The following is a 144,179-nucleotide window of genomic DNA, read 5'->3' on the forward strand; positions in this document are numbered from 1 at the left end:
AAACTAGAATTTCGTTTAACTCTTTAGTAATATCTAGAGTTTTCACATCCATAAATCTGTCAAATTTCAAACAGCCAATCATCCTTCGACTACTGTTGTTGTAGGTGACTTGCACACATTATAACAGAGCCACCAGTCATTTCGATACTCATTCCTTGCCATTGTGCTCTTTCCAGGTCATGTTACTGGTTTAAAATACAATGGGAAGAAAAGGAGAGTAACTTGAGTAGACTTGGTAGATTACAAAGGACCACAGAAAGTAGGTCCTTGATATTCTCTTTACCCTTTCCCCAGAATATACTGTTCTAGCCTCTGATAAAGTCTTCTATCTCAAAGAAAGAAGAAAGAAGTGTCCTTAGGTTAGACAAACCCTAAATCTATAACTCAAGTCTGGATTTTGAATTTCTTTCACTTTTTTTTTTTTTTTTTTTTTTTTTTAGTACTGGGGATTGAACTCAGGGGCACTCTAGCACTGAGCTACACCGTAGCCCTTTTTTATTTTGAGGCAGGTTTTCACTAAGTTGCCAAGGCTGGCCTTGAACTTGAGATCCTCCTGTCTCAGCTTCCCAAGTCATTGGAATTACAGGTGTGTGCCACTGTGCCTGGCTCAAAGTTCCTTTACTGAACTATGGTTTAAACACTGGAACAATTCCCTTGGATTGTGTTAAGCAAATCTTTTACCTTTTCTTACTACATAATAATAACAACAAAATCTCATTTATTAATAGCCTATTGAGTATCATTTTATTTAATCTAGATAAAATTTAATAATAAGCTCTCAAACATATGTGAGTCCTTATTAGGACAAGGCATTATTTTAATTATTTAACAATCATGTATGTTTGTGCATGTGTGTGTGCTTGTGTGCATACTAGGGATCAAACTCAGGTCCTTGCACATATTCTACTCTAAACTGTACTCCTGGCCTTCATCTCTGTATTTAAATTGTCTCTGCAATTCTATTATTATCACCATTTTGCAAATGGAAAAACTGAGATTAAAAGAGATTAAAATATTCAAATTCTATAGCAGGACTAATTACAAAGCTCAAATTCTTTTAATCTCCTTCATTAATTTGATAGTCTTAAAGAATAAGAAACCAACCTTGTATCCTTTTGAGCAAGGCCAAGTAGAATCTGAAACTAGAGAAAATGGCCCTTTCTTGTGTGCTTTGCAGATACTATAGACACAAATAGTAGGCATTAGTTTTTTGTGTGTGCACACACAATTTCTCTGATATACACTTCACATTTCTTTTACAGTTAATTATAATGTTTTGTATTACTTAGATTTTTCTACCAAAATATATTTTTCTACCAAAATATATTTTCTTCAAAATATCAAAATATTGTTTCAAATACTTGTTACAAAGGATCAAATAGGCACAAACTAGAGAGATTAAAAATTTAATCTAAACTGGGTGTGCAGCCTATGCCTGTAATCCCAGCAATTTGGGAAGCTGAAGCAGGAGGATTGCAAGTTCCACCCAACCTCAGGAAGTAAAGTTCTCAGCAACTAGTGAGACCCTATCTTAAAACAGAAAATAAAAATGGCTGGGAATGCAGCTGAGTGGCTGAGTGCCCCTGGCTTCAAATTCCAATACTCTCCCCCCACCCCCAAATTACCTTTATGAACCAGGTACACTGGCATACACCTGTAGTCCCAGCAAAGTGAGGCAGGAGGATCACTTGAGCCCCGGAGTTCATCCAGCCTGAGCAACATAGGCAAACTCTGTTACCTTATTACATATTAAGTAATAAAAATTATTCTTTTTATTGGATCTTTCTTATGTATTGATCTATTTCTTTTGCTGCCAACCCCACAATTTATGGCTTTAAAATGTGATCTGACTTTTGGTAAGGTACATCCACTTTCATTATCCACTCAATGATCTTTTAAAAAAATTTGTTCTCCATGTATATTTTAGATGATGAAAATTAGGAACTGCTTATGTTTTTTGTTAATTAAGCCCCAAATTGTGATTTATAATCACAAGAACACTGACTTAAGATCATAGAGAATATAGACAAGAAAATGACAAAATTCCTGCTCTCAGATGGTGATCAAATGTATGGAATAGATTTATAATCTAATTCTCAGAACAGGAAAAGGAGGCAAGATAGAACATATACTGATCACCTTATTATACAGTTAAATATTTATTAGGTCTTAAAACTGAGCACACATACAAGAAGTAGCATGGCCTCTCTTAGGTGTTTAATGAGGTTGTTGCAGTAGTTTTACAGACAACCAGTTCCCTTAGGCTATCTTAAAGTTGTAAAGAATAGAACAGGTGCAGCCTCATTTTGATATAGTGTCTCTGAAAACTAAACACTTAGGAATTCTTCCTTTTTCTTTCTTTTTTTTTGGGGGGGGTGGTGGTGGGCAGAACCTTCTTGTTCTTGGATGTCTGCAATTACTGATGTTATGAATTCTTAAATTTCAGTTTATTATACTATGACACTAACTAATTTTCTGTTAGATATACAGGATTGATTTTATTTTAAACATTTTTTCAATTGGGTAATTGTTGAGAGCCACAGCCAAAGGGGCCCCAGCAAACTTCCAGCTGCTGGCTGATAATTGGTTCACAGCGGCCCCAGCAACATCTAGCTGATTGGCTCCTCTGCGGTGATGTTTATTGGGCTGTTTCCCTGCCCTTCAGACTGCCAGCTGATGATTGGCTCACAGCGGCCCCAGCAACATCTAGCTGATTGGCTCCTCTGCAGTGATGTTCATTGGGCTGTTTTCCTGCCCTTTCAGACCACGGAGCTGCTCATTGGGGGACTTCTTTGGCTCCGCCCACGCGACCCAGCCAATCGGCCTCAAGAGCAGGAGGATTGTGGGAGGTGGTGAGGCGTGTGTGGGTGAGAGGCTTGTGGGAAGCCCAGTGGTGGCAGTTGGGCTCTGAGGGTTTTTTCCTGAGGAGCTGTTTTGTTTGGTGTTTGTAGTTCTAAAAATAAAGTTAGTTTCTTTTGACAAGTGGCTCCTGACTTGTGCCCAGACAGACTGCGGCAGGTAATGATCTAGCTATCAGATATCCCTAAGTAATTTTATTTCATAGACTATTTTTTTAAAAAATATTTATTTATTTATTAGTTATTGGCAGACACAACATCTTTGTTTGTATGTGGTGCTGGAGGATCGAACCCGGGCCGCACGCATTCCAGGCGGGTGCGCTACCACTTGAGCCACATCCCCAGCCCCTCATAGACTATTTTCTTCTGCAAATTCTTTATATGGTTACTCTGGAAACTAAATCTAACACAGTTATAATTAAAACCTTTATGACCAGAGCCCCCAGATTTATATTCAGGGATCTTTTCATTCCTTCATATAAAATGTTTATTATGTAACAAGTTATAAAATATTTTTCTGGTTCCTTCTATGTGGTATAATTATTATGACTTAAATGCACAATCTAGGTGTCATAAGGCAGCCGTTTTTAGGCATTTTAACAGACGTATTAAAGGGAGAAGTAGAGTTGGGAATGTGGGTCAGTGGTAGAGCCTTGGCCTAGCATGGGCAGAGCACTGGGGTTCAATCCCCAGCACCATAAAAAGAAAAACAATAAATAACTAAAAGGGAGAAATAAGTTTGCACTAGGAAAATCCATATTAGCTCTATGAAGAAGACTGCTGTGGGTTTAAGTGAAGAGGAATGTGTAGGACTTCAAGAAGCACATAAGAGGCAAGCCATTCTAGATAACGGAGGATCCCAATATCATGCTAAATGCAGGAAAGACACAAAAATGTATTGGATACTTCATTATAACGTTATATTTTTATAATCATCTTCTAGATAAGTGTTGCAAGCTACTAAATAATTTTATTGACATCCTGAAGCTAAGATTTGTTCTAAACCCAAATATAACTAACGGGCTGGCCAGTGGCAGCCTGTTAGACTAACATGCTGGTCAAAGAAGATTTCACTATAGAATACTCTATGGTGATCAGCTAATACAACCTCTGGCTGAGGGATATTCTTCTGGGAGACTGGCAGAGTTTCAACAACTAATTAGGTTAGCTTATGCATTTATTTATTGGGTATCTTTTATATCCTAGGCACTATTCTAAGCAGTGGAAATGTGACAATAGATAAGATAAGCTGTAACTCTGCTCTCTTGGGGCCACCATTCTAGTATAAAAGCTGGACACTAAAAAAGGTGAACACATTGATTTCAAGACAACTTGTATTGTGATAAGTGATACGTAAAATATAAAACAGGTTGTTTTGATAAGGGAAGCAATGGGAGGGGCCAGTAGGGATGACTTTTGGTTTAGATTTCAGTGAAAAGACACATGGAGAGAAACCAGTAGGTAGAAATCATGAAGGAAAAAACCTCAGAAGCAGAGTAGAAATAAAAACAGAGACGTGAACACTTTGCCAACTAACAAGAAGTACTTGTGAGTCCCCAATACTACTTCTTGAGTCTGATTTGTATCATCCCTGTTATCTCCTGAATATATGCATAAGCAGACATATATGTTCTAGCTGCCATCTTTATTTTGCTGTAGGATCTATCTATGGACTTACCCATCATCCAGTCATTTCTATACGGAGGGACAGATTGTTGTTGCCAATTCTTAAACTCCTTAATATTGCCGTGAACATTCTTGTACACACTTTTTCAGGTATTTGTGTGGGATTTTAGTATTTACCTGGAATTGAAATTGTTAGGTAGAAAAAGATGCTTATCATCATTGGTATTAAATATTGCTAAATTATTTTTCAAAGTTTGTTTATTTTTCTGATACCAGGGACTGAAACCATGAGCACTTTATCACAGAGCTACAACCCCAGTCCTTTCTATTTTTTATTTTGAGGCAGGGTCTCACTAAGTTGCCCGGGTAGGCCTCAAATTGGTGATCCTCCTCCCTCAATTTCCTATAGCTGATGATATAGATATTTGCCACAATGCCTAATTTCATTGCTTTTTAAAATAATAATTTAAAAAAGTCCACTTGGCATTGTCAGACTTCAAAATTTTTTTCCAATCCAATGGGTACAAAATGGTATCTCACTGCTCTTTTAGGCAAGTGCTCTATCAAGCTATACTTCCAGCCCCCCATTGTTTTGATTTATATTGCCTTGGTTATTAGGGAGATACATCTTCATAAGCTTATTGGATATTTGGGTTCCTCTTCTGAGTACTGATATTCTTTGCCTGTTTTTTTTTTTTTTTAAAGAGAGAGTGAGAGAGGGGAGAGAGAGAGAGAGAGAGAGAGAGAGAGAGAGAGAGAGAGAGAGAGAGAGAGAATTTTTTTTTTAATATTTATTTTTTTTAGTTCTCGGCGGACACAACATCTTTGTTGGTATGTGGTGCTGAGGATCGAACCCGGGCCGCACGCATCCCAGGCGAGCGCGCTACCGCTTGAGCCACATCCCCAGCCCCTTTGCCTGTTTTTTTTTAACGGTGGTTTGACTTTCTTATTTTCGAGTAGTATTTTGAATATAAATACATCTTTGATCATAAACATTGAAATTATCTTCTCTTTTTATAACTTGTTATTTAATTTTGTGGTTTCTTTGGTTCTAAATAAGTTATCCAGGTTGACCTGGAACCTGTGATCTTCCTGCCTCAGCCTCACAAGTTGCTGCAATTTTGTGGTGCTAGAGATTGAACCCAGGGCCTTATGCATGCAAGGCAAGCACTCTACCAAGTAAGCTATATCCCCAGTCCCCATCTTTTTAATTTTTAACATTATGTTCTTCATATAAAAAAATTCTTATAGGTATGTGGATTTTTTTCCCCTGGGATCTTTGTCCATACTAGTGTATTTATCCATTCCTAAACAAATTATATAATAAGTCCTGGTAAGACAGGTCTTTCCAACTTCATCTCCAACATTATGTGCATTCTGCAAAAAACTGTGGAAGCATTTCTTTGACCTTAAGTTTTGGTATGAATTTCAATGTCATCTTAACAAGTTCTGTGAAAAATCTTGTTGAGATTTTAACTGCCATTGCATTGTATGTATTTATTAGTTCAGGGAGAATTGAGATCTTTGTAATAATTATTTTATTTATGAATATGGTTCATTTTTCCATTAATATAATTAAATGTCTTATACCTTGTTAGTTTTATTCATAGACACCTAATAGTTCAAATTTTGGAAGTATTAGATGTTCCCTAATTGGAAGGAATGCATAATCTAGTGTTCCCTGGAGTACATAATTTTGTTTTTTTTGTGTGTGTGTGTGTTGGGGATTCATCCCAAGGCCATCCACACATAGCATGTGATTAAAAAAAATGCCTAAGTAGGGAAAACATTGAACCAACTTCCCTACCATTATTGTACAACTCCATATCTCCTCTTTTTTTAGTTTAGGAAGTTTAATGTTATCCTTGAAGTATTTGTTTTGTGAATTACGAAGGTTAAGTAGGTTCTTTTTTTGACAATCAGAATATAAATTTTTGCCAATGAGATAAACATTTTGAATGGTAATTGAGTCCAGTTAGGGGTTTAATTTACTACTAACAAATGTATTCACTGTGAACTAAGGTCAAAGTCTGAAATCAAATCCTAGTCTACTTTATTCCATCATAAAATAAAACTAGTAAGTCCTTTCACATTACTTGTAGATTATCCAGTTTCCAGCGTTCCTTTACCAGGAGATATAGCTGTTGAATGATACTAACACTAAAGGTTTCATGGTAGCATTCTGTGAGCTTTCAGGACCCACTCAGGGATGCCACGACAGTCTTAAGAGTTGCTGAATCTCAAAACTAATTTTCCTTCCATCCCAGACAATAACCTGTTCTTCCAGACTTTGAATAACTCTCAGTAGGGTCAAACATCTGACACTATATATAACACTTTAAATGTTGTAGTTGTTTTACCCAAATATCTTAACTAAATCTGTCCCTAATATTATGATCTCCATACACTGCCAATGGGAAATCAGCTGCTAACGCAAACTATGTGATCCCAAGTACACAGCAGCTCCAGGATCAAAACGACCAAATTAATCCAGTCTGCCTAGACTCAGGCCAAGTTCACAGCCTTATCCTGGGGTTATTTCAGGACGTGTCCCTTGCTCCCCCCGCCCCCACCCCTCAAACCCTCAGCCCTACCACCCCTCAAACCCTCATGACCCTCCTGATCTGGGGAACCAAAGCTTTAAAGCCTTGCAGGGTTTGGCAGGGCTCCGACTCCAGCCGGGGGGGGCTGGGGGGGGGGGAAGAAGCCCGGTGTATTCCAGACTAACAGCGCTCTGGGGGCCTCGTGCCATCTCCGCAGCTTGAGACCCTGGGGCGGAGCAGCCACCCCATTGTGCCGGAGGTTAGAAACCCAGCTGGCTCCTGACGCAGCGGAGGCTCCGCCCCGGGCGTGACGCCAGCGTCAGGCCAGTCCCGGCAGCCTCCGCGGTCGACCGCGGTGGATCGCAGAGGAATTTTACCCGTGAGCGGCCCGGGCGCAGTTCAGCAGCTGTCCAGACCCCGGTGGACGATAGTGTCGCCTCCAGCCTTTCTCCTACCGCCCTCCTGTCCGTTCGAGCGCCCCCAGCCCTCCCACGAGGGCGCCCCGGGACGGAAGGAACCACCAGCCTGTCGGCGTCCGCCGTTCTCGTGGTCGCCGTCGCCGTCGTCGTTGTGGTAGTCTCCGCCGTCGCCTGGGCCATGGCCAATTACATCCACGTCCCACCCGGCTCTCCGGAGGTGCCCAAGCTGAACGTCACGGTTCAAGATCAGGAAGAACAGCGCTGCCGGGAAGGGGCCCTGAGCCTCCTGCAACACCTGCGGCCGCACTGGGACCCTCAGGAGGTGACCCTGCAGGTAACGCCCACACCGCAGCCCTGATTTCTCACATCCCGGATGCGGCCCTGGAGGTTTTGCACATCCCTAGGACCCTCGGAACATCTCTTTCCCAGGCTTTTGGGAGGTGACCGTGTATTTCTTCCATCACACCTAGGAAGGTCACTCCCCTTTTCTTCATCTTTGCTTATTAAGATTGCCCTGAGAGCAATTTTTCTTTTTCTCGAAGCCGCTACGTAAGTGACGCACCCTTTCCACACCGGGAAGATTCCTGTTCATAGTTTGCCCCTCCTCCCACTCCCCGACCATTCTCTCTGCAAAATGAACCTTTTTCACTCCTCTTGCTTCGGGTCCTCGTCTGTCGTTTCAAGCAACCTCCTCCCATAAATAATGCAGTAATTAATCCTCTCTGATCTTTTCCTCCCTTCCCCCGCGATTTACTCCCTTTGATGCTTTATCCTGCATTTATCTTCCCCAGTCTTCAGATTGGCGAGAATTCTCAATTCCAGAGTAATAACCATGGTCATGCATTCTAGATCTGTTTTTTAGTGGCGCTGTGTACATTATTTTGTTTGAATTTATATTTCTAAATTTATATTTTTAATGTTGCCTAATATTTGATGTTAGAATGAGTAGTGGTTTGGGAATATTTCCCTTTCTTGAACCACTGTGTTCATAGACAAAAAAACCGAAAGAATTCCCTAAGAATCTAGGAGTTTTCTAATAACGTGGGAGTTACGATTTCCTACATGTAACATTTATTTTCAATGATTTGTTTTTAGTATTTACAGTTTGAGTTTTAGGATATTTTACCTGAAAATGAAGCTCCTTTTGTCCTTTTTCCTTGCAAATTAAAATTAATCAATAACTTAAAAGCTGTGATATTTGGGGTTTTTAGATCTGAGCAATAATGTAAGAACATTTATTTGAATTAGCCAAATCATCTGCTTCATTTTGATAACTGCATGCAATAAATTGTTGAATTTGAATATTCAGAGATGTTTATTGATATAATTCTTCGCTAAAGGAGCTAGCTACCTATACAAAGATAAATAAAAATATGATCAGTGACTAGTTCCAAGAATGGTTCCTAACGCTTGGGCTTTCATAAGTTTTAGTTTCAGTTCTTATTGCCTAGGAGAGTTTTTGAGCAGATTAAAAGGAACCATATGTTTCAGAAGAAAAGTTAGACAAAGAATTGCGAAATTTTTAAGGGAGTATTTTTTGTCCAAGTATAAATGAATAGTGAATCCAAAATGATTTTTGTATATAAGTAAAAAAACTCACATATTTCCTTTAAGGAAATGTCTTCCATATTAAAACAACTTCTTTTTTTTTTTTTCTTAAATCTTTTGTGGTGCTGGTGATTGAACCTAGGGCCTTATGAATGCTATGCAGAGAGCGTTTTAGGCAAGTGCTCTACCACATAGCTCTCATATATGCTTGTTATATATTAACTTCTTTTTAGTTTATTTTAGAAGTTTTTAAAATTTATTAAAATGATATATTTTATGGCAATTGTAAATTAAATATCTTTTATTAAAGGTAGTGCTATTTCTTATAAACTCTAGTACTGGCAAATCATGTTACTTTTTAAATAGTGACTTTAAAATTGAAAGTTTTGTAGGTTGAAATTTCCTTTGGTGTATTTGTCTATAGAATAATAATAGCTATGGTGAAGTGCTCTGTGCCAGACTGATATATTTAAAAAAAAATTGCCCAAACCAAAACGATATTAGATAGATACAATTTCTTTTTTTAGGTGAAACTTGGTGAAATAAAGCTAAGGTATAGGTAAACAAAAAAGAGGAAAGGTGATAGTAACATGAAACTGATTTTGATTGTTGGAAAGTAACTAATTACAATTGAATCTTGTTTTTGCTGTGGCAACTTTTAGCTTAGATCTTTGTATTCATAATTTGATCTTCTAATATAATTATTTATAAGTGATGGTAAACACTATGGCTTGTTTTGTTCTAAGGATGATTATTAAAAATACATTCCTTCCACATGCAAGTAAAGCATTTGGTTAAGAAGCTGGGACGTCCATAAGATGAATTGATCACTGTTCATCTGTTAACTCAGTAGATCTGCTTTCTCACATTGTAGGTCATTGCAACTCCTACTTTAATGATGCTTCAGGATTTCTTTAGTCAATCTCATTGGGAATATTTTCTTTTGAGATTTTATTTTCCTTGAAGTATAAGGTCAAAAATCAGACCTCATATTTCAGAAGAGGAAGCATGTATCACATAAGCAACTGATTATAATGTAATTTTAGGACATTTGGGTATCAGTAATATAGCCTGTGGTTTTTCTGTTTTCTTTTTTCTTCCTGTGTTGAAGATCAAATCCAGGACCTTGTGCATGCTAAACAAGTGCTTACTACTGAGCTGTACTTCCAGCTCTAGCCCATTTTTTTCCAAAATAATTAAAAAATATATATACATTTTTTTTGTGTGGTGTGCATTTAAAATGTTTTAAACTACTTTAGAAACTTTCTGTAGAAAGTAATACTTAGTTTGTAAACTAGTTCTGCAGACTGGACTATCCAGAACAATCCTAATAACTAAACCATCAGAAAATCCAGAAAGAAGCCAAAAAAAAAAGATTTGAATGCAGTCAAAATGATACAGGGCCTAATCTTTGCTCAAACTATGGGTACATGGAATAATAAATCTCATTTTTGGATAGAATTTCTGTCTTTACAAGAGTAAAGTATAAAAGGTGGATTTTGACTTTTGGATTATAGTATCTGGAATAAGGATCTAAGACAATAATATCAGCCATCATGGTTTGTATTTAATAATACTTTATTGTTTATAGAACACTTTAACATGCTCTTTCTCAACTGCCCTCTGAGGTGGATGTATACAAATATTGTTAATGTGTATTTTAGATAATGAAACTGAACTTGTGGTTTGTAAATGGCAAATCTGGAATAAGAACCCATTTTATGAATTACTGCTCTTTGACCAAGAAAAGTTGATGTTGATATATTATGATTAAGGCAGGGAAGCCAGGTCTGTATAAAATTAATTTCTTAAGGGAAAAAAGCGGCTTTTTTTTTTTAAGTTCCCTTGAGCGTAAATTTGCATTCCTCTTCCCATATGTGTCACTATTTTAGAAGAGGGATTATTTCAACTTTCCTTTAAGATAGTGATTCCTTTTCTTATGTAAAAACTCTTTCCTTTACTTACTTGAATTTGGATTTTTGACTTTTCTGCATTTCTTTCTTTGGGTAGCCACTGTATAAAGGAAAAAAGAATCAAGACTCTTAGGTCCAACAAAATAATTCTTTTTTTTGGGTACTGGAAATCGAACCCAGGGATGTTCTACTACTGAGCTACGTCCCTAATCCTTTTTATAATTTTTTAAAAAAAATTTTGAGACAAAGTCTTGCTAAGTTGCCCAAGCTGGTCTTCAATTTAAAATTGTCCTGCCTTAGCTTCTAGATTCCTTGGGACTATAGGAGTGTATCACTACACTCGACAGTAACAGAATAATTCTTATGAGACTCTTAAAATTATTTTTCCTTGTAAAAATGTTGATAAATTCTTACTGTATGTTGTTTTAGGATCTTTCTGTTTGCCATATTGACCAATGTTATTTTTCTCATTGACTCATCTCTGTAAATTTTTTCATGATCTTGGTACCTATAGGACAAAATGGCAAAGGTTTGCTAGATTAGTAAAACCAGTATTATGTAACATTGTAAAACTAATGTTTATTTCTGCTTAGGATCCCAGTGAGATTGCTTACTATTAAGGTACATTTTATCCATTTAATTTTTTTTAAATATTTTATTTATTTTTTTAGTTTTCGGCGGACACAACATCTTTGTTTGTATGTGGTGCTGAGGATCGAACCCGGGCCGCACGCATGCCAGGCGAGTTCGCTACCGCTTGAGCCACATGCCCAGCCCCTCCATTTAATTTTTCAATAGCAAAATTTTAATAGTGGTAAAGAGAATGGAGTTTGAATGTAATGCTAATTTTGAGTCTGGACTCAGTACTTGATTTAACTTTCCTAAGCTTCAGTATCTTTGACTGTAAAATGGACTCAATAACATCCTCTACCTCTGCAGGTGGTTGTGAGGGGACAATAAATACTCTCAAGAAAATTATTTTTATTGAGTACCTACTATATATTAGATGCTTAAATTAAAAATATCTGTTCTTTGAAATTCCCAGTTTGATGGGGAAGGGGAAGACAAATAAGAAAATACAATAAAAGTCCTTTTTACATGAATATTCAAATGTTTTCATATGCAAAGATTACATAAGAACATTTTTTTAAGTATTTTTTTTAGTTGTAGTTGGACACAATATCTTTGTTTTATTTATTTATTTTTATGTGTTGCTGAGGATCGAACCTAGCGCCTTGCATGTGCTAAGCGAGCGCTCTACCATTGAGCCACAACCCCATCCCATAAGAACATTTTTATAAAGTGTACTGTTCTTTTGGCCATACTTGAGTTTTTGTTTCTGTCCCCCCACTCCTTCAGTGTTGGGGATCAAACCCAGGATCTTGCAGCATTTTGGGCTAGTGCTTTCCCACTGAACTATGCATGTTTTCTAAATCTCCTAATTTTTTAATATAATTAGATTGAAAACTAATCTTTAGAGTGCATTTATCCTTCCCTTTTTTTTAAAAAAATCATTCTTGAGGTAGCTACTTAAATATTCTATTAAAAATCCACAACCCATCTTATTTTTTATTTTTTGTGGTACTGGGGATTAAACCTAGGGCCTTGCATATACCAAGGAAACACTCTACCTCTAAGCTACATCTCCAGTCAATCACTTTTATTTTATTTTAATATTGATATTTAATATTACATAGTTCCTTAAGTGAAGAATAAATGACTAGACCTGTAAAGTTGTGTCTCCTTTAGTAGTTCTAATTTATTCATTCATTTATTTATTTTTTTAAAGTAATTGGTCACAATATTTTTATTTTATTTACTTTTATGTGGTGCTGAGGATCGAACCCAAGGCCTCGGCAAGTGCTCTCCTGCTACTGTTCTGTTACTAATACAGGGCTTCAGACATGCTTGTCAAGGTTCTACATTGAGCTATACTCCTAGCCTAGCATTCTAATTTAATAATTTATTTTCTTTTCTGTTTCCAAAAAGATGAGTTTGTTCCTTACTTTGAGCAGTAGAAGTTTCTGTAAAGTCTTAAGTAAATTAAACTAGTATATTAAATGTGCAAGGAGAGGATATAATATTTTAGGAATCTTTAGTTATATATTTAAGAGGTCATATTTTCTTTTTTTATGGGTACATTATAATGGTACATAATGGTGGGATTTGTTGTTACATATTCATACATGCACACTATATAACAATATAATTTGGCCAGTATCATTCACCATTATTTCCCCTTCCCCCACTGGTCCCTTTCCACTAGTGATCTCCCTTCGTTTTTCAAGATCCCCCTTCTTTTCCTTTTTTGTAGTTTATTTTCAATGTAACTTAATATCAGTGGTTAAATCCAGTTTTTCTATTCCCTATTCCCTGGTTTTGGTGTCTTAGGATAATAAAATATTAGGGTAGATGGTAACAAATACTATATTTATATAGCTAAGAGAGCTTGTATTTTCTTTCTTGACACTAGTTTAAAAAAAAAAAAAAACAGCTTCAGTGCTATTTCTGAAGGCACAGATACTATACTTCCCAAAATCTTCATCTGTAGCTTGTTTTGCCAGTCTTTGACATTATTGGCTTCCTCTTGTCACCTATAATCTGAATGGGCTAGATCCCCACTCCCCAGTAAAGCCAAAACCTTCTCAGCTGGGAGGATAAATTTCATCAGGGAATCTGGAAGTATAATTCTTGGAATTGGGGAATAAGTGGTTAATTAGTGGTTAATTAATTAGGCATGGTGGCCCATACCTGTAATCCCAAGTGATCGGAAGGCTGAGGTAGGAGGATCACAAGTTCAAAGTCAGCCTCAGCAATTTAGCAAGGCTCAACTTAATGAGACCCTGTCTCAAAATAAAAAAGGCTGGGGTTGTCACTCAGTGGTTAAACACCCTGGGTTTAATCCCCAGTAGCACCCCCCCCAAACTCCCCCACAAAAATTGAACATAAGAACATGGATTTTAAAATGATGATTACCATCGGATGCCATATTAATATAGTAGATTGAGACCACTACAGTTTAAAAAGATGATTTAGAATAAGAATAGGATACATCAGAAAGCCTTGCAGATATTAAAGTAAGTATTGTTTGGTTTAACTTGTTTCAGTTTTATATAGAATTATCTTTGTATTACATCAGTTGTTAAATGTATTTCTTCCTGTTGTATTGCTTTAAAAAAAGTTTAGCTGGGGTGTGGTGTTGAGTGCCCATAGCTCCAGCTACTTTGGAGTCTGAGAGGCAGGCAGGAGAATCCCTTGAGTCCAGGAGTAGAAGACTAACCCAAGTATCTGGGCTATTTAGTTGTGGATGGACACAATAATATTTCAGGGAGAAAAACCTGAGAGGCTATTGTGTTATTGTGTCAGTCCAGACAAGCTGTATTAGGATAGTAGCCTTAGATGGAAATGAAAGACTAGATCTGACATTTTAGAAAATAAATGTGGGACTTCTTGCAGGTGAGGAAAGAGGGAAGATTTAAGGAATGGGTTTCTGTGTGTGTTTTGTGAGTAGCAAAGATAGGGAAGTAATAGAAAACTTGACAAGAAAAATATAATCTATTATAATGATTTGTTAAGTCTTATATTAGTATTGGGGATTGAAACCAGGGCCTTTCACATAATAGGCAAACTACTACTGAGCTACAACCCCAGGCTGGTTGTTTTTCTTGATTTTGCTTTGTAGGGTATTACTTTGATGTACCAGATTGACTATAAATGAAAATTTAATATCACTTTTAAAATTGTGAGGTAAACAAACATTGAGAAATATTCATGAAACATAAGTTGTACCTATGTTACCTCAACCCTGGGAAAGAAAATGTTTCTAGTATTCTCAGAGTATCTCCCTCCTTGGTTTCTCTCCAAGGTTTCCCTCCTTGGTCTTAATCTCTTCCTCCCTCTAGTGGTAACCACAAAATTGGTTTTCTTTCTTTAAACAAGATAGAACGTTTTGTAGTAGTAATTTTTCACAAATAAATTCTCTGAGAAAATAATATGCCAAAATGTGTTAAGGTCCTTTTATAAGAGACTATGCAAAAACAAAATCATTTTGTCTTAATGAAAAGATATATTGCAGGGCCTGGGGTTGTGGCTCAGTGGTTGAGTTGCTTGCCCACCATGTGTGAGGCATGGAGTTTGATCCTCAGCACCACATAAAAATAAAATTAAGTTATTGTGTCCATCCACAACTAAAAAATATTTAAAATATATATATATAACAGGATTAAAACTTTGAATAGAAGGAAAAAAATGCTTCCTATTGTCTATTCTCTATTCTGTTCTCAAATGTTGTTATGTTCTGTTCTTTTCTGAAACATTTTGCATATTTGTAATTATATGTACAATTTTGTATTCATTTTTTTCACTGGCCTTTCATAAACATTTTCCCATGTTTGTATGGTGTTGACTCTAATTTTTGGTAGCTGCAGATGTATTCAGTCATGTTAAACATCACATGACTTAGTTCTTAAAATGACATTTCAGTCTGGGGATGTAATTCAGTGGTAGAATACTTGTCTAACATGCCTAAATCCTTGTGTTCATTCCCCAGCACCACTAGGGAAAACAATAACACTGGGTTTTTAACTTCTAGCCTGTAAAGAAGTAGAAATACATGTATTTTATCTAAGCATATTAATTTTTGTTAAAAAGACAAACACGTGCCCTTAATAATTCAAAGCTATAAAATAAAAAGTAAAAATTCCAAATCCTTCTGCTGATCCATAATGGGGGGAGGCATGGAAAAATGGAGGAATTTTGACTGGGCAAAGGGGAGGCGGGGAAGGGGACATGGGGCAGGAAAGATGCTGGAATGAGATGGACATCATTACCCTAGGTACACGTGTGACTGCACATATGATGCGACGCTACATCGTGCATAAACAGAATTGAAAAGTTGTGCTGCAGTTGTGTACAATGACTCAAAATGCATTCTGCTGTCATATATACCTAATTAGAAGAAATAAATTAATTTAAAAATTCTAAATCCTTCAACTTTAAATCATATACCTCAAAGGTATTTTGTAAACAATTTCTTTTGTCTTTCTAAAAAGCTTAGTAAATTACAGATTTAGTTGGGTACCTATCTGTTCATAAATATCAATAAATATAACAACATTTCTTTTGTATATATAATAAATTATCCTAAATCTTTTTTTTTTTTTTTTTAAATAAAACATTTTTGGGCTGAAGATATGTAGGTTAGTAGTTGAGTTTTTGCCTAGTATTTTCAAAACCCTGCAAAATAAAAACATCTTAGATACTTTCTTGGGTCATTATAGATACTAATCAACCCCATTTTTTTAAAACATCATTGAAGCCATTTTTATTTTTTTTGGGGGGGTTATTAAAACAGTATTCTATCAAACCACTGTGATAGGTAAAATATGGATAAATATTCTAAGTGTATCCATAGTATAAATTTTCAGTGGAATTTAAAGATTATAAATTGTATCCATAAGGGTTCTCCAGAGATTCAGAATCAAATAAATAAATAAATAAAATTGGCTTGTACAGTTTTGTCAGTTGGCAAGTCTGATATTATTAGGGCAGGCCAGCAGAGTGGAAATCCTCAGATAGGAGTCTTTAAACAGAATTTCTTCAGGAAAACCTATTTTGCTTCTGTGGCCCTTCAACTGATTGGATGAGGCCCATCTGTGTTACTGAGCATAGTCTCCTACATCTTATGTCACCTAATTATAGTTATTAATTACTCTACAAAATATCTTCACAGTAGCTCCTAGATTAAATATAGAGTATCCAATTTTCTCTTATTGAAGTAAGTTGCATTGATTTAAAAATTTGAACGTTAATAACCTTTGCATTCCTTCGGTAAACCCCATTTGTTGTGAAGTAGTTTTTTGATATATCACAATATCAATTGTTAGTATTTTAGCAGTTTTACAACTGTATATATGAACTGGATTAATCTATAATTTTTCCCTTATTATAATGTCCTTGACCAAGTTTTGGTATCAAGTTGGAAGGTGTTTCTTTTCCTGTTTTTTGGAAGAGTTGTTTTTAATAATATATGTTTAGGATCTGTAATGAAGTCTACTTCTTTATTGTTAACTTTTTTTTTGTTTTGATAAATTTCGCTAAGAAGTTTTTAACTTTATTGATCTGTTTTTGCAATTTATTGATCTTTTCAATCAATAGTTTTTAACTTCAGTTTTCCTATTTGATAATTTTGCTCTCTATTATTTCCTTTCTAACCTTATTAATTAATTAATTAATGGGAATGGGAATTGAACCCAGGGGTGCTCTGCCACTGAGCTACATCCCAATCCTAAAGTTTCTAGTTTTTTGAGACAGGGTTTTGCTAAATTTTATCCTTCAACTTTCTGTCCTCCTGCCTCAGCCTCAAGTGGCTGGGATTATAGGTAGAAGCTACCATGCCTAGCCCTAATCTTTGAATGTTAGTGACCTTTTATTTTTCTAGGTTTCTTTTTAGCTGGAAGCCTAGATTACTAATTTTTTGCCTTTGTGTGTATGTTGCAGGGTAAGTACTAGAGACTGAATCCAAGGCCATACTCATACTAGGCATGTACCATACTACTGAGCTGCCCTCCCAGCATCTGATAATTTTATCTTTTAAATTTCTGATATATTATTTATAAGTACTCACAAGTTTTGATATGTGTTGAGAAAGGCTAAAGTCTCTTGTGCAGGCTTTATAGTCTCTTAAAACATAAGAATGGAACATGATGGTTGTAGCTTAGTGGTAGAGTGCTTGCCTTGCATACGTGAGGCCCTGGGTTCGATCCCTAGTACCACATAAAAATAAAAATATTGTGTCCATCTATAACTAAAAAAAAAAAAAAAAAAGAAAAGAAAGAAAAAGAATGAATGAGATGGTACACTTATAATCCCAGTGATTTGGAGGTTTAGGCAGGAGGATCACAAGGTCAAGTCCAACTTCCACAACTTAACAAGACCCTGTCTCAAAAGTGAAAAATAAAAGGATTGAGAATATAGATCAGTGGTAGAGTGCTGCTGGGTTCAGTCCTTAGTTACCCCCCTCCCCAATATAAAAGAATGTACCATCATCCTGAAACACTTCCTTACCAAGAGAGAGTGTCCTCACAGCTTGTTCTGAACTTGTCACATTATGTGGCAATATCTTTCCCTGCTTCAGACTCAGTGTGTACTCCTTTGTTCTGCTTAAGATGTATGTCACATGTCACCTGGCCAACTTCACTACTGTGTCTGACCTCTGCGGGAGATGATGAGGTCCTTTTGCTCAAGCATAAGAGGAGGGTGTACAGATCAGATGTCTGCATATGGTTCTGTGAGGAATCTGTTAGCTATGGGGGACTGATAGCCTCTACTGAAGCTGGTCTTGCTCTATCTCTTCTTTTTGTGAGTAAAGCAGTGCTTTACTGCTCATTGTTTTTTTTCCTTGGTGACTCAGATACCAAGATATAGTGGACTGACATACTTATTCTGCTCCTGACTGATAATGGACAACAGATGCCACTTGCTTGATAATGTGTTCATTATCATTCAATTAAAAATGTTTTCTAATTCCCATTGTGAATTTTGTTGTATCACAGTTTACTTAGAGGTGCATTCAAATCATTTCCAATGAATTTGTGATTTTTAAAAGTTTAAAAAAATTTTTAAAAAGTTATAAAACCAAAATTTATCATCTTCACCTTTTTTATTTTGTGTGTTGTTGCTGTCTAGCCACATCCACTGTTGTTGTCTAGCTCATACCTACTATTTATGAAAATACCAATTTTTTAATTGAGACTTATTCAGTATTCAAGCCTGTAGTTCATTTTAGTAACATTTTATGCAGCCTTCAAAAGAATGTATATTCTGTTGTTGGATATGGCTGTTTTTTTTTTTTTTTGAAAATCAGGTCTTAAGCAGTATGCTCAAGTTTCCAGCAATTATTGGGGGTTTGTTTAGTTCTATCAGTTTTTGCTAGATCTATTTTGAAGCTGTATTGATATGTCCCTTTTTATGTCATTTTGTTAAGATCTGTTCTGTATGATGTGGGATAGCTGTATCAGTTTTCATTTCGCATGTCTTGTAAAGCATCATTTACTAGTATTTTAATTGAGTTATTGAGTTCTGCATTTAATTACTTACATAATTTTTTTTCTTTTTACTGTTTTTTTTTCCTATTTATCCCATCTGTTTTATGTTTCTATTTGTGTCCTTCCTTTTTCCTTCTTTTGATGTTTTCCAAATCTTGGAGGAATTCACATTGTAATATGATATGGTAAATATAGTTAAGCAATTATAGTACAATTTAGGAAATGCAATGGGTCGGGTACTAGCAAGCACTGAGAATTATTTATGCCTTATACAAACTTAGGGCCTGCCTCCTAGAAGAGGTAAGTACTGTGTTAAAATTTTCAAGGAAGTTAATAATGAGTTAATCAGGTCAAGCAAAGGAAGGAAAAGTTTGTCAGATTGCTAGATAGGGTGAGAGATAGCAAGGAACTTGCTACCCTGAGGAGTTTGGAATTTATCTCTTAAGCAGTGTGGAGCCACTTCAAGGTTTCCAACAATTATGTTCCTAATTGTACTTTAGATATATTGTGGTGGCAGTGTAGAGAATGAATTTTGTTTCCCTCCTTGGGGAGAGATGGGTAAACTGGAAATGAGACTTATATAGTACTATAAATAGGATATTTACAAGATCCTAATTAGGGTGGGAGTGGGGGTAGAAAAAGAGAAGAGGGGGGCTGGGATTTTGGCTCAGCGGTAGAGCACTCGCCTAGCACGGGCAGGACCCTGGTTGGATCCTCAGCACCACATAAAATTAAAGTCATTATGTTGTGTCCATCTACACCTAATAAATAAATAAACATATATTAAAAAAAAAAAGAAAAAGAGAAGAGGATTCAAGAAGTACATAGGGAGGAAACTTTTTAGGTATGTGGATGAAGAGAGAAGATTGAAGGAAGATTGCCTGATTTTTGTCTCTGTGGATGAAGAAATGAATTGACTGGTGCAGTGGCATTTGTTTGTAATCCCAGGAGGAAGGAGGAGCACAAGTTCAAGGCTAGCCGTAGCAATTTAAGGAGACCTTGTTTCAAAATGAAAAATAAAAAGACCTGGGAATGTAATTCAGTGGGCTACTCCTGATCCCAGTACCAGGAAAAAAAAAAAAAAGGGATTGGTATCTGATATTTAGAAATTTTATTATGGCGTGCTTATGTAGTTTTCTTTATGTTTTTTGGGCTACAGTCTTGTCAAGCTTCTTTCTTAGATCTTTGAGATTCGAATTTTTCATCAAATTTTTGGGAAAAATTTTGACCCTCATATTCTTTTTTTTTTGTTTTTTTCCTTTGCAGATTATCTATCTTGGAAGTTTTCTGTCAGCTGAAGCTTTATCCCCCACCCTGACCCCAACATAGGGCTTTGTACATATGGCCTTGTGTATGGTAGGCAGGCTCTCTACCACTGGACTAAATCCCCAATCCTCAACTTTTTTAGGCTCTTCTTTGAATAAAATCACATGTCAAAGTCCAATAAGTAAAATAGATGAGAACAGATGTGGTGATAGTGTAGTGCACGTCTACATGCCTTTGTGTATGCTGGGGAGATATCAAAGCTTTGCCCATTTGTATTCCTATTCCATTCATTCAGGGTTTTACATCCCAGCTAAAAAAACACTACTAAAGGGAGTACAAAATAGGATATGTAAAAGAAAGCAAATAAGAAAACAAGGCAATTATTAAAGAGGAAATAAACCATCCAGGAAATGAAATATATAGTACACTTCATGTTGGGGTTTTTGGATGGTTGTATATGTAGTAGTGTTATTAAAGATGGATAAAGCAAAAAGTGAAATATACTTATTCCTCTTATACCTGTGGGTAAATGAGGATAGGGATGTGTGTGTGTGTGTGAGTGTGTATGTGTAGTTGGTACAAGAAAGATGTCTTATAAGAATCCCTTAGATAATGTATAGACTTTGATATAAAAAAGCAATTTAAGAACGATATCTTAAAATAGGAGTTAAATACTATGGGAGTTGAAAATAGTTTGAATTAGTTCCACTGTTGATTACTATCAAACTTTCAGTGCTAGTTAACTTTTTTAAACCATGTGCCACATACCAAAACAAAAAAGCAGATGGTAGCTTTGAAAGCAGAAGCATTGAATATAAAATCTCTTTCAAGAAACTTGGCTGGGAAGGGAAGGAGAAAGAAATTAGTGTCTAAAAGTAAGTGGGATGTATCGCCAAATCTTTTTCAGTTTCTTACCACTTGGATCTTTTAACTTTTTTTCTCTTGCTTTTTTAATCTATCTTCATGTTTTATTTATTTGTTTAGGAATATATACTTATGCTTATGAACTTATTGCTATATTACGTAATTCTCCAATGTAAATTTTAAGGAATTTCTCACTGCTTTGATTAGTTATATCATAAAAGTTAAAAATATAATTTCCTAATATGCTCAGAGAGAATGAATTGAATATTCATATACTCATTATCCAAAATCCACATTTGATTCATTTGTTTTTTTAACCCATTTGAAGTATTTTATTTTTATTTTTATTTTGGTACCAAGGATTGAACTCAGGGACACTGAGCCATATCCACAGCCCTATTTTGTATTTTTATTTATTTATTTATTTATTATTTATTTATTTTTTATTGGTTGTTCAAAACATTACATAGTTCTTGATATATCATATTTCACACTTTGATTCAAGTGGGTTATGAACTCCCATTTTTACCCCGTATACAGATTGCAGAGTCACATCAGTTACACTTCCACTGATTTACATATTGACATACTCATGTCTGTTGTATTCTGCTGCCTTTCCTATCCTCTACTATCCCCCCTCCCCTCCCCTCCCCTCTTCTCTCTCTACCCCCTCTACTGTAATTCATTTCTCCCCCTTGTATTTTATTTATAGACAGGGTCTCACTGAGTTGTTTAGCACCTCACTGTTGCTGAGGCTGGCTTTGAACTCCCCATCCTCCTGTCTCAGCCTCCTGAGCCGCTGGAATTCAGGTGTGCACCACCTCACCTGCCCATTTGAAGTATTTTAAAGCAAAGCTCAGATCCCAAGTAACTGCCTTCCTGTATTCTAATATTCATTTGTAAAAAATAAAAACAAAGGGCTGGGGATGTACCATAGTAGTAGGGTGCCTGTGTAGCATGTGGGGGGCCCAGAGTTCCATCTCTAGTACCACCAAAAACAAACAAAACAAACAAAAAACTCAGATTTAATTTTCATTTTTTAGATTTTTAAATTTTAATTTGTTATATATGTATGACAGCAGAATGCATTGCAATTCATATTACACATATAGAGCATAATTTTCATATCTCTGGTTGTATACAAAGTAGAATCACACCATTTGTGTCTTCATACATGTACTGAGGGTAATGATGTCCATCTCATTCCACTGTCTTACCTACCCCCTTGCCTCCTCCATTCTCCTCTCCCCCCATTTCCCCTTTGCCCTATCTAGAATTCAACTAATTTCTCCCCCTCCACCCCCATTGTGAATCAGCATACTTAAATCAGAGAAAACATTTGGCATTTGGTTTTTTGGGATTGGCTAAATTGACTTAGCATTATATAATCCATTCATTTACTTGCAAATGCCATGATTTTATTTTCTTTTAATGCTGAATAATATTCCATTCTGTATGTATACCACATTTTCTTTATCCATTCCTTCTTCTGAAGGGCGTCTAGGTTGGTTTCACAGTTTAGCTATTGTAAATTTTATTGCTATAAACATTGATGTATAAATTGAATTGTATTGCTATAAACATTGATGTTGTTGCATCACTGTAAGTCTTAGTTCAATTTCTTTCTTTTGTGTTCTGTAGTTTTCCTTGTAGAGGTCTTTCACCTCTTTTGTTAAATTGATTCCCAAGTGTTTTATTTTATTTTATTTTTTTGAGGCTGTTGTGAATTCGGTGGTTTTCCTAATTTCTCTTTGAGAGGATTCATCAATGATGTATAAAAATGTGTTTGATTTATGGATATTGATTTTACATCCTGCTACTTTGCTGAATTCATTTATTAAATCGAAGTTTTCTGGTGGAAGTTTTTTGGATCCTGTAAGTATAGAATCATGTCCTGGGCAAATAATGATAGTTTGAGTTTTTGTTTTTCTGTTCATATTCATATCCCTTTAATTTCTTTTGTCTAATTGCTCTGGCCAGAGTTTCAAGAATCATATTAAATAGAATTGGTGAAAGAGGACATCCCTGTCTTGTTCCAGTTTTTAGAGGGAATGCTTCCAATTTTTTTTTTCCCATTTATAATGATACTGGCTTTGGGTTTAATATATAGCTTTTACAGTGTTGAGGTATGTTGCTACTATCCCTAGTTTTTCTAGTGTTTTGAACATGAAAGGGTGCTTATTTTGTCAAATCTTTTTTCTGCATCTGTTGAAATAAGAGTAAAAACAGATGGCTTGGGATGTAGCTCAGTAGTAGGGTACCTGCCTAGCATGTGGGAGTTTAAAAAAAAAAAAAAAGAAACAAACAACAACAACAAAACTTAGGTGTTTTCTTACAAAATCACAGTGCTATTGTGTCACACTGAATAAAATTAGCAATAATTTCTAGGCATCCTTTAGTAGGCAGTCCATAATCAAATCTCCCCAGTTACCTCAAAAATATTTTGACACTTACTTGTTTGAATCAGAAAACGAACTAAATATTTGCATTTCTTTGGTTGTTAATGTTTCTTAAGCTTCTTTAAAGTCATATTCTAGCTTATGCCTTTAACTATTGGTGATTCATTTGCATAGCCAGATCTACATTCTGGATTTGTATGTTTTTTGTTGTGATTCTTTGTGGTGTTTCCTTAATCTGTATATTTGCCCCAAATCCCCAAAGATCTAGAAGCTTGATTCAATTCCAGGTCATGGATGTACAGTGTATTTCATATTTGTATCATGTGAAGCAGTGTGACATGTTTGTTTAGTGAGTTCAGGAGGTGACATTTCCTATCATAAAGTTCCCTATCAGTTTTTTGCCTAAAGACAATTAAAGATTAAAGATTGTTGCCTGAACAGTTGTTTCATTGGAAACAAAATGTTTTCATTGTAAAATATTGATTTTTCTGCTTCTGTTATTTCTTCCACATTTGTCGGTTGGTATTCTTTGTTAAAGAACTCTTCTTATAAATTAGGGCTACATGGATATTATGAAGTATAGTTCATAGAAAATGCAGGATACTTTTTTATTTTAAAAAAGTTAGAGGAGTACTGGAGATTGAACCCAGGACCTCGCATATGCTAGGGCAAGCACTCTTCTACTGAGCTACATCCTAGCCCATTTCAACATTTAAAAAAAAATTTTTAAGACAGGGTCTCACTAAGTTGTTGAGGCTGGCCTCGGATTTGGGATCCTCCTGCAACAGCAGGCTGAGTAGGCTGGGTTAAAGGTATGCCATCAGGCCTGGTGAGGATAAATTCTTAATTGATTTTAATTGCCAGTTTTCATAGTAAGTGATACCTGTATTAATATTAAGCAAAAAAAAAAATAATAACAAATTTAAAGGTACTCTCGTTTTTGGAGTCTGTAAAAAGTTAAGTTTAAATTCTGTTTTTAACAAATATACATGTTATTTAAAAAAAAATATGTGATAAGATAAAACAGAGAACAAATTTAGAATACATTATTTACCTGGTATTTAAATGTTGTTAATATTTAAGCTAAGGCTAGGCATAGTGGGTGTACCTGTAGTTCCCACCTACTCAGAGGCTGAGGAGGGAGGATTATTTGAGCCCTGTAGTTTCAGACCCATCTGGGCAACATAGTGAGACCCCATCTTAAAAATTTTTTAAACTAAGGATTAGAGGTGATTAGGAGCAAAATTCACTGACTAGTAATATGAATTTTAGGGATTAAAGTTTAAAAATATAACTAGCCTTACAAGACCAAATATATATAGGATAGCACTAATTTGAGAGGACAATGTTGAATGGCATTTTGAGAATAAAGGCTTTTTACTTCTTTAGGTATGAAAAGAATTTTCTCAGAAGCAATAATAATTAATATTTATTGACTATTTTGATATAAGCTTTTTTTTCCTCCCCCCCCCCTTTTTTTTTGTGGTGCTAGGGATTAAACCCAGGGCCTGGTGCATGGATTTAAACTTTCTTTAGAGAAATATTTTGGAAATAATTGTTTTCAAATATTGTTGTAATATTGAGTTTGTCTTAATATTATCACTGCTTTATGATTTCATCATGAATTTCTTTACAATCGTGTTAAAAATCTTAGTATATAGTTAGCTATGTTTAAGAGCTTTCTTTGTGTGGAGCACTGTTCTAAGTGCTTTCATGTATATTAACTCATTAATCTTTGAATCAGTGCTACAAAGTAGAGTCTAATATACAGATTTTACATATGAGGAGATGGCATACATAGAGGTCAAGTGGCTTGTCTGAGGTTACTCAGTTTGTAGGTAGCAGAGCTGGCATTCAGTCTCAAATGGTCTGGATCTGCAACTCATCCTCTGAACTATTACTGCCTGAAACATTTGATGAACATGTAATTTTTATAAGGTAGATGAAGACATTAATGTTGATAACTGTGGCTTCTAGTGTTTATTAAGGACCTACTATTTGCTGTGAAGATATAGAAAACATGGAAATTTCTTGTATTTGAGGAGCTAGACTGTCATTTATGATAAGCATTTCAAAATGTTAAATAGTTCTCAGTCTTTATAACAATAGTTAAAATATTTTTCTATATGATGCATGAAGAAGTTACAGAATAGCATGTGTGAATTGATATGGCATTGTAATAATAACAACATGCTTTTCAATAGAGTTTGGTTGATTGAAGTGGGGTCTTGCTATGTTGCCCAGGCTAGCTTTGAATCCTTGGGCTCAAGTGATCCTCCTGCTTGAGCCTCCTGAATAGCTGGGACTATAGGTGTGTACCATTGTACTCAATTTTTTTTTTTTTTTGAGTCAGGGTATCAAAAAATCTGCCTAATACATTGTCAGACCCAAGGTGTTTTTCTTTTTTCCTCCTGGTTGCTGGATATTGAACCCAGCATCTTACACTTGCAAAGTACCTGCTCTACCACTGAGCTATGCCTTCAACCCCTAGTGTTTTGTTTTTCTTTTTATTTACTCGTTATATTCAGGTTATCTTGCATTCCATTTTATAAAACATGTAATTGTTTTTCCCCCCCCATGTTTTTCTTTTTCTGACAGCTCTTCACAGATGGAATCACAAATAAACTTATTGGCTGTTACGTGGGTAATACCATGGAAGACGTAGTCCTGGTGAGAATTTATGGCAATAAAACTGAGTTGTTAGTAGATCGAGATGAAGAAGTGAAGAGTTTTCGAGTGTTGCAGGCTCATGGCTGTGCACCACAACTCTATTGTACCTTCAACAATGGACTATGCTATGAATTTATACAGGGAGAAGCATTGGATCCAAAGCATGTCTGCAATCCAGCCATTTTCAGGTACATATCTTTTTCTAAATTTTTCCTTTGAAAAGGAATGTTAAATACACTTAAGAAAATATTTTTTAAAATTACTTTTCTTTCTTTGAGCTATTATTTGGTTTACTTGGAAACTTTCTTTAGAGCTATTTTTGTTTGTTTCTTTTCTTAAGAATTCTCATTTTTGACTACACAAAAGGGCTACAAGAGATTTTTGATTAATTGATGTAGGGTCAGGGCTTTCCCTTATTTTTTAAAAGAAATGTTTGAAATTGAAGGGTTGCAAATTTCTTATTTTAAGCTACTTATTACTTAATTGCTCATGTTTTCATAGTTCTTAATAAATGTCTATTAATTGTTATCCCCTTTTTGCTATTAAGTTGTTCATTATTGAACTCAGTATCTTAGATTTGCTATAAAGAAAATGTATGTATTTGATATATATATATATGATGGTTTTTCTAATATATTTGATGATTTTTCTAAAATCATCTTTAAAAATTCACTTGATGTTCTTAAACTCTAGAAAATGGGTTTGATTTTAAAGTAGCAGGTTCATAGTTCTCATTTTTTTCTTAGCAATTTTTTATAACTCTGAAAAGTTACTGAGTAATACAACAGCTTTTATTTTAATGTTTTATTTATATTTATCAGTATTTACCATATTCAAACTTAAAATTTTTAGAACACAAGAATGTCTGGTGGACATCGTGTTAAACATCAGTATAATGACATTATCATATGTCAGGTAGCTTCCCAAACAATACTGTATACTTTGAAAGAATGAGAGTGAGGATGGTAAATGTCTTATGAAAGAAAGTTATTAACATCCTGAAAGATCTTGGGTATCAGGGGCATGCTTTAAGAAGTGCTGAATTAACACACTGATAAAAATTGAATGGATCAGTATCATTTGTTTATTGGGTAACCCTTATCAGCTAATAAAATAATTTGTCATAGAAAGTTATTCAAATCCTAGGTATTAGCCATCAGGTATATTCTCTTTTAGATGTGTTGAAGGATTCCAATTAATAAATTTGTGCTTGTTCTTATTTTCCTTTTATTTTGAGAATGGGGTCTCCCTAAGTTGCCCAGGTTGGCTTCATACTTGAGATTCTCCTCCCTTAGTCTCCTGGGTAGCTGGGATTACAGGTGTGTGCCATCACACCAGGCTGTGATTACTTGTTTTTTTTTTTTTTTTTTTTTTTGAGATGGGATCTAGCTATGTTGCATAGGCTTGTTTCAAATTCCTGCTTGAACTCAAGGGCTCCTCTTACTTCAGCCTCTGGAATGATAGGACTAGCAGATGCACATCCCCATGTCTGACTGACTTATCTTTTTGTGTCAAATTTTTTGGGTCTTGAGGCTTATATAAGTTTATTATTTATAAATCTTTAGTCTTGTTCACTATGGTTGAGAAATACCTGTATAACAGTGTTAAAAGTCTAAAGATATATTGGACCAACGAAAAGCTGGGATTAGATTCAGAAACAAAAATACTCATTGTGTAAGGTTGCTATATAAGAGCCACATGAGCTTCCTTTGCATTTAAGCAGAGACACAAATGTTTTCAGGGTCATTGTCCATACCCCTACTCCTTAATCCCATATTCACTGAAAAATAAGTCCCTGCTTGCCCACAGCCCAGAATCTGCATGCCCACAAGTTTCAGTTCCCATATGGATTTTTATCATGAGAGATGGCAGCAAAGGCATCAATAGCAAAAGGTTCTTGGTATTCTTGATAGTCTTGGCATTCTCTTTTGGTATATGCAAGATACTGACAACATTAATATCCAGCAGTGCCTTGGATATAAAGCCACCAGAACTACAGGAAGGCCATAGAATACTATTTCAGTTCCCCATGGTACTCCCTCCCTCCTTTGGTTCTTCCTCAGAGCTCTTATAAGGAAGGTATATAATAGTTCTTTGACTATTACATGGTCTCCCAGGACTCCTACAGAGGTTATTCACATTATAAAAGGTATGGGCAGCATCCACATGGCAATAGGAACTAGATATACACAAGAGAAGGCTCAGAGGAGGAGATGGAAACCAAGTCAAATGGAGAATAGTACTGAACTTGAGCAATATGGAACTTATCAAAAAGGTCTGCTACCTTGCAGAAAAGGAAGATGCATAGAGAAAAAGTGACCACTGCTAAACATGAGATGCCTGGACAACTACATGAACCTTGACCAATGCCTATATGACACCCATCAGTCAGTGGACACCTAGCAAGCGCTAGGCCAAGATGAAATAAATGGTTGTATAGGAACAGCATTGCTGAAACTCAGGCTGTGAAGACTGTGGTACACCTGCATTTGACACACACTGTGACAAAAAACACACCAATTAATGTCCAGTTGTTTCCCTGAAGTTTTGACCATGGCACTAGAATCTCTGAGAATACTATCTGAACAGGACTACTTTTTTTTTTTTTTTTTTAATGTTCTCCATTTCAGGGGCCTGTCAAGGGGTGGAGTGATATGTCAGCTGGAAGTTGGCAGACAACTGTTACCAATACTAGAAATTTTCTCTTTAACATAAAATTATAATTTTGTATGTATATTACTTTTTTTTTTTGTACCAGATATTGAACCAAGGGGTCCTTAACCACTGAACTACATCTCCAGCCCTTTTTATTTTGAGACAGGGTCTTGCTAAGTTACCTAGGGACTTGCTAAGTTGCTGAGGCTGGCTTTGAACTTATGATCCTCTTGCCTCACCCTTCTAAGCTGCTGGGATTACACACTATATTGATTTTTTTTTTTAAAGAGAGAGTTTATTTTTTAGTTTTCGGAGGACACAACATCTTTGTTTGTATGTGGTGCTGAGGATCAAACCTGGGCCACACGCATGCTAGGCGAGCGTGCTACCACTTGAGCCACATCCCCAGCCCCTATATTGATTTTTGATGTTGTCAATTTTCTTGCTTACAGACAGTGGGAAAAAAAAGTGTTCAAAAGATTAAAAAAAAAAAAGTTGCTTAAGTCCAATATCATTTTACTGGTAGTCTTAACTGCCTTTGTAAGCCTCACACTTTTTTTTTTTTTTTTTATACATTGGTACTCCTGAATTGTCTTTAATATATCAAATTTAAACTTTCAGTTTAAACTGGTGGATACCATCTGCCAGTGAGATCAGATTTAGAATTTTACTCCTTTTACTCCTCAGTCTCATGGTGGAAACTGGATATGTGGAACAGATTTTTTTCCTCTTTCATTGATGATAGTGGAAATTTGTGGAATGAGATAAAATGTTGAAATTCAACATTAGGTTGCTTACCTCTTTCATTAAGTGTACATTTTAGCCTGTGCAGTGGCGCATGCCTGTAATCCCAGCAGTTTGGGAGGCTGAGGCAGAAGGATTGCAAGTTCAAAGCTAATCTCAGCAACAGCGAGGTACTCAGCAACTCAGTGAGACCCTGTCTCTAAATAAAAAATACAAAATAGAGCTGGGGATTTGGTTCAGTGGTTGAGTGCCCCTGAGTTCAACCCCTGGTATGCCCCTCCACCAAAAAAAAAATACGTTATAGAGCCAGATTGCCTCAGTTTTATGAGCTGAATGAATTTGGGCACAGTATTAAGCTTTGTGTGCCTTAATTTCCTTATCTAAAAAACTGGAATAATAATGTTGTTGTAAGGATTGAATTTATTAGTACAGAAATGTAGGTTGGGTGTCCTTTATCCAGAATATCTGGGACCAGAAGTATTTCTCCAAATTTTGAAACATTTGCGTATATATGAAGAGACACCTTGGGGATGGAACTTAAATGAATTTTGTGTTATATCATATTTAGACTTATGTTTCATATACAGCTTATACATATACCCTGTAGGTAATTTTATACATTATTTTTAGAATGTCCTTGACTTGACAGACTGACCCCCATCATGTTAGATCATGGTAGAATTTAGAATTTTCTACTTGTGGCGTCATGTTGGTCTTCAGTGTCAAATTTGGAATGGTGTTTTGGATTTTGGAAATTCTGATGAGGAGTACTCCACTTGTCTGTTTAAAAAGTTTAAAATATCATTTAGTATATGTTAAGTACTAGGTGTTAACTTTTGTAATATTCCCCCATGTCTTCTCAAATTTTTCTAAACTTCTGCACATCTTCTAACAATTTAGATAGTAACTTAAAAATTATTAATATTACTTAGGCAAATTATCATGGCTAGGCCTTGTTCTTTTTGGCTTTATTATGCTTTTGGAAGCACTGTAGTTATTTATTTTTAGTACTGGGGATTTCACTCAGAGACATTTTACCTTTGAGCTACATCCCCAGCCCTTTCTACTTTTCATTTTGGAACCTGGTCTTGCTAAGTTTCCCAGACTGACCTTGGACTTTCAATTCTGCCTCAGCCTCCTGAGTAGCTGGGATTACAGATATGTGCCACCACACCAATTTCAATTTAAAGTTGAAATTTAGCCAGATGCAGTGGCATGCTCTGTAGTTCTAGCTACTCAGGAGACTGAGGCAGAAGGATTGCTTGAGTCTAGAAGTTTGAGGTCAGCCTGGACAACATTAGCAAGACTTGCTTTCTTTCTCAGTGCTGGGGATTGAATTCAGGGCCTCACACATGCCAGGCTAGTGCTCTGCCACTTAACCACATACCCTCTAGACCTTATTTCTGAAATAACTAACTAAATAATTCATTCATAGCCATTTTTTTCCTTTTTGGTATTATTTACTTTCACATATAAAGTTCTGAAGTGCTAAAAGCAGCATAACACATGTGGCAAAGCAAGTATTTATTGCTACTAACTCCCTCTCCCTTGTTTAAAATACTAACTAGTATTGGAACTGTTTCCTCTTTAGCCAGGATTAGACTTCAGAATCCTTCCCAACTGTGTTAGCCAGGTTTCCATTGCTGTGCCAAAATATCTGAAAAAAATCAAAAGTAGCAAAGATTTCTTGTGGCTTATAGTTTTGGAGGTTTCAGTATGTGGTCAATTGGCTTCTTGGTTTTTTTAGCCTGTGGGCAGAACGCCATGGCAAGGGAGCATGTGATGGAGCAAAGAGAAGCAAACTAAACATGTGTAGACTTTTATTTATTTTAATTTTTTTGTCATTTCCTGATGACTCAGAAGCAGAGAGAGAAAGGAAGGGAGCTAGGATCCCCAAAGTCCCCTTCAGGCATCTCCCCAATGACCCAACTTCCTTCTGTTAGGCCCCACCTCCTAAAGTTTCCACCACCTCCAACAGCTCCATCAGCTGGGGCCAAGCTTCAGCATGTGACTTTGTGGGGAACATCTAAACCATAACACAAACTAAGCAATTTTACTACTACTTGCTGTCCTTGAGAAATTTGTTTTGCCTTTTTAGTAGGAAAAAGACCACACAAAATTTACTATGTGCCTAAGTCATGGGAATATTAGAGTCCTATTTTGTCTATTCTTTTTTCTTTATTTTAACTTTAATTAAGAGATTGTTTGATATTAAAAATTTAAGATTTATTTTTTACTAATACTACATATGTTGATAATGACTATATTATTATTAGTCTGTTAATTGTTGTCAGAATTTATTTTGTAAAGATTGGAGAAATGGGGGACTGGGGATATAGCTCATTTGGTAGAGTGCTTGCTCAGCATGCACAAGGCCCTGGATTCAATCCCCAGCACCACCAAAAAGAAATATCAGAGAAATGACTTAAAATATGAAGATGAGTAATATTTCTGTAATATAACATGAGCTGTACATTGTTAATAATCACTTTACATATATTAATAAACAAAGCAAAACAACTCTAGGAGATAGGTAATATAATCACATTTAAGTAGATGAGAAAACTAAGCTGCAAAGATTTTAAGTAATTTGCCTATGATCATATGGGTAGTAAAAGTACATTCTTAAAGAAAAACCAATGAGTAATTGAAGCTTTAGTTACTGAGAAAAGTTACTGAGCAAATATAAAGAGAAATATTTGGGCTTCATATATATATATTTTTATTTTTTTAATAAGTGATATAATATAACATATTATATATAACATATCACTTATTAACATATTATATAACATATTATATCACTTATTAAAAATAAAAAAAATTTGCAGATTTAAAGTGAATAACCAAGAAGTAAATGCAGACTTTTCCATTGATTTCCTACCTTTTTGTATAATTAAGTAGTAATTATTAAGACTATTGTAGAGTTTTCTTTCTTAACCAGAAATCTTTTCATAATCTTTTTAACCTCAAGTAGAAAAAATAACTATATAGGTGTCTCTTTGTGTCCTTGGTTGACTAATTCCAGGACCCCCCCCCCCCCCAAATAACAAAATCTGAATGCTCAAGTAAGTCTTTTATATAAAATTATAATCTACACATATTTTCCCATATATTTCAAATATTCTCTAAATTACTTATAATATCTAATACAGTGTTAGTAATATTATATAGTAATATACTATTGCTATATAAATAGTTGTTATGATTTATTGACAAAATCATGGAATAATGATTTTAAAAAGTCTGCATGTTTAGAACAGGTGTAATCATCATAGGCCTTGCTATATAATATGTAAACAAGATACTAAGCAACTACTGCTCAGAGAACTGGAGAGAAAGTGAGGAAGATCATCTATGGAATTTTGGCTGTAATAGCAGGGTACTTCTACATATTTTATATGTGTGGAATTATAGTGCTTGGCACATAGTAAATTAGTTTTTGTTTTGGGAACTTTCTGGAATTATTTCTGAATATGTTTGATTTGTGATGGACTAAATCTGTGGATGCAGGCTTGTGAATACAGAGGGTTGACTGTAGTTTTTGTCAAGAACACTAAAGTTACCAGGTGTGTGGTATGCATCTGTAGTTCTAGATGCTTTGAGAGACCAAGGAAGAGGGAATTGCACATAGGAGGCCTTCCTGGGCAATGTAGTGAGACCCTATCTTAAATAAAACAAAAACAAGTCTGTATTATGATAAATTTTTTTTTTATTTTTTGTGTTGGGGATGGAAATAAGAGCCTTGTATATGCTAGGCATACGATGAACATTTTTAAAATATCAAATATATAAGTGAACAAACCATGGTTACAAGGCCCCAAAGAAAAGGTTAGAGATAGAGATGCACATTTGTTATGTGATTGTTTAGCTTTTTTTCCTTTAAAAAAATGAATTTTGTATATTTATGATAAAAGGAAACATGACTTATTAATAGGTTATTATCAATTTGGAGTTAGTTATGTCACATTTTGATCTCTTGTTATGAGCTTTAGGGCTTGAATATAGTCTTGGACTTTTAGGAAACTTGGTTGTTAGTCCAGTTTGTTGGCTGCATATTAGACTGATTGATTGAGCTTTGACTCAAAGTCCACAGTACTCTGTGGCTCATTAGAGCATAGTTATATACTTATGATTAAGATTGTCTGCTTGGATAATGTAAAAGGCATTGGAATATGTTTGACCTAGTCTGGGGCAGGAAAAAGAAATTACTCCCCACTGTCTTGAGTAATTTACCATCTGTGACAGACAGTAACCTCACAGGAACGAATAATCTATGTAGTATACAAAGAACAGCAGAAAAGAATTTAAAAAAAAGTACAAGTAATTTACTGTGTATATGTGGGAAATTAGGAAATGGTTTACTAAGGTCATTTGAACTGGATTTTAAAGAACAGGGGCAGAACATAGAGGAGGTGAGAGAATGTTATTAGTAAAGATAACTAGTTAGACCAAGTTAGCAATTGTACTAAGCTAGTGCTTAATTAGTAATTTCATTAATGGAAATTTATCATGATCTGTTTCGTTTGAAAGTTTCTGTAACAAGTATTGCTGAGATTTTCAGAAAATTTTTAAAATTAAAAAGCATTTAGGAATTTTCCCAAATTACTTTTCAGTTTTTCTCAAAAATTTGCCTGTTTTGGGGGAATCTTTACTGAAGTTTAATTAAAAGCACCCAGTGACAGATGTAAAGGAAGAAATGTAGTTTGAAATTAATTGTTGCAGATTTATTAGAAAGCATGCTAAAGGTACTGTCATGGAACTGTCACATTGTGGGTTGCATGTAAAATTGGCCATTATTCCCTAAACAAAAAGCATAACAACTGTTTATATGCTATTCACATTGTTTTTTTAGGTATTATAAGTAATCTAGAGAGAACTTAAAGTATAAGCTAGGATTGTATATGATGTTTGTGATTCTGTATGATTGTATGTACGAATAACTACATAATTTTCTATATGAGGGACTTAATTGAACATCCAGAAAAACTGAATTGAATAATCTGGAGGTTCAAGGGTTCCTGGAACCATTCCATCTAAGTATGTCAAAGGATAATCATATAAATTCTGTTCTTTTCTATTTGAGTTTGTTTAAAAAGATTATGAAAAGTTCTTTATTGCTGAGTTTTGAGTTATTTGTATATTTTTGATAATAATCCTTTATTGCATGTGTTTTACTAATATTTTCTCCTATGGCTGAATTTAGCTCAGTTGGAAGAGTGCTGTCTAGCATCGCAAGGCATGGGTTCCATCCCCAACACTGCAAAACAATGTGCCTACCCCTCCTCGAACAAAAAAGCCAAACAAATATTTTCTCTCTGTCTTTTTATTCTCTTGGCAGTATCTTTCACAAAACAAAGTTTTAATTTTACTGAGTCCAGTTTATCAATTCTTTTGTGGATTTTGTCTTTGATGTATCTAAAATGTCATCAATAAATCTGAAGTTCTGCTAATTTTCTTCTGTGTTTTTTACCCTAAGAGTTTTTTAGCTTTAAATTTTATATTTAGTTCCTTAAATCCTTTTTTGAGATAATTTTTATAGAGGGCATGAGGTGTATGTTGATTCATTTTCTGCTTCTGAATATCTAGTTGTTTAGCACTATTTGTTGAAAAAAACCATATTTTTTTCATTGCATCACTTTTGCTCCTTTGTCAAAGATCAGTTAATTTTATTTGTGTGGGTCTGTTTCTGAGCTGTTTTGTCCCTTATCTGCTTATCCTTTTGCAAAGTCCACAGTATCTTATCTTTAAAGTCAGGAAGTGTCATTTCTCCAACTTTGTTTTTTGTCCTTCAACATTGTGTTGCCTATTCTGGGTCTTTTGTCTCTCCGTATAAACTTTCAGAGTCGTTTGGTATGTACAAAATAACTTGCTGGGTTTTTTATTTGAGTTCGTTTGAATCTGTAGATCAAGTTGGCAGTATTGAGTCTTATCCATGCACATGGATTATCTCTCCATTTATTTAGCTATTTGATTTCTTTCATTATAGTTCATAGTATAAAAATCTTGCATTTTGTTTGATTTATATCCAAGTTTTTCATTTTTGGTGCAACTTGAAAAGATAATTCCGTTTTATTTTCATGTTCCACTTATTACTGGCATATAGAAAGTGATACTGGCATATAGAAAGTGACTTTTTTTCCTTTTGGGTAATCTGAATCAAACTCATGTCCCTGTGCTTGCTAGGCAAGCACTATACCACCGAGCCACATCCTTAATCTGGAAAGTGATTGACTTTTGTGTATGAACCTCTATCCTTGCTATAATTCCTTATTTTAGGAGTTTTTTTAATCAAAAAATTTCTTCATAATCATATTATTTGCAAAGTAAAACAGTTTTATTTCTTCACATTCAATATTATATGTATGCATTGTGTTTAATTACATTGGCTAGGACTTCTAGTACAGAGTTAAGGAGTGGTAAGAATGTGCTTGCATTATTCCTTACCTTAGTAGGAAAGTTTTGTTTCCTCATCATTAAGTAGTAGTGTGTAGATATTCTTTGTCATTCTACCATTAGGGTTTTTTTTTTTTTTTAATATGTATTCTTTATCAACTCGAGGAAGTTCTCCTTTCATATCTGTTTACTGAAGAATTTTTGATAAATAGATTTTGGATTTTTCGAAATATTTTTTTCCTGCATTTCTCAATAGGTGGTGTTCAAGTGATTTTTTTTTTCCTTTAGCCTGTTGATATGATGGATAATATAATTTGATTTCCACATGTTGAACCAGTCTTGCATATCTGGGATGTTCTACCTTGCATGATTTGTGATTCTTTTTATACTTTGTTGGATTTGGATTTTTCTAATATTTTGTATTTTATTATAAAAAGTAGGAAATAAGGGCTGGGGGTATAGCTCAGTACACAAGTGTTTGCCTATCATATGTGAAGCCCTGCATTAAATCCCTGGTAATGGGGGTGAGGGGAGGAACATTAAAGAAAACATCTTAATTAAGACATAAAAGTATTTTTTTTCTTTTTCATAAAAGTACTTTTCAGTTCTTCTTTTTTAGAAAATTTTACCTCTCCAGTTCTTTTTATCATATCAGTTCTTTTTCTGTTAATATTTTTTTAGTTGTAGATGGACACAATACTTTTATTTTATTTATTTTTAATATGGTGCTGAGAATTGAACTCAGGGCCTCACATGTGCTAGGCAAGTGCTCTAACTACTGAGCAACAACTCCAGCCCCATATTTTTCTTTCTTATTGTCTATACCTTTATTTTCCCAGTATTGGAGATTGAACCCAGAATTCCTCTACCACTGAGATGGCCTTTTTTTTTTTTTTTTTGAAACATGTCTTGCTAAGTTGCCCAGCCTGCCCTCGAACTTGGGATTCTTCTGCCTTAGCTTCTAAAATAGATGGGATTACAGGTGTGTGCCTCTGCACCCAGCTGTTTATAAAATTTGCTAATAGAAAATAAAGTGCCTTAGTCAGATTTTTTAAAGAGCTATATCTTTTTAAAAAATTTTTTTTAGTTGTAGATGGACACAATACCTTTATTTTATTTATTTATTTTTACATGATGCTGAGGATCGAACCCAGTGCCTCACGTTTGTCAGGCAAGTGCTCTACCACTGAGCTATAACCCCAGCCCAAGAGCTGTTTCTTTTTTATAAGCATTTTATTTTATTCAAAAAATATAAATTGTGGTAAATACACATAACATAATTTATCATCTTAACCGTTTTTGAAGTATACAACTCAGTTGTATTACATTCACATTATTGTGCAGCTAATTTCCAGGAATCTTTTCATTCTGCAAATCTGAATTTCTATATCCATTAAATAACAACTCCCTATTCCCCCTTTCCTCTAGACCCTGACAATCATCATCTACTTCATATCTCTATGAATTTGACTACTGTAGGTACCTCATGTAAGTGGAATCATACAGTATTTGTATTTTTGTGGCTGTCTTATTTCACTTAGCATGATGTCCTCAAGGCTCATCTATGTGGTAGCATGTCAGAATTTCCTTTTTTAAAAAATTATTTATTTATTTATTTATTTATTTATTTTTTAGTATTGGGGATTGAACCCAGGGTCTTGTGCATGCTAAGCATAAACTCTACCACTGATTTATATCTCTAGCTCAGCTTTTCCTTTCTTTTTTAGGGCTTAAAAATATTAAAAATATTCCATTTTATTATATGCTACATTTTGTTTACTCATTCATACATGAATGGACACTTGGATTATTTCCTTTTTTTTAACTAATGTGAATAATACTTCTGTGAACAGGGGTGTACAGCTATAGTTTTGAAGCCCTACTTTTTAAAAGTTTTTTTAAAAATACATACCTGTAATTAAAATCGCTAGATCATGTGGTCATTCTATTTAATTTTTTGAGGAGGCATCTTACTGGTTTTCATGTAGCTGCACCATTTTATGTTCTCATTAATTGTGTACAAGCGTTCCATTTTCTCCACATTCTTGCCAATAGTTGTTTTCTGTTCTCTTCCTTTTGTTTTTTTGTTGATCACAGCCATCCTGATGAGTGTGAGATGGCATCATATTGTTCTTTGGATTTGCATTTCCCTAATGATTAGTGATGTTGAACACATATTCATATACTTAGTGGCCTTATGTTTATTCTTTGGATAAATGTCTGTTACCATCCAATTACAATTTTTTGTTTCCTTTTTTGGCGGGGGTTAATGAGGATTGAACTCAGAGGCACTCAACCACTGAGCCACATCCCCAGACCTATTTTGTATTTTAGAGACAGGGTCTCACTGAGTTGCTTAGTACCTTGAGATTGCTGAGGCTGGATTTGAACTTTTGATCCTCCTGTCTCAGCCTCCTGAGCTGCTGGGATTACAGGTGTGTGCCACCACGCCTGGCTAGATTGTTTCTTTTTGTTGAGTTGGGGTTTATAATATATTGTGAATAATTATCCCTTGTCAAATACAGATTCTTCTAGACTTACAAGAAGTTAATTATTCCTGACGAATTAATTATTAAGCTGAAACAATATTATTAGTTGTAAATTCTTTAACATACCCACCCTACTGAACACTGTAGGTCAACAAACACAGCTCAGGGTGGAATATTGATTGTTCATCTTTAGTGATTACGTGGCCAACAGGGATCTGTTTGCTGCTGCTGCCCAGCATTGCATGAGAGTATCCTATTGCATATTGCTATCCTGGGACTGGGTCAAAATTTGAAGTATGGTTTATGCTGAATGTGTATCACTTTCACACTGTGTGAAAGTATTGTTGAAAGTCAGAGATTTTCTATATATCATTTGCAAATATTTTCTCTTATTCTGTGGGTTGCTTGTTCACTCTTTTGATGTTGTCCTTTGCACAGTTTTTAATTTTGATGTAATCCAATTTACCAATTTTAATTTTGTGGCCTGTGCTTTTGGTGTCATATATAAGACATCATTGTAAAATGTTCACTGTCAATAAGTTTTTTCCCTCATGTTTTTGAGTTTTTATAGTTTTAGGCTTATATTTAGATCTTTGATGTACTTGAGTTAATTTTTATATGTAGTGTAAGGAATGGATTCAGTTTTCTTTTTTTTTGCATGTAGATATTTATTTTTCCCATTTATTATCCTTCTCCATTGAATGGTCCCTAGTTCCTTTGTTGAGTATCGTTTTGATTGGATATGTGTGAGTTTATTTCTGGGTTCTCTATTCTGTTTGTCTACATGTCTGTAGTTGTGCGAGTACCGTACTGTTTTGATTACTGTAGCTCTGTAATACATTTTTAAAAAATATTTATTTTTTTAGTTGTAGTTGGACATAGTACCTTTATTTATTTATTTTTATGTGGTGCTGAGGTTCGAACCCAGGGCCTCACATGTGCTAGGCCAGCACTCTACTGCTGAGCCACAACCCCAGCCTTGTAAAACATTTTTGAAAGTACAAATTGTACTATTTCCAATTTTATGCTTCTTTTTCAATGTGGTCTTAGCTAATCAGGGAACCTTGAGTTCATGTGAACTTTAGAATAGATTTTTCTGTTTCTGCAAAGATCCATCTTTGGGATTTTGATAGAGATTGCATTGAATCTGTAGATCTCTTTGGGTTAAGTTGTGTTGTTTTAGCAGTATTGTTTTGCAATCCATAAACATAGAATGTGTTTTCATTAATTTATGTACTAAATTTTTTAAAGCAACATTTTGTTGTTTTTGGTGTAAAAGCCTTGTATTTTATTCTTTATGATGCTATTGTAAATGGGATTTCTTTTTGTTCATTGTTAGGATAAAAATGCAACTGATTTTTGCATGTTGATTTGTATCCTGCAGCTTTGCTGAATTTTGTTTATTAGTAAAAACTATTAATTTTTGTAATGGAAGCTTTCCTAACAAATTGCATGTTTTGCTTAAGCTCAGTTTGCCAGAAATTTTAATGAGTTTGGTGCTTAGAATTAGGACATACTTAATTTTTTAAATCTCTTACCAAAGCCTAGTTTTAAATATGTAGGTAATATGGTTTAATTGGACTCAGTTGTGTGGTTTAAAAATTATTATTATTATTTTTTTTTGCAGTTCTGGGGATTTAACTGAGGGCCACACACATACATGCTAGATAGGTGCTGTAACCATTGAGCTACATCTCCAGATCCTATAATTGTTATTTACATATGGAGATTTATTGTAAATAAGTTGCCTTCATTTCTGTTATGGTCTGAATGTTTCTACTCAAAAATGTTTTTGTTGAAGCCTCATTCCGAAAGCAATAGTATTAAGAGTTACCAGAGGTTAAACCTAGCGTGTTTAACCACTGAGCCATATCCCCAACTCTTTTTAAAAAATATTTTACTTTAGAGACACAGACTCACTAAGTTGCTTAGGACCTTACCAAGTTGCTGTGGTTGGCTTCAAACTCATGATCCTCCTTACCTTTTAGGGGTAATCAGTCATGGAAGAGAAACCTTCCTGAATGAAATTATTGCCCTTATTAAAAGAGGCCTGAGGAAGCTTGTTCATTTCTTTGACCATGTAAAGGTGGAGCAGTAAAGTGGCAAAAACCTTTACCAGACATGGTGGAATCTACTAGTACCTGGATCTTGTACTTCACAACTTCTAGATCCATGAGAAAGAAATTTCTGTCTTTTTTATTTTTTTATTTTTTGGTATTGGGGTTTGAACTCAGGGACATTTAACCACTGAGCCACATCCCCAGTCCTTTAAAAAATATTTTATTTAGAAACAGGTCTCACTGAGTTACTTGGGCCTCACTAAGTTGCCGAGGCTGGCTTTGAACTTGTGATCCTCCTGCCTCAGCTTCCTGAGCTGCTGGGATTACAGGCATCTGCTAGGTGCCTATTTGTGTTATTGTTTAAGACACTCAGTCTTAATGATGTTTTTGTTATAGTAGCCTAAAAGTACTAAAACACTTTGTTAATTTTGCTATACAAAAGATAAAAAGACTAGTAGTTCTGAAATCTGTAGAAATTGACTTAAATTCTAGACTTTGAGAAAAAACTGAAACTAGAAGTGGCTTTCTTACATAAGAAATAAGCAGTATTTCAAATGAATGATTATTTTGTATAGGAAAATATACTATACGACTGTAAGGAAATTATATTACCAGAGACAACAGAAAATTCAAAATAAGTTTTTTTTTTTATAAGTTGTTAATAGACCTTTATTTTATTTATTTATATGCGGTGCTGAGCATAGAACCCAGTGCCTCACACATGCCAGGCAAGTGCGCTACTGCTGAGCCCCAGCCCCAGCCCCTCAAAATAAGTTTTAATCAACCTTACGATGAATCTGATAGTGGAAGAATCCCTTGGTCTCACGGTAAATTTCTCAGTGCACTGTGCCGAGTCTGTTGCCAGAATAACTGGCTCTAATTCATAAGATATTATGTTAAGTATCTTCTAAATGCTGAGTGTTAGAATAAGTAGAATAATAAGACATGGTCTTTGCTTCTTGAAGTATAACTTAGTCATAGTGTTAGAGTAATAGTAAAAATAGCAATCTATTATTAATAGAGATTAACATAGTAACAGTATTATGGTATATGTATTATTAGAGATTATATAGTAATAGTAACAGTGATAATAATGATTACTATTACTATTATTTAATATTATTAATATTAAGTTACTATTATTACTGTTATATTATTGCTGCTATTCTATTCTGAATTTATAGTAAAATATTGCCTAGCATATCAAATAACATGCTGATACATTTTTATCTAATCACATTACACATGATACTATTTAATATTAACTTTGCATGTTATGTAATTAATTTTATTTTTAAAATGCATTTATAATTAGGGCAAATGTTGATATTTATAGAAGATATTGAACACTAGTTGTTAAATTTTGATGTTTATTTTTGCAAAAATTAATTATGCTATATTATGAGGATCACAGATAATATAAGTCTTTTCTGTTAGATTAGGCATATATCACCTTATTCAAAAAATGTTTTTAAGGTGTTATATAACACTAAATGTCAGAATTCCAGCCGTAATTTTTGAAATTTATTTTGAGGAGTAACTGTATTTGAGAAATTTTTTTTACACAATCACCTATTTGAAAAATTTTGCCTCTATAGTTTATAGGCATTTATTCTTTATATTACTGTAACTGAGGAAATTGATGTGAAATGGGATGTTAGCCTGTGGGATGTGTTGTATATAATTTTGAATGTGAAGTTCATGTCATTATTGAATATAAAAGTTTAAATTATATTTTTCTGAAAATATTTTAGTTGTTGATAGACCTTTATTTATTTATATGTGGTGCTGAGAATCAAACCCAGTGCTTCACATGTGCCAGGCAAGTGTACTACCACTGAGCCACAGCCACAGCCGCCTGCCGCCCCTCCTTTTAAATATTTTTTTAGTTATTGTAAATTAGATTTTTATGTAGTTGTTTTTTCTTGGTTCTAAGGAACATGTGCTATTAAATCTGAAGGAGAACTTCAAAACTATATAATGGGGCCAACTCTTTTGTTTTTCTTATAAGGAATCAGGGAAAGTTAATTATTTGCTTAAGTTCAGGTCGAAAATACAATGGCTCAATGTAACTCCAACTAATTTTGTGCACTGTTATAGGTATATTCTATATTGGAAAGGACTTGGCTTTTTCGTCAGATTATCAGTTCAAATTCTGGCTCAGCCCTAGTTAGCCAGCCTTCTGCCAGAAAAGTCAAGGCACTGAAAATTAATTGATATTTTCTGTTAGTGGCTATTCATACTTAATAGATTCCATTCACATGTAAGTACTTTTGAAGTTGTGGCCATACCATTTTATCCCTTTTTGAAGTATTTACACTAGAATTGTTATTCTAGTCACTCTAGATAAGCAAGTGGACTCCTTCTAAAATCATGTTTTATAGTTTGCAAGTCAGGGTCTTCTATATCCCTTGGGGGTAAAACGATGAAAAATAACAGTATTACTCATTTGCTTTTAAAAAACATAGCAAATAAAATTTGTTGGATTTAAAGACCTTTTCTGATCTGTACCCATCTCCTGAATTATCTGTCTCACTTGTTCACTAAATAGTTCTGTGACATTAGATTTTGTTGGCAGAGGTTGCTTGAGTTTTATGTAATGCAGATTGTTTGTTTCTTTAAGTCGCCTGTTTCCCCCTCTTTCAAGTTTTCAAACCAGTTATTACAGCTTAAAATGTGTGTGTGTATGTGTATGCATATATGTAGTCATATTTTCCTTTGTTTTGATTTTATTACCACCTGCGTTTTTTGTCAAGTTACCTGGTGCTTTAGTACTGTAAGTTCAGTTGTGCATTGTTTCCTATGCACATATGAGACTGACATAAAAATAGATTTCTTTCTATATTCTGAATAGCATTAATGAATGCAGGATCAATTCTCTTTGGCTTAGGTTGGGTAGTCACTGTGGCCTATGCAATGAAATGTTCTGGGCAAGTCTTGGTTATATGTTTACTCCTAAATATAGTAGTGCAAATGGGATACAATTATTTCAGTAAGCTCTATAAGAACCATTTGAACTAAAAAAATGAGGGAAATGGGAACTTCTAAGGAAAGTCAGGATTCTTATTACTAAAAACTAGGTAGATTAGAACAATAGTGTTTATGATAGTATAAAAATCTTATAAAATTATGCTATTAGATCACAGGTTAGTGAGTGATTACTTTAAAGTCATTTGGGAAGCTTTTAAATATCTTGGGTCGATGCCCTGACTGTACCCTGGACCAGTAAAACCAGAAATTCCGCAAGTAATATAAAATTCCTCAGCAATACTATGCAAATAAGAAGGAGGTAGACAGAGTTGATGGAGTATTTAGTTAGCAAGGATTCAATAAGAGGGGTATCAGAGAAGTTCCTGTGGGTGAAGCATGATCCCATAGGGAGCGCAGGTAGGCCTCACAGCCAGGAAGGGATTTACAGTTTAGGAAGTCATGGAATAATCTCCAGTCTGGAAGGAGACCCAGGAAGAAAAAAATGAAGCCTGGGATTCAAGCCCAGTTTCATAATGTATATTGAAAATCTAAAGAATCAGGATCTGTTCCTGATAGCTTCAATGGATGTTTGTCTACAGCAGTAGTTTAGGAGTCTGATTCACCAGTGGATTGCCCATTAGTTGGTCAGAAGTGAAGACAAATGCTTCAAAGTTACTTAGGGTCCTGCTTGAGAGGTCAAATGATGAATCTGACCCTCTCTTGAGTTGTGGCACCATAACTTAACAAAATTATTCTGTGATACTTACTAAGAGTGATAAAGTTGATTTTACCATCACAGTAGGTATAGGGACCACAGCAGTGGGATTTTACAGTAGTTTGGGAAAAGAGATTGGGCTCAACTCCAAATATAGGATAGGCTAGTAGAAATTCATAGCCAAGTGAGCAGGATGGGTGAGGTCGGTGGATCAAAAATTGCTGAGGTTACATCAAGAGTAAGGGGCATTCTGGCTAAACTAGCCCAACATGGTTCACTGAAGGTAGTCCAGGGTAATCAGACATCACGTCGCTGATGATAGAGGATAAAAAAAAACCCTCATCAGTAGTAGATATTGAGGGTATCTGACTTAGCAGGGTTTGTCTGCTAAAACTGGATTTCATAAGGAAATGCATGGAAATACCTAGGAGAGATTTGAGAAGCCTGGCTAAAGGTTAGTTAAATGAAAAACCTATGGCAATAGATGTAAACTTTATGATGCTAATTTTTTTCTTTTATGCTGTTTTGTTTTAAATAGGCTGATAGCGCGCCAGCTTGCTAAAGTCCATGCTATCCATGCACATAATGGCTGGATCCCAAAATCTAATTTGTGGCTCAAGATGGGAAAATATTTCTCTCTCATTCCCACAGGATTTGCAGATGAAGACATTAATAAAAGGTAAAACTACTTTCATATTTGCAGTTGTTTTCATCGCTTTGCTCTATAATAGGGACTAAAAGGCAGTAATTACAGTGTTTCTATGTATTAAAATTTGATTTTGTTTATCTCTGTGTTGAAGTTTAAAAAAGCTTGATTCTTTGACTTTCAAATGACACTACAAAAGTAACTACCTCTCTATCCCCCTGAAGATCCTGCCCACCGAAGGGGGAAGGTACACAAAGGGGCAAGAAACAAATATTGAGCACATATTTAGAAATAATTATAAAGATCACTATGAATGCATACATTTTTGCCTACTATGAATTTTCCATAGAGGGTTTTTTAAAAAAATTCTTTTTAGTTCAAAGTTGTTTTGAGAAAAGACAGATCTACTGTGGAACAGTATGGTAATATTGGAACATGGATAAGTTTGGGTTGTCTTAGTTTACTGTGATAACTTAAATGCCAGATAATGAATATTAACATTCATTTGTTGGAGTCTTACACAGCTTTTGTAAGACTGACTTCCTAGGTTGCAACTGACTACAGTATTTCCTTGATTTCTACATTAAAAAATTATATATCAGTATTTAGAATCTAAATAATATGGATGTATTTTTATATAGTATGGTTATTACTGATAAAATTGGAAATTTTTATTATGTTCTTTATATCTAAAACATGTGAAGTCTGTATCTTTGTATTTAGAAAGTCTTTGTTTTTTAAGAACATGTAGGCAAGCAGGACTTTTAAATTTTTTTCCTTGTTTGCTGCGTTCCCGTTGACATAAACACTCAGACTTTCGCCCACCTAGGGACTCTATTTGCCAGGTTGCTCGTGACTAAAACACTCAATGGGTCACTCCAGGGGAACTGGGCTAACTGGGCTGCACAAAATAACCACACGAGACAGAAATACCTTTTTCTTTGGGGATGCTGTGACGGCTCCTCTGACCTTAAGGATCCCCAGAAAGAAAGAAAGAGCACCTGCTGACCCCTTTTACTGAGGAGAAGCTATTCAAATGAGGCAAGGGGTCAGGTTTCAGGGGGCTGAGTTCAGCTTCATGACATCTGCTGTCAGCAGGTTGACTGACATCTAGGTAGGCCACACCCAAGGGCACAGTAAGAGAAGGGAATATACACAGGGCGTTTCCATGGAACATTCTATCCTAAACAGGGCAAGGGGTAATATTACAAAAGAACAGGTGAGCATAGCTCCACCCATGGGAATGTGGGAAGACATGCCCATGCAGGAAGACACAGTGGCTCACACCCTAAAAATTGGGGTTATCCTCTGGGTTAGACCTACGGCAATGCCACACCAATCAGAAGGGGAGATAAGATGTGGTCATGTGCTAGCTGGCCTCCCACATTGTTTCTTTTTATTTTTATAGTTTATTAGGGAAAAATTCTCCTCAAGTTTAATTATTTCAAAGTTTAATTTGATCTGCTCTGTGTGGTTGGCCCTCTGTTTCTATAGGCTTTGTACCCACAGATTCAAGCAACTACACATAAAAAATACTTGAAAAAAATTACTTCTGTACTAAGACGTACATTTTTTTTTGTCATAGTTCCCTACACAATACAGTATAATAGCTATATATAATTTACCTTATTATGTATTATTAGTAATCTAGAGATGATTTAAACATAGGAGAGTATGTGCCTAGGTAAGGGACTTGAATTGAGCATCTGTGAATTTTGGTATCCTGGAACCAATCCCCTGCAGATACCGAGGGACAGAACTGTATGTGTTTGTATTTGTAAGTGGTTTGTCAATGTTGGAATTTCATAGGGATATTATATTCCTCAAGCTAGAATAGGCAAACTTTTGGAAGTATGTGTAGTGTGTTGATATTATGGAAGCCACCACATAAAAATAGACAATTCTTTCTTGAAATAGCCATTTTATTGAAAGATTTTTGGGGAAGCCATTTTAAAATAATGAGGTGGCCAGGCATGGTGGTGTATGCCTGTTCCAGCTACTTTTGGGAGGCTGAGATAGGAGGATCACAAGTTCCAGGCTAGTCTGGGCAACTTGGTGAGACCCTAGCTCTAAATAAGAAAAATGAAATGTTCTGGGGATGTATGTACCTTAATAGTATATCCCTTAGCAGAGTGCGAAGGAGAGAGGTAAATGATGATGATGAACCAAGAGTTTTTTAATTTTTAAAGATAATGCAGAGTTGAAGGAGTACAGTATTATGTAGATTAAGAGCCTAAGACTTGGATCCAGATTGAGATCATATCCTAGTTCTGCCAGTAGGCATTTCTGCTGTGTAACATTGGGTAAATCATCTTAACTCATTTCCTCTTCTATAAAATGGAAATAAGAATAGTTTTAGATAAAGTGCTTAATTAAAACAATGCCTGGATTCATAAGTGCCAAATTAAAACTATTATTATTATTCAAAAGGGATTATTTAGGTCTTTTTTTGCATGTGGTACTGAGAATAGGATGGAATCCTAGGTGAGCTCTGTGACTCTGCGCTATATACCTAGCCCTTCAGGTTGGTTTTGAGCTTATATTTCCTAGACTCTCTAAGGTACACTTTAAAATCTGTATGGTTAGTGAAACTTTGGAAAAGCAAGTAGTGTACCATGGTAAATAAGAGAGAGAAAACACTCTGCTTCAATAGAAAATACAAAACTAGAACAAAAACAATTAAAATTCCCTTTTGTTTGTGAATGATTATAATCAGCTTGTTGATAATCTTTATAATCCTTTGAACCCTATTATTTCCATTCAACTCTGTACTTTTTTTTTTTTTTTTGAAATTCTGTAATAGCCATTCCATTTTGAAAGGAACTTACTTTTAGAAGTTATTTATAGAGAACAGTGCAGTAGTGGGGAAAATACATACAGTTCAGTAATGTAAAAAATTTATATTGTAAAATGGAAAACTAAGGAATAATTTGAGAGATTATAGAGAAAGAATCAAGAGAACTTGACAAATATTAAGAAGGAAAAGAGTAAATCAACAGCAGTCATCACCTGATGATACTGTTGAGGAATTTAGTAGCCCATTTTTGTCATTTCATTTTTATCAAATTAATACAAATGTAGCATAATAATTAGTATCATAGAGTATAGAATGAAAAGCCACAGTTCTAGTTTCTCTCCTCATGCTGCCCTGCCCTTTCTACTCTCACAATTATAAGACATTTTCTCATGAGTTTGTTGTTCACATAATTATATAATATGAATGTACTTATATTTCCTGAATTATTAATGGTAGACAATAATCAATTGATTTTTTTGGAACTGTACCTGCTTTATATTGCATTCACTCTTCATAACTTAAAGTAGATATTTTTAATTTTTAAATAGTTTTTATAACTTTAAATAATATTCTTTTAAAACTTTTTATTAAATTCTTTGTTGTATTTTTTTATTCATAAAATGGAGATAAATGCAGAATATTTAGAATAATATTTAGTAAATGTTAACAGTTAGCTATTTATGTTACTCTTTCCTCCAATTTTGTAATTATAAATCTTATTTTTCTGCCCAACTTTTTTTTTTTTTTTTTTTTTGTCGTACTAGGGATAGAACCTAAGGGTGTTCTGAACAACATCCCCAGCCCTTTTTATTTTATTTTATTTTTTTATTTTGAGACAGGGTCTTGTTAAGTTGCTGAGGCTGGCCTGGAACTTGTGATCCTCCTGCCTCAGCCTCCCAAGTAGCTGGGATTACAGGTGTGTGTTATTACCTTGCCCAACTCTGCCCTACATTTTAACTTTGGCTTTGTTTCTTTTTATGCATATTTAGTTTATTATAAAGATCTTCTGTATTTCAGCTTTTGGAATACATTGATCTATTAATTCAGGAGCGTGTCTAATTAAATGGAAATAACTTAAAATAGATATTAATCCTTAAACTTGAAAAAAAATGTCATTAAGATAAACAAGGTATAACTCTTCTTTTAAAACTAAAAGGTTCCTAAGTGATATCCCAAGCTCTCAGATTCTTAAGGAAGAGATGACTTGGATGAAGGAAATTCTTTCCAACCTGGGCTCTCCTGTTGTGCTTTGCCATAATGACCTATTGTGTAAGAATATAATCTACAATGAGAAACAAGGTAGGTATTTGATATTAGCAGTAAGTAAAATTGACTGCTTCTATGTTCTTAATGGTTCTTTGATCTTTGTATTAATAACAATAAATGCAATTCAAATGTAAAGATTAAAAACATTCACAAAGCCTGTAAAGAATTTCTTTTAGGTTATAAAGTCATGGTAAAATATTTTTAAAAATTGGTTGGTAAGAAACAGTTTATGGTTCCTGTTGGATTTTTACGTGTATAATGATTAAATACTGTTTTCACATATAATTCTGAAACCTGTTTGAGGTTTTATGATTTTAAATTATACCTGCTTGTAATGAGGGTTGTAGAAAATCAACAAATTGACATTGTACTGCTTTGTTTTCATATTTACAGAAAATTTCCCACAGTATTGTTAAAGACAGCAGTATTAGAAACAAGTGTGTCTGTAGGTTTTCTATTACCTGTTTCTTATGCTGTTTTGTTAGACATTTTGATGCTAAGGAGAGAGCCAGAGAGGGAGAAAATGTTATTTGAATTTGCCCAAATTTATATCTACTAAAGTAATAATCAAGAAGCTTTGGTAATAGCTTTTAACATTTTTTGAGTTAGAAATTGATACTTTTTGGTGGAATGTTTTTTGTGAGTGTTCATATCTTGCTGTGTTCGAATTTTCTCTGTTTTCATATCTAAGAAACATTTGATTGTATTATATCATTGGGTAAAGTGGATTGAGGTTTGGTTGCTAAATAATAGATGCCCTTCAAATACTAAATTGAAAGTTAAAAATACAATTTTGGTTAAAGAATTAATATTAATTAAAAGTATATTGAAACTATGAAGCTATAGCTTTTCATAGGAAACTGTTTTTTAAAGATATTTTAGATGGAAGACCATATTTTTAATCCAAAGTGTGCTGTTGTGAATATACTAAAGCCAAAGAATTCTCATTAACATGGTCAAAATCATGTTGAATTATTACTATGACCCTTCTTATCATATTATAAGTTTACACTATTGTAATATAAGGGTTATTAATATTAATAGATGGCTTCAATGTGAAAACCAACCAAAGCAACAAACACTGTCAAAGATGGTAGATGTAAGCACATATTTTAAAGAACGTGTTTATATTATGCTTGTTATGTTTAAAAAAATTTTTTTAGTTGTAGATGGACACAATATATTTTTTTTAATGTGATGCTGAGGATCGAACTCAGTGCCTCACCCTCACGCATGTGAGGCAAGCATTCAATCACTGAGCTACAACTCCAGCCCAATGTTTGATATCATGGATTATAGAGTATATCTTTTGAAAACATAATGAGCCTACATCTTTATCTTGAAGCATCTTAAAATTTTTATGTAGTATCCTTTTTTATTTTAAATTTCAGTACATTCTAAAACATTGGGTACGTGACAGTGTCCGTTAATGAGTTATTGTATTATTACATATGATTATCATAGTATATATGTATTACATTATTTATTAGTAACCAAATCTCAATGCCGTTTGTGAGAAAAAAGCATTAGTTATGCATTAAAGCAATGTATTAGCTTTTAAGTTCAGTTCAAGACCTAATAACACCTTATAACAGAATTTCAAGTGAGGGACTCATCTTACATTTGAAGTGGACACTCAGCTTTATTTTTAACTGCAAGTTAATCAAAGACGATCTATTATTTCCTTTGGAATATAATTTTCACCTTTCATATTTTTGTTTTTATGAGTTTCTTTTGCATATTCATTTCATAGAACAAACTTGTTTATAAAACAAAAAATAAGGGACCAAAAAAATCAGATTACTTTGCCTTAGGTATTTTAATTTTAACAGTTGCCTATATCTAAACTATTCAGTTATATGGAAAATTCCTGTATTTTCAAATAAAATCTTCATGCTTCAATTGGTTTTTTAAGAGGTCAAGGTTGTCTTTTATTTTATTTTATTTTTTTTAAAAACAAAGAGTTAAATGAATCATCATTTTGTGTCTTGATTTTTCTCTGCTACACAGAATAAATTTTACAGCTCCACAAATGTAACTATTTTGATTCATATTATTAGAGCTCACCCTTTTTCAGAAGTCCATGTTGTACCATTTGTTTTTTCTTTGTGGTTATGTTTGTGTGCTAGTTTTGGAAACGTATTTTTTCCCCCCATTAGCAGTCAGTTTTATAATGTTGTTTGGAAGCTAATTTGGACCTCGTGGCATCCATTTGAAAAATGCAGTCAGTTCATATATAATTAATTGATATATACAGGACATTAAAAAACTTCTACAGAATCTTATAGGACTCTTACAAAATTGCTCGATTTAAGTTTTCATAGCTGTCCTATGAATAGGACAATGGGACATGGATTTTGAGAAAGAAAATATAATTTGAATGTCAGTTAAAATATCAGGAAAGTATTAAGAATTTTATTCAAGTCTTTAATAATAGATTTCAAATTAGGAGCTGATGATTTTGAGGTAATATAACCATATTATTTATTTGAGTCTTTAGTTGTAAGTAGAAGATACCTTATATTCTTTAAATTAAGTAAGCTTAATGTACAATTAAGTAAGTTTAATTCACATAAGTGATTGTAGCATAGATAATTTAGTTATGGCAACAATCTCAGAAAGGTTTATTAAAACTACAGATGTGATGGGGCTGGGGTTATGGCTCAGTGGTAGCGTGCTTGCCTAGCATGCATGAGGTACTGGGTTCGATTCTCAGCACCATATACAAATAAATACAGGTCCATCAACAACTTAAAAAAAAAAAAAAGAAACCTACAGATGTGGACTGCAAAGTTATTTACCTTTTTAAGTGGTTACCTAAGGAGCCAACTTGAATCTTTTGAGATTGAGATAATTTCCACATAGAATTCTTAATTAAATTGTATATTAGATTCACAGACGTGTTTGATTTGTTGTTCTCTTTACCTCATTCGTGTGATTTGACCTGAAGGCCTTACTATTTTATTACCTACCTTGTGAGATTCAAATAGATAAAAAAGTAATGGATGAGAGCTCAGTGGTAGAGCACTTGCTTAGATGGCTAAGGCCCTGAGTTTGAGCCTCTGCAACATTGTTCTCTCCCAAAACACAAAAGATGAAAGCCAAGGGGCTGTCCTTAGATGGCATCAAGTTCAGTATTTCTCCATAAAATGTTTGAGACAATTTCTCTCAGAAGTGCAAATTTTAGACAGACTTAAAAAATTTTTACAGGACCATCTTGAAAGTCTGTGTCTCCTATATCTATATCTTATCTCTATCTGTGTGTATTTTTTATTTTTATTTTTACAGTACTGTGAATTGAACCCAAGTGTGCTCTACCACTGATGTATATATTCTCAGTTCTTTTTTATTCTGAGATAGGGTCTCCCTAAGTTGCTGAGGATAGCCTGGAGCTTGTGATCCTCTTGCCTTAGTCTCCTCAGTGCATGGGCAACCATGCCTGGCTCTGTGTGTATTTTTTTTTAATATTTATTTTTTAATTTTAGGTGGACATAATATTTTTATTTTATTTTTTTATATGGTGCTGAGAATCGAACCCAGAGCCTCAGGAATGCTAGGCGAATGCTCTACCACTAAGCCACAACCCCAGCCCCTCTGTATGTATTTTTAAACCATAATAGTTCAGATTTTCTGTTTTAACTAGAAAACTCATCAATAAACGATGTATTCAAGCTTAGTTACAACCAAGAAAAGTTATAGATTTTGGAAAAAGAATATTTCAGTCACTTGAAGTAAATGGTATATAGACCAATTGTTTTATTCTTTTAGAAGTATTTAGATTTGATTTTTGACTATTTACTTCAGAATCTCCTGGGGTATTTGGCAAAAGTGCAGATTTCTGGGTCCCATCCAAGGCAAACTGAACAAGAGCTTCTATAGGTAGGCTTAAAAATCTGCATGTTTCACAGCTTCCCAGGCAGTTCTTTTACTATTGATAGTATAGAACTTGTGTTTGCTTTATTTTTAATTTAGAGATAATGTGACTTAAGATGGTTACTGATAAAATTTTAGATTTAATGCACATAAAATATATAAGACTTAGCACTTAGCAGCTCCCAGTTGCGATTTTTTCCCTTAAGGATTTAATATGTCTTTTAGGCTTTGTAATCATACTGTGGTCTCCATTAAATATATTCAACTCTATGTTATAGCATGAACATAGTCATAGGCACTGTGTATACATAAATAAACAATGTGCCAACTTGTATATTATCTATACAGTATGCATTTTATAACATGTGTCTGGTTATGACAAAGTGAAATTCACTAATTTACTACTCACTGTGATTAGTAGATTTATGGCTTATAGGTGTGAGATGGTAACTTGTTTTATCTTTGTGCAGTTTTTTCTATCTTAACTGTAACTAGGGTGATTAATTTAAAATTTTTTAAAAAGTGTGTAGATGGGAGTATATATGTTCCTATGCTTTAAAAAAATTTTTGTAGTTGTAGATGGACAGAATGTCTTATTTGTTTATTTGTGGTGCCAAGAATTGAACCCAGTGCCTCACACATACCAGGCAAGTGGCTCTGCCACTGAGCTATAGCTCCATCCCTATTTCTATTCTTTCTTAACTATAATTAGGATGATTAATTTAAAATTTAAAAGTGTATAGGTAACATTCTTACACAGTGCATTCAAAGACTGTAAGAATCATGCAGTTTGACCTTTTCACGTGCAAATGTTACAGGAAATGATGCCTCTGTTTGTTCTCACCATGTCAGCTGATAGGATTGAGGAATATGTGAGAAGACTGAGCTTAATTTCTAAAATGGATGATAGCTCTCAAGATTTTTGAAAAGTCAGTTCTAGGAATTAGGTGGTTGATAAACAGTGGCCCATTCCTTGCCCAAAAAGATAGGAAAAGAACACTTAATGATTATGATAGAATTTGAAATAAATAAGAAAACAAAAAGCAGTGGTTCTTGTCACAGTGCAGTAAAATAAGACTGGACAGTCACTTTTTAAATTACTCAGTTATTGTCTTAGTAGACTTTATGCTAAGTGAACAAATTGGAATATTGCTTATTGTTGACTGTCATCTTCAAATTGAATGTTTTAATTTCAGTGAATCTTTTAACTATTGACTTGTCATACATAATTACTGAAGCCTTTGGATTGCTTTCTCATGCATTGATGCTCTTTGTTAGACAGTTTTTTTTTTTTGTTTGACTTTTGGTGGCTATTTTATATTTCTCCCTTTTCTCATTTCTTCAGAAAGCTCATATAATTATCTGATATTAAACTTAAGTTTTAGTAATGGCAATCACTGTTTTCTCTGTCAGCAAACTAAGAAGAAGCTGATTTATTGCTCTTTAAAGAAATACAATTAGGTGAAAGAGAAGGAAAGATTTTTCTTGGAATTATAGAGTAAACCAGGATTTTGTTTAGAGTTTTACAAAATATAAATAGTAAATGGCTATTGCCATTCTTAGTCATTTTATTGGCTCTAAATCTCATCTATTGTTATTGTTGTTTAATTGATTTATAAGAAATTTTTCCTTTTGTTTTATTTTAAAGTTTAGGTAAACACAAATCAGCCCTGGTACAAGGTTTGCAGATGTTTCTGAGGATCATACTAGCCTGAGAACCTGTTTGGCCCCCTCAGCAAAGCTAGCCTTGTTAGAGAAATATTTTCATGTTATAGGAAAATATAAATATATTAATAGATGGAACAAGTAGAAATCTTTACATAATCATATGTATATATTTGTGTATAAAAAGCAAGTTTATTCTTATACATAAGTAACCGTCCTCACTCAGAATAAAATATATGCATACAGTATTTGATACAAATGTCTACAAAGACAAATACATACATGTATTTCTAAGAAATGAACATACAGGGCTGGGGTTGTGGCTCAGCGGTAGAGCACTTGCCTAGCACATGTGAGGCCCTGGGTTCAATCCTTAGCACCACATAATAATAAGTATTAATAATAAAGATATTGTGTCCAACTACAAAAAAAAGTGCACATACGTGTCTATTTTTTTTTCTTAAACATTTTGTGAAAATTTTCAAATACAAGGAAAGTTAAAAACATTGTACAGTGCTCACCCCCGTACCTGCCACCTATATTCTAAAATTTGTTGACAAGTTTGTACTTTATCATATCATTTCATCTATTCATGCTTAAGATCATCTTATTTTTATATTTTAATTAATTAATTTATTTTGCAGTACTGAAGCTTTAATCCAGGGGTGATCACGTACCACTGAGCTATATCCACAGCTCTTTTTATTTTTTTTCTTTTGAGACAGGATCTCACTGAGTTGTCCAGATTGACCTTGAATTTGTGTTCCTCCTATCTCAGCTTTTGGAGTCCCTGGGATTATAGGCATATGCCACTATGCGCAGCTTTATTTTTTAAAATATATATTTCAAAGTGTCATAGACATCAGTGATTTTCATGCCTAAGCATGTCAGCATGCATAACATTAATTAAAGCTCAATATTTCCATATAGTGTAATATTCAAAACTTAATCTTACAAAGCTTGACATGATAGTGAATGCCAGTAGTTCCAGACACTTGGAAGCCTGAGGCAAGAGAATTTTTTGACTTGAGCCTTGGAGTTGATGCCAGCCTAGGCAGTGTGGTGAGATCCTGGACCTTAAGAAAAGGAAAATCTTGAGCATATTATTCAGTGAATTTTGAAAAATATGTACACCCCTGTGACTCAGACACTTAATATTTCTATAATTTGAGAAGGTTCCTCACACAATAATGAAGGATAATTTTAAACCTGTTTTTTTTCCTAGACCACTAGTTAACAGAAAGTAAAATATCCCTAAGTCAAATAATAAGTGTAAATTGATTTAAAAACTTTTTTTGTTTTTGGTTGTTTTGTTTTTAAACTCATGCATTAAGGCCCACTGTCTTCAGTCATATCCTTATAAAAAAAATACTAGAAATACCACACTTTCCCCCGTTTTTGTGCTTTTTTTTTTTTTTTTGCCTGCCCCATCTGAAACATGTTCTTATTATGTGTCAGCATTCTGTGCAAAACATCCATTTATTCCACTAGCATTTGATTACTCCTGTATGCTGGGAATTATTCTGTGGATCACTTGGTGAAAAATGAAAGGGACCTTATTGTCCCTCCAGGAGTTCCTATCATGTAGTGAAGGAGTCACATCACTGAAGAGATGCTTAACATTTAAAATGATGAGTGCTGTGTTGAAGGCGTATACAGAGTACTTATTGGACACCAGCATGAGGGATGAAGGGAAAATTTCCCAGACCAAAATACTCCCTGTCTTTTTCTGCATGAGAGAAAAAACATTTTGTTAACATTGGTCTGACAGGTTACTGTTCTCCTTCCTCCTGCCTAAGAGAGCAGAACAAGTAGTCATTTGAAAGGATTTTCAGTTTCCTTATTGACAGTTTTATCTTTCATTTTTATTCACTTACATTTTTAACAGTAAGATAGAGCAATCCAGACAAATGTGTCATGTGGTAATTATGTAGCCCTAGGGAATTAGTTATTCTTTTGGCTTTAAAGTACTTAGAAAATTGAAAGACTATTTTTAATATACTAAGATTTGGATAGTTTAGCCCAGTGTATGGAATATACTATTGTAGTGAAGATGTGCAAGATTATAGTAATAAAAGACAAAATGTAACTTTTGCAAATTCAAATTATAGATTTATCTGTAAATAACATGCTTTACCCATTATGTGTTTGTCATTGTGCTAATTGCAAAAGATAAATAAAAACTAGTGCTAGGCCTTAAACTAGTGGTTCTTTACATTTTTAGAGGTCAAAGATCCCTTGAGAATCTGGAAAATTGAGAATTCCTGCCCCCCTTAGGAAATACACATCCACATAAAATTTTGTATGAAAGTTTAGGGAGTAATCTCATTGTCTTTTTAACCCTTGGAGCTTCAATTAAAAATTCATGTCTTAGGAATTAAGATCACCATATAAGTTAGTTAATTATAAGTAGTGATATGAATGTACCTTTATATAATGGGAAATTGTGGAAATCAAATGCTAAATTTATAAGAAGAAAAAAACCCAGATGTTTTCTGTTGATAAGACAGCATTTTCCAATTCTGTAATTTGATTTTTCTGGCACCCTAAATAAGGCAGTAGGCCTCTAATTTTACTTTGTTGCAGAAGATTAAATTTAAGGTTGAGTTCCACTTTGTTTGTAATAACTTGAAAAAGAATAGTTAATGCAGATTTTTTTTTAATTTCTTTCCTTTTAAGCTTTGTGTCTTGTAAAATGTGAGTTTGCCAAATTTTCTTCATCTGCTACAGATTAGGTATGCCATTGTTGCTGCCATGTGGCGGCGCACCCCGTGCTTCTTAAACGCACTGACTGGAGGTTTATCGCATCACTTGTTCACATGCACGGAGCCTGGTAACAGCCTCATCTGTATCTTGTTAGCTTCATTTTCTTATTTTTTAAATTTCATTATTTATAAACTCAACATAGCGTTTAAAAATAAAGGCTAGTGTTAATGAATTAATGCTACCACAAAAAGTCATTGCTAAAATTTTCATACTGAAACAGAATTTAACTTTTGTTAAAGTGATCTATGTTTTAATTAATTTGTATTTACTTTACAAGCAGGCATGTTTTTACTTGCCATTTTAATTATATTCGCCAAATTCTAAATATAATTTTGAAAATTGAAATTGAAGCTTTTATTTATGTGGCAAAAGTAAGTGGCAGGACTGGGCTGTGTATTTTTATTGGCATGTAACAGTTGATATGAGCTCTACAAGAATTAGTGTTTAAAGAGCTAAAACAATCAACAGCTGCAGTTTAAAAAATTACATATGAAAACTGTTGGCTCAGTTGCGCAACTTGGTAAATCTTGTATCCTGACTTTCTTTGAAGGTTTATGGTTGGTTATCTCTTGAATCATTGTATTTAGGCTCTTAATTTATTTATACTTTTGTTTAGAAAATTCATCTTACTATTTTTAAAAATAACACTTCCCTTTAAAAAGTAAAGTATTTAAAAAGTAAAAGTAAAGAATTTAAAAATAAAAGGAAAAACGTCACTTGTCTATCACCTGTAATAAAAGCAGCTAAAACATTTTGTTTTGGCTTATTTCTATTCATCTTTTTTTTCCTGTGTTATTTTTAGAAATGAGAATTTTTCATGGCTCTATTTATTTATTTACATTGCTGCAAGTATTTTTATCATGGTGGTGGTTTTCACCTTCTTATTCATGATTCCTAGAAAAGAAATTTTAAAACAAGTTTTGATTTCCCCTTCTGCAGTTTAGTGAAGTGATTTAGTGAACACTAAAACCTTTTGTGGAATATTTGGAGAATTCAAGAATATAATATTTGCAGTTAAATTGCAGTGATGATTCTCACCAACATTTTATAATCTTATGTTTATTATAACAGTATATATTCAGTTTTGATAACTGGAAGATACTTTGATCATTCTCCCTTATTATTCTAGAATTGGCTTTTTGTTTTGGTTATGCTGGGAATTGAACCCAGGGCCTTATACATGTTAGGCAAGCACTCTATTATTGAGTGACATTCGCCAGACCCATTATTTATACAAATTTAAAATTATGTTAAATACAGTTATTTACAAAAGGCATTTGTTTTTATGTGAAATCTTACATTTGCTCTGGCCTTTTTTCTTTTTTTGTCATATAATTCTGTTTTTCTGTTTGAATATGATCAACATACTTCTTTATAAAGTTAGTATATAAGCACAGTTCAAAAACACTTTTATTTGGGAAATATCAGTGCTTATAATTCAGGAATCTGTTTTATACCTTCTCAAAGTTTTAAAGAGAGGATAACTATGCAATTGTTATACATTTTCTCAATATAAGCAGCTTAGAAATTGTTCTTACAGCCATCTCTGTTCATGTGTCCGTTTTAACTCCAAGCTCCTCTAAGCTTTCAAGTTTGTGATCCCTGGCGTAGATAGTGACTTATATTATTTTTTTTTTTTAAAAAAACCTCTCTCTGGTGTAGACAGTGACTCACATTAATTTTTTTTAAAACCTTTTTCTTTTTTTCCCCCTTTTATCTGTACAGAAACTGTATCTTATTGATCCAAACCCTCCATAATAAGTATTCAAAATTTAAAAGCTCCTAAGTAGGAGTATTTCACTTGTACAGGAAGAACAGGATTATCTTTGGAGTATTATAATGAAAAACTATAACTTATATAGGTATAAGATAATTTAGAATAGGAATCTTAATTTAGCTTACAGATTTCTTAAATTTTATAAGGGTCTAAAAGAAACTGTATCTTTGCTTTTTTTAAAAGAGCAGTGCTGCTCTTTATTGCTACTCAGATATGAAAACTTTAGTCATATAGCAATTCTAGGTAAATGTGAGAGTATGATAGCAGTCAACTTCATTAAATCAGTGATGTTAAATTAGTTAATCAAGTGTTATATATTATAAAACGAATGTAAAAGTTAACATTAATTCAGGTCTTTTTAAAGTTTGTATTTGATTTTCATATGGAGATAAGCTTTCCAGTTTACTGTTGAAAGATAGATTAAGTTTTTGTTAAAATGGCATTGGTTATTAAGTTATTTCTGATTAAACTTGAATGTTTAGTTACTGATGCCCCCATGTGGTGAAAAATATACCGTTTTTGTTAGAATTTAGAGAATGTATTTTCATTTTTCTTTAATAGAGTGGACATTTGTGTTCACAAGAAGCTGTTGATTAAGAGATCTAATTTGAATTTTGTAAAGCTCATTGCCATAAAATTCACAGCCTTACCCTGTATTGTCTCAGAAGTGCAAGTAACCAAGCACATACAATGAGACAAAATATTGGAAGCTATTTAATTACAAATAGCATAGGGATTTTCTGATCTTGTATGTGATTTCTTAATGTCTTTGTTTTTGTGTCTCATATAGGTGATGTACAGTTCATTGATTATGAATATTCTGGATACAACTACCTGGCATATGATATTGGAAATCATTTCAATGAATTCGCAGGTAAAACCAAGGTTTAACTAATTTAAAACCAAGAAGTAACATGTTTACCTCTAACATGGTAGTTTCACAATTTTCTTTTGCTTTTTTAAATGTGGATCAGCTGGGAATAGGAGCACTGTTTTTCTTCCTCTTGCTGACCCTTTTTCTTTGTTTTTCTTGGTTATTGGAGGAAAGAGATTATCAGATTTTCTTCCTTAATTGCCATCAGAAAATAATGTACAGGAGGAAAATAATAATTGTGGTATCTGTTGTGATATTATAAGGTACAAGATGCTTCATAAATCTCATTTCATTTTTTTTCTCCCCAATATTCCTCCTGTAAGGTAGTATTCCCTGTTTACATTTAGGATATATAATTCATCAAGGTCGTGGTAGAATATTGAGAACTGAGATTTGAATTTAGTATTGTTTATCATTTAAAAGACTTCCTGGGGTTGAGAGTATAGCTCAGTGGTTGAGCTATATGGGAGTATGTAGGAGGCTAGCCTAATATGTGGGAGGCTTGGGTTTTGATCCCTAGCAGCAAAACACACACACACACACACACACACACACACACACACACACCCATTGTAAACTTGGGCTTTTGAAATGTTTTTAATTGAAAAGCTCAAGAATTTTCTTTTCTTAACTTGGTTACGGCTGTTTGAAGAATTGTTCATTTGTATTCCTGAACACTCAATCTGTAATCAAATATAAAAGCTTACTTTTTTTTTCAATGTAATGGATTTAATTTAAAATTCATTTCCTGACTGTATTTAGAAATATGAAATGACCTGAAAGTAAAGAATTAGGAAATTTCCTTAGATGGTTTACATGTAGTAGAAATATTTCATTATTGAATTGTATTCGTGTACTTTAGTGTATCCATGTGTTTTTATATACTGTTGGTTTCCAGACTGGGAAATAAGTTGTGAAAAAGTTCTTTTACACATTTTCAGTTATTTTTCTCCACCACGCTTATCGTATACATGCTAGAGCCTCACCTATATATATACACATATTTTCATATGTACCTATAGGAGGGGAAATCAACTGCATACAATGAGATATCACCCTGTTAGTAACACATATAGTCATGCTGTGGATATGAAAGAAAATTACAGTGATCTTAGAACAGTTTTGTGGAAAATATAATTGAGTTAAACTTGAAAGTTAAGTAGAAGTTGGATATACAAATTGAAGATAAGGAAAGGCATTTCAGGAAAGAGTTTATTATTTTAATAAGTATTTATTTAATGTCTAGTGTTATAAACAGAAATGAAAACATTTTATGAAAAAAATGTTGATTGTAATGATTATTAAGGTATGTGGGAAAGGGTCTGTTTTTAAAATAACTTCAGTCTATTTTTTTCCCTAAAGGTGTAAGTGACGTTGACTATAGTCTCTATCCAGATAGAGAACTACAGGGCCAGTGGCTGCGTTCTTACCTTGAAGCCTACAAGGAATATAAAGGGTTTGGGACTGAAGTTACTGAAAAGGAGGTAGAAATACTCTTCATTCAAGTCAATCAGTTTGCATTGGTAAGTTTATTAAATATAAACAATAAATGAAAGATTCTTAATATAATCATCTTATAAAACAATTTATTTTCAATGTTGTGAATTTTTTTTCAACATAATGAAAAAACTTGACTGTTTACAGTTTACATTACCCAAATTGCCTTCTTTTGAGGACAAACTTTTCTTTTCCTTCACTGCTGTATCTACAGCCCATAGATCAGTGCTTGGAAATATAGCAAGTGCTCAGCAATTATTTGCTCAGGGAATGGATTCTTTTTCTTTGTTATAAAAAAGCTTTTAATCGAAGGAAGATTTATGGGAGATGAGATTTTCCACAATATATTTAATCCTCACATCTCAATCTTATCACAATAAAAGTAGATTGGAAGAACCAGTTGTTTTTGTGATTTAATCCAGTATATTGTCTTCTTGACCTTTTATTCATAGGCAGTTATTTCTTTTTACTTAATTCTTTTTAGTTATATATGACAGTAGTCAATTTTGACATATTTATGCAACCCAGAGTGTATCTATTCTAATTAGGATCCCTTCCTGTAGCTGTTCAGATGTGGAGATTCACTCTGGTGTATTATTTATATATGTACATAGGAAAGTTATATCTGATTCATTCTACTATCTTTTCCTATTTCTATCCTCTCTCCCAGTGGCACCCTCCCTTCTCTCTCTCTTTTTTTTTTTTTTAAGTTTAGGTCTTTTTTTTTTTATAATTTTTAATATTTATTTTTTAGTTCTCGGCGGACACAACATCTTTGTTAGTATGTGGTGCTGAGAATCGAACCCGGGCCGCACGCATGCCAGGCGAGCGCGCTACCGCTTGAGCCACATCCCCAGCCCCCTTCTCTTTTTCTAATCCACTGAACAACCCCTTGTTGTGTGTTAGCATCCACATACTAGAGTTCAGAACATTGGACCTTTGTTTTTTTGGGATTAGCTTATTTCACTTAGCATGATTGTTCTGGCAAATGTCATAAAGTCATTCTTCTTTATGGTTGACTAATATTCTATTGTGTATATATACCACATTTTCTTTATCTATTCATCTGTTAGAGGGCACCTTCGTTAGTTCCATTGTTTGGCTGTTGTGAATTGAGCTCGAATAAACATTAATGTATGCTGTTTTCTGCCTCTCCTTTTATCCATTTAGAGTCTAATCTTACATATAAATTTTGCATTTTCACTCTATAAAAAATGCTGCCTATCAACATTAGATTTTTTGAGGTTTTATGTATAGTGCTTCTTTAGTGTAGAATCATTGATATATCTCACTATATGAATAAAAAATAAAAAGTGTTTGAGAAATACAGTTACCTGCTAGTCTTGAAATGGTGAGACGTGCTAGGTTGATGTTATTTTTAGGCTTAGAATGACCTCTTAATTTCTAAGTCTTTTCCACTACAGAACAAACTTAGAAGATTAGATACCATCTGCAGATAATTTTGTATGACTTAAAAATACTCCAATGCGATTTAGACTAGTAGTTCTCAAGTTTTTTGGTCTTAGAACCTTTTTACTCTTTAAAGAAATTTTGAACACCCCTATGAACTTTTCTTTATGTAAGCTAATTATCATATTTATCATATTAGAATTCAAAACAAAATTCAAAGTGTTTATTAAATTTAAAGGTAAAAACTCATTAAAATAAATACCATTTATAAAAAGTAACTTTTCCAAAGCAAAAACAAAGTTTTTTTAGTTAGAAGAGTTAGCATTATTTTACATTTTTGTAAATTTCTTTTCTCAGTTGATAGAAGACAGCTAGATTCTCACGTTTCTGCATTCTGTGTTGTGATATATTATTGCAGTTGAAGTACATGAAGAAAATAGTTTTACACATGTTATGTAAAATGGAAAAAAAGAGTGTTTTACCTTTTCAGATAATTGTATGTGTTCTTTATTGATATTATATAAAGACTCAACAGTTTCTTTTAAGATTAATAGCAACTTGTAAACTATGTGCATATCAATTTACTTTTTTTTAAAAAATCTGACCTTAAAATTCATTGGTTTATTTGTACAATCTTTTGCCAGTATGTGATTTTGTAATTTTAACATCATTAGTTACTTAGAAAATATGGATTCATTGAATTATGTGGACTACCAACTGTTGGTGAATCTCATGATATCAAAAAATCATACTTTGATAAAAATAACTGTTTTCAGGAAAATTGATAGTACTGTTTTGAAGCTGTTTTCAGAATCAAATAAGTTTTTTCTCAAGTTCTAATTTCAAGGTGAAAGCTGAAGTTTTTCCATTAGCAACAAATACTATCATTTATTTTCTTTCTAATGACAAGTTCTTTTTTTGTACTTAAGAAAATGGGGCTGGGAATGTAGCTCAGTTGGTAGAGTGCTTGCCTTGCATGCAAACCCTAGCAAAACACACACACACACACACACACACACACACACACACACACAATGTCAGTCATTTTCCCCCCCAAGTAAAAATGGTGTTCTGGTAAAAAGGTGCAAATTCAACTCCTAGCTTAGATACATAAGTACTTTTCTTGAAACAATCATTTTACTGTGGTATATAGAGCCTTTGCTTGTATATTTCTTATTTCACCCCACAAAATAATAGAACTCTGAGGTAGAGATTTGATGAAATTACTGGTTTCAGTGGCTTCATGTTGGATATCATATTGGATATACTAAAGAGTGAGATTAGATTTTTATTGTGTGTGGTGATAATGAGTGAGACCTGTAATAGTACTATTTGCTGCTATTGTCTTCACTTATATTATGATACCAGCAATTTTACACATCATCTATTTTCCTTGTTTACCCCCACTGTTACTTTTGAATATTAAGTGCAAATGTTAAGGTAGTGAAAAAGGTAAGTAACATATTATTATTAAGGAATTAGTTTTGGTCCTCAGAAGCCTTCTATGGGTTCATGCACTAGTTGCTCAATTTATATTTTGTATGTGTCATTTGTTGTTCATTTTCTTTATATATTTCATTTGTGTCAATCCCTATGGGACTCTGGGTTTGAGAATCACTGATTGAGATATTTAAAAGAATATCATCTAATTATTTAATTCTCAGTATCTGAGATACTTCCTTAGGTAGAAACTGGAAGTTTATTTTTTAAAATCTTCATCATTTTTATCATTCTAATTTTATGTAATAACAATAGCTGAAATTCTCTTGAATGTTTGTTACATGCCAGGTAGAGACACTATTATACCTGTGTTTTACAGGTGAGGATACAAAGGCAAAGAATTGTTAATTAGGTTGCTCAAAGCCACACTTCAAAGCATAGCTTTTCAAAAAATTTTGTTTCATGTTTGTGTGACTTTAGCTACTTGGAGTTGTTACATTGTTTATTCATTTTCTACTTGTATTTGTGGTAGGAAGTTATCCTGTTAATGATATTTTTTGAGGAAGGCAAGAGTAAATAGAGGACTTTAGCTTGAAAACTTTTTAAAGACAGATACTCTTTCCATTTATCTTTAAAATAATTCTGTATGGAATACTGAATGGCTGATATTATGAACATCATAAAATGATAGTTCTGACGTTAAAAATTTGTGACTTCTTAAAGGTTACCAAGGGAATTAGTAATAGAACTAGGACTTGCACCTGTGCACCTTATAAATTAAATAATTCTTTCTGGTACACTGTGTTGCTTCACATACCAAATCAGATTTTTTTAAAATAACAAAATTCACAGCTATTAAGTAATATTTTCTTAGAGGCCTTTTGTTGCTTTTGCTATAGTGAATTTAACTGAAATAAAAACCTTATCTTTAAGAGTTTTTGTTAAGAGTATTTCTAGTTACAATAAATTATTATGTCTGAGGAAGTAAAATCTTACCAGAATTTTAAAGTACCATTAGGTCTAACTGAAGATGGATTTCAAATATAGTTACTATTTACACTGTAATTTCTCTTTAAGTCTGAACATAATTTTTTGCTGCCATAAAGTTTGTTACTTTGTGTTATGTTGGTTGTGCATATTTGAGCCAATAAAGTTATTTTCAGATGTTTGTTGCTCCTAGAACAGTCTCACATTTTAAATATATTTGTTATTTCTGAGGTTTGCATTTTCATTTTTGTTTGTGTTTTTATGTCAAGAAGGAAAGATTCTTAATACTATATGTTATAAGAAAGCCTGTTAGGAGTTAATAGCCATTAAAAACATTTAGACAACATCTGACAGTGCTGATACAAAGCAAGTTATAGGAATTGGGCTTTATTTTTTTATATGATTATAATTTATTGTAACCTCTTCTATTATAGACAGGTAAGTGATCTGCATCTATCCAGTAACTGTACTGTTCAGTATTTTCTCTGTTTTTTAAATAATATAAAAAGAGCAGTAAGAAAGTAAGAATTGGAGCCAGAGGAGGGTATAGTTCCGGGGAGACTCTAGATTAAATCCCAGCAAGAGAGAGGGAAAGAACCATGCATGTAATTGATGAAGAGAATGGAGTTAACATTTTTATATTAGTTTTAGAAAGAAACACATTAATGTAATTCTTGATTTTTCTTTTCCCCTTTTAAGGCTTCTCATTTCTTTTGGGGATTGTGGGCTCTGATTCAAGCCAAATATTCTACTATTGAGTTTGATTTTCTTGGGTAAGTTCAGTTTTATTAAATGTATTGCATTTGTCTCTACTTTTCTTTGAATTAGTATTTAGAACTCATAGGGAACATTATTATGTTATTATTTTCAGTCATTACAAAGGCTGCATGAATTTAATGATTTGGTCTGTAAAGAAATCTGGTAGAAGCTGTTAAGTGCTCTCAGTATTAGAAGTGTCCAGTAGGTGGTGCAGTAAACTCAAAATATGTCCTTTGAAACTCTTAAAATTTACAAAAATCCAGCTTAGAAGAGTGGAAATTAAGACGGGAGGTGAGGGTTAAGTTTTTTAACTTTGACTGATTTTGTCATTTATTCTCTTTTCTCATTAGGTATGCAATTGTTCGTTTTAACCAGTACTTTAAAATGAAGCCTGAGGTTACTGCATTGAAAGTGCCTGAGTAAAGAAGAGATTTAATTATTCTCAAGTAGCTGAGCAATGCTTGTGAATTGTTTTCTTAAGAAATTCCAAAAAGCCAATATTTGTTAAAATTCTGTTACTTAATTTGGTTATCTTGCTTTACAAATTATGCCTCAAAACAACCAATCTATTTTTTAAATAGACTTGAGTGATGTCACAATGTATACCTACTGCTATCAGTATGTGGTGGATTAGATATTTGTTAAATCTGCAAAAGGTATAAAGATGTCAGTTTAAGCCTTTCTGTGATAATTTACTCTGTTACATGTGAATTATTTATTATGAATTTAACATGATCTGTGACTTCTTTCATCTGATTCATTTGTTTGTTGAGTGTATGCAATGAAAATGTTCCAGAGAAATTTAAGTTTTATCTTAGTAAGATTAATTTTCCAAAAATTTTCTGGTTGTTGTAACTTTTTTTATCTTGATTCTAACTAAAGTGAATTATTTACCCTTGAAATACCAGTCACTGATTGGTATAGATAATTTAGGGTATTCATATAAAAATATCTGCTTAGAAGGGAAAAATACATTTATGTCTCTGTTGGTGGTACATCTTCTTGAATTAAATATTGGAAAACATTTCCTTTTGGGGAACTACAACTTAGAACTAAATTCTTGTCTCTTTATATTTGCCACATAACCCTGGAATAAGAATAATGATTTAATGTTACCAAAATCTGTAGTTAGTAATGTTTTCAAGTGCTAAATGTGGACATTGACGTTACCAGTTCAGTTTTTAAAATTTCATGGTATCATATTGTTTCTAATCCCAAATTTTGTTTTACTTAATTGAGATACTATGTGTTTTAGTTTATTACATAATAGCTTGTATTGTTAATTTTCAAACAGACACACAAAATTGTCATTCTTATAAAGAAGAAAATATCATTTTAGATTGATTCTTTTTTTAAAAAAATCTATTCAGATTCATTCCTTTTTTGGTTTCATGTTTTACTTTGGTTCTGTCTTTAGAGTGATAGCAAATAATTACTTGATACATTTAATTTCAGAGTAATATGTTGAGGCAGTGAATGAGTTAAATAAGGAACATTGAGGACATTGATCTTGTATACTTAAAATCTGACAAGCAACAAAATGTGAATTTAGCAGAAATACTTATGGTAGGAGGGCTTCTGTTGTTTTTATGTATCTTGTTTTTGTTTAAGTATATATTTTGTTTAGGGGTGAGAGAGGCAGTTATATTATGGAAGAAAGTTAGATCTTTGGGATAGATAGGAAGGCTTCAAGTTTTAAAGACTGCTCTGTGGAGTTGAGCAGTCATGGTTAACTATACTTAGAAAATTAGTCTGACAGGCTTTGCACTTTCGTCACGTAAGTGCTCATGTACAAAGTTGGCTTACTGGATCTGCATATTCAAAGATTTGTAAGATATGCAACTACAAATTTATCCTCTGAGAAATCTTCTAGGGAGTCTGATGTATTATTCCAAATGACTTATATTCTCAGACAAGTGCTTTAAAATTACTTGGATTATCTCAAGATAATAAAGTAAATAGAAACACTTACAGGCCATTTAAAATGGTACATTCTAGTTACATAAATAGACTCTTAAAATGTTTGTATCTGTAACAGTGTTAGACCAAAATTTGGTTTCTACCTCCCCAATGTTATAAATGTTCACTTTTGTTTTTATAAACCATATTACTGTAAGATCAATAAAATGTTGCCTAGTTGATTAAATGAATGGAACCAATTAAATAATGAGTAGCTTTTTATAATGTTAAAGTAAATTCCAAAAAAGTTGTTTTTGGTGGAATTTTCATCTGTGCTTTGAACATTAGCATAGAATGATGAAGAATATGTAATGTTACTCTTGATTTTTTGCTCTCTGACTTTTAAAGTCCAAGAGTATATATCTTATAGTACTATGGGAGGAAAGAAGATCATTTTTCTACCTTACTTCATAATCTTACTTCAAACTATTTTGAATAGAGATTCACTGAGCCTTTGTTGTTAGTCTGCGCATAGCTGCTAGCTGTGATACTAAGTGATTCAGAGAGATTCATATAGAATTGAATGTAGCCAGGAATAAAGGCTGTCGCTTCAGTCCTGGAAGAAGTATTCAGTGGATCTTGGGAACAAGTTAAAATACTTAAACTGTTGCCCTCATTCTGGCTAGATTGAGGGTATTGTGATGCTCCTGCTTCCTGTACAGGTTTTGCGGATCATGGTGCAGATTAACAATAGGGTTCAAAATAGCTTCTCTTTATATTGGCCATTTAAGGGATTCTAAAGAAGAGTAAATCTCAACAGCACTCTAAAATCATCCCTCTTAAATTAAAATTTGTCTTGTGGCTTGCTGAGATATCAGTTGCCTTTTTATGTTAAGTTAAGGAATTTGAATGCCTTACCTAATCACTCAATTGGTAGTAAGCTCATTTTGTATATATGAAAATGGTTGTTAAAAGTGGCTTTCATATATGTTCAATGTTAGTCAATAGACCATAGTGGCCTCAATGCTTTTAAAAAGCAAAATTCCACCCCCTTCTTTTATCCCCCCTTATATACTTGTAACCAATGATATTTGATTTTTTTTCCTCTCCTGACCCCATGCTACCAACGTTTTCTGGAAATCAAAGAGATGTGGTAGCAAATCATACTGTTGACATGATCATATGAGATCAATATGAGCACAAAACTCATCAACTAGGTCTGCCTGGAATGTGTATAAAGCAGTGTAAATAAAAATTTGTAAATAAGTGTGAATTGTATCTTGCATATGAGATTGTGTATTGTTTTGCATTCTCTTCCCTTTTGTACACTTTTTTTTTTTTTTCTGTCAGGAAATGAATCTAGTTCATTGCTTTTAGACTGAAAATAGCCAACAGTTATGGCTGTACAGTGAGGTGACAGGAACTGGAAATAGGGTTTTATCAGCTTTGGTTAATGTCAGTAATTATTTATTTAGCCTCTCAGTGCCTAATAAGACTTTTCTCATTTTTCAGTTTGCCATCAATTTTTGTAAGGTTAGCTTCCTGGAAGCAGTGAATTTATGTACTGTTATAGTATTAGAGTTTCATTCTTTGAGTCACAATTCTAAACTAAAGGAAACTGAAAATATAGTTTAATGCTTATATACTGATGTATTACCTTTTCCTGTTTGTGGAAATATTTTTGTTAATATTTTCTACAAAAAAAACCCTTTGAAGTTTAGTGTGAATCTTAATCCCATAAAGAGATGGCAAATAACTTCTCTTAGTTCAACTTAAAAATTTCTCAGGTGACTTCTCTGAAGTTGTTCATTGTAGGATTGTAAAAGACAGAAAAGACATAGGTGATCTTTTAATGACAAGTATATCCATTTTTTTACTAAAAATATTTACTTTAACTTCATAAGTATTTTAACTAAAACTTCCAGACTTAAAAAAAGTCCCCCCAAACACTCTCAATTAAAAGTTAAAAACCTCCACTTTTAAAATTATTCAGATATTTCTTTTTTACATTATACAGAAGACTTCAGTACCATTTTTTAGTTCATTACTTCATAATATAAATAAAAATACTCTCAATTTGTTTTTTTTTGCTTTAAATTATTTTGAAGCATTTTATACTGCATTCCAAAGTAGTAAAGACTTCAACATTTAATATTAATCACTTATTCAGTTGATAGACAAAGTAAACAGTGCTTTATGCTAGGAGAGTTTTGTTATTGGCATCAACTTGTACTACTGTACACAGAAGGCAAATACTAGTAATTATTATGCACAGAGGAAAAAGAATTAAAGTATGTGGTAAAGTAGCTTTGTTTTTTCTTTGGTCCATTAGATTTCAGAATGTCCTTTTACAGGGAAATTTAGTTACATATTAAGGCACTCTGTTTTATTTTCATTTCTTAAAAATAAAACCTAGCTAAATGTTATATTCAACTACCTTTTTTTCCTATTACATACCACATGTGTGATTACAATGTTAATTTTTGGGTTTGATGTCTTAAACAGAAAAGTGTATCAATTATTTTAAATGAATATTTCCCCAATTTTGTACTCAGTCTATAAAAAAAATGTTGCTGTAAAAGAAAACACATGGTTCACATTGCTTTGATACGTGAAATCTGAAATTTAATAAGATGTATTACCTAATGAATTTTTTTAACAGTTTTTAGACTGAAAATTTTTTATTTCCAGAACAAAATTTGATATGGGAAGAAAATCTGAACTATTTGGATGGGAAAAAAAAATGATGGTGCTTATAAGCACTATAAAATTCTTTTGTGTTTCAGGCGTCATCCAAAACTTTTTTTAGTAGACTTCTCTCCTGAAATTTTCTTTTTCTTTCCTGCATGCACTTACTGTACTACTGACATTATAAATCAGCAGGGTTAAGATATTAGTATATCTGTATTCATTATGAATCTATAACTTTTCTAGTTATGAAAACAGTGCTCTCTAAAATATTCTTAATCTCATTTTTTGGTTAATATCTTACCCACTAATGGTATTTTAGATACCATTAATCCTTTTAATGAAACACAGGATGTTTATAAAATTTGGAAGCATTACATATTATATTTCATCTAGTTAGTGAAGAGAGAAGGAAAAAAAACCCTAGGTAATTGGAATGGTAGGCTTTTGAAAGTTAAGTTTAAAAACTCTTAATAAGAAACTATCAGAGATGGATTGAAATCCAGTGGTATCCATGTAAACTAGCTCCTATGACTTGGAAAAGGCCCCCCGAAAAAGCAGTGGAGGAGATGAGAGTGTTTACTTACCGTGGTTTTAGTTGTGGTATGCTCCTACTTAAATACAGGTAGTGACATACAGAATTTTATTGTCCAATAATCTGAAGTAGTTTTCTGTATTTAACTGTACTGAAATAACTATAAGTTTATGGAATTTACAAAGAAGAAACTTTTGACTCTACTGTGTTTAGGAGCCTTTGTACAGTTAGGTCAAGTTTCCATGATAGAAAGTATTTGAATTTTAAAACATACTGTTATTCTAAGGAAGAAGATGTGGCTATCCCATGTGCAAGGAAAAAAAAAAATGGAATGAGTAATTGTCATTGCATTAGCTGTTTGTTGAATTGGGAAATTGTGGCATAAAGCTTAAATTTGTGTTTATCAAATGTGAACTATAGTAGTATAATGCTGCTTTGTATATACTGTAAGTGCTACAAATAGTCTCAGCACTGAAAATGTATTGATACCTCTCAAATGAATGCAACTTTTGATGTAGGTGTTTTGATATGCCTCAGAAAGTATCTGAGTGTCTGAGAATTTGTTAGTCTGTTTGCTAATGGAGATACTTCCTGTTTTTTTTGTTGCATAATTCATGTTTAAAATTTAATTTTTACATTTTTACTACTGTTAATTTAAGTAAAATTCTTCTGTGGAAAAAATGGCATTGCCAGTGAAGAAAATTAAAACGGCCTCATTCATGTAACTGCTTAAGTAAAAATACATTTTTGCTATATGTTCAAGAACTTTTCATGGAAGCAGTTTGTTTTTCTGTTTAAATATAAGTGATGTTTAGCCTTTATTTCCATATTAATAAGGCTTTTTACCATTGATTAAATGAAGGAATGTATCTTTTTGAAGAGATTTATATTCTGTAAATAAAAATTGGTTGTAACAATAAAGTTGGGTTCTAACTACAGTTGTATTTATAAATTTTTTAATTCAACTCATTTTTGAGATTTTTTCTTTTTGTAGAGTATCTGAATATATAAGACTTCTCATTATTTAAATGTATATTTGGAGTGGTTATATTTCACATATTCTGATTTTACAATAATACTGTTAAAAAGTTTTGCAAAGGTTTACTTTTGGGAATTTGGAATGTGAGTGTGAAATATTACTTAAGAAAAATTCTATTCACTTAGTTTCAAAATTTGCTATTCTAACCATCTCATTATATTTTGTGTCTTCAGTGTTCACTAAGTTGTTAAAAATAATCAGATATTGAGATGGTAGAGAGAAAGATTTTTAAGATATGCTTTCTGCCTTCAGGTGGATCAGTTCTCTATAACAAAAATAATTAATAATTAGTGTGTATGTAGATTTTCTATAGGATGTTTTCTAATTTTGGTTTATCTGGTATTTTCCAATGAAGCTTGAGGATAAATGTCCCCAACCAACATACTACTAAAGTGAAGGTAGGGTTGTTAGGATTTCACATCTGAGGTGAGGAGCTGGTTGTTATCTTAATTTTGATTGCCTGGTTAAAGTGTTGTTCTGTCTTTGCTGTATAGCTGTTTTCCTCCTTGCAACTAATAGGCGATCTCTGGGGAAGGTACTTCCAGATTATGTAGTTACTTTGCCCCTTATCAAACATCTCAAAATAATCTTAATTATGATAATTGCAAAAAAAAATTTCAGTTCTGTATTGTGTTCCATGTTTATCAGCATTTTACTCTAAGGAATTGATCTCTTGTTATTTATCTTTCTAGCTAGCTATCATCCATGAAACTGTATTTCAAGTGTAGACTCATAGATTTCTGTTTCATAAAGTGAGTTATAATCTTTACTATATTGATTTTTAAATTATCTGAGATTAGACTTGGGAGAGTCCTATAAAGTATGGATACTGTGTCTTATTATGAGGCCCACAACACTTTCTGAGCACTTCTTTCTTTTTGGCAAGCAAGACATTCTAGACTCATCTTGTACCTTCTCTGCCCTTATCCCTGGTATCAGCCATTTCTCTAAGGAGTCTGGTTCTTTTTAAAAAGAATGGTATTTAGAAACTGAGATTTGAGAATTCGGTATGCTCCTGGCTTTTGGGTTATCTTTAGGGTCTTCTTGCTGACCAAGCAAGAAAGGATGGACATGAACATTTATATATAAGTGCATACTATTTCAGAAATTGAGTATATTCTGATACTTTAATTTTCTATGCTTGATCTTAGCCAAAATGCTGAGAATGATATCACTGATATCTCTTATTCAACTGCGAAGTTTTTCCTTGCTGTCCATATTTGTTCCTTTATCCTTACTGAAATTATACAATATATGTGTGTGTGTTAAGAATGCCATAGGCTTGTGGCTGGGTTTGTGGTTCAGTTGTTGCCTAGCATGTGTGAAGCATTGGGTTCAATTCTCAGCACCACATATAAATAAATGAATAAAATAAATGTCCATCAACATCTAAAAAAATATATTAAAAAAAAGGGTATCATAGGAACGTGTGAAAGATGTTAACTTGTAAATTACTATAGGTGGAATATCCCTTTTCTGAAAAATGCTTGAAAACAGAGGGTTCTAGATTTCTGATTTTGGAATATTTGCATGTATATAATGAAATATTTTGGGGAGATGGAAGAAAATCTAAACATGAAATTTATGTTTTTAGGTCTTATATACATAGCATGAAGATAATTTAGTGCAGTATTTTAAATTTGTACATGAAACAAAGTTTCATGGCATAGAGTTTTCTACTCATGTTTTCATGTTCTTTAGAAGCTTTGTATTTTGTAGCATTCTAGATTTGGGATTTTCAGATTAAAGATGTTAAACCTATAGTGACTTACCCTTACTGATTGAAATAGTGTCTACCAGATTTTCCCCTTTTAATTAGTAAACATCTTGGGATGGGGAATACTTTCAAACTATGCAAATCTTTTTTACCACAATTTTTACCATCTATTGATGAGTTTTGTCTGCAGTAATTATTGTGTTTGCCTAATGTTGATTTTCTATTTCCATCGATCCTTGTATATTTATAAATCGGATTTCTGCTCAAAGGAGCTGTGCCTGTTTTAACCTTACATTTAGTTATTCAACTATTCATATTAGTAAGAATTCAGATATCTAATTATAATGGGCTATAATCCATTACAATGATTGTGTTACCCAGATTGTTTCAGTTTGTAATTGGGAGATCCTTCAAGTTGGCTTCTATATCTTTTGAACATGTTCACATCATTTTTGAGCACTTGCTTTTCTGATAACATGAGATGTTCAGGCTCATTTTGTACCTTCCTTGCTCCAACTCTGAATATTTTTCAAGGAAATTTTTTGAAGAGTAGTATTTAGAAACCAGATCTAAATTTAATTATAATAGCTTCTTTAAAATCCTTATTCACTAACTTCAACAACTCAGTCATCCAAGGAGCCATCTCCATTGATTTGGTTTCTTTTGAGAGTGGTTTATATTTTCCTGTTTCTTTGTGTGTGTGACATAGTTTTGATTTGTATCCTAGACATTGTGATTGATATATGTTGTAGATTCTTGATTCTATTATGATCTGAAAGGCACTGACTTTGTTGTTGTTTTTTTAAGCAGGTATCTAGGCATGCACTTTCCAACTAAACTGTTATGATTGCCCTGTCTGTCCTCTGGCTTTTCAAGTGAGACTGTAGATTTTTGAATTTTAATTGCCCTATACACTTCTGACTTGTGGCCTGCCCTCAGGATTACTTTATGGATCAAGTTGTTCAATTTTCATCCTTTTTCTTCCTTCAAAACCTGTTTGGAATTAATAATATGTTAAAGTCTCTAATCACCAGTGTGTGGTTCTATCAGTTTTTCTTCTAACCCTTATAGTTCCTGCTTCATTTAAATTGTTTTTGTGTCATTTGGTTCTTGACTTATGCTTTCATTGTATATTGTGACTTTTAGAATTAATTTTATTTAATTATTTTTGGTTTGAAGTCCACTTCGATGTCAGATTCTAACCCAATGTTCTTATTGTTTTGTTTGCTTGGTTTATCTTTGTTTCACCCCGTTAGCTTTTTTTGAGTGACTGTTTAAAATATAGCTTTTACATACAGCATGTAGTTGGATTTTGCCCTATGAATAGATTTGAATTTTTTTGCATTTTAATAATAAATCCATTCTTATTTTTTATGTGACTGATAAGTTTGGATATACTTCTGGCCATATTAATCTGTTAAATTACAGTGTATTATGTTTTATCATTTTTTTCCCTCTAGTGTCTTTGTTATTTTGTTGTTTATTTATGTTTGTATTTTTGTTCTAGTGATTTCTTTTATGTGTACTTTTTTTAGGAGTCTTTTGTCTTAGCTTTTCCTATCTTGCCTTTTGGTTTTAAATTCTATTCTCTGTCTCCAGCTTGTTTTATGTTGAACAATCAATAATGTTATTCTCCTTTTCCTTTCTTCCACCTTTATTTACCTTCTCTTCATGTCAGAACATAGAATATTTGCATACTGTTCTTTCACCCATGCCTACACTCTTGTTTTAGACTTAGCTTCACATTTAAATATATTGAACATATTTAATTACATGGGTCCTTTTATTAAAGTTTCTTTGTTCTCTCTTGGTTGGATAAAGTACATCTTTTAGTGTTTTAGGCAAACTGTGGCCTATGGGCCAAATCTAGCACTTTAGCTAAGGATGGTGTTATGTTTTTAAAGATTGTTTTAAAAAGTAAAGAATATGCCCAGAGATCATAAGTTACCTGCAAAAAACATTTACTGTCTGACATTTTACAGAAAATATTTTTGGACCCTTGCTCTAATAGATTCTTCTTAGAATGTACACTTAGATATTGTATTCTCTTGAGTACTTATATAATCAAATCATTTCTCTGACTTCGATGCCTAAAGCTTGACTGGTTATAACATTCCTGACTTGTGATTACTTTCCTTGAAAATTTTGATTTGAAAGTTCTAATGCTGTCTTAATTTTCTTATCCTTATTGATTTTGATCATTGTTATCTTCTGTTTGTAAACCTTGATTTTTTTCCTTTATCCTTCAAGTCTAATAATTTTACTGGGATACTTTCAAAGTTAATTGCTTCTGGTTAATTTCCAAGATAGGTTTGGAATTATTCCTTCTGTCCCACATGTGGTTTCTTTCAAAATTCTCTTTATTATTGTTATTATTTTTTGGAACTTGGGATCAAACCCAGCGCTTCCTGCATGTGAGGCAAGTACTTTACCACTTAGTTCATCCCAGCCCTTTATTATTATTCATCTTGATATTAGTTTTGTCTCCTCAAATCTATCTTCCACAGGCCTCTACAATGATTTAACTTTTAAAAATCTGAATTTCAAACTCTGAAGTCTTCATATGCCCAGGAATATGGATCTTTAAAATAAGAATTCCAATGTTTGGTTTCAATCTCCTCTTCAGCCTCATGTCTTCTGAACCCCCCTGCCTTATACTTTGAGATACAGTGATATCTATCTGTTAACAGTCTGGCACATATCCATCTTGTTCAAATATCTGTGCTTTCTTTCATTCATGCTTTTCTTTTCATTCCCTTGACCAGACTAATTCTTACTGTTAAAACTTTTAAGACTCTGCTCAAATTTCTTAGGAAGTATCACTTCTAGAAAGTCATCTTGCTCCTTGGTCAGTTGTTCCCTTCTGTCCCACTCCTCCCATCACCGCCAATACTTTTTTCAGGAATGTTATAACCAGTCAAGCTTTAGGCATCAAAGTCAGAGAAATGATTCGATTGTGTAAGTACTCAAGAGAATACAATATTTAAGTATATATTCTAAGGAATCTATTAGAGCAAGGCTTCAAAAATATTTTTTTGTAAAATGCCAGATAGCAAATGTTTTAATTTTATAAAACTCATACTATAAAGTATCATATAAACTTGACTCATCAAATTCTCTTCATTCATGAATATGTCTCCCTGCATAGACTTCATGCTTCTTATTGACATGTACATTAATTTTATAGTCTCAGAACTTTAGGTACACAATGAAATTTGGATATATGTTTCTTGAATGAATAAAAACACTGATGTATTTTTTGAGAAATATTTCCAATCAAGCAAAAAGTAAAAACAAGTAAAATGGGAAGATAGAATTTGATTTTGGTCAGAGGTTAAAAACTCTGGAAATAGTTATTCAGAAAATTTTTTGTGTATTGGATTTGGTAACTGCAAAGCTGCTTCATTGGAGAACTTGTGCTTCACTACTTTGTAAGTAAGAAATAAGTTTCATCATTTTTTACTTTATTTATTTATTTATTTATTTATTTATTTATTTATTTATTTATTTATTTATTTGATATCGGGGATTGAACTGAGGGGCACTCAACCACTGAGCCACATCCCCAGCCCTATTTTGTATTTTATTTAGAGACAGGGTCTCATCGAGTAGCTTAGCCCCTCTCTGTTCCGGAGGCTGGTTTTGAACTTGTGATCCTCCTGTCTCAGCCTCCTGAGCCACTGGGATTACAGGTGTGCGCCACCACGCCCGTCTTCTTTTACAAACAGTTTAGTTTTAATTTATTTGTACCCCAGTTGAGGAAAGTATGTAAATATTTTGTTAACTAACTGCCATTTCCTCAAGAGGTGAGCAGAATTAAGTATTCTTAGAATCTAGTATCCTAACAGCTTTTGAAGCCCCACTAGTGTATAAGCGTTTTAAAAATGTATGCCCATGTCATTGAAATAAGCAGCAAATGATTTTTTTTTCTCTTCTAGATGAGTTGCAGCCAAAGCCTGTAATTGTTTTTCTTTTATTACATAAAAGTCAATAAACCCAAGCCAAATATTATTGACTTTTACCAGATATTTATTTACTTTTAATTTTTAATTTTTAATTTTTTTAAAGAGAGTGAGAGAGGAGAGAGAGAATTTTTAATATTTATTTTTTAGTTCTCGGCGGACACAACATCTTTGTTGGTATGTGGTGCTGAGGATCGAACCCGGGCCGCACGCATGCCAGGCGAGCGCGCTACCGCTTGAGCCACATCCCCAGCCCCAAGAAATTTATTTTTAAAAAGTGCTTGTTAATTTGTTATGCAGGCAAGAATCTTTTTCCTCCCTAAAGATTTGGCGGTTGCAGGGCTGGAGATGTGGCTCAAGTGGTAGGGTGCTCGTCTGGCGTGAGTGCAGCCCAGTTCTATCCTCAGCACCACATACAAAAAAAAAAGATGTTGTGTCCGCCGAAAACTAAATAATGAAATTCTCTCTCTCTCTCTCAAAAAAAAAAAAAAAAAAACAAACAAACAAAAAAAAAGATTTGGCGGTTGCATTGGGTTATCTCCTCTTATGCCTTCACACAACCAGAATCTCAAAAAATATGCCTAAAACTCAAAACTTATTTTTTTGGAATTATTTTAATTCAACACATGATCATAATCAAAACATCCCAGATTGTACTAAAATTTCTCATTTATTTTATCAACTAGTTTATGAATCTTAATAGTTGAAATATTAGACTTTTTAATAAAAATACTATATATTTAGTTGATGAAAAATTGTGCTTTTAATCTTACCACATTTTAAAAGGTATTCAAACTTCTCTTTTTTCTGAGATTTGTGGAAAGAATTTAAAATGCTATTGTGCTGCCTCCCTCTCCATGAAAGCAGAAGGCTGTGTAGGTGCTTTGTAAAAGGCTGTTTTGGTGACATCATTAACAAGAACCTAAAACAATCCTGCCAAAAAAAGATTCTGAGTTCCACCTTTGAAATATTCTAAACCAGAAAAACATGATTAACAAGAAAGGACATGTAACTACTTGAACACATTTGACAAATGAGTTTCCTCCTTGGTTAGAAGAAACGGAATTCTTCTCCTTTATCTATGTTACTTGGTACTATCTTGACAACATTAGTTCATTTACTTTTTGTAATAAAAATGAAAGATAACAGAGCACTGCTCATTGCATCAGTCTTTGTGACAGTTGAATGGAGTTTAGTTTCTGCTCTTCTTTTTCCCAGAGTAGTTCTTTGGAGAGACAAAAAGTAGAGATAATTTGGTGGATAATGGAAAGGCCATTTTCAGGAGGAAGAACTCCTGATTAAGATCATGGGTTTGTGGGCCTGTCTCATTTAGAAAATGATCAGATTAAGATTACCCTGGAGTCTCTTAAGATACAGTAACCAAAAATACTTTTGAAAGATTTAATATAAAAATCAAGCCCTTTTGGTATTTTTCTATCACTTTGGAATATCACATCTTTCCCTTTATTGTGCTTCCTACTTAAAATTTCCAACTTACCCAGAAGGTACATGAGTGACTATCTTAGTGGCTCCACTGTATCTGAATACTGTCTTGGAGATACCTTGTGTTTGGTGATCTAAGGCTTTCAATTTTACTTCTTGTAGTCTTTTCTCTCTGAAATATTATATAGGCCCTTCCTGATAGGGTGCCATTTTCACCCTTAGCATTTGGTTGACAATATGGACTGAATGTTTATTCCCTCCCAAATTCGTATGTTGAAGTTCTAACCTTCAGTGTGGCTATATTTGGAGAAGAGATTTCTAAGGAGGTAATTAAGGTTAGGTAGAGTCATATGGGCCCTGAGTTTATTAATGTGGTTATAAGAAGATGCATCAGAGAACCCACTCCCTACTCCCCACACATTGAGGAAGGGCCCTGTGAACACACAACAAGAAAGGTCACATGCAGCTCAACTGTACTTGAGAAGGCCCCTTGCAACAACTCAGCCTCCAAGATTCTTGGCCCCTTCATATTTTAGTGTTTCTACTTCATATCAACATCCAATCTGCATGGTCATAGTCCAGAGTCATGCCTGAACACATACCTCTGAAATGTAAAATCTTCTAATATTCCAGTATTTGGCTTAACTTTCTTGTTTATCTGGTATTTTTTTTTTTCCATTTTCTTCCCTCACCTTTTATCTCTTTCAGACCTCTAGGACTTAGATCTCTTCCTTTCCTTTCTAAGTATCACTCTTCTGGTCTGTCATTATTATCCAACCTAGACTTAGAGTTCTGACCCAGACCCTGCTGCCAGCATGCTTAACTTACTGCCTCCATTTTTCTCTCAGCCCCATCCAGCCAGTTCTTAGGCCCAGATATATCCTGAAGCCTAGGATATATCTGGCTAGGGCTGCTGGAAAAAAGTTGTGATGTGAATTTAAATGATAAGGCAGAGCCTGAAGGAACCAACAGTAGAGCCTATGAACTAACCACTCTGTATACTTCAATTCTTCACTGGAGTGGGTTCTGATCATTCTCACTTTTTGTGCTTGGGAACTGAGGACTGAGTTAATTGTACTCCTGTGTTAAAGCCAGATGATTATTGCTGGTCCTTGCAGGTCACTTCTAGTTAATTTACTCGTATCCTCTATTTTTATTCCCCTGCTCCTCATAAGTAACCATTTCATTGTATATATTTGTAGTTTTACCATATGTGTATTGTTTTGTGGTGACTTATCTTTTAATGCACATAATTGATTTTATTAATTTCATTCTCATCCTCACCTTTTCCTACAGTCATTATATTTTAAAGATTAACTTGTGTAGTTATGTAAATACACATCTCTAAGGTACTATTTCCGTCAGCTGCATAATACATGTAGTGTGCACCCAACATGTTTCACCCATCTTTCTCCCAGTGGTGGACACTTAGATGCTTTCAACACTCTGCCACCACAAACATTGATACAGTAACCATTGCTCTTATTATAATATCTACTACTGGTCCTGTGTAATAATTTGCTAGGATATATCAAGGAGGAAAATTGCTGAGACCGGGTGTGCATATAATTTTTTTTTGTACAAAATACTGCTGAATTACTCTAGTGTTATTCTAATGTTCCTTTTATCAGGGTATATAATGTTCTTATTAAATCTAACATAAGAATTTCATAAAAAATATATGTAGTATAGAAGTACATATCAGATATTAAAGCTGCTAACTATAGATATCCTAGCTTTATTTTGGCTCATATTTACCTGGTATATTTTTTTCCCTTGTTCACTTTCAATCTTTTTATGTCTTTTGCTCCAAGTGGGTGGTTCTTTTTTTTTTTCCCTTTCTTTTTTGGGGGGGTTCCTTTTTTTTTTTAATTTTTATTTTTTTTATTGGTTGTTCACAACATTACAAAGCTCTTGACATATCATATTTCATACATTAGATTGAAGTGGGTTATGAACCCCCAATTTTACCCCAAATGCAGATTGCAGAATCACGTCGGTTACACATCCCAAGTGGGTGGTTCTTGAAGATGACATTATTGCGTATTCTTTTTAAAAATTCAGTCTGATTCTGTCTTTTCATCTAAAGGTGAATTTACTTTTTTGTAATTATATTAAAACTTAATTCTGTCTTAGTATTTCATATTGTTTATTGTTCTGTTTCTTTTTATTCCCTACTTTCTATTACATATGTAAAATTTACAATGAGTTAAAAATTACACATTTTATTTTTCTTGTGTTGGATGCTCATAATTTATAAAACATGCTTATGTTTATTTACCCTAACAAGGTAAGTACTTGAACTTATCAATTTTTGTGTATCTATCAGTATCTATGGCAGATTTGGAAATGTGCTGCTTGTATTCCCCTTCAGTTAAATATTTGCTTCATTGGAGGAAATAATTAGGAATGTGAAGAGAACCTATAGAATGAGAGAAAATCTTTGCTAGCTACTCTTCTGACAGATAATTATTATCTAGAATATAAAGAACTCAAAAAATTTTACAACAAGAGCAAATAACCCAATTAATAAATGGACACTTTTCATAAGAAAAAATACAAATTGCCAATACATGAAAAAAAGTTCAACATCATTAGCAATTAGGGAAATGCAAATAAAAACTATACTAGATTTTTATCTCTCATCAATCAGAATGACAGTCATCAAGAGTACAAGTAATAATAAATGCTGGCTGGAGAGGATGTGGAGAAAAGGAACACTTTAACTGGGCATGGTAGTGCATGCCTGTAATCCCAGCAACTTGGGAGACTGAGACAAGAGGATCACAAGTTCAAAGCCAGCCTCAACAACAGTGAAGGCACTAAGCAACTCAGTGAGACCCTGTCTCTAAATAAAATACAAAATAGGGCTGGGGATGTGGCTCAGTGTCCCTGAGTTCAATTCCCAGTTCTAAGGGGGGGGGGGAAGGGGGAACGTTTCACACTATTGGTGGCATCATAAATGTGTACAACCACTATAGAAATCAGTTTGGAAGTTCCTCGAAAGAGTAGGCATGGAACCACCATATAATCCAGCTGTGCCACTCCTTGGTATTTATCCTAAAGAAGTTATCATACTACAGGGATACATGAATACCCCTATATATATTAATAGTGGCACAATTCACAATAGACAAACTATGGAACCAGTCTAGGTGTCCATCAATAAATGAATGGATAAAGAAAATATGGTATATGTACACAGAAGAATTTTATTCAGCCATAAAGTAAAATGAAATGTTATTTGCAGGACAATGGATGAAACTAGACCATTATGTTAAGCGCAATAAGTCAAACTCAGAAGGTTAAGCTTCCTATATGCGGAAGCTAGAGAGGAGAAAGGAAAAGAAAGATAGGGTGGATCTCTTGAAATCAAAGGGAGATTAGTAGAGGAAAGGGAGGAAAGGATTGGGGAGTGAGATTAGCCAAATTTTCTTGTTATATTACGTGCATGTACAAAAATGTAATCATAAGTCCTGTCATGTACAATTATAATGCACCAATTTAAAAAATGAAAGCCAGAAACAAAAATCCTCCAAAACCCCCACATTGCTTCATGTGGAGTATGGTTAGTTCATAGGCTACAGCTATTGGCTCTTTTAGGATTTGCCTAATCATTCAACTCGACTTCACACTTTTTTCCAGGTGACCCATAGCCAATGGTACAGTAATTTGGTCATTTCTGCCCAATATGGGGCTCCTGCTATTGGCATTCATTGCCTTGGAGCACCTCATTGGTCTTGCAGACTTCTTGGGTCTGCCTCATGATCTGGAATATCTCCCCGAGCAAGCCTCCTGCCCACTTTTTTCACATGTGTTACTCTTCAATAGATCTTTTAGATTCTAAACTCTTAGGATTTGTTTTTCCGAAATCCAATATGCAGCAGTTGGTGACAAAAGTTCCAAGAAGGTAGACCATTAAGATAGGATTGGAGTTGATTAACTCACCACTCCAACCTGGTTGGTGGTGCAGAGAGACCCTGGCACTAGATGGCAATTTAAATGATAATATATACACTCTACTTTCCTGCTAGTAAATTGGAATGGTGTGCTGGGAATTGAAATTCATTGGTCCAGTGTGATTAATCAGGAGTTCAAAATTTCAAACAAAAGAAACAGAGGACAAATGTGAAGATAATCAAATTGGAATATTATTACTAAATTGCATTTATACCCTGAAGATGGGAAATGAACAGTTGAGATCAATTCAGAAACAATGGTAAACTGAGTAATAGAGTGCGTCTATTTGGTAACAAAATGAGTGTATTGACAGGAGGGCATTCTCTTAGGATATGCAATTTAACATCCTAGTAATGGCTCTAGGAGATTGCTGGGTTTCTGTTCTCGCGACTCAAAGGCTCAGAGGTCACTCCAGTTAAACTAGGCTAACTGGGCTGCACGAAATAACCACACAAGAGACACAAATACCTTTTTCTTTGGGGTCGCTTTGAAGGCTCCTCTGACCTTAAGGGTCCGAACAAAGAGCGAGAGCACGTGCTGACCCCTTTTATTGAGAAGTTATTTAAATGAGGCAAGGGGTCAGGTTTCAGGGGGCTGAGTCTATCTTCATGATGTCCACTGTCAGCAGGTTGACTGACACCTGGGTAGGCCACACCCAAGGGCACAGTAAGAGAAGGGGACACACAAATGGCACTTCCGTGGAAGATTCTACCCTAAACAGGGCAAGGGGTTATGTTACAAAGGAACAGGTGAGTGTAGCTCCACCCATGGGGCTGCAGCAAGACACACCCATGCAGGAGACACCGACCCTCGAGCCCAAGAAGGGTGGGGAAAGCTTTGCCACATTTCTGTGACTGAGTGCCTCAGCACCCAGCCGGGGAGCGTAACCCAGTCACATGTAAGGTTGGTCTCCCACAGGAGATGATATAAACTTGCTATCACTGGGGTTCCTAGAAACAGGCAAAAACTATGAGCTATGTGAGAAAGGTTGAAATGATCAGATTGCTATGACAGACATTAGAAAAAAGTATCATAGTGTCCAGAAAGTGGATGCTGGGATCAGATATATTACATGAAGCCAGAAGACTCATCAGGTTTCACAGGGCAGTTCAAAGGACACATCATTCACCAAGGCCATTGGGAATGAGCTGGTGAAATGCCATCAGCCGAAATGTTCAGAGATGACTCCTTTGTAAGCCATGGCTGGTGGTAGAAGATGCTATCATAGAAATAATCTCATTTATTTATAGCAATGGGAATAAGTGCTCTGAAGTTTAGAGGCCAGATGGTGGTGCCAAACTGCCAGAAACTAGGAGTTCCTGGTTATCAAAACAATAAGATAACAATAATAATAACAATAACAATAATAAAAGTCTTTGGAGCTTGATCAGTTGAAATCAGGGAACTCATCATTATCATTAGATATGAGCAAGCTTAGCTCCTGCCATGGTCTCCCCTGCTTTGGAGTATCTTTCAGTAATTTAAAGTCTTCCTCTGATGTTGAGGTCAGCAGGAAATAGGCCTGCCATCCAGGGCAGTGCCCAAGACTAGGCCGGACCCTCATGTGCTCCAGTTTTTATTTCTCCTCTTTGACCATCTCCCCTGCATATAGAACCAACCAGATACTCTAACAAACTCAAGGACTCATGTTTATGGTATTGTCCTGCTTGGAACCCTGTGACCAGGACCCAGGCCCAGGAGACCAGCCAGATGAGTGGAACACTCTAGCTGGTTAACACAGTATGTATCTTGTTGGATCAAGTCAGTGGAGTGCTCCCCCCCAAATCCCTGTAACATTGCCAAACCATGGTATAAACACTTTAATTATGGCTAATTTCAAGTTGTTAATATGATGTCACTTAATGCAAAGTAGAGTATATGGGCTATCTACGGCTTTCATAAGGTGGTACTCAGCTCTAGTAAATCAATGAATTCAATGGACTGACTGAATGGTTCTGATGTGCTGATATTGAAATGACTCTTACTTATTTTGGACACAGAATAAATCAGGGATTTTGGCTACCAGTGACTTACTGACCAGCTGGCCTAATGATCCTGAGATTGAACACCATGTAGGCCCTTGCCTTCTCATGAAAATATGTTTTGATTATGGTACTACCTTGGTACTATAGCACCAAGGGCAGTAGCATAATTTCAGTCATCCTTTATTCCGTGTCTGTGTGTCCTCCTGCCTATTGCCAGCACCTAGAGTTGGGGGTACTCCATTCCCTCTTTAGACTTAGGCAGTTAATTCTACAAAGGTGACTGTACTTATTTTCTTAAAGGGCTTTTAAGGCTCTTGCTCTGTGTTGCCATGACTCCTTCTGATTGATGTCATGTCTTGCTCATGACTAATATGGGTCACACTTAAGCCAAATGAAGGGTCAGATATTCTGTTATGCTCAATCCATGCATGGCTGCCACCCAAGGGTGCCTCACTATCCTCTCTGCTGGTGGTAGTGTGTGGAAGGCAGCAGCCAGTCAATGTTAAAAGAGATCCATACATTCTAGGAAGGTAGCGAACTAAGTCCTCAAATTCTAAGAGAAGACATGGTTGGAAGGGATTTTATTCTACATTAAAAACAAACTCCAAATCGTAAATTCAAATGACCCAAGACCAAATTATTGTTCACATTTTCCTGCATATTCTGGCTAAGACCTACATTCATGGTTATCAGAAACAAAGCATAGGAACAACACTGAGAGTCACTGGAAACCATTATTCATGGAAACCACTAATATTATACAGGATCATAATTATTTAACAAGCATTGAATGGTATGAGACAACTGCAGCTAGAGGCAAGAGATATTTATGTTTTATGCAGATTTTGAAGAGCCATGGCATTATGATTAATAACAGTGTTACTACCTTTTCCTTATAATGGGAGACACAAAATTACTAATGGTACATTTGAGAATAAAGAACATTAGTGGGGCCCAATAGTGCACACCTGTAATCCCAATGACTCAGGAGGTTGAGGCCAGAGGATGGCAAGTTCAAAACCAGCCTCAGCAATAGCAAAGCAAAAAGCAACTCAGTGAGACTCTGTTGCTAAATAAAATACAAAATAGGGCTGGGGATGTGGCTCAGTGGTTGAGCATCCCTGAGTTTAATCCCTGGCACCCCAAACAAAACAAAACATTAAAAGACCATCGCTGGAGCTAAATACAGAGATGGTTCATGGACATACAAGGAATCTTCACATGCACTGATTAGACAGAAAAACATGTATTTGCCTCTTCTTTACTTTTTATTCTAAATATTCATTGATAAATCACTATATTATACATGGGCCATGAATTTTAAGTCAAATTATTTATACAGACAGGGGTACACCAGAAAAAATTAAGCCACACACAACTAAGGACTGGGCCTTGGTGGAGATGGTTAATCGAACACAGCAAAGGAGATGAGTACACATGTACTGTTATATGTAAATAAGAGCAAGAATGGAGGAGCAGAAGCCCAAGGGAAGTCTTGCCAATAAAAAGTTGCAATTACTTGACAAATTTTCAAACATGTTCTAATTTTTAAGCCTGGAATCCATTTGCAAAGGTCTTAGGTCCTCAGGGAAAAGGTCAGTGCATCCCCATAGTAAGTAAAACAGTAATGATAATACTGGCCTTTCCCCAAGAGACCTCTAGCTATTGAATCTGTATGCAGAGGAAGAGGAATGCCTGGACTTTTTTATCTGTTAGACATAAGGTCCATGTTGGCGTTGATGACTATAGTTGGCATCATCATGGCTTCCCTGTTAGGCTGGGGATGTTTGAGGATTTGACTTCAAATGAAGTCCCAGTCAAGTCTGGTTTATTGTATCCATTGAGTCCACAAACCTTTCTGATGGTCATTTTTCCAGTTCCCAAATGAGTAGTTAGGATTAACATATCAGAAGTTGAAGTCATTTTCACATGGGGTCCTTGGCTAAAGAGATAGAAGTAAACAGAGTGGATAAATCCATGGGGAAATCCTGAATCTGCCTTCTCTCAAGCCAATAAAAAAAAAAAAAAAAAACAGTATTGCATTCTGAGGAGAATGGTGGAGATGCATTCCACCCTCTTTTTGTTGTTTAAAAGATAAGGCCTTGCTATGTTGCTCAGGCTTGCTTTGAACTTCTGGGCCCAAGCCATTCTCCTGCCTCAGCCTGCTGAGTAGCTGAGACTACAGGCACACGCAACCATGCTTGGCTTGCTCCATTGTTAAAGACTTAAAGAATAAAGAATAAAGAAGTGATGGACCCTTTATATTTGTCAGTTTAACCCCTGTGGAAAGTAGATCTTGAAGTAAGAGAGTGGACTATCACAAATTTTTCTGGGTAATGATCTCAATAATATTGGCCATGCTACTATGGTGTATCAGGGCAGATTCATATGGCCACAGATTTGTGTTATGCAGTAAATTGTTGGACAAAAAAGTTCCTCCTGTGAAGTGTATTCAGTTCCTTTGCCCATTTATTGATTGTTTTTTTTAGGTCTTTATATATCCTGGAAATTAATTCCCTATCTAAGGTGCAGGTGGCAAAGATTCTCTATTATATAGGCTCGCTCTCTACACTCTTGTTTCCTTCGCTGTAAAGAAGCTTTTTAGTTTGATGCCATCCCATTTATTATTATTGATTTTACTTCTTGCACTTTAGGAGCTTGTTAAGGAAATCAGTTCCTGATCTGATATGTTGGAGTGTTGGGCCTATCTTTTTTTCTAATATGTACTGGGTTTCTGGTTTAATACCTAGGTCCTTGATTCATTTTGACTTGGATTTTGTGCAGGTTGAGAGATAGGAATTAAATTTCATTCTATTACATACAAATTTCCAGTTTTCTCAGCACCATTCTTTGTCTAGTGTGAGGTAAATGTATTTTTGTGGATTTGTCTCAGTGTCTTCTATTCTAAAATATAAATGGATCAACAAATATATGAAAAAATGTTCAACATTTCTAGCAGTTAGAGAAATGCAAATTAAAACTTTCACTGATATTTTACTCCATTCAGAATAGTAATTATCAAGAATACAGGTAACAATAAATATTGATGAGGATGTGGGGAAAAATGTTCACTCATATATTGCAAGGGGGACTGAAAATTGGTACAACCACTCTGGAAAGCAGTATGGAGAGTCCTCAAAAAACTAGGAATGGAACCATTAAATGATCCACTATCCTACTCCTTGGTATATATCCAAAGGAGTTGAAATCAGCAAACTACAGTGATGAAGCCACATCAATGTTTCTAGCAGTTCAGTTTGCAATAGCTAAGCTATGGAATCAACTTAGATGCCCTTTAACAGATGAACGAATAAAGAAATGAATAAAGAAAATATGGTGTATATATATATATATATTCACACAAGGGAATATTACTCAGCCATAAAGAGGAATGACTTTATGACATTTGCCAGTAAATAGATGGATCTGGAGATTATCTAAGTGAAATGAGTCAGTCTCCAAAAGCCAAAGGTGGCATGTTTTCTCTGGTAAGGAGGAGGAGGAAAGAGTAGAAGTTCAGTACATTAGATAATGGGGAATAAAGGGAAGGGAAGAAGGATAGGAAAAGGAAAGAGTACAATGAATCTGACATAATTTTCCTAAGTTATCAATTAAAACCAATAAAAAAAAGATCTGACAGAAAAAAAAAGTTTCTCCTAACCCAGTCACAAAAAAAGGATCAGAAATTATATTCTTCCACACAGAAGGGAAAATAGACATAATTTTATTCCAAGATTTTGTTATGTTTCTCATGATCCGCTATAATATAGTCCAAATAGATTTAAACCATCTAGATATTCCACAAAACATCATATTAATTCAATATTTCAATGACATCCTGCTAATAAAGCAGGATGAGAAAGAGCCAACATATTAGAGACTTTGGCAAATACATGTTAATAAGATTCATGGACAATGACTTAAATATTTAAGGAACATGTTGGCACATCTCCAAAGTAAAACAATGTTTCATTGTGCTTATGGACTAAAGAAGCAGTGCTCACATGCCTAGCAGGTCTCTGAGTTCCAGAGGCAACACATTCCACATGGAGAGATACTGCTTCAGCCTCTGCAGTGGATTGTTTGGAAGACCACCAGCTCTGAGTAGGGCTTAGAGCTGGTAAGACCTCTGCAACAAGTTGACCCTATGGTGGTCCAAGTAGGCTTGTCACTTAGGTTATATGGTTTGGGTGTTGGTTTATAAATAAGTTGACTTTTAGCATTCTGCAAATACTATACATCATTCTCATCTACTTTTCTGCAACTTCCTAAGTTGTGATGCTCTTTATTCCATTCATTACCAGTGTCTCTCTGTGACTTCTCTTTAAATATTCAAATATCCCTTTTAATAACTTTCCTCATAAGATATGAAGATACTGAAGTTTATTCTTTCCTTAAACAATAAGTAAATATTTCCCCTTATCTGCATCTTCTTATCTACTCTGAAGTTTTTGAAAAACTGCTCACTCTTGCTGTCTCCATTTGATCACCTTCAACTTCCTCTTTTCTTTTGTTCCTTTTTTTTTTTTTTAAATTATTGGTACTGGGGATTGAACTCAGGGGTGCCTAACCACTGAGCCAAATCTCCAGCCCTGAGTTGCTAAGTGCTTCACTAATTTGCTGAGACTGGCTTTTTTTTGGGGGGGGGTGTGGGGGTGGGTACCAGGGATTAAACTCAGGGGCACTCAACCACTGAGCCACATCCCCAGCCCTATTTTATATTTTATTTAGAGTCAGGGTCTCACTGAGTTTTTTAGTGCCTTGCGTTTGCTGAGGCTGGCTTTGAACTTGTGATCCTCCTACCTCAGCCTCCCATGCTGCTGGGATTACAGGTATGTGCCACTACACCCACCCTCAACCTCCTCTTTCATCTATTATGGTTCTGATATTCTGTTTTGTCTAACCAGAAGAAATTTCAAAACAAATATTTTATATTCATTTTTATGATACCAGAGATTCTTTTTATTGGGGATATTTTTGTGGGTAAATTTGTTGGTAGGAAATTTTTAGGAAATCTAACTTTAAATAAATTCCCAAGATCTTGGAAAAAATCAATCTGTCCTCTGGTCAGGGATGGGAAGCCGAAGCCTAATAATGCAGCTACAGCATGTGGCATAGATATTCTTCTTGTGCTCCTCTTATAGACATACTTCCTATTCTGCACAAATAAGAGAAGTATTTAAAATTCTCCAAGTCCCTGTAGTAAGGCATGGTGGTGGGGATGGGGCAACAAAGGAAAAAAGGGTTATGTGAATAGTCTGACCCATGATATTGACAATTATCACCTTTTCCTCCCACCTCCTTCTTCTCCAAATAATTTCCATTCACTGACACTGACCTCAAGTACATATTGATTTGAATACTTGACACTAAGTCACATGTGACCAATTGGCTTAACCTTCTGTAAAACTCCATGCGTCTTTCTGTTATTAGGATTCTGTTTCTCTTTTAAATCCAGGCCAACTTTCTCTGCTCTCCTTTCTCTATGGCCTCAGGGACTCAACCTCCTTTCTTTTCTTTTTCCTGTTCCTTTAAAAATATAACCTTTATTTTTTCACTTATTATTTAAAGGCAATATCTGTTTATAGAGGAAAACCAGAAGTTAAGGAGAAGACAAAGATTAAATTATAACCCTACTTTAGTTTTAACATATATATTCAATCTTTCAATCTCTGTGTACTGGTTATATATGTACATAAGTCTATTGCATTAGTCTCTGATAGGAATTAACACACACTATTGTGAAATTGACCATAGTTGTTTTATACCTGAATTTGGCTTTTCTTTCTTTCTTTCTTTCTTTTTTTTTTTTTTTTCAGTGCTAGGGTTAGAACCCGCAGTCTTGCACTTGCTACTTACTACTCAGCTACATTCTAAGCTCTCAGAAGAATTTCTTTTTAATGGCTGCCCAGAATTCCTCTATAGATTATATCAGAATTCATTTTGGAGCTTTTATTCTGAACATTTTTGATTCCTAGTTTTTAAAAAATATTTTTATTTCTTCTAATTAGTTGTATATGACAGTAGAATGCATTTTGACATATCATAGATAAATGGAGTATAACTTCTCATTCCTCTGGTTGTACATGATGTAGAGTCACATTGGTTGTGTAATCAGATATGTACAGAGGGTAATAATGTCCAATTCATTCTACAATCCTTCTTGCCCACAATTCCCCTCCCCTCCCTTCACTCCCCTCTACTTAATCCAAAGTATCTCTATTTTCCCCTAGCCCCTCCCTGCTTTATTGTTAATTAGCATCTGCATATCAGAGAAAACATTCTGTCTTTTTTTTTTTTAACCCATATTAATATTATGGTGACAAACATTCTTATATCAAAATCTTTTTTTCAGTTTCAGTTCCTACAAGTGGAATCTGGTTCTAATAATGTATATATTTTTGATATGTTTTGATGTGTTTTTTTTTCAGAAGACTTGAAAAATGTTTTACGTGAAGGTCAAGAGAAAATTCTTTCTAATACTGGTTAATTATCATTAAAAATACTTGTCCCTAGTGGTACCTTCTTTTCTTCATGAGAGCTCTGACCATGCACTTTATCTTTTGCAGGTCAGATCCCCGTGCACAGCTGCAGAGTAGAAGGCAGCTAATCTTCATTGTGTACCCACACCTGGCGGGCCAATGTGCAAGACTCTGAGAATGTTGAAATAAATATGCCACAGTCCAGTCTACCTTATGATTGCGTTTAAGGGGGCTGCAGCCAGGTGATTAGAGAGAGCTTGGTAAATACATCATTATGATATGATGTGCAGTGGTGTGAAAGTGCTAGGGGAACACTCATTTGGGATTGAGGCCAGCCATATGTTTGAATTAAGATACACCAAGATTAGGAGTTAACTGGCATAAAAGTGGGTTTTCGGACAGGAATGCCAACTGCACAAAGATAAGGAAGTGTGAACACACAGTGACCCTGCTGGGAATAGCAAGTAGCCGGGTATGGCTGAAGCAGGGGGTGTGAGTTGAGGGAACAACAGTAAATGTGGCTAGAAAGTTGCAGGAATAGTGTTATGGAGAGGCTGACTGTCTACATTTAGGATTCTTTTCTTGTGGGTTTTAAGAAGAGCTGCAAGATGTTAAACAGAGTCATGTGATCAGACACACATTTTGGAAAAGTAACTGCATGTAGGGTGGAGGATCAATTGGAGGTGCTACTGACCTGTGTCAGGGAGGTTAGCTAGGAGCCTTGCGCATCAGCCCTACCAGAGATCAAGACAGCTGGAACTCACACAGGTGTGTGGATGGAGAGGAGGGAGAATTTAAAAGACAATACAGTGCATGCCCTTCTGCCATCATGTTCTGCCTCACTGTGGGTCCAGAGCAATGGAGTCGGCCATCTATGGACTGAGACTTCTGAACCCATAAGCCCCTACTCTTAAAACTTTTCCTCCTTAAAGAAAAGAAAAACAAACAATAATGGGTATTCGTAATAGTATTTGGACTTCTTACATATAAGAGATGGAATGTTCCAGACTGGGTTATCTGGTTGGACAGTGGGGCCCTTAGCCACAGATTGCCTTTGGTTCCACATTCTGCTATCCTGTCTTATGGTGCCATACTATCTGAAAACATGCTGCTTAGTCACATACTGCAAGAAAGATAAGTTCCATGGAGTTGGGGGAGGTAAGAGAAAGGTGAAGAGAATGCTCAAAGAGATAGAAAAGTAAAAAGTGAAGATTAATCAGGATGGAGAAAAAAATGATGAAAAGAAGATTTGATAAAACCAAAGACAAGAGGTCAACAAGGGTTTGTACAAGGCAAAAGGAGGATCTGTTCATAAAACCCTGAAATAACAATTTAAGGGTTAACTCTGAATGTATAAAGTGGGAACACTGGGACGACAATTAGTAAATACTGAGTCCTGTGAGAGCAAGTGGAAATAGGGTCTGAAAATATTAGGAAAGCCAAGAAAGTTTAGGTCACAAATAAGAAACCCCAGACTGAAGCTTAGGTATGACCTTTAATGCAATTACAGTGGGTGCAAGCATGGGCACCATACCCCCACAAATACCTACAGGTGTGAAAAAACATCATGGTGTGAGCATTTAGGGGCAATATCCTAAAAGACCACAAGGTGGTAATGTAATTTCACGAGTCTGTCTTTGAATCTGTGTTGCTTTCACTCTGGTTGCTGCTTCTGTTTGTATTTATGCTTTCCCGTCTTTTTAAATTTCTATCCCTTTTTTTTGATTTATGTATCCTCCTTTCAAAATGTTTTCCTCCATTTCCTTAACTGTCCTTTAGAACAAACGCAATTTTCCCGTTCTTCACTGGGTGGAATTTCATTTTGTCATTAATTAAACAAAATTTATCATAGAAAAACTGAAATCTTATGAAAATGCACAGAATAGAATATCATGAATCCCTTTGTACCCAAAATCCAGCTTCAGAGTTGTCAATTCATGACCCTCTTATTTCACTTGTATCTACAATCCTTCCTGCTTCCTAGACCCTATTATTTGGAAGCAAGTTCCAGTTCTGTTACAAGTTCATCTGTAAACATATCTGTACATCTCTGTTACTCATGAACACTCTTCAACATAACCAAAAGTCCAATATTATGCTTCAAAAACTTGACAGTTTCTTCTTATTACAAGATCCAGTTAACATTCCAATTTCCAATGACCCTCTAATGTCAATTAAAAATGATTTTATAATTTTCTCTTTGAAATCAAGTAAAGCTCACTTACTGTGATTGGTTGATTCCTCTATTAATAGTTTTTATTCTATATGTTCCTGTTCTTTCTCTCTCTCTTCACTTCAATTTATTTGTTGAGGGAACAAATTATTTGTCTATAATTCCCCGCAGTCTAGATTTTTCTGATTTCTGTCAACTCTCAAAATGGATAGTGAAGTATTTCTTAATTTTCTAAAATTTTAAAATATTTTAAGATGAATCTAACCATTCACTGTCTTTGTTTCTTTTATTGGGCTTCTCCAATTTCAAGTGAACTATCAATATGAGTCAGATCGTCATTTTTTTTTTTTTTTTGCTTAAGTTTTATTTTCCCTGTTTCCAAGGTCTACCATGCTTCGAACTCAAAGGGGTGTTTTTTTTTTTTGGTCTCCCCCTTACACTGTAATCCAGTTACTATCCCCTCTCCTTTATCTTAAGTTGACTTCTCCACTGGTACCTGCATTTTGGTCTCCCTTTCTGAAATACTTCCTTTCTTTATTCCTACCAGGGGCCATCACATGATTCGGGGCTAGTTACACCTGCACAGCTGGGCCAGCTCATGGGGAAGGGCGCTCTACCTGCCAGGCCCTGTACCTGGTGCCTAACATGTGAGCTGGTGGTAATCCTATTCTTTCTCTGTAAGTTTCTACAACTTCAGTTTGGTTCCCTGCTCCATGTTCTGGTGTTCTTTCTATAGATTCTAATGATCATTTAGCTTCCAAATTCAAACACATGTCCTTTCTTTTGTCTTCATTTTCTTTTACCTGTACATGCTTGATAAGTCTATCGTCATCTCCAAATGCATCAGACTCTGCTTTTCCAGATTCTTCCTTTGGTGTTTCCAGGAACACCTTTCTCTCTGGATTTTCTTAGCTTTCTCAGTTTCTTCCTGAGCTGGTGGTAGCCCTATTGTTTCTTTCTTGTACAGTTTGGTCTGCTCATATCTTCTCTCTCTTCCCTCCTAGGCTCAGTGGTTTCCATGACTGTAGTGCCATTTCTGACTGTATACTGGTGAATTCAAAATCTTTGAAACCAGTATCAACACTTGCGCTCCAGTCCCAGACTTTGAACAGCCTTAACCATATGTTAGTCTAGAACATGCAGATACCTCAAAACTTCTTTGTGTTACACTCCTGATTTCTGTCACCATCCATTCACTTTTCTTTCTTTTTAAAATATTTTTAGTTGTAGATGGACACAACACCTTTATTTTATTTATTTTTATGTGGTGCTGAGGTTTGAACCCAGTGCCTCACATGTGCTAGGCAAGGGATCTGCCACTGAGCTACAACCCCAGCCCCAATCACTTTTCAAAGTTAGAAATTTTAGTTTTTTCAGGTATCCCATTCTGTGATTTATTAAACACAACAAATTCCAAATTTCTTTATGTTAACTTTAATCATTCTAAATATATTTCTGTGGGTTTTGGGAGGCAATGTTCTTGGTACTAGGGATTCAGCAAAAACCCCAACCTCACAGAACTTACGATCTAGAGGAAGACAGAAGATAAACAAATTAATGAGTAAACACATGGTGAGAAGTGGCATGGAGAAATTTTCATGTGGTCTCGTCTGGCCTCCTTTCCACTTGCACTGCCACTGGTTGGCCCAGGCCCTCTCTACCTACGTACGTTTTGCTTTCAGTGTTGCCCTGGCCTGCTAACAGGTGACTTCCCTTTTGGTCTTTGTCCTCATTGCACTCCATTATCCACACTTGACTTGGCTAATATTCCTAAAAGAGCTCTAAAGTCCACCTTAATAATGCAATATTTTTGCTCAAAAATAATAGGCTCTCTTACCAAAAAGTAATATCTAGACTTCTGAGCATTGCAATTAAAGTTTTGCTTAGCCTCTTTTTTCTCCTATAACTCTCCTTCCCTTCCTCCATCCACTCTCCTGGCCTCTGTCACTGTCACGCCAAGCTTCTAGCTTTTCTTGCCCCATGACCTCTTCTAACACTTCGTTTTAGTACATTTCCTGTATGACTGTCTTGACTCTCTATCACATTCAAAGCTGGGATGTCATGCCTTTGGGGACCCTTTGTTCAATCCTCTTAATAGAGTGAGCTATCCCATCTCCCATGTTGAACCACCACTATACTCTTGGCTCTATAATAGTTTTTAATGTGTTTTTCTTGGACTTGAAGCCCCAGATGGGTGTGGGGCAGAAATGTTTTCTGATGCAACCATGTCATCCAGCTGCCTTAGGTCCAGCACAGGGCTTTGCCTTGGGGAGGGAGAAGGCAGCCATTGGTGAGTATGGCCCAGGCTCTGGGGCCAGACAGACCAGGGTCTAACTTCTGGTCTTGCCACTTAGTAGCTTTGGGCAAATTAACTTCCCGGTGCCTTAGTCTTCTCAGGACATTGGTGTCTGAGCATATCTTACAGACTTGTGGTAAAGATTGTTGATAACGATGCAAATAAATTGCTTCTGACAGTTCATGGCTAACCAGAAAGGCTCAGTCATGCTAGCTCTACCAGAGACTGATAAAATGAACACAACTGATATGACCCATATTCTCATGATTCCCCAGTTAAATGATTGTACTGTAAGCAAGTGGCCCCCAAGGGAAAAAGAACAGCTCATTCATGACTGTTTTGGAGAATTTGAAGGGAACAATTCCATAAAGTATAATCAAGGGAACCTGGGAGTACTTCAGCAGGGACATGCTGTTTTATGTCTTCATCTGGGCCCAATCTGTACCCTTTAGTGGGGAGCAAAGTCTTGGTGGCACTTTATTTATAGCATCCTCAGGCCTGTTATGAACAGAGAAAGAGTTTGTTTTGGAGGAATAATGGAGGTAGAGGATCTGAAGGGACCATTAATGAGCCCAGCTGCCATTTCAGATGCAAGAAGGAACAGGTTCACAGCATGTGTCTCTCAGGGAGGGAAGAGAAAATGTCAAGAATTGTACTGGGAAGGTATAGGAACATTTTGTGTGAATGTGGATATTTGGATGAAATGCCTCTCAGGCCCCAAGATAGCACCACAGACTCTAAATAGACGAGGAAGAAAGGAGACGGAAGAGCAGGATGCTTCTCTAGAAGTATCAAGACTGTGTGCAACTCAAATAGTGCAAGGGTCCTGGCATAAAAATGTTAGCTAACGTCCTTTTCTCCAAACAGCATCACAGAACAACTATGACTGATTGACTCTGGATTTTAGGTTTCATTCTGTGGTTGCTGCTGCTGCTCCCATAAGGATTAAAAAAAAATGCTGTGTTAAGTCTTTTTTACATTTAGGAGGTCTGATCCACTGGTACTAGGGCAAAAGAGAATTTGTATGGATGCTGTAAATATTACTTGGAAAGGTTTCATTAGTATGGAGAGTTTCAGGGTGTGTGTTCTCTTAGGTTGATTAGCAGCTGATTTATGCCTTCACGTGGGGCAAACGTCTGTCAGCCTCTCCCCCAGACCTTAGATACCTACTATTAATCACTGGTGTTGATGTCACCCACTGGTGTTCAGCCTGGAAGGATCTGCAAAAAGTTAATCTTTCATAGTTTCTTGGGATTTGTAGGACAGCATTCTGAAAACCTAGTTTTAATTTTGATAAATGAATTTAGCAAGTACTTAATCCCTGAAAAGGTCCAAGATTTACAAGTCAGTCAAGAGATGAAGTTGGAAATTTATTATATAGGTGGGATGATCCAATCACAAAAAAACCCTTAAGCCCTCTGATGAACTGAAGGAATAGTAATCAAACACCATATGAAGAGAGAAATATATGACTAGTATTTGCCCCTCCTCTCTGCAGACACACCTTCTCCCTTCCCTTCACCAGGAGACCTTTTTAGGCAAACCCCACTGTGTGCTGGTTGCTCTCTGTTTTGACCTTTTCCTGCTCTTAGTGTATTGCTTAAAATAACACTGACGATCCATGGGAAAAGGTTTGCTCAATCTCATGGTTAAGTGAGTTTGTTTTTCTCCTGAATAATTTATCCTTGAATAAAATGACTTTGTAACTGACCAAGTTTCTTTCATCCCTTTGATTTCAAAGAAATTTAAGAATGGTGTTTTACACTCACCAAAAGCAACAGAAGAAGTGGTCCGGATTTTGGTGTGCTCAATTTGATTCTCTCTTACATTTTGATTTCGGCTCTGCCTTAACTGTATTATTAAAAGTCATGTGTGTATATTTGTGGCAGGCTGGAAGAGAAGGACCAGGTTACTTGTTTTTCTGATCACAAGCTTTATTTCTAGGCATACAATAGATATTCAGTAATGCTTTTCAAATTAAAAAATTTCTGAGAACATGACAGTGTATTGGATGGGTGGCGTCTAAAGTCATTTTGTCACAGCCTTTCTTTTCAGCCCACAAGTAGATGCTTAAGTAAATGGCTCCATTTTTCTTTCTCTTTCTTACTGCCCCCTGGAGTCATTGTTCTAAATTGCAGATTTGAAATTTGATTCTAACATTTGTCGTCGTTCTTAAGAACCTTCAATTTTCCCATGGTTTCTAACTGTTGCTAGGATAAAGGCCACATGCCATATGTGCCTTACAGAGTCCTATGTGATGGCCTTTATTTCTCTAGCTTTCTCCCACTCGATGCCACCTGTCACTCTATACATAAGGCATTTAAAATAATTTGTGGCTTCTGGCTGTAATTAAGGTCCCTAGGCAGTTGGATTTGTGTTATTAAAGGGAGACTATGAAAGGAGGCCTGACCTAATTGAAGGCTTTACATGAAGTGAGAAAATCTGAAGCATGAGAGAGACTCTCCTGTTGGCTTGGAAGGAGCAAGTTGCATCTTGTAACAGGACCATGTAGCCAGGCCTGAGGTCAGCCTCTAGGAGCTGAGAGCAACCTCAGCCAGCAGCCAGTTTGTCGACTGTAGCTTAGTCCTACAATCACAAGGAACTGAATTCTGCCAACAACCTGAAGGAGCTTGGATGAGCACTCTGAGTCTCAGGTGAGATAAGACCCCTGGCCAACACCTTGTGTCTAGCCTGGTAAAACCCTGATCTGGTGAGTCTGTTCCTGGGCTCCTGACCCATGGAAACTGTGGAAAAATAAATTGTTTTGTTTTAAGCTGCTAAGCTTTTTGTAATTTGTATTATGCAGTAATAGAAAACCAATATAGAGAGTAGAATGGAAGTGTTCTGTGAATAAAGAGGAAGATGGAAGGATTGAAGGAAGGAGGGAGAGAAGGAAAATGAAAGAGAAGAAAAAGGAAGGGAGGGGGGAAGGATGAAAGAAGGAAGGAAGGACGGAAAGGGAGGAAGGGAAAGGGATACTTGGTCCTAATTTCTACTCCCTTGTTTTGTTTCCTTGGGCAGATGACATAATTTATAATTTGTACATCTTTTGTTAAATTTATTTTTTAGTTTTAGGTAGACACAATATCTTTATTTTACATTTATGTGGTGCTGAGGATTGAACCCAGTGCCCCATGCATGCTAGGCAAGCATGCTACCACTGAGCCCAACCCCAGCCCCTATAATTTGTACATCTTTGAGAGAGTAATAAGCAAGTCTCCATGAAATCTTTTGTGGTTTTAAAGCTTCTACATTAAACTTTATGGGAAGTTTATCAAATTCATTACAAAATAGCTTAAGTGTGCCACCTTTTTGGGGCTTATTTCTTTTTAAGGTTGAGGAGCTTTAAAAAAATAAGGTTTCTAAAGGAATTAGCTCATTTCTTTCCACTCTGATAGACTTTAGATTTTTTTACTGCCACATTTGGCTTTTCGACATCCTTCTGTAGTTGCCTTAAATTTTTTTTTTAATGAGTAAGTTACATCATATCTAAAATAATATGCATAGGTCTAGTTTCAATGATATTAATAAAATGAACATTTAGATACAAGTCAACAAGTATAAGAAATTGATCACTATCACAACTCCTACATCTCCTTATATGCTCATTCCAAATTGCATCCTCAAACTTTACTTCATAATTCTTGTGTTAATAATGTCTAACTTAATTTTTACATTTCTGTCTATCACTAAATAATGTATTATTCAATCTTATCTGTTGTGAACATTTATAGTCATGTTTTCACTGTATATATTTTATTGGTGTGTTATAATTATACGTTAACAGTGGGATTTATTGTGATCTATCTGTTCATGCACATGGCATACATTTTTCTATCTCACACTATTTTTCTGTGCTTTGCTTTATTGTTGGCATTACATTTCTTGAGAGATATGGGATCATAGTTCATACATTCCAGTTATATTATATTCAATTACCATCATATATTGCATAAACTTTCAATCAATGACAGCCTGCACGTGTGACTATGTTCCCATAAGATTATAACAGAGCTGAAGGATTCCTTTTGCCTACTAACACTGTAGCTATCATACTGTCCTAGCACAATGTACTACCTGCACATTTGTGGTGAGGCTGGTGTAAATAAACCTACTACTGCCAATTGTGTAGAAGTTTAGCACGTGTAATTATGTACAGTATATATTACTTGGTAATAAATGACTGTGTTCATGGTTTATGTATTTGCAATGATATTTTTCTATTTTTTCTAAAATAATATTATTTTAGAGTGTACTTCTACTTATGAAAAATTCAGAAACATGCTGGGCATGGTGGTGCACATCTGTAATCCCAGCAAATGTGGAAGCTGAGGAAGGGGGATCCCAAGTTTGAGGTCAGCCTCAGCAACTTAGTGATATTCTGTCTCAAAATAAATCATGAAAAGGACTAGGGATGAAGTTTAGTAGTAAAATGCCCCTGGGTTCAATCCCCAGTACCAAAAAAAAAAAAAAAAAAAAAAAAGAAAGAAAGAAAAAAAAGTAGAAATAGTATGCCATGTTATATGTGTCTCATACATATAACATTGTTTCTTGATTACATCTTGTGATTGATTTAACCTCATATTATTTTGTTCCTCATGACCCTATGACCCTATGGAGCAATGTGTGTATTTCTCTCTCTCTCTCTCCTCACACACTCACAGACACACACACACACACACACTCACATGCACAGAATGTGTGTGTGTGTGTGTGTGTGTGTATATATATATATATATATATATATATATATATATATATATACACATCTATATAATCTAAACTAAGGGGCAGGGGATATAGCTCAGTTGGTAGAGTGCTTGCCTTGCATGTACAAGGCCCTGGGTTCAATCCCCAGAACTACAAAAAAAAAAAAAAAAAAAAAAAAGCAATCTAGACTTGGTATGTAGTAGGCTCTAGGTTTCTATAAATATATTTTAGGGAGTTTGCACAATGACAAAATTGCCTAAATATGCAATTCTCAGAACACATCCTCCTTGTTAAGTGATACATGATTGTATATAAATGACAATTTTATCTCTTCTACTGTAGTAGACATTGGTGTTGTTTTTGATTTGACTTTTTTTTTTTTTTTGTACTGGGAATTGAACTCAGGGGCACTCAACCATTGAGCCACATCCCTAGCCCTATTTTGTATTTTGTTTAAAGACAGGGTCTCACTGAGTTGCTTAGCGCCTTGCCTTTGCTGACTGAAGCTGGCTTTGAACTTGCAATCCTCCTGTCTCAGCCTCCTGAGCTGCTGAGATTACAGGTGTGCACTACTGCACCTGACTGATTTGACTTTAAATTTTTTTTTTTACATTTTTATTATTTCAAACAATTCTGCTGTGAAATTCATATGTCACATGTCACAAATAAGAGTTTTTCTAAGCCAGGCAGAATGGTGCCCACCTGTAATCCAAGATACTCTTGAGGCTGAAGCAAGAGGATCTGAAGGTTGAGGCTGGCTTGGGTAATTTACCAAGACTCTGTGTCAAAATAAAAATTAAAAAGGGCTAGGAATGTACTTCAGAGATAAATCTTCCTGGGTTCAATACCCAGTACCCTCCCCCCCTCCCCGCCCCAAAAAAAAGAAAGAAAGTTTTTCTAGCATGTATGCATGGAAATGGATTTGCTTGGTCACAAAGCATATGTATAATTCATTTTATTGGGTAAAGCCATATTGTTTTCAAACTCATTGCATCAATTCTATAATTAATATTTTATTACATTGCTGTTACACATCTATGCCTCTATCCATTTATTAATGTACATGCAATTTTTACAAAATTATTATGTCCCATACAACCCTATTGAACTGGGATTGAAGTTAAATCAAATATGTAGAACAAGTTGGAGACAATTGACATTGTTTTGATAAATATGTATTTGTACAATCCATGAACATGGTATGTCTCATTTATTTAAGTCATCTTTTATGCCTTCTAATAGATATTATATTTTTCTCCATGGTGTCTCATCAATGGGTGTTAAGGCCAAGCTTTTTATATTCTTCAAGCCCTGTGAGTTGATGGTCCACTTTGCATGAAAAACCCTTGCCAATCTGCTTAATTTTGTCCATCCAAAAGCCAATATATTTCTTGAGTCAAGATATAGATGTCCATTTGGGTCTTTGTATTTCAGGAAAAGCAAACACCAAAAAGAGTAATTAGGAATTTTTACAGTTCTTTATAAAACTCATTTCAAATAAAATTGTTAACTTTCTTTTGTGACAAGAGTCTCAACAATTGGGGCTGGGGTTGTGGCTCAAGCGGTAACATGCTCGTGGGGCGCTGGGTTCGATCCTCAGCACCACATAAAAAAATAAAATAAAGATGTTGTGTCCACCGAAAACTGAAAAATAAATATTAAAAAATTCTCTCTTTCTCTCTCTCTCTCTCTCTTCTCTCTCTTTAAAAAAAAGTGTCAACAATTGAGACAAATAGTATGGGAAAGCTGGCAATATTTTGAAATTTAACTTGGTCCCAGTGATGAGCAATAATTCTTTTCTCTTTTTCTTGGTCTCTGTTTTAATGAGTTGTTGGTTAAAAAAAAAATATTGTACGCCAAAATATCCAGAACTCAGTGGTTTACCACAAGCACTAGTTTTCCTAGCTTATGGGCTTGCAACTTTGTTGGGACATACCTACTTCAGGATGCTCATTGGTTTGTTACTCTTGGCTCCAGACTTCAGGTTGGATTTAGGTCTGCTCTATACACTTCTTGTGATCTTTGGGCCAGCACCAATATCAAGAATGAAAGATGAAAAGTCAAATTACACGATTTAAAAAATTACAAACAAAACAAGGTTAAATGAAAGGGGAACAATCCAAAACAAATACCTCTATTTATTACATGTGCTAACATCATATTGGTCCAAGCAAGTCACATGATCAGGCCCAACATCGATGGACTGAGGAAATATCTTCTACCCAGCACTGTGCACAGTAGGTTACGTAAACATAGGAAGGAAATGCGTAAAGACCCAAGGACTATAACATACCACAATCATATATGATGTAACACATATACAGTGCTTAAGACATAGTAAATGTTCAATAGAGTGGCAGGGGTACTGTTGTTACTATTTTATTTAAAATGAAGGTATTTAACCAGTTGATTTTATAATCCTTGTTATATATAAATTTTTGTGATTTTTCTTTCCAATTCAGATTCTTTCTCTTATTCTCCTTCTATCTTACTGTTCTTTTTCTATTATAATAACAATAACTTTAGTTTATGTTTTGTAATTTTGGAAAAATTAACAAATCTCTTTGGCATTCTTATGACTATTGGCTTGTAATCTTTAATACTCTCAGAACCTTTAATACTACTATTCAATTCAGTACTGTTCTTGGTGGAAGAAACATAGGTTGTTTATTTACTTTTCTGTGTCTGTACTGGTCTGACTTTTTTTTGGTGCAGATAGCTGCTTTTGATTCAAACAGGCAACATGATTTCCGACCTAATCACTACAGAAGTAATTGCTCCTTGGCAAATGGGACCTGCTGGACTGCCCAGACTTCAAATGTCAAAGAGCCAACTGAATGCATGGCATGTTCAGATCCTCTAATGGGAATCCATTGACCCACTCAGTGTGGCAGTCCAAATGACCAGGAATTTAGCCACCAAATAGTAAAATGGGTCTCTTCAAATCCTGGTTTCTTGTAAGGCCTCAAGGCAATAGATATACCATATACCAATTTGAGAAGATGGCAGATAAACTGTTTTTGCAGATCATTTGCCTCTAATGTAAGAAAGAGATATTGGTTGGAGATTAAAGAGAAGATTTTTTAGAGAGAGTTTTTAATATGCTGCTCATACATATCACTTATGGAGGTGGAATGGGGGGTGGCTTTTTCTTTCCCCTATGGGGAAAATAGGTCTATGGGATAAACTGAAAATTCTAACATGGTTCTCTGATGTTAGGGACACCATAGACTGATATCTGACAAATGATTGAAGCACCTAAAAGCTAGAAGCTCTGGCCAGAGCTGCCTGTTTTGTTGGTGGGAAAGGGAAGACACGGAGTCTTTTCCATGGATAAAATGTTGACCATGTATGAGGAGAAAGCTTCCTTTAACTGGTTTAGGTCCTGCAGTGGGCAGAGAGGGCGAGGAGATGTCATCAGAGAAGGCTGCAGGGATATGGTGGATGTAAGGGAGTGAGGGAGGAACTGAAAGCAAAATCACCAGGTTCTGCAGGTGAGAGGTCTCCAGTGATAGCAGGAGCACTTCAAGGAACTCTTGATGCATCTCATGAGCAAGAGTCAACTTTATACATCAACCAGTCAGAGGGAACCTGGGTCAGATTGCATCAATGTTGGTCAGGCAAGACCTTTCTCTCTGTAAACTTACCTCTTCTCCCCAGCCTATGGTTCCACTTAGAATCTTCCATGAGGGAGAGGAGCTGATTGAGTGAGATGGAGGAAGGAGAGAAGCAAGAGAGGAACTGAGAGAAGGTTGAAAATGCAAAGCCAGACTTGAGAGAACGGGTGTCCAGTGACGTAAAGGGAAACGTTTAACTTTAAACTTTACAACTTGACTTAACTTTTAGCTCTAACATGACTCTTGTTCAGACAAAGTGACTTTATTCGCTTGAGAATGCCTGGAAAAAAGCAATTTCACCTACCCAGAATTTCTTCCAGGAGCAGAGAAAGAACTTGCCTTAGAGAATGAACCAGGGTTAGGATGAATGGTGAAGGGAACTGGTTTGTAATTGTACCCAACTAGTTCTTCATGTTCACATAATCAGAGAGGGAGGTTTCTTTCTTTCTTTTTTTTTTTCCTCCTGGTAGTTTCCAAAGAGGACTGGTTCTCAATTTAAGTCTTTTCTTCATTAGGTGTTTGTCCTAGTCTGTTTAATATTGCTGTATCAAGATATCTAAGACTGGATACTTTATAAAGTATTTGATTTTGATGGCTGGAAGGTCCAAATGCCACTGGGCCAGCATCCTGATGAGTTTTTTTTTCTGCTTGTTTTACAACATAGCAAAGAAATTGAAAATAGAATTAGATACATACAGAAGGGCCTAGTGCATAGGGTATCTTTGCCCTGTAACAACCTACTCTCAGGAAAACAAATTGTCTCACATGAGACTTCACATACTCCAGGTCATTCATGAATTCATTCACGAGGGGGGAGTCCTTTGACCTGGTTACCTTGCACTACACCCCACCTCTTAAAGGTTCCACTACGTTGACATTGCCACATCAGAGTCCAAGATTCCAAAAATGGTTTACATCCAAACCCTAGCAGTACTGTAACCTCTATCCACTAAGAGACATACAAGAAACTTGGGAGTGAGTGCAGAGGACCGGTGTAAACTGAAATGCTACACAACTGATCAGTTCCACATCCAGCACCTCATCTTAAAATTCTTCCCACAGATAGACCCGAGTCTTGTTTGTGATTACCACCACAATCACCTACAAAGATTTTTTTACTTTTGATTGCATGTATTTTATGCTAAATTTATTCCTGTGCCATAAGTTTTTGTTTCTTTAGTTTCTTCTGGGATATCTTTCTCTTCTGTGCAACTTCCTCTTCTGGTTTAGGAACAATTTTTCCTTTTCAGTGAGGATCATCTCAGTTTGGCAGGAGGAACTCATGTATGGGTTAATCCCACTGTGAACATTGTAAATATTGGCGGCACATCTTAGGTGTTTGTTTAGCTGGATATGTTCAATGACCAGAGAATTGGCATCTAAACCCTTAAGTTCAGCACTACTCTCTGCATTTTTAAGCATGTGCATCATAAATTCAACACTCTTTTTGGGCCACTGTTCCTGTGTCTATCCCCACTTTTTAACCTGGACACCCTTCCAACTCTACCTATAACGCCTGTATAGCGCACAGTGCTTCTTTAAAGTTACATCTTTCAGGTACTTGGTGGCTTTTTGGATATGCATACCCTTGATGGCCTGCGCAGTTTCACTGGTATTCTTACAGTGAATGCCAAGATTTGAACCTCCTGATTTGCCTAATTTTGTGGGTTTTTTCAGGTCAAGAAAGTAGCAGACCATTTTCATAAATCACTTCAGGCTGCTCACAGGAAGAGAAATACTACCAAAATGTTTATGAATATTTGCTCCTAAGTTCCACCCTGTCTGCTGACTGAGAGTCTCTGAAGATGGGAAGAATCTTTGAAGTCTTCAGGCACTTGTGGTCCAGGGTCTATACAGTTTGGCATTTGGGAGGTCAGGGGATATATTTTGAAGGTGCTGAAATCTGGGAAAAATCTATTCTCTAAAAAGACCAAGTATTTGAATGTAAGGATTTAGGCTTAGTTTCTGCTTTTTTTTTCTTTTTCCCTCCTTACATCTTTAGATCATTCAGATCGCTATTTTAAGCCACTAAATAGATGTTAGAGAGTTTACTGGGTTGGTCTTTTTCCATTGTATTGGGACTTCTGTTTTAGTGGCTTTTTGGCCATCTGGTAATTCTGTTGCTGGGAGCAAAAATGGAAAACAGAGGGCACTATTAACCCACATCTCCAAAACATAACAGTTGTCTGACTTTCCACGAATCCTGCCAAAATTAGGCCAATGACAATATTGTTTCTAACTCACACGCCTCGCTCAGGCCAATTTGGAAACCCATCCCTTGCAGCAGAACAAGTCTGCCACTGATGGAAAAGGATCAATAGGTTAAAAAATAAGGATTAGGTCCAGGAGTTTTGCCAGCATCAAGAAATGGGCTTCATCATTAGGGCTGGAGAGAGGATCATGATAATTCTAATTTTCTTTGTCTATTTCTTTGGAACTCTTTGCAGTTGTTGAATAAGGACCAACTGAAATGAAATGCATGTTCTATTAGTGTTCTCTTCGCCAGTATACTAATTATTTTTCCTGACAAATGTCTGTAAGGAGGGTGTTATAGTAGCCTGATTTATGGCTACTTCACTTTGCAAGTCATATGCTCATGTTAGATAGCACAAATAGAGGAATATTTTAAGTGCCAAAAATATGAAATGTTAAACTTTATTTCTGAGTATTTTATTTTTGTTCTTGAATTAGAGGCATTAATGTATTTTCTTGACAACTGAGCAGTGAGAGAGATCTCTCAACTGGTGTAAATACCTATGGACTGAAATGGAATGCATTTATCTATTTACTAAGTGTGGAGTAAACTGATGAGTTGAGAAATTTTAGATCAGGTACCCTCTATACCTAAATAACTCTGGAGAATAGGAGGCCTAAGAAATGGTCTTTTACTTTGCATGGGTTGAAGAGATTTTTTTTAATGGTGAGGGAAAGAATGCAATAATAATTCCAAACAATTGAAGGATTTTCATAGGGTCTTCCCTTCACAGAGCAAAAGTAGAGTTCTTTTTCTCACTCCCCATACTGAATATGTCATTAACCTGGTGAAAATTGTATTCCTTATCTCTCAAATCTTTCGATTCATCTATGTTCTCTCTCTCTCTCTCTCTCTCTCTCTCTCTCTGTACTGGGAATTGAACCCAGAGGTGCTTAACCACTGAGCAGAACCCGTCTCTTTTTAATTTTTATTTTGGGACAGGGTCTCAGTAAGTTTCTGAGGCTGGTCTCAAACTTGCAATCCTCCTGCCTCAGTCTCCCAAGTGTTTGGGATTATAGTCATGCACCACCACACTTGGCAATATCCTCATTTTTACTTTGTTAGTTTAGCCACATTTTCCATTACAAGAGAAAGAAACAGAGAGGATAGGAGAAAAGATGGGGAAGAAACTAACAGATGTTACACATTTCCTTTCTCTTTTGGTTTCTCCTTTCTCTGATTCATTCTCTATACCAATGCTCTTCAACTTCAGATGGGGTTCCTGATAAACCCATTGTAAATTGGAAATGCACTTAATACATGTCACTGACCAAGCATCATAATTTAGTAACATAGTACATTGTACTTGCCCTTTGTGATCGTGTGGCTGACTGGGAGCTGCTCTCATTGGCACAACACAATATTGTGCAAGAGAATCATATTGCATGTTGATAGCCAGGGAAAAGACCCAAATTCAAAGTTCAAGGGCTTCTATTAAATGCATGTCACTTTTGTACCATCATAAAGTCAAAAAAATCTTAAGTTAAACAATTATAAGTTGGAGGTCATACTTCAGTCAGAGAAATCTTCCAAATCAGAAAACTAATCATGTTACTCCCTCATGTATTGTTCTTTGCTGCTTCCCCTCTGCCTGGACAATTAAGTCTGAACTCCTTATTGTGGTGTACAAATCTTTTGTTAATCTGCTTCTCACTGATTTTCGGTAGTCTTTGCTTCTTTCTCACAACTTTTTATTTTAGACATACTGAATTACTTGAAGCTAATTATGCCATGTTTTTCAATGCTTCTCTGCTTGTATCCATGTGTTTCCTGGTGCCTGGAATGTTCTTCCTCTTGATTTCTGTTCATCTTTAGGAATCTCTGATACCATGTTCTCTCTGAGGCCTTCTCTGACAGTCCCTTAACAGTGTTAGCTCAAGGCTTCCTCTTTGTTTCTTTCAGCTCTGTACATCCACATCCTGGCTCTTATTAATCCCAGTCCCTTCCCCAATGACACTGTGAGTTTCTTGAGGGCTATTATGTCTATAACCCTAGCGCACGTTGTATCTGCAATGAAACCACGATAAAGCTATTTACGGGGTGATGGGGTTCATTTAACAGAAGTTACAACTTTTAAAAAAATTTTTTAGCTATAGGTGGACCCAATATCTTTATTTTACATTTATGCAGTGCTGAGGATCGAACCCAGTGCCTCACGAATGCTAGGAGAGTGCTCTGCCTTTGAGCCACATCCCCAGCCCCAGAGTTATAACTTTTTAACAATTACAACTGCTCAGAAATGAGGAGGCTGCCTGATACAGAGTAGGTACTTAGCAAATAAGTAGAATATTGAATGAGCTATGAACACACTTGAGTTTTCCTGTCACTAGGAAGAACTTGAGTGAAGTTTGACAGGCTCATTCAAGCATCATAAAATGTCCTTCATGGTGAGCTATTGAAAATTTTCCACCAAGAGTAATTAGACTCTACACACATGTGCACATGTAAAGTACATCCATATATGTATTTTAGGTCATGTAGATAGATCTATCTCTGTACATGACCATAAAATATAATTTTTTTTCTGGGTCATAATTATTTTTTTTTCTGTGTGAGGAATAATCAACTGTGAATATTATTTAAAGCATTCTTTCAGTTTCAGCAGCAGCTAGGGCTACTCATTCCTTTTCAATCCCTTTGAACAAGTCTTTAGGGTAATTCTTGCAGCTACTGACAACTGAAGAACTCACATGATGGAATAGATAGTGAATAGTTTGGAGGGGAAAAAATTTCATATTTTTTCTTTAAAACTAGAAAAAATTATGCAAAAAGGGAAAAATGGCAGAAAATATATGTTTTATAATTTTTAAAGACTGACATATATTGTTATGGTTTGGATATGAGGAATCCCCCCAAAATTCATGTGTGAGAAAATGAAAGAAGGTTTAGAGGAAAAATGTTTGGGTTATGAAAACTTTAACCCAATCGTGAGTTAATCACTTAATGGAATTAATCGAGTGGCAGGTGGGTGTGGCTGGAGGAGATGGGGCATTGGAGGTGTGGCTTTGGGGTATATATTCGAGTCTGGCAATGGAGATCTCTCCCTCTCTCTGCTTTCTGATCATCATGTGAGTTGCTTCCCTCCACCACACTCTTCTACCATGATGTCCTCTCTTACCTTGAGCCCCAAAGAACAGAGCCTGCTGTCTATGTACTGAGACCTCTGAAACCATGAGCCCCCAAATAAACTTTTCCTCCTCTACAGTTGTTCTGTTTGGGTCTTTTAGTTACAGTGGTGACAAAGCTGATTAAAACATATATGATAATTTATAAGTTTATAACTTTGAATATAGCATGTTATATAACTTTGTTACTTACCCAACTTTTAAAGATATCAAAGTTTATATAGGTAAGGTACTACCAGTTCTTAAGATGTACCCTCAGTGTAAGCAAATAAAAGTTAACATGAAGTGATAATCTTGATATCATTTTTGAGAAACATCATCTGAAAGAATCTTCTCTGACTGGAGGTCAGTATAGTAGAGGCACCCTGGAGGTAGGTTAAGGTGGTGCATCAAAGAAGCAAAAGTTACAAAATCTCAAAGAGTTTATCTTTCCAACACAGTAGAGGGTAGGGTTGGGCAGATGGTCCTGGGAGAATGGGTGACTCCTCCCAAGCATAGCCAGACAACTAGATCGAAACTGATGATTTGCATCCCCAGGGCAACTATATTCAAGCATAGCATGCATCAAAATCACCTGGAGGACTTTTTTCTTTTTTGGTACCAGGGATTGAACCTTGAGGTGCTTATCCACTGAGCCACATCCCCAGCCTTTAAAAAATTTTTTTAAAATTTTGAAACAGGGTTTTACTAAATTGCTTAGGGCCTCATTAAAGTTGCTGAGGCTGGCTTTGAACTTGAAATCCTCTGCCTGAGCCTCTTGAGTTGCTGGCATTACCTGCGCCCAGCACTTGGAAGGCTTTTTAAAACACAGAGGGCTGGGCCCCAACTCCAGAGTTTCTGATTTAATAATAAGGGATGAGGTCCAACAATTTTCATTCTTAACAAGTTTCCCATGACACTGGTGCTGCTGGTCAGGGACCCATACTTAAAAATGCACTGTCCTAGATGCTGTCCTCATCTCACTAGCCCACAGGGAGAGAGACACAGAACATGAAAAAGATTTCACCCAAAGACACACTTTTCTTTTGGCCAGGGTCTAAGGTACCCAGTCTATGGCACTTTGCTAGAGCAACCCAAGCTGAATAAGACGATGTAAAGGCATCAGGATAAATAAATGAATCCATAAAACAGAATAGAGGACAGAAATATGCTTATGTATACCAAAGATTCAGAGTCAACTCAGGAAACGGTGCTAGAACAATTGTATATTTACATGCAAAACAACAAACAAACATTAAGCCTTGAACCACATACAAAAATTAATTCAAAGTTAACTTGAATCACAAATCTAAATATAAAACTATGACATTTCTAGAAGAAGAAAAGTAAAAATCATTGTGACCTTGGTTAGTGGACTACTTCATAGGTATGACACCAAAATCATGATCTATAAATTATTCACAAATTAGACATCATCAATATTAAAACTGGTCCTCTCCAAAGGACATTGTTAAAAGAATGAAACGACAAGCTACAGGCTAGGGAGGAAACATTTGCAAAGCACATATCTATTAAAGGATGCATATCCACAATGTAAATACAACATGAAAATAGTGCAAGAAAAAATGGATAGCAGGTTTAAAAGGACTTCACTGAAAAAAGACATATCGATGGCAAATAAGCTCATGAACAGATGCTTAACATCATCATTCTAGGTTTAATATCTAGACTATGTAAGGTATTCAAACAATTCAATGGCAAACCAAACCAAACAATCTGATTTAAAAATGAACAGACCTAAGTAGGCATTTCTCAAAAGAAGATATACAAATGGACAACAAATATATAAAAAATGCTAATATCACCAATCATCAGGTAAATGCAAGTTACAACCACAATAAGATATCGTCCCACTCCATTTAAAATGATTATAATTAAGAGTGCTGGAGAAGGGAAAGGGAACTCTTACACAGTGTTGGTGGGAGTAGAAATTAATCTAGCTTATAGAAAACTGAGTGAAGTTCCTTTTAAAAATTAAAAATAAGACACATTATGATCCAACAATTCCACTACCTGGTGTATATCCAAAGGAAAGGAAATCAGCACGTAGAAGAGACATCTGCACTTCCATGTTTATTGGAGCACTATTCAAAATAGCCAAGAAATGGAATCAACCTAAGTGTCTTATCAACTAACAAATGGATAAAGAAGATGTAGTACATATATATAACGGAACACTCTTCAGCCATAAAAAGAATGAAATTGTGTCATTTGTGATAACAAGAATAGAAGTTGATGTCACTGTTTTGTTGTTGTTGTTGTTGTGGTGGTGGTGCTGAACTCAGAGCCTCCCACATGCTAAGCATTTACTGTGCCCTAAGCTACACCCCAAGTCCTGGAGGTGAAATAAGTGTTAAGTGAAATAAGCCAGGCACAGAAAGACAAATAACACATAATCTCACTTGTGTGTGTGGAATATAAAAAGTTGATCTCATAGAAGTTGAGAGTAGAGTGGTGATTACCAGAGGCTGGGGGAATAGGGGGAGGGGAAGGAAAGGGAAGTTATAACTATTAGAGAAGAGAAAGAAGTCCTGGAGTTCTGTTGCATAATAACATGACTATAGATAACGATACTGTACTAGATATATTTTAAAAAGCTAGAAGAAAGGATTTGAATGTTTTCATCATAAAGAAGTGGTGAATGTTTGAGGAAATAAATATGCTTACTCTGATTGGAATATCACTCAATGTATACGTGTGTTGAAACATCACACACCCCCTAAAAATGTACAATTTCAATGTATTGGTTAAAAGTAAAAAAAAATTCAAGTTAAATGCATGAAATCCAAATTAAAACTATAACGAAGTAGTACCAGTACAAGTACATTAGAATGGCTACAATTGAAAAGATCAGTGTATCAAATATTGGCCAGGATGTGAAAGAACAGATTCTCATGCTATGAAACTGGGAACTTAAAATAGTACACCTAGTCTGGAAAAGTATGGCAGTTTCTTAAAAAGTCAAGCACACCTTATCATATGATCTTGACATTCCACTTTGAGTTATGAATCCAAAAGAAATTATATGTTCAGTCTAAGACTTTTATATGAGTGTTCATAAGGCATTATTTATGATACCCCTGAACTGGAAAAAATCCAAATATCTATTAATACATGAATGGATAAACAAATTGTGGCATATTCATGAAATGAATATTCAGCAATAAAACAGAGGGCACTGTTGGTAGATGCAACAACATGGATATATTTCAAAATCATTATGCTGAGTGGAAGAGGCTGGACATAGAGTACATATTATATGAGTTCATTTTTATGAAGTTTTAAAAATGAGAGCTTGAAGGTGATGCTAAGTGAAGTTAGCCAATCCCAAAAAACCAAATGCCGAATGGTTTCTTTGATAATAAGGAGGCTGATTCATAGTGGGTTAGGGAGCAGGAGCATGGGAGGAGTAGATGAACTCTAGATAGGGCACAGGGGTTGGAGGGGAAGGCAGGGGGCATGGAGTAATTAATGATGGTGGAATGTGATGATCATTCTATCCAAAGTACAGGTATGAAGATACGAATTGGTGTGAATATACTATATATACAACCAGAGATATGAAAAATTGTGCTCTATATGTGTAATAAGAATTGTAATGCATTCTGCTGTCATATATAAGTAAAAATGTATATATTTAAAAAATGTATATATGTAAAAAGTTTATATGTAAAAATATGTAAAAAAATTTGCATAAAAATAAAATAAAATAAAATAAAGGAAAACTCTAAAAAAAATAGAAAATGAGAGCTTGTCTTTTTTCAAAGAAGCATGGTTGCCTGAAGGTTGGGTGGGAGTGAAAGGGGTCACAAAGGGCATGAGGAAATTTTGGAGTTGAAGATATGGTCACTCTCTTGAATGTAGTAATGGTTTCCTGGTATATACATATATTAAAATTTATGATACATTTACATTTATATTTATTATACATTCACTGTATTAATTGTATGCCTATTATACCTTAAGAAAGCTATTTAAAAAAGGAAAAGAAAGAAGATATAAAGAGCAATTAGCATATGGAGTTATTGTAGATTGTATTGATTTTTTAAATGCTGGAATTCTATTGAACTAAATGGATGTTTGACTATTTGAACTTAAAAAAAAAATAAGTTCATGTGTACAAAAACATAAGCATAGATGTGGTTCCAGGGATCCTTTAGTTATGTTATCTTCATGTTACCAAATGGGAATTGTGTATCTAGAGTAAAAATGGGTGAGTGAAAGACATCGGGAGACCAGGCTTTTAGTTCTCATTTCTCTAAATGTCCTGGAAGTAGCTGATTTATTTATGCATCCTAATTTTGCCACTTGTAAAGTAGCCAAAATAATACCCAACTTAGAGGTCAAGGTGGATAAAGGACACAGAATAGCTAGAAAAAGTGCTGTCAGATTGTTTGAAGTAGAAATTGCTACTATTACTATATATTCCCTTCTTCTGCCTTCTCCTTAGTTTTCCCAGTCCCTGGAAATCTCTCTTACCATTCACCTTCAGTTGGCATCGTTCTGAGTTAAAGCAAAATGTGTTGAATTGGCAGGTTTGACTGACTTCTGAAGCCTCTAGGGACTTGAAGCTGACAAACTCTCAGCTACCTTTTGGCCAGAAGCTGAAGCTCAGGGATTTGTGAGTTTCAGGTTGCTTTTGGGGGTTGTGGTGGGTTTTCCCCCAGGCTTGGATTTGCAGAGGTAGCAGATTGATTGAAGAGTGAGAAAATCTGTGTTTATGTCCAAGTTGAATCTGAGAAAAACGTAGTTACAGTGATTAGGGGACTGAATTGCATTCCTTGACAGAAGGAGGTGCTGGAATTTTCTAGAACTATTTAAGGTGAGCCAATTTAGCTGTCTCTATCAATGCCAAACACAGGGACAACTCCACCAATGAAATATTTGCATGGGTGACTCAGAAGAAGAGCATCGGCATGTCCACTACCAACAATGTTGGCATTATTACAAGCATTAAGTTTGTTGTGTGCAGTCCGCGAAGCCAGAGGGGACATGGAGGATGATGGGTGTTTGTAAAATTCCTTTCAGTGACCACCTCTCCCTTTTGCTTCAGGATGAGGAAAGCTTCAATCAGCTGAGTACTGGTAAATGTTTAATAACTGACTCTAGATTGTGGGAAGATCCTGATTTTTAATGTTTGCCAATTTCTGTGGTTTAAATATTATCGCCATAGTCAATTTCAAGTTTCCAACATATTGTCAGTTGGCTCACAAAATTCCTGAAAATTTAGATTGGCTCTCACAAGGTGATATGAACCAGCTCCAGCACAACACTGGATCCAACAAACCTGTGGGTAAGACTCACCCATTAAAGATGTGGCCATTCTTCACATTTCACCTCCAACTCGACTTACAGGTAAGGAGAAATGTCTATGACAGTTCATGAATTGATGAAGGTCACACAAACGCTCAGACACAGAGGAGATTTTTCCTAAAAACTAGAGTGGATATGACATTCTCTTTCTCCTTCTCATCTTTACTGATTGGGTATTAGTATGTATTACACGAGTTGAATTACACTGAAAAGAATTTCTCAGGAGGAGCAAAGTTCCTTTTAAGTAAGTTGACTTTTAAAAATTTCTGAATTGAAATGATCCCTATCTTAGTTGAGAAAAGAGGAATGTTCCTCAAGCATGCTAGTTCTCAATGGGGTTAGAGTAACATTATCTCTTGGGAATGGTTGGGAATTTGCAAGGAAGATTTTTAATCATTCCAATGATTAGGGTGTCACAAGGAATCAGGAATTACAGTGGCACACAGAGGCAGGGATGCTGAACATCTTAAGGTGTTGCACAGGACAGTCTCACACAAAGATTTGTCCTGTATTCTGGTCCTTTCATTTAAATATTCCCACGGGCCACACATGTAGGTGGAGAAAAGCTGCTTACAAATTCCTGAGCCAAGGCGGTAACAATTGTACCTGTGAACACAAAGTAAGTTTGTACCATTTAATCATATAGAGGATTTTCTTTTTCTTTAACATTTTTTTAACCTTTATTTTACTTATGCATTTATATGTGGTGCCGAGGATCGAACCCAGGGCCTCACATGTGCTAGGTGAGCGCTCTACCACTGAGCCACAACCCCAGCCCAAAACATATAGAGAATTTTCTATGAATGCAACTGTCATGTGAGTTAAGGAGAAATTATAATATGTTTTGTTGAGAACATCATCAGGCATAATATAATGTTTCTGAGAGTTATCCCCCAATTTGGAAGAGTATTATGGTTTGTAAGATGACCTAGCATTAGTAGCTGTTACACATTCAAGGTGATTTTGTGTGTGTGTGTGTGTGTGTGTGTGTGTGTGGTGGTAGTACTAGGGATTGAACCCAGTGTTGCTCTACCACTGAGCTACATCCCTGGCTTTTTTAAAATTTTATTTTGAGACAGGTTCTGACTAAATTGTCCAGGCTGGTCTTGAACTTGTGAACTTGGGATCCTCCTGTCTTAGCTTCCAAGATGCTGGTATTACAGGATGCAACACTGCCTCCAGCTTCAAGGTGATTTTAAGTATATGGAAATATAGTTATTTGCCCTTTATTTCACAATACATAAACGAAATCTCTCTCTTTAAATACAGACATTTATGGCAACTAAGTGAAAACATGTGACTGTATTATTTTATCTTCTGGTATAATTGTTTCAAGCATTTTTAAATTGAAATAATATTTTATTGTGTTTAGTCTTTTTCACTATCCACTTAGTCAAACTAGACAGGAAACTAGGAATAATCCCCAGGTCCTCTCTTCTCACCCCTCACATTCATTTATTAAGATGTGCTGGCTCCACCTTCTAGTTCCCTTTCCTACCTTACATCACCTGAGTTCAGGCTCACACTCCTTGCCTAAACTGTTCCAAAGGCTACGGAGCTATTTTTCACTCTTCATAAATGTTAAATTGATCTTCCCCAAACACAAATCTGAATGTTATTTCCTTGCTGAAGACTTCACTAGGTCCTAACTGAATAGAAGATAAAACCCAGTCTTTGGGATGGTGCAATAAGACACTCACTGACAATTTTCACCCGCTCTCAACAGGCTTCAGCACAATGACCTGACCATTCATGCATTCCATTTCTCTGAGGTTTGTACATGCTATTTAATGTGTTTGTTAAGGAATCTTTCTCCTCATTTCTGACAGCCTGGAGAATTTTATTCATTCTTTGTGACCAGCCCAAATTCCCATTCTAAATCTTTCTGATATAAATGGTTTCAAATGATCCTAGTACTCATTTTTATTATGATGATAGCATGCTTTATTAGAGCAGTCCTATACTAACAGGCACCCCCAATTCTGCTTCTCTACTACCCTATCAATGTGAGAAGAAGGAGCAAGGAGGAGAGAGACAAAATGATTTTTTGGCCTTGAGGGCAGGGCTGCCCCACCCCGGTCCTGCTTCACTAGAATGCCAAAGCCAGATGAGGAGGGCTCCAACAGGATTACTTGAAAGGTGAGGACACCTGCCTCTTGATTCCTGCCTGGATTCTTACTGAACTGCAGAATCTACAAGTCACCAAGCTGCCTTCATTACAAAGTAGGGTGAGAGATTTCTGGCCAGACCTACAGGAATATACACCACTTACCAAGAGCCTCATTACATACCAGGACTGACTACACAGCACTGATAACCCACAAAGACCCCTCTGTGGTAGATATTGTATTCTCTTTAGTAGAGCTGAGAAAGCTGTTACTTTGAGGAGCTGAGTTATTCTTGGTGATGAGCTTGTAAATGTTGAAGTTCATATGTTGTCCTAGGACTGCTAACCTGATACCCATGCCAGGTCACCATGACAGGTCATAGTGGAGAGAGGGCAGAAGTGAAAAGACCTGGTTGTTTTAAAAGACATGATAATTATATTAAAAGTGATAAGAATAAAAATGAGACTAAATTGGCAATTATTCTTGGTCATTTTAAAAGCCATTTCATAGCAGGTGCAGCAGTGTTTCTGTTTCTAGAAAGGACATGTAAAAATAATTTTTTTTTTTTTTGCAGAGTTGGGGATTAAACCTGAACCTCAAGCATACTAGGCAAATGCTTCACCACAGAGGCATCCATATCTGAGTACTTTTTTTTTTTGGTCTTTCTTTTAAGACAGTATCTCACCAATCTGCCCTGGATAGCCTCAAACTTGTAATCCTCCTGCCTCAGCTTCCTGAGCAGCTGGGATTACAGGTATGTGCCACCATGCCCAATGTAGAAAGCACAGTCATTTAAAATAATGTGTTGCTAATATTGATATTTCAGCCTATTTTAAAAATTTGGTTTCTTTTTGGTGTATTGTAAGAATTTGAAACTTGTTCACCATTTCTAGAAAACATAAAATATACTTTTGAACTAGAAGTCCTGTTATTGTTCATTTTTATAGATTTCAGAGCACATGCACAAATGTTTGCTAATATGGCCCTCACAGTCACACGGTGTGAAGTATCTTATTTTACACATTATGAGATACTAGGTTTAAATTAGAGCTACTCAGTGACCTCAAGGTCACACAGCTGATCCAAAATAGAGGTGAGATGTAAGCTTACATCTTCCTTCTCAAAACCTTCCCTGTCACACCTCACCACCAACATACCTTTATTATTTATTAAAGAGATGTATTTCATGTAACAATTTATGTGAATTTAAAAGCTGGAAGCTAAGAGAGCGTAATTATTTATTTTTGAAATTTCACTTATAAAAATGATTTTTAATATGAATTACAGTTGCATTACATGGTTGCCGTAGCTGGAGATAGGAGGTTTTTTTTTTTTAATGTTTAAATTTTTGAGTAATTAAATGAACAGCAGTATGTACAATGTACATTTTTAAAATTTAATTAAATGGTACCCCTATATAAAGCACTATTGTGAAATGTATGTATAATGATTAAAGGGTTTAGTACATATAGAGTAATTTTCCCTAGTGCTTAAAAGGTCACCAGAAAGAAAAAAAAGTGACAAATATGCTGTTTTAAGCTTTTTTTTTTGCCACTTTAAAAATGTCACAGTGAGTGAAAGGAAAAAGCTGCCCGATAGCAGATGAATGGGTATTGACAGCTGCACCAGTGTTAAATGCTGCATGGCAGAAAAATCTAGTGAAGAAAAAACAAACTGTATTCACGTTTCCATATTGCTTTTTATTAAATTTAAGTAAAGAGGCTTTAACTTTGATTTTTATCTGAATTTGATAATGAAGGCAATTTGTTAGACAAATCCATGTACACACAGAAAAGATCGGTGTATAATACAGGACATTTTAATCATGCACTAAATGTAAAATTATCCTGACAACACATGTGATATTTTATAGTGTCCATATGGTATTGCATATGCAGCTTATAATATACAACTGGTATCTGGATAACATATGATATAGATATAAAGCACACCCTACAAGCTTAGAATCATTTGATTACACGTACACACACACACACACACACATACACATAGGGAAAAATATTCATGATTTCTCTGTGTTGAATATACATTTAACCTCTGCACTCATGTATTCATATTATGAAGGGCTCAAGTTACTTCTGGGGGTGTGTTAGATTTCTTTTGGCTTGAATAACTCTTTCCCCAGAAGCCTGGAAAATTCATCATGTTGGATAGCCAGGTGTTATCCATTTGCAAATATTATTACCTTATAGGATTAGAAAAAGGTTTAATTATGAGAAAGGAAAAATAAACAATGCAGTAGGCAGAAAGTCCCACAGCATGGAGTGTCCCATAGATCATCTTATCCATGAGCACTCACTATCCAAGGGGTAGGGCACTTTTAAGCTGGAAACCACTGGGTGTCTGTGGACAGAATCTCAGGCTCAGACTGCTGCTGAGGATCCCTGAGACCGTTTGTTCTTTGTCATTCCTTAACATAACCATCTTCCTACAGAGTTGGCTTGACTAATGTTTTCCTGAGTACATCATTTATTCCCTGGAGAAGCTCGTCTTTCACACTCAGTCTTAATCACCCCATGCAAATCCCTGTGTGTCTGTCTGCCCCTCCAGGTTGCAACAAAGAGCCATCTTTGCATCAGTCAATCTCCACCACCTACATTACCTGTCATCTAGTTGGTGCTCAAAAAAAACGTGGAATGAATGAACAATTGCAATTGTATCGCTACCTGATTGTATTCCTATATCAAATGGAATATTTTCCTGAGGTTCTTTAGTACTGAGGGGAAACTTGTCCTTTCCTTGCCAGGATTCCCAAGTACATGAAGTCTGTCTCTATTTTTCCTCAGGTTTCTCAACTTTAGGACCATACTTCTTTCATACTCTGCTGCCACAGTTTTCTCTGGTAACAATGAAGCAGAAAGGATGATATTTCTTCTCGTCCTTGGAGTTTCTGGTTATGCAGATTTTAAAAAATGAACTTGAGAAAGAAAATTACCAAGCATCACCTTAGGCTTCATAGTTATATTCCACAAGGAAATAACAAAAAGTGCTGATGGAAAATACCAGACTATTTTTTTTTTAAACCTTGCAAAGATCTTTAGAGAATGTAACCTACTACCCAAAAAAATTACATTAACAAAATTTCTTAGTTGTATAATTAGAGTATTCTACTAGCATACATAAATTCTGGAACTGAATGCTGTCATTTTTTATTTTTAAAAATATATCTTGTGATGGATGAATGATAATCACACCTGGAAACAGTTTTATAAATAAAAAAGTTAAATTGCATGAAATTATATTCAAAGGTGCTAATGAGTGTCAGTATTGCTTAAAAAGAGAAAAGATGATTTTTTAGACCTCAATATGTGCTCATGTGTTAACTAGATGTATTTTTTGCAGCCAATTTTGCTGTAGTTTAAATGCATAGAGATGGCATTTAAGCTTTTGAGCTGTGGTCATTTTTATTGTTTTCCATGATAACAGTTCCTCTAACCTTATTAACAAGCAATTCTCTCCCTAGAGTTTGTTGGGGCTTGAGCTACATACTACATACCAAGGCAAGCAGATGAAAAACTAAAACTCTGTCAACCTATTAATGCCACAGACGTGGTATCAAACCAGAGCCGCAGCTCATTTTCTTCTTCCCTGAATAGACTAATTTTGTGAATAAAATAAAACACTCAACTATTTAGTTTCCTATTGACAAAGTCATAAGACAGGATGACTTGAAAAATCATTTAGTGCATGGTTCTCATCCCAACTATACTGCAGACTGTGGCCATGGTACTTGTCGACCTCACTTGGCCAGCCACTTGAGGCCATGTTAATTTGCACCCTTGTAAAGAATATTTTCTTTTAGAGAGAGAGAGAGAGAGAGAGAGAGAGAGAGAGAGAGAGAGAGAGAGAAAAGAACATATTTCTGAATTGGTTAAAATAATGGAATTGTCTCGTGTCTTCCAGTCTTTAATTTCTGAAGCACCAGGGCTAGTGGTTTACAAGTAGCACTAAAGTTAATTATTCATTTTCTCTTCTTCCAGTAGGAGTTGTAACTCACAGTTTTGCTCCTCACTCTTTACCTCCCCTTTCTCCTTCTTGGAATGATCTGGAGAGAAACTAGACCATTGCAAATAAACATCTGTCGAAGTCTCGTTCAGTTGATCCTGCCAATGGAATAACCAAAGACACATCTCTTGCTGAAAAGGATTAAAATATATACATGTATGCTGGGATAAGACTCTTCTGCAAACCTATTGTCTTTGTATTGAGTAGGGCCAGAGGGGGTCTATTTTGGCCTCCCAGGAAATGCTTGTGTCTGGGAAAATCCTACTAAAAGCTCAGGTGTTGTCCCAGGGAATATGCCACTAATTTGAAGGAATGTAGGGAGGTAGACTATGATTCTGCAAGTTACAATTTGGCTGGAGTGCCAAGATCGATACCTCTCTTTTTAATAAAATTACCAAGGGATTGTTAATGATCACAGGAAGTCTGACCAAGATTAGACTTTCAGAGCATTTATTACTTACTAAAGCTCTGACTGCATAAAACCTATAAGTAAGCCATCCTTTACTTAATTGGCTTTGCTTGCCAATCATAATGGCCATTTGGACTGACTATACAGTCAATAGAGTATATCTTTAATAGGTTTGAGTATATCAGATTGACCTTCCACTCTGTGGTCTGGAAGTGACATGGACATGGTAGCATCAGAGTGAATCTTACTTGGTTAGTTGGACTTCCTAGGTGGCCAAATTACTTCTGTGAATGAATGGAGCACTTTTTTGAGAGTCACATGAACTCTTAAGTGATTAGCAAACTATATGGTTAACAGAGGAAAAACCTGAAGCCCAGGGAATAGCTGGAGTTGTGAGAATAATTTTTTCTGTGCATCAGATAATCAATAAACAGTACCCTGAGGGTTTGAAGAGTTAATCTAATTTCTGAAGCTGTGAAAGTTACTCGTAGAGAGTAGTTTGGCATGCATGGAAAAGAGTTCAATGAACCATCATAGTCTTTTACAGTATCTGAGTTCACCTTTGAAATATGTTTTGAAATGGTTTCCCATCTCTGATTTTAAATTTATCAAGTGTGAGCTTCTTGGTAGCATTTAAAAATCATAGAAATTAAAATCTTAGAAATTCTTTCCTGTTCTCAGTATCTTCTTTGAAATTTATCATATAGATTTTAAGATTCACTATAAAAAAGGGTTTTTTGTTTTGCTCTAAATTTTGTTTGTATCCTAATTATTTTTCAGGAAGAAGTTACAGCTGTACTTGAGTCATATTAACTGTATCTGAAATTTGTCTTCTAAAATTTCTCATTGTTAGTAACAACCTTAAGAATGCATTTGAAAGGATGAGATATGTGTTATCTGAGATACATAAGTTTGGTGTATTTTCAGTCCCTATTTTAAATATATATATTTATTTGTAGTTGGACACGATGTCTTTACTTCACTTATTTATTTTTATGTGGTGTTGAGGATTGAACCCAGTGCCTCGCACGTGCTAGGCGAGCGCTCTACCGCTTAGCCACAACCCCAGCCCATCCCTATTTTAATACTGTTTATACTTCATGAATATACTATGTTTATATAATGCTATATATTTTTGTCCTACAAATATATATAATTGTTGATGTGGTACACACTAAGCTCATAATAATGTTTGCTTCTGGAGAGAAGGAAGTAGAGTTAGACTGGGAAGGAGAATAGAGAAAACATCAACTATATATGTAAGGTTTTATCTCTTTAGAAGAAAAGTATGACAAAAATATTAGCATTTGTTAAAACTATCTTGTAGATTCAGAGGTTTTTATAATATCACTCTTTGTATTTTCCTGTATTTTTGTGACATTTCAGTAGAAAAATGACTTGAACCACATCCCTTGATGTTCCATTCATACTAAATTCTTATCAATTGATTTTTGTTTAACTTCCTAAATTCTTGCTCTTTTTCTTTTTCTTCTTTAAAACCAGAAAATTACTTTGGCATTGTTTAAAGAATGATAAAAGTCTCATTTAGATATGGGTTGAAAAAGCCCTGCTAATTCATCAAAGCATTTATTTATTTTAAAAAAAACACACATTAGTTTAAGTCTGTCCCTCAGACTGTCACATCATTCTTAAGGGGCTTCTCATAGTCTTTAGACGACTCCATCTGCTCTTCTAAAAGGGGAACATCAAACTAGTTTGTTAGACGTGACACAATTAGATCTCAGATGCTCAGTTGCCTGACCATTTGTAAAAGCATTTTCTGGAAATTAGGAGGCGACCGCAGAATTCTGACTTTTTCTTCAAGGCTTTTATTTAATCTTGATTTTGTGCAACTTCTATTCTACTTCCTCTGTTGGGAACATGAATCATTTTGGTTCAAATTTATTCTCCCCACAGAATTTATACTCCTTGTAATGCCCCCACAGGTAATTAATGCATGGTGAATTCTTCACTTTCACATGCCTATCCATGTTTTTTGTTGAATTGTGTATGTTTGCATTAATGGCAGTTCTCCGGGAGTCAAGAGATGATTCCCCTAGACTTAAACATTGTATAGGCCTGAAGAATTAATGCACACAGAGAATGAGCATGTATATATTTAATTAGACACATAGTAGGGATGACATCTTGAAAGGTCAGCCACCTTACCAACAGAGTCTCAGGATGACAGTACTTTGGTATAGTCACCATGTTTTAGATCAACAAACTCAGCATTGATAGTTTAGTCATATGGGCAAATCTGATTTATCCCAACTCTCAAAATACTGATGTATAAACCAGATGCCAGTTCATTAATTTATTCAGAGAAAGCCAATTTTTTTTCATTCTTTCCTTGTAAGGGGCGGGGGGGAAACATAAGACATTAAATTATAACCAGAAAGTTTGGCAATCATGGTATCAGAGCAAGAGAGTTTGGTTGAATGGCCTTGATGTGAAATATCCCTATCTAAGACCAACTTATTTGGACTGATAACACCATTTGACCAGAGTGCTGCCTTCCCTGGGCTCTACTTGATAAGCCCTAAGAAAGTCTTCCTCTTTGGACTCATATTTTCTAGACTTCTTGATATTTCTCATTTTTTTATTGTCTTCTTTTTTTTCCAGACTGGTTGAAGTAAAATAATATGATGATGGATTTATGTTAATAATTTAGATAATGTATTTAATACTCAGCTCACTGTCAGGTACAGAGAAGTAAATGTTTGTTATGGGTGCTAGGGAATCTATTCATCTGAGTGGCAAAAGCTGGGGTTCTGTAGTCAAAGCTTGGACTTGCAGCCGAGTTCTGCCATTGGAAGTGTATGGCCATAGGCAAGTTACTTAACACCTTTATGCTTTACTTCACTTAGGGAGAAGTAGAGAAAATAATTGTACCAATTTTATAGTTTTGTGGTGAGGACTAAATGAGATTAAGCACAGTGGCACTGAGTACGCATTTAACTTTGCTTATTTTTATTAAGATTATTGCAGTCTTTTGTTTCTCTCAAAACTCAACTAGTCATTATAGTTTTTATCTTTGGATAGTTACTTTATGTGTGACCATTCCACCTTGTCATGCATTTTATGTTGACAATGAAATAGAAATTTCCCTCTAGATTTGTTAAATTCAGGTATGGAGATATTAAAAAAATAAAATTAGGTACATTAAAATCTTATTGAGTTTATTTGAGCATTCAGTGATTCATGAATCAGGCAGTCCCAGACCACAAATAGTTCAGTGCTTCAGAAGAGGAAACATTTATAAGGTGTTTGCAGAGCCAGTGCAAAGCAAATATATTTATTGGTTAAAATGGAAAGTTCCTAGTTAGAGATTAGTTGGTAATTTCTGATTGGTTAGGCCTAAGTTTTTGTTTTGCTGCTTATATTGGGTTACAGTTTGCTTATGTAGGAAGTCAAGGGTCTGGAGCTGTCTCAGGCTAATGGCCTCCCAATCAAAAAAGAATTTTTTTTTAAACATGGATATACTAATTACAAAGTCTAAAAGTTGTAATAAAACAAGACTCTCAACAAGGTACCCTGACTCATTTGATATTATGCATAGTTCTTACTAAAGAGCATGGTAATTAGGGGAAAATGCTTGCTAGTTTACATGAGAGAGAACAATTTGTGCTGTTTTACAGAGCCAGGGAGTAACCTCCCTAGCTCTCTTGCAGTTGACAAATGGCACCCATAGTTTCCTGAGGAAGAATCTACATTTAAGCATCTTTGTTACTATATAGCTATCCACATAGACTTACAGAGAAATATTCTGGATAAGACTGAGCTGGAGTTCACTTTCTCTCCTTGGCCCTCAAACATACCACCTTCTACAATTCTCTCCTGTGGGTCCTCTTCTCTCAAGGGTCCCTTACCAGAGTGTGGAAGTGTATAGTTCTTGGGTGGTGGGAGTCTTTCAACTTGTCCTTGAGTAAATTATGTTCTCTGGGGTTAGGCTGGCCTGAGAATGGTGGCCCAGCAACAATTGCTTCCAACTTTTCATGTTTTTACTCTCCTGTAGATTGGCACTGCCAACATGAGTTACTGTATTAATAGGGGAGGCAGGAAGCCATTAGCCATCACATCTTTGGTGAAGAGCAAAAAACAAGAAATAACCATTACTTTTTCCCCAGATATTGATCTCTGTGTTCTTGAAGCATTTTTATATGTGCAATTGTGCAAAACTCAAGCTTCAGAAATAACTTTAAGAACTAATATGACAGATTCTAGACTCTGGATGGGTAACATATTTAAATACATTCAGTCACTCTGATATTTTGATTGATTTTCTAATGATAAATTTTCAATGTATTAATGGTATTTTCAAAATGATATTTAATGATATCATCTTAATGATATTTTTGAAAGAGAGGCAATCTGAGGCCATCATTCCTTTATCAATGTGATCCACGGATGAAGAACTAAGGTGAGCCACACATCAGGGTTGGGGAGGTGGGGGACATGGACTGTGAGTTATCTTTGTATTCTCAGTACTCACCAGACTTGAAGCGCAACAGGAAGGGTTTAAGTTAAGGAGTGAGTAGGAGAAGGTAGCTGGGAGGGGGCAATCTGTGTGAGGCAATCTGTGCCAGAGCATTCTCCCTCAGTTTCCAAAGTTCTTGAGAAATGGGCCTCCTTGATTGTAGCCAAGGTCTCTCTTCCAGAAAATGAGGATCCTTGTGAAGGTGCTAGAAGGGGAGGGGACTGGTCTTTCACACTCTGTGTAGCCCAGCCTGATAAAGCCATGGATGACCATAATAGGATTTCAGCTCCTACTTCCCATATTTCTCCCACTTTTTGCTGATAGTTGAATATTTTCTTTAAACAGAAGATAGTCTTTCATTTTATAGAGCAGAAACAGAAAGGGACAGTGTGCATACTCCTCAGGTGGGCATCTACCTCCTTCTCTAAGCCATGTACTCATGGTCCAGGGCTTCCCCTTCCCTTGCTAGTCAACAGCCCCAACACTTCTTGTGGTCTCCCCACTCAGGAGCCTCCTACGAGCCTCCCCTATTGCTGTAAACCACTGGGTTACCCAGAATCTTGGTTCTTAAAGCATGGTCCATGAACCGGCAGCATAAGCATCACCAGAAACTTGTTAGAAATGCAGACCCTTCAACCCCATCTGAAGTGAATGAGTCAGAATCTTCATTTTGACAGGATATCCAGATGGTTTGTGATTTGTATGAACATAGAAGTTTGAGACGCTCTGGCCTGAAATATTTTTTTTTCCTATATAGCCCTAACTGAAATCTGATTTGTAAATAATGGTAAAGGTCTCAGGACTTTTAAATATCTCATTAGCCAATTAGTATTATCATGTCTTTGACAAATATTTATTGAGTACCTACAAGATTCTAGGTGCTCCATGTGCTAGGAGTTGGAGATATGGGAGCTAGTGCTACAGTACAGCAGTATTATAGAAACAAAACAAAACAAAGGAAAACACCAAAATAAAATAGATTTTATTTCCAGATTGTCCAAGGATATGCCCTCTAATTAATTAATTATTTTTCTATTCACATCTTTCAATTTTCCCCACCCCGATTCCATGCACTGTGAGAAAAATATTTAGAACTTGAAATGTTGCCCTCTTTCCACTCCTCCCCTCTTCTCATTTCATAGTTGTTTTTGTTTTTTGCCAACATGCACACACATGAGTGGTGTTCTCAGCTCCAAATGGAAAGCAAATTATTTTTAAAAAAACAGGTGTAGGAGAGTATTTGCTTTTCCATTTTATCAGATGATTTTCTACATAAGCATCTCCTCTTCTATAGACAATGTATCTCTCATTATTGCAGGGTATATTCTGGAATGTACCTTGTTTCAGTTGGGGTCTTTTTTAGAGGAATCATTGACTTTGTTTTTTTTTTTTTTTTTTTTTAAACTCAGCCACACTTAATTAATTTTGAAGCATCTTCAAAAAGATGCTTGAAAATATAGTCCATAATAGCATCACAGAATGTGAGCCCCAAAGATAACATTAAACAAGGATGTCTTAGTGTATTTTCATGAGTTTAGAAGAACTGACTCTGGTGACTTCAGGAAAAGTCCTGGAGAAGAGTGTGAAGGAGCCAACTCCTCTATTGGGAAGACAGCTGCTGCCCCTGCTGCCGGGGCTCCTGCTGTCCCTGGAAGTCAAAATCTAGTTGATGAGAGGACAGGTCTTTCTGTCAGTATCAGATGATGTGAAACACCCCATTTTCTTATGGGAATTCACGTCATTTCTCTGTGTTTTAAGAGAGTGTTCTAATGCATATTTCAAAAGAGATATATATATATATATATTTCTGTAAATGAAATGGAATTTCCAGCATTATTGCTTCTCCTCAGTAGATTTTGCTGTTTTAGACTTTCACTACCTTTGTCCACTGGAGTCTTAGCTGTCAGTGTGCTGACCCAGCAGGGTGCCTTGGTCTGAAGAGGCATGAATAGCATTTAAGTTGCTTACTCAGCATGTTATTTCTCTTGGGAGCAAAGAGCAGTGGTTTCTGGTCAATTTTTGAATTGATTTTAGGATGGTTTTAATGATTTCTAAAGTAGCATTTAATCCTATACATTTAGGCTTTGTTTGCCTTATGAAATCAGCTACTATGTGAAATTGTCTAAGGCAGCATCGGTCATCCTCTAAAGACACACGCACAAAACGACTAGAGAAAATTCTCTGCCAGTCTCTGCTTATAATCAAAGATTCATATGTGCCTGTTTGACTTTTTGAAAATTAAATTTCAGTGATTTCATCCTGTCAAAAATTAGATATTTCAAAAAATAAAAATATAACTTATACAAATACAAAGCACATATCAAAGAAATCATTTGTGTCTCTGGAATAAAAAATGCACAAGTTAGCATGTAATCTCTGAGACTGGGTTATGATCAATGGTTAACAGTAAGTGAAGAAAAAGTACATTCTTGCAGAGAATTAAGTAGACTTTTGGCAGACATATTAGAGAATGCCACAGTATGACACTGAAAAGGCAAATTGTCTCTGTTTTTAGGTTTATTTTCAAGTTTTGGATAATTTTCCTCCTCTTAATCCAATTATAAATAATCTCCAAATAGTATTCTTGACCACTAAAAGGATCAGAGGAATATATTCTGTTGTTCTATGGAAGTGTGGGGTGAATATAATTAACAATAATGCATTATATCTCTTAAAATAGAAGACAAGAAATTTAGTCATCATTAAGAACTGGAAAAGTTTAGGATGTTGGATGTGCTAATTGCACTGAGTTGATCACTATCCAATGGGTACATGAATCAAAACATTACATTGGATCTCATAAATATGTACAAAGCTTATATGTCAGTGGTTTGGGGGAAGGTTAGTTATGTTGTGTTTTGTCCCTGTTTGTTACTATACATAATTACAAGGTATATTAATTATGCTGAATAGGCTTCTTTACCACATAGTCAACAAATAGCCAAGTGATGTTGAACACCTATTAAACTGGAAAACTAACTTGTATCTAGTTATTATCTGGTTCTTCAATTACATATATTTAGCCATTTGGGTATTTTTCTATAAGACCTCAAGGCTTTGTTCATCTTTTCTCTAATCTTTTATCCTCTCTCTTCTTCAGATTGCATAATTTCTATTGTCTACCTTCTAAATCTGCCAATTCTGTTTGTTTTACAAAATAATTAAGTTTACAACAATTCAGCATAAAGCAGAAGTTATTCTAGTGGGATATAGAATCTCTGTTACTTGGGAAGATAACATAAAATATAAAGAATATCTTTTTATTGTTTCTTATTAAGGCTAGATTACTCCAAAGAACAATTTTAAATTTCAAGAGAGAGAAACCTAATTCTTAACCTTTCATTAAAGCATTATATTTTGAGTTAACACATCAAATTAAGTATACCTTAATGATTTTTTAAACATTTCATATGTTCTTTTCTCATGCATTATTTGTAGGCATTTAAGACTGCAGCAAATAGTGTTTACTTACAATCTTCTACAACTTTCCATATCCATTTATTTTGTCTTTCATCATTACAAATTCTGAAAACATTTTAAAGTCAAACTGTTCTTTGTTTCATTTGGAAAAAGCATTATACATCTCCCATTTTCTTGAATACACATTTGTATTTCTCTGTCATATTGTTTTAGTACAGCTTTGACAACTCTGCATTTAACCAAAGTAAATACCATTTATTAATCTGAGAAAATTTGGAGGTAGGTAATTGTGAACTGTCATTCCCAAGCATTTTATTAGACTATGAAACTTGTGAGCACATGCAACCTCTATAGCTACACATGCCTTTTTATATTCTCTTATTTTGGGTACTGCAGATTGAACCCAGGGAAATTCTATCACTGAGCTACACCCCAACCGTTTTTTTCTTTTTATTTTGAGAAAGGGCCTAAGTTGCCCAGATCAGTCCCCAACCTGTGATCCTCATGCCTCTGCTTCCTGAATCACTGGGATGATAGGCGTGTGCCACCATGCCAGCCTTATATTCTCTTAAGGCAGCACAAATGATTATATTTAACAAAGCTCAGAGGCATAGCCTCTCTTCAATGTGTAAAAATAAGACACAGGAGATGGGGTTGTGGCTCAATGGTAGAGCACTTGCCTAGCATGTATGAGGCCCTGGGTTCAATCCTCAGCACCACATAAAATAAATAAGTAAAATAAAGATACTTAAAAAAAATAAACTTATTAAAAAAAATAAGACACAAAAGTACAAAGCCAGATGCCACAGCACAGACCTGTAGTCCCACTGCTTGGGAGGATGAGGTGGGAAAGTCATTTGAACCCAGAAGTTTGAGACCAGCCTAAACAATATAGTGAGACACCATGACTCACACAAAAGTACATATATTGAAATTACAATTACTAAATAAATGTCTAAGAATTATTCACCAATTAACTCAATTTAGCATTTTTTTTATATCTAAATATTCAAAAAATTTTAGAAAATAAGTCTTAGCTGATGTACTGCAAGAACATGATTACTGTTGATATGAAATGTTCATTAGAATTATAATTTATTTAAGTGAACATATAATTTTTTATTTTCCCAAATTAAAAAAATTGAATAAAAATAATAGTAGCTTTTATGATTTTATGAACCAGTATAAAACGTCTAGGAACTCCAGATTCTTGGTTTCTTTGTGAGAAGCAAATATAAATCTTGAAAAACTATGCTTTCATGATACTCCAAATTGAGAAAATTAGAGAAAAGACACAAAGCACTTTTTAAGCAAAAATTCCTTCTGATTTGTTCAATGATATTCACTTTTACTACTTGAACTTGGATGCTTTTATAAAAATCCTTCTGAGCTAACAATTTCTGTAGAAGATTTTGTTTTTTAATACCTTTTTAAAAGGTTAGCATATTCAGAGCATTTGAAGTTTAGTCTTTTTTTTTTTAATAAGAACTCTGGAAATATTAAATTTAAGCAGGCCTTATTGGTCTCCATAAACCAAGCAGAACAGAGCCTCTTTAATTTAAGAGTTTTTATAGCTTAATGTATTAATATCCTCCAGTGGTAGAAAAATATTTCATGCTCACACAATGAAAGAAAAATGTTTTCCTTTTCAATTACTGACACAGAGACCCACAGAAAGTCTGTAGCTTCAATTTTGTACCTACAGACACAGGCCTGAAGTAAACAGAGACACAAAAACCCACCAGTCCAGATCTCAAAAAGAGACTTTCTCCTTTTCAGAAGGCATAGAGTTTTTCCTAACTGAGTTGAGCTTGTAAACATAAAAAGCAAGCAACCAAAATATTAAACAATCTAGATTAGCTGTCATCTTTTACATGACAAAGAAAGGTCCCTATTATATTGACAGAAATGACTAAATGGTCATACCTTATTTCAATAAGGGATAACTTATTAGTCATATATAGATCAGTCTCATGCATATACAACGTGATAACTATACTACCTAATGGTCATTATTTACTAAGCTCTGAGCTGAAGGGTGAAAAAATTAGACCAAACATAGGTGGAAAAACAGACTGGACCAATAACCAGAAAGAAAAATAAAAACATAAAATCAGAAGAATGAAATCAGAGAATCAACGAAGGGAAAGTTTTGCTGTCCTTATGATCCACTCCAGGGCAAAAAGAGATGAGACCCCAAAAGATATTCCCAGGGGAAAATAGCTCATAAAGGTGAACAATACAGTGCAATAGGGTCCAGCAGAAAGTCTGTCTTAGTGGGAAAAAAAGTCACAAAATCTTAAAGTATATTTTTCAGTAGTTTAAAACATGTCTCTTGTAAAAGGATCTTCAAATGAAAAGATTTAATTCATGCTATGCACAGTGGCACAAGGCTGCAATCCCAACTACTTAGGAGGCTAAAATAAGAGGATTGCAAATTCAAGGCTAGTTTAAGCAATTTAGAAAGACCCTGTCTGAAAATAAAACAAAAAGGACAGAGGGTGTCACTTGTCTAGCATTTGTAAGAGCCTGGGTTCAATCCCACTATTGCTAAACAAACAAGCAAACAAACACACAGAAAAATTTTTAAAAAGATTTAACTAATGAATGAGAGACCCAGCTGGAGGGTAAAGTTGGTTTAAAGAAGAGTTAGAGGAAGAAAGATTTATATAGTCATTCATGAAAAGCATGATGAAATAATCTTGCTGAATCAAGGAAAAGCAGGGTATGTTTTACAGAGCAATAAAATAATAAAATATAGGATTATTTTTTCTATTGGGGAAAATTGATTTCTAATAGAAATAATTTCTTTAGACAAAAATCCACAAAGTAATTTTAATCTTCATAGAGTTTAGGGCTGAAATGAACAGAAATTTCCTTAGAAATTTAAATAAGACTTGGGCTGACCTGTTAAGCCATATTCTGATTTGACATTGAAAAGTAATTCTGGTATTTATTTGCCTTAGTTCCAAGTTTTTGATTGTCTTCCTTTTTTGTTCCTAAACAGTTCTAACATTTTTAATAACATTAGTCAGCATTTCTTAGTATCACAAAGACATAGAAACATGCTCAAATAACATTTTTTTGCTGCATCATGGCTTATTGCTTTTAGCTCCTTGAAATACATAGTGAAGAAAATCTCCAAATTTGATGTGGTATTTAATTTGTTAGGCTTTAAGTTGGTAAAGGGAGACCTATCATTTATTTGTAGTATTCAGAATTTCAGTGGTGATTTTTAAAAAGGTCACAAGTTGTTTGGGACTCCTTTCTTTGCTTTAAGAGGGGAAGGTTCATTCCCTTTCCCTTGTGGGTGGTCTGAAATTCATGAGTTGCTTATATCAGATTGAATAGAGTGGAAGCGATCATGTAGAACCAATGAGACAAGGTCATAAGAGGCATTTGGCTTCTTTCTTTCTCTCTTTCAAATTGTGTGTTCTGGAAGAAGCCAGCAGCCATATTGTCAGGACACTCAAGCAACCTAAGTGGGGAGAAACTGAGGTCCATGCCAACAGCCAGCATGGAACAGCCTCTGACTAACAACCATACAAATGAGTCATCTGAAGCAGAACTTCCAGAATAACCGCAGTCCCTAATGGCCTCATTTCTGTAACTTCATCAGAGACTTTGAGCCAGAGCACTCAGCTAAGCCACTACTAAATTCCTTAATCATAGAAACTGCAAAATAATACATGTTTGCTGTTTAAGCTACTAAGTTTTGGAGTAATTCATTGCATAGCAATTGGTATTTAATATAATCCCTAATAGAAAATTTTCTCTCTTTTGGAAACTGGAGAAGTAGAATTTTGTCCCCATTATTAAGTAAATGAATTTTCTATCTTGTCTAATCTACCCACTCCTTGATTCTCAGGTGACCTTGCATATGGCCTCCTGGTCATCACTTGCCCACTGAGCATTACTCACAATGTGCCTAGGATGGACTTCTGAGTCAACATCTGAGGCAGACAGGTGGGAGGTTGATCACTATGCTCATCCAGAGAAAACCCACTGTAATGATTCCCTCTTATGTTGTTAAACATAACCTGGACACCAAAGTTGGATTTTGTTCCCTGGGTTTGTTTGGATGGCTTCTTTTTCCCCATGTCCCATGGCTAATACACTGGAACATTTCTGTATCCATTTATCCCTTTATTAAATGTGACATGTTTATGTTTGTAGAAATACATTTTTGGACAAATTGTGAAATTAGATTCAGGTTTCCTACTTATTTATTAGACTGAAAAAATCTTTTTAATGCAATAGAAAAAAATTAAGATAAATTTCTGACAAGATGATAAGCCAGCATGGGTTGCTAGCTTCTCCCACAATCTAACCTTAAAGAGTCACATGGAGGAAAAAACAACATGTGAATAAATGAAATAAGAACTGAAAAACACTCAGGAAGAGAGAAGGTGGCTGTGTCTCAAAGTGTGAGTGCATGCGTGTCTGGAATGGGGAATGAGTTGAGAGGGAGCTTTTGGGTCGTAAACTTTTCCCTCTGGATATATTGCCCCAGAGTTAATATTATTTGCTCTCATGTGACCATGGAAGAGGAAAATGGCAGTGCCAGCCCAATGCCATTGGTGTTTGTAGGGCAATGAAGGGACTGTGCCAGGGACTGGCTTGAGTGAGGAGCTGATAGCAACAGATAAAGAAGACTTACTTCCTCCCAAGCATTTCCTCCTGCTCATTTCCATATTCTTTCCTATCCCCTATTGTGTCAATATATCAAGAAGGGAAAGAACCCTTAGAAGAGAACAATTTCAAAGCTAGGGGAGTCAAATATTTCCTAGAAGGACGGGGTCACAGGAAAAGAGGCAATAAACAGAACTGGTCAAGACCCTGAGTGCCCTAGCCACAGTGACATCATCCCACTTCATAAACCATGAAGAGCACAAGTTGAGGGATGGGCTTTGCCTCTCAGCTAGGACTGGTCATTCTTTAAGAGGAAAATAAGCTATCATTGGAAGAGAGCTGAGAAGCATGACATGCTTAAGACAGACAATTAACTAGACTATTTAAAATAGGTAGATCAGAATTAACCCAAATGATAGATTAAGGATTTACAATACATATAAATTAATGTCCTAAAAGAGATGAGAGAATATTGGTTACATGAAGCATGAAACAGTTACAATGAAGAGCCAATTGGAAACATTGAGTGTAAAAATTGTAACAATTAAAATAGAGAATTTCAATGAGGAATAAGTAGCATGAATGTTACAGGCAAAAAACACTATGAAGAGACTCAAAATAGTGAATTGCTTTCCTGGGGTCGTTTTATGGCGTGAAACCAAGAATTCAGACACAAAGCTTTTCAGCAGGATGAGAAAGGGGAACTTTTCTGGGAATTAACTCTGGACATGCAAAGCAGATCAGGGACTCAGGAGGTTGGATATAACAAAATAAAGAAATCCCCAGACCTGCTGCCACTGGTAGTGGTGCCTTGCAGGTGTGATCTCCCCTGTGCTAAAATAGTGGAGCGATACATCAGTTAAAGGATTCCCCATTTAAAAAAATTATTTATATACTGTAATTTGTTATAAATAACAGAAGAATGCATTTCAATTCATAGTACACATATAGAGCACAATTTTTTCATGTCTCCGTTTGTTCACAAACTAGAGTCACACCATTTGTGTCTTCATATATGTACTTAGGAGGAACCCCATTTTTAGGAGGTCTGAGGTGTGTCTGGATACTGAGATCAGAGACCAAAGATACTGCCCGACTAATCTGAAAGGTGTCCTGCTACTAAAGTGTAAGATCAGTCCAAGAATATCTTCCAGAAGATGGCAGGGGAATAATAACTTAAAAAAAGAAAAGAAAATATAAAGGAAAAGGTAATAATAAAAGGGATAAATAAGAAGTGCCAGTGTATCTATGGGGCAGTCTCAAAAAGACAAAATAAATAAATAAATAAAATAATGGAGGTGAGGAACCAATCAACAAATAACTACCCAGGATTTTCTAGAATTAAGGAATGATTACATGGAAAAGATTATGGGAAATCAAATAAAGTAAACAAGGAAAGCTTCACGCCTAGTGGTGTGAAACTTAAGAACATCAGATTCAAAGGGAAAATATTAAAAGCACCTAGGTACAGAGAGGAGATGACCCACAAAATTAACTAAATCAGATGGAAGTGAAACTTCTTGTTGGCAATACTTGATTCCAGAAGACTATAAGATAATAGTGTCAATGTGTTAATGAGCTTAAGGGAAAGAACTTCAAACTATATATTTGTCTTTAACAGTTACTAAGTACATGCCATGGTACAATTACTTCGCATACATTATCAACTGCCTTGACATGCTGCAAATTAGATATTAGCCTTCTGTCATTACAAATGAGAGAAAAATGAGGCTCACAGATATTAAACAAATTTGTGTTGGAAGTAGTTGGAATTACAGGCGTACACCACTACATCCAACTTAAAGTATCTCTTAAAGGCAAGATCTGAGCAGAGATATTTTGGGTCATGACCCAGCCTTAGAAGTTTTAACATGTAAAGACCACATTTGAAAACTCTCCTGTAAGAAAAGAAAGAAATCCAGGAGTCTTTGCTTGACATATGTGAAATATGGTTTATAAATAACTTAAGAAAACTTATTATGATTCAGACAAGAAAGATTTTCCTGTAAAGACACAGATGTCTATCATAATTCAGAACTAAATTCTAACGTATTCCATGACCAAAGCCGGGAGGTAGGGTACAGCAATCAGAAGAAGAGAACTTGCACTGAATGTTTGTGCCTATGCAAAATTTATATGTTGATATCAAACCCTGGTTTGATGACAACTGGGGGTGGAGCCTTTGGGAAGTGGGTAGGTCATAAGGAGGGAGCCCTCAGGAATGGGATTAGTGACCTCAAAAGAAGAGGCTAGAGAGCTAGCTCCCTTTCTGCCCTGTGAGGATACAAGAAGTCACTGGTCTGACAACTGAGGAGGCCCTCACCAAGAATCTAACCCTGCTGACACCTTGCTCTTGCACCTCCAGCCTCTAGCACTATGAATAATGAATTTGTGTCATTTATGAACCACCCAGTTCAGGTTACTTTCCAAACAGACCAAGACAGAGTGTGATAAAATATCTTTTACTTTATAAAAAATATTATTAAGTATTAGTAGCTTAGTAAATTGATAGAGGTAAATGATCATGAATATGAGCCTTAATATGATAGAGGTATCTACCAGAGAAGACAAATACAATTCATGACATTTCTTTAGCAAAATAAATTTTGTTGTATTGAATAGAAGACGGAAAAGTATAAAATAATGAATGGAAAATATGAAATAAGATGACAGAAATATATCAGATTATAGTAAAAATACAATAATGTATTGGCTAAGAGGCAAAGAAATTTTACAGTAAAGAAGTGAAAATATTTGCTAGGTAAAATTCAACTAGAGACAATTTTAATGTCACATAAGTAGAATTCAAGGCCAAAGTCACTATAGGATGAAAAGAGACATTGTATATGGCAAAAAATGGAAACAGATAAAAAAAGATATCATGATAAACGTCACATATATTTAACAGTATGTTCAAAATATATAAAAATATTAACTTACAGACTTAGGAGGTTAGACAGATGACTCAATAATCATAATTGGAAATTTTAGTTCACTTTTCTCAGAAACCAACAAATTAAAGAGACAGTAAGTATTTAAGAGTGGAAAATTTGTTGAAGTTTTTTTCAATTGATTTTTTTTTTTGTTTTGCTGGGGACTGAACCCAGGACCTTGTGCATGTGAGGCAAACATTCTAAAACTGAGCTATATCCCCAGCCCTAGAATATATATCTTTTTAAAGTTGTAGTCAGACACAATACCTTTATTTTATTTATTTATTTTTATGTGGTGCCAAGGATCAAACCCAGTGCCTCGCATATGTTAGGCAAGAGCTTTACTGCTAGACCACAATGTAATGCAAAAACAACAATAACAACAACAAAACAAGTACATGTATAAAGGCATGAATTGGTGTCAACATACTCTGTATACAAAGATATGAAAATTGTACTCTATATGTGTAATAAGAATTGTAATGCATTTTACTGTCATGTATTTAAAAAACTAAAATCAATGAAACTAAAAAAATGAATATGTAAGTTTTTACATATTTACATTTTAAAAAACCATATATTTATGTTCAAAACTTGTACATATCTGTATAAAATTTTCAATACTTAAATACATAAATTTACTCATAAAATATATTTATGATATAAACTTTTAAAGATGTCATATATTTTGTTTATATCTTATAAATCTACATATTACATAAATTTCTTCAATAAGCAGGAAATACACATCTTGAAAAGAATGAAAAGAACATAAACAAATTTCAAAAAATGAAGATCACACTGACATACTGTTACCTACCAGTGAATACTAAAAGGATAACTTTAAAGATCTCTAAAAAATCAGAAACCCAATAGTACAGAAAAAACTCTTACAGTAATTATAAAATATTAAGATAATTGAAAAATAATTAGAATTAAAAGAAAAATTTATATCATAAATCATGTATAACACTATTTGTATGTTCTTTTCAAATAGTTTTATCAAAAACATTAAGGTAACCACTCAGCTTAAGAAGATTAAAACATACTAGTATAGAAGATCCAGAGAAATAAAAGAGAAGAAAATAAAATGCATAAAGGCCCAAATCCATGACATAGATGACAATAAAGATTAACAAAACCCAAAGTTGTTTCTATGAAAAGATCAATAAAGCACACAAGTCTTTGGCAAGATTGATCAAGAAAATGAAAAGAAATGCAAAGAGACAAAATAAATAAATGAATGAAAATGAGTTCACTATTCTGGATGTGGTATTTTAAAAATCTGAACAATGATATACTAAGAAATTTGATAACTTAATATAAATATATTTCTGAAAAAATATAAGGTGACAGAAAATTTTAAGGATCTGATAATTTTTATCTTTATTGATTCATAATGGAAAACAACTCAGAGCTGTTTAACTTATTTATACAACCAGAATAACCTTAATTTCAAACTGCATAAAGAAGAGGTATACATATCTATATCTATGTGTATATCGACACAGCATACACATACATACTCCATTAAACATATGAAGATAGAAGTAAAAATCCTAAATAATTTATCATCTAGTTGAATTATATAGTGCATAAAACAATATTATTAACATTTCATTCCAGGAATGACAGGATGTTTTAATATCAGAAAAATAATTAGTATAATGTATCTCATATGGAATAATAAGATAAAAATTTATCTCAATAAATACAGGAAAAGAATCTAAGTTCAATATGGATATATAATATAAAAAATCTTATAAAGCCAAGAATGGAATATTTTACTTAGTTTGATAAATGGTATACTGAAAACCTTTAGATAATATTATACATCCTGGAGAATTTAGCTACATGGCCATGAAGATCAAGAACAAGAGAGAGACAGCCAGTACCACTACACTGTATAATGATTTTGAAAATCATTTCAATGCTTAAGAGAGATGTTAAATCTATATAAAAGATTTAACAAAAATCAATAGTGTTTTCTATAAAACAAAAATCAACTAAAAAAATGGATGGAATATAAGGTATAATTCAAATTACAACAAAGCATATTCCTATGTTATATCTAGGAATCAAACTATAAAAGATGCATAAATTTAGTAAAGATAATTTTGTAATCATTTTTAAGGACATAAAGGATTATAATATAGAAATGATATTTGATATTGATGGATGAATATTGACTGAAGACTTATCAAGTTAAAGATGCCAATTCTCTTCCAAAAAATACACAAATTTAATGCTGGATACCAACATTTCTGAGGAACTTGTCAAACACATTCTGAGGAACTTGTCAAACACGTTCTAAAATATAAAGTAACATTAGTAAAAAGCTATATCAAATATGAAAAAGAACAAAATGATAATTCTCTACCTACAAGATATTAAGTGATATTATATAGTCATTAGGCATAAAAGAGTTTAATTGACTCATAATAGGCAAATTGGGTTGAGCATGGTGGCAAACGCCTGTAAATCCCAGCTATTTAGGAGGCTGAGGCAGAGGGATCACAAGTTCAAGGTCAGTCTGAGCAATTTAGTAAGACCATGTCTCAAAGTAAAAAAATATTAAAATGATTGGGAGCATAGCTAAGCGATTTCATTCCCCAGTATTGAAATAAAAGAAAAAAAAAAAGAAAAAAGAAAAAGATAAACAGATCAATGTACTGTATATAGTATGTAGAATTCAGAAATAGATTTGTTTACATATGAAGAACCTGATATACAATATATGCAGTGTTAGTAATGGGGAAAATATAAATTGCTTAATACACAAAGTTTAAAAAGCACATTAAAATTGGGAAACTGCCGCAGTCTGGTTGGGCACAAAATACCTGGGAGGTCACAAGCCACATGTAGGTTCAAAACAGGAACTACTTTATTGCCAGAACCCAACGGGAACTCTCCAGACCTCCACCGAAACTCCGAGAGAACCAACGGGAACTCAATGGGAACTCCGCGAGAACTCAAAAATAGCAGGCACCCGAGGTAGCAGGAGCCTCCTTATTGCCGGACAGCAGAGGTTTATATACACAACTGAATACACAGCTTGTTTCAATTTAGCATCATCCAGTTACAGCAATCAGTCATTATCTTAAAAATTATACACAGCTTAACTTAATTATCATCATCTTAATGGCTCACTGGCGTTACTTCTCAACCACTCCTTCTGGCAAAATGCCAGGCGCCATCTTGACTTGGTTGTGGCTCTCAACAGGAAACGATTGTTAGATTCTTATATATTAAAATATATTCTATATCTTAGCATGTGCAAAGCCCAGGGTTTGTTTCCCAGCACCAACAAACAAACAAATAAATCATATATATATATATATATATATATATATATATATATATATATATATTTTCATGTAATACATGTATATAATACATGTAGAATATATTATACATATTGTACAAAATAAAATAAAATGCAGAGTCTAGATAAGTCTAAGATTGCAATGTTAAAGGTAAAATTAAAAAGCTAATGAAAGAAATTTAAGGAAAAAATTGTTTTCTTCTGTGAAGTAGGTATGTAGAAGATATCCTAAAGAAGACTGAAAAGCACAACCTTATAGTAAAAATTTAATGGAATTAACTACAGTAAGGATAAGTATTCCTCAAAAGTCCAAGAGTTAGTCTTGGTCTCCAGACCTGGCAATTTGGAGGTAGTGGGCCCTTTAACCGGTAGGACTCAGTGGGAGGTCTTAGATCCATAGGCCCTCAAGGAGGATCAAGGGAACCCAACTCCTCTCTTTCTCTCTTTTGAGTCCTGGCCATGAAGTGAGGGTTTCACCATGCAGCCCCACAGTGATGTACTGCCCTGCCACAGGACAAAAGCCTATGGAGCCAATCCATCATGGATGGAAACCTCTGAAATTGTGAGCCAAAATAAATCTTTCCTCTTTCCCAAGAAGCTAGGACTAAGGCATGGACCACCATGCCCTACTCATTTTGTGCTCTTTTTAAGTTGATTTTGTTACAATAGCAGAAACTTGGTTAACAGATCAACTATATAAAACTTGTGAATTCCTGTTCAGTAAAAGTTATAGCAGACAATATTAACAGACAGAGGATGGAATGGAAAAAAAATGTTCCAGCATCTTAAATGGTCCAGGTTTAATACACAAATATAGAAAGAACCCTTGAAAATAAAAAAAGAAACAAAGAAATGGGAAGAAAAATGAGTAATAGATGTGAATAGGCAGTTTAAAAGTCTAAATAATCTAAATGATTAGCAGGTTAGTGAACTCATATGTAATTAAAGATATGTGAATTAAAATGATGATAAAATATTACTTAATAAAAAAATAAAAAGATGGATAATATCAAGTGTTGGCAAAAAGAAGAATCAGGAACTCCCTCTTACTGCTAAAGAGAGTATAAGGGGCATAATCATATGGACAGGAGTCTTCAGTGTTTGTTTAGAAATGGGCACATGCTCAGTGTCCCACTTGTGGATGCTTATCCCTTAGAAGTACATTCAGTGAAGGTTTAGCTGCATTGTTTGTGGTAGCCAAGAGTTGGTGATTGCACATTTGTGGTAGATTGAGTGATTGGTCCCCAAACTTCATTCTTCTATAACAATGTAACACATCTTCCCCCTTTCCAGGGAAAGGTCCAAGTATTTCTTGCTTGCCTTTGAGTTAGATTATGTGATGTTATCATACAACAACCCTTCCCTGAAGATTTTTATTTTTATTCAAATAAAAATCTGAATGTCCCTAGCAGATTTATTTGTAGTGGCTAGAAATAGAAAAGACCAAACTTAACCTCCATAGGCAAAAGGTTTACCAAATACATTTATGTCAGCAACGAAAAGGAGCAGGTTGGGCTGGGATTGTGGCTCAGTAGTAGAGCACTCGCCTAGCATGTGCGAGGCCCTGGGTTCGATCCTCAGCACCATATAAAAAAATAAAATAAAATAAAGATATTGTGTCCAACTACAACTAAAAAAAAAAAAAAAGGAGCAGGTTATTCTTATATGCGAAAACCTAGTGAAAGAAGTAGATCCCAGAGTTGATATTTGTGTGATTCTACTTGTATAGCAGTTGTTGTTGTTGTTGTTATTATTAATATTATTATTATTATTCGGTACCAGGGATTCAACTCATGGGCACTCAACCACTCAGCCACATCCCCAGCCCTATTTTGTATTTTATTTAGACAGAGTCTCACTAAGTTGCTTAGGGCCTCACTTTTGCTGAGGCTGGCTTTGAACTCACGATCCTCCTCCCTCAGCCTCATGAGCTGCTGGGATTACAGGCGTATGTCACTGAACCTGACTTATATAGCATTATTAAAATGATAAAATTATGGCAATAAATGTTAGTGTTGGCAGGGCTTCAGGAGGAGGTGTAGGCAAGAGAGAAGTGACTGGAATTATAAATGGGCAGCAAGAGAGATGGAAATGTGCTACATCTTGCTGTATCAATGTCAGTATCCTGGTTGTGATACTGTACTATAGTTTTACAAGATGTTGCTACTGGGAAAAATGGGTAAAGGGTCCTCTCTTTCTAAACTGCATATGAATCTATAACTTTGTCAAAATAGTAGTTTAACAAAAATATATGTATTGACTCCTCCTACTTAGGCAAAGAGAATATGAATGGGGCAAAAATATTAAGGGGGGAAACAGTAGATAATCAACAGATCTTTAAATAGACTGATGAGGAGTATGTATTATAAGCTGATTAGAATGATTTTCTCACTTCATTCTCTAAGGATTTTTTTTTTAAAGAAGAAGAAAAAGATTGTTTAAGATTCAGGTAGCATTTTTTTTCTCTTTTGGACATCCATTAAATGTTATCATTGAATTACTTTTTCAATAAATCTGATTTTAAGGACATAGAATATGCCAAAACCTTTTGCTAGATATCTCAGACATATTCATGAATGAAATAAAAATCATCTCTACCCTCACGGAGATTATAATCATATTCTATTTCTAGTCTGGTAACTTTTACTAAAATAACAAGTCTACAGGAATTTTCCTGAATCCGGTTATCTCCTAAATTAAAATTATAAATAAGCATGTGTCAACTCAGCAAATTTTATAATGCCTTTGATGTTCTGAGACACTTAGGTGAGTAGGGAGATGGTGAAATTTTCTTGTGAAAAAGTCAGTGAAGTGAGTTTCTGAATATTGTTGACCTTAAACTCACTTCCTTAAAATTAAATATTCAGAGAATTATTATCTGCTTTGGTCTTAGGAGAATGAGATTGCCTGGGAGGAAGCTGCCCAGGTCGTCTGAGCAGGACCGAGAGTCTGAGACTAGAGGGAGGAGAGAACTGGCCAAAAGGGATTTGTTAGCAGGTGCAGTTCTGCCAAAGTGTAGGCTGGAAGGAAGAATATTATACCAATAGTGCAGGAGAGTGAATCTATGGTGGGGATGAGGTTGGGAATAAAGACTGGAGGCAGAAAAGTAAAAAAAAAAAAAAAAAAAAAAAAAAGAAAAAAATAAAAGAAAAAAGAAAAACACAAAACCAAGGTATGTCCATGGCGAAAGGGAAATCCAGAAGTAATTACAGGAAAATTGTGTGTCTTTGCAGTTCATTTCTATGCATGGCTTGATTTGTTTCACCAGGCTGGGAATGTGGTACCAAATAGTATGGCAGAGTAGTGACCTGTCTTCCATCTCCCTCTGGATTGATCTGTGACCTTTCTCTGTGTCCTAGGAGGCTGACTCTGGGCATCCCCAGTTTCCTTGCTTTCTGGTTTCCAGAAACTTAACTCCACAATAGGAATTAAGAGCAGGAAATTAGGGCAGGGAATAAAAGTGAGATTGGGGTGTCCATTTTCCAGGGTTCTTCCCTGTGGGGTCCTTGTGGGCTGCTTGTCCATTCAGCAAAGGCCACACCCCCATCATCAGTTTTCTCCTGTCTCCCTTCAGCGTTGACACCCTCCCCTTGCTTCTTCAGACTCAGGGATAATGGCAGCTTGCTGCTGTTACTAACTTTGGGGTCTCCACCATTCCTGCTCCCTTCCTAAATGATTGTAAGTTTCTTTATTAATCTCTTCTCATTTACC

General features: G+C 34.9%; 1 protein-coding gene and 1 pseudogene across 2 annotated transcripts; one reads left to right on the plus strand and one right to left on the minus strand.

Annotated features, from left to right (window-relative positions):
- The first annotated feature begins 7,285 nt into the window (after nt 1-7,285).
- On the plus strand, nt 7,286-71,997 carry ETNK1 (ethanolamine kinase 1). The gene is made up of 8 exons (XM_081309272.1): nt 7,286-7,780; nt 26,080-26,339; nt 44,719-44,859; nt 48,780-48,922; nt 59,761-59,844; nt 61,207-61,367; nt 65,878-65,951; nt 66,288-71,997. The coding sequence occupies exons 1-8, from the start codon at nt 7,625-7,627 to the stop codon at nt 66,358-66,360; spliced, it is 1,092 nt and encodes a 363-aa protein (XP_081165398.1). The 5' UTR covers nt 7,286-7,624; the 3' UTR covers nt 66,361-71,997.
- A 33,593-nt stretch (nt 71,998-105,590) lies between these two features.
- On the minus strand, nt 105,591-106,141 carry LOC308658621 (large ribosomal subunit protein uL22-like; annotated as a pseudogene). Its single transcript has one exon. The product of its transcript is annotated as a large ribosomal subunit protein uL22-like (transcript).
- Nucleotides 106,142-144,179: the final 38,038 nt, after the last annotated feature.

Source organism: Spermophilus citellus (genome assembly GCF_964194105.1).
Source record: "Spermophilus citellus genome assembly, chromosome: 10".
NCBI lineage: Eukaryota > Metazoa > Chordata > Mammalia > Rodentia > Sciuridae > Spermophilus > Spermophilus citellus.

What these genes read in the sequence shown, in the direction of transcription:
- ETNK1 (XM_081309272.1), top strand. Translation starts at nt 7,625, where the DNA reads ATGGCCAATTACATCCACGTCCCACCCGGCTCTCCGGAGGTGCCCAAG. An exon ending in GATGAAGACATTAATAAAAG is followed by an intron (nt 44,860 to 48,779) that starts GTAAAACTACTT and finishes TAAAACTAAAAG; the next exon opens with GTTCCTAAGTGATATCCCAA. An exon ending in AAGTCAATCAGTTTGCATTG is followed by an intron (nt 61,368 to 65,877) that starts GTAAGTTTATTA and finishes TCCCCTTTTAAG; the next exon opens with GCTTCTCATTTCTTTTGGGG.